Genomic DNA, 111,628 nt, shown 5'->3' with positions numbered 1-111,628 from the left:
TTCGTATCGGTCTTTGTTTAGGACGGGTATCATTCATAACAGGTCAATATTTTAAATTTTAGTCCTTGCATTTGATCCGATATTTTATTTTTGACCCACCTACTACGTCCATTACAAACTAAATAATGCCCTCTAATTTGAATTTGAACTAAGAAAGCTACACTTATTTGAGACGGGGAGAGTAATATTAGGTTAAATCCAACTACCTCCATTCTCAAAAGACTTGTATTTTTAGATAGTGTTAATGTTAAAATTTAAGTTTTTTTTAGACAGAGAGAGTATATTTCTCATTTTAGTTGAGTTTCTTTTTTTGAAAACCCTTTTAGTCAAGTTTAGGGTCGCTATGAATAGTCGTGTGTGTATGTGTAATCGATTCATATATAGGAAAAAACATCTTTTGGAAATTGGAAGCCAAGCAGGAAAGTCTGAAAGAAAGATGCCCCTACAACTAGCTAGCAAAGTTTGGAGAGTTGGAGATCTACATATATATATATGAAGCTGCTCCGGCCCCTTTTTTTCTGTCTCCAGAAAGCAGCTTGGCTCAATCAAAACAATGAGCTAGCTAGCTAGGTGTCTCTGTTTTAGATTATAATTTACAAGATGTTTTGGTTTTCTATATATATATATATATATATATATATATATATATATATTTATTAGTATCTATATGAATTTAAAGAAAACCAAACTGTATATCTTATAATCTAAAATGGAATGGAGGGAACAACTAATAAACAAGGACAAGATGATGGAGAAGCAAATAAGAAAGATCCAGCTAGCAACTGCAAAAGACAAGATGAGTTGTGAAAGTGAGCCAACTTTGCAGTTTCCATGTCATCTTTACAACTCGGCCGTGGAAAAAGTGCATGCATATATGTCCCTCACCGGTCTGCACGTTTGTGTTGCTTTCTTTCTTTGCAATCGATCTTCCATCTACAGTAGCACAGCATGCACGGTATGCATAATCGCAGAGACCATATATGCAGCTACTTGTCAAAATTAACTCTGCAATTTCTCATCTTAATATCTGCTTCATTATTCTTTTTTGGGCATATTTAACGTGCAGGCCTTTTTCTCCTCTAGCTCTGACAACCCAGACGAACCAGAATGGTTAGACAAGTTCAGGTTTAGGGTTTTAATTGGCTTCACTCTTGATGTATGATGCTATCATAGGAACAATAGGATATGATGCACAATGGAGCTAGCTACTCTCTTGGAATTGGTAGCCAAAAATCTTTTATGGCACTTTGGATGGTGTAATATCTTCATAATTACTTGCGACAATCTATGTGATTTTAGAAATAATATTTTAACTATCTTTTATTAGATGGAGTTGAGTGTTTGTCCCGTCACCTTATTTACAATTTCAGTTATAAAACTTATTGGTGTAGTGTCTAATATGCATATGCCAAAGATGTAATGTGTTTATTATTTAAAAAACAACTGGTAAATTAATTGTTAAACAATAAATGATAAGAATTTAAGTGTCCTTTCCTCTACTATGGTCGTGGGAGACAATTACAGACAGGCGACAAAGCAGCTTGCCGGCACCAATAAGGGTAGGGCCATAGGGGGGAGAGGAGAAGCAGCGCGCTGTAGACCATATATGGGCATCCAACGGAGTGAGGTGAGTGATAGAAAAAATGATAGGGTTGCACACTAATTTTAAAGTGACCTTGTAAGAATTTTTTTAAGGTGTTTTCTATCTAAATGTGCAATAGTCAATCCCTGAAATTAATTATAGCTAGGTCAAGAAATGGCAGAGGACACTAATGCTAGCTACAGAGCATATATATGAGAGATCTATACAATATGCTTTGTGGTAGGTTGGTGTGTTCCAAAAGAAGGGGGAAATGAATCCATGGCCGCCATCAACGTAAAAACTTTTCAGCCTTACCTCAGAGATTCGATCGAGTGTTTGTTCCTCCCTCCATGCATCGATCATATCCATCCATCCATCTCTCTCTCTCTCTCTTTCATTGCGAAGTAGTGTTTCATAAAGTGAAGTGTTGTCACACACACACACACACTCTCTCTCTCTCTCTCGAAACATATATACGTACTGCATGCTGTGCTGCTCATTGAAACAAGAAGCTAATATATAGCTAGCTAGCAATCATCTTTTTACTATAGCTCGCACAAGCAGTTTTCTTTTTGTTTATGCGGCCAATTAAAGTTCCATTCTGTCAAAAGCAAATTGATCGAGATCGATGAAGGACGGAGAGATGAACAGTACCTAGCTAGCTAGCCAGCCTTGGGGGCTTAATTGAAGACTGTGCTGCCCTTAATTTGGTTGGTTCCTTGCCATACGTACGTACGCTGACAGTATATACATGCAGATGCAGTATAGTCGATCACCAATTCACCGTGTAGCTAGCTAGTTGCTCCCCGGCCACAGAAATGGCGGCGTTAAGTTGCCGTCGATCAATTAATCTGGATGACTGGATGCATGCATGCATGGGTATATATATATATATATATATATATATATGAATGAATGTAATGTAATGTAATGTAATACTGGCACTGCATGGCAGTCAGGCATACATACGACGAAGACGATGGCGATGATGAGATGTTCCGCGATGCCAGGAGAAAAGGCCTCCATCTCCATCTGCATCTGCATGCACAAGTGAATGTGAATCAATCGATGACTCTGCATGTAGCTAGACGAATAATACAAGCTGCAGCCTTATGCATTTCCAGCTAGCAGCCACTCGTTCCTTTCCTCGATCTGTCCATAAATCTCATGCAGATGTTTGATCTCGTACGTCAATCCATGACTTAAAAAAAGCATGTTAAGATTACCTTAGACTTGCCATGGTGCGGCTAAAAATTTAATTACCTCAACTTAGACAGGTGTGACAGGTTTATATATAATTAACTCATGGTGACAAAGTGTATGCGACAACCAAACAGTCCATTAATGCAAACCCTTATTAGCATTACAAGAGTTGACAACTGGTACTACTTATTATATCCCTATCACTTAGAGCATCTCTAATAGCATGGCACACCATTATACTCATCAGTCATATATCAGGGGTAGTATGCTTTTATCTTGAATAATTGGCACACCGATTATACTAATTTGGACTAAACATCAAGTACATATGTCCCAAAACATAAGTATTTATATGTTGTTTGCAAATATTTAAGATTGAGCATTAAAAAAGTATGCAGCGCCCATTAATAAATAAGAAATGAAGAAAAGTTATAGGATATGTGACGATAGAATAGGAATAATTAATTTTGAATGACAAGTCAAAAAATAATTATATTTTGGCAAATGTTTAAATCCTAAAAGTTCTTATGTTTCGTAAAGGAGGGAGTAGTATCGATCAATGAAGACTGTCCTTAATTGATTTGATGAAGGAACAACAAAGACATTTAGACATGCTAGCACAAAATATTGCCAAAAGGTAAAGGCAAATCACACCGTAGGTAGGTATCTAGGACACAAATTACTGGTGAAGAGATGAGTTTGGTGAAGCATTATATTACAGGGTCGAAGTACGAAAGGATAGAAAAGGTTAGCAAAAAAAATTAATTAAACGGGCGGCCGGACAGGACAATAGCTAGGAATGAAATGAATGATTACTATATATATATATATATATATATATATATATATATATATTGAACCATGAATGGGCTGCCTACCAGTCAACTACGGACATCTACGTGCATGGAAAACAGTTTTTAGCACATGGGTATATGTACATCCGTATGCTATTAAAAAAATATGAAAAAAATTAAAAAGATAGATTAATATGAGTTATATCACTCCACAAACATGCAAGCTTAAATTCAACTTCTACAAGTTGTAGAAAAAACAAATAAAACTGAAACTAACTCTACGCATATTTATAATTGTTTTTGTTATTTTTGCTACAACTTGTAGAAGATAAATTTAAACTTACATGTTGGTGGAGTGATATAACTCATATTAAACTATCTTGTTAATTTTTTTCATATTTTTTAGACTATTCAAATAGAATACAAGTAACGGGTGTATATATACCTATTTGCTTAAAAAACTGCTTTCCTGCATGCATGGCCACAGATCGGTGTACGCAGCTTACTGGTACTAGTAGTAATAAAATAGTAGTAGTATCATGCTGCATCATGTCATATGTATGTTTAAAGTATTGATTAGTTTAAGTAGTTTAAGTATACTCAATCAATCGATCCGACAGAGTAAAAAACAACATACATCCCCTCCTCGATCTCTCGTTCTCCCAAACCCCACGAGCGGACCGCCTACTCACACAAACACACACTGGTGAGAGCAAGTTCAATACTATACGCAATCTAATGATCAATTCATACAATATACATACAAAACATTAATACATAGTCTCACATGTCATATATACACTACGTGTTGAAGTCCGTGCAATAGCTAGCTATAAATTAGTAGCTCACTGATCTCTCTCTTCTCTTATTTCTTTAAAATATGTTTATAACTGACTTATAGTCTACTATTGTATCTGCTCTTATTAATTAATCCTATGCTACTTATATACTAATCTTATTAATCGCTTCAGTTTTATACTCCCTCCATTTTATATTATAAGATTTTTTGGGTTTATTCATATTCGTCATATATAAATATGTGTGTATATATATATATATATATTAAAATTTTGTAATACAAAACGGAAGGAATAATATTTATCAATAGAATTAAGTTTAATGGAGAGGTAGAGGAGGCTGGGCTGGCCTCAAAAGAAGGAAGCCATGCATGGCAGAGAGATTTGTACGGGTACAAGGAAACCCATCATCATGCATATGCATGTTGTTACTACAGTTCCTTTGCACTGCATTGTGCATTGTAGTTGCAGCAGCCTGCCCTAAAATGAGATGGAAGATGCATGCCTGCCTGCCTGTCCATGGGAACTTGCATCGATGGAGCGCAGACAGACAGACAAATCTCTCGTACCCCTGACCACCTTTGAATTTTTGTCCCTCTTCATTCTTCTCAATTCTGAATTCATTCATCAACCAGCAACAAACTTCCATTGTAACTACGTTCCTTCTACTACCAGTAACAACTTGTCTGAAATACTGTACCAAGAAATGCTGTATACAGGAGTAATTAAGTAGGACGGCAGCAGCACATGAGATTTGTGTACCGGTAGGTATAGTTGACTGTATATATGAGGTGAGACATGAGTTAATACAGAGGCCCCTCTTGCCTTGCCTCTGTCTTCCCCTGGCTTCCTTCCTTGCTCTCTGCTTTATCATCTCTGGTCCCAATTGCCGTTCGACATTCATCTCAAAACAACCACCATGTATCGTTTCTTGCATTACCATTTGCTAGTGTTGTTGCTTACTCTCACCGTCCCAGAAAAAACAAATTTCTAGTCGGAATAGGGCCTAATCCATAACAATAAATTTCTTTTGGAAAATGCTAATTCGTGTACGACTGCAATAGACGAATCAAACAGCCCACCCGACGCTGGTGATGACGAGGCGAGCACAAGTCGTACGACGACAGTACGGTTGGAGTTGTACGTGTAGCATCGCTCATTTCCTTTTCTTTTCCTTCGTATGCACCTCCCCAAGCTCAAGGACGTGTTGCGTTTTCCGATGCATATATGGCAACCAACGCAGGAGGCAGGGGTACCTAGGTGATGACAGTATCATATCATATCGATGAGAGATGAACAAGCAAATATGCTGGCAGATGGAATGGCAGTGTAGAGTGTAGAGAGTCCCAATATAATGATCCTTCCCCTTCAAGCCCAGACACAACATCATACCATTATTCCGTTGCTGACCCACCATGTTACTGCTTCCCTGTTTTTTACTAGCTCTATAAAAATAAATGTCAATGTCCAGTTATAAGTTGATTCGTTTATAACGAATAGTTACTTCTATGCCGTGTACTCTATCCGTATCAAAATAAACAAATCCGAATTCGTACGTGTCACATCCAATTTTAAGTTTATTTGCTTACGACGGATGCGACAAAATATGCCACATCTAATACTAGGTTTATTTATCGTAGGACTAAGAGCAGCTGTTGCCACTGGCACAAATAGGGAGGAAGCAGGAGCACTAGTGCTACATAGGCCATGTTCGCCACGGGGCATAAGTTAACTTAACATCTTCGTTTTCTACACACATGCGTTCCTAACTGTCAAACGGTGTTTTTTTTTAAAAAAAAAATTCTATAGAAATGTTATTTTAAAAAATCATATTAATCTATTTTTTTAATAATTAATAATTAATTAATCATGTAATAGTCTATTCTTACGTTTTTCGTGGTGGGCAAGTTTAACTTATCGCCTCCACCCGAACGCGGCCACGAGGTAGAAGTATGCATGTAATGTACCACCGTATCATCTTTGAAAACATATATATATATATATAGTTGATGCCTCATCAGCAAGCCAAGCAAGCAAAGAAAGAAGAAAGAAGAAGATGAACAGCTTCTACTCGTCCATCGGGCAGGGGCTGGACGCGCTGCACTGCAGGCTGGACGGCGGCGAGGTGGCGTTCATGTCGGGGCCATTCCTGCAGCAGGCGGCGGCGCTGGTCCGGTCAATGCACTCGCAGCTGCTGCAGCTGGTGCACCGGCTGCACCTGCCGGCCGGCGAGAGCTGGCTGGACGAGTACATGGACGAGACGTCCCGCCTGTGGGACGCCTGCCAGCTCGTCCGCGCCGGCGCCACCGCGCTCGACGCCTACTCGGCCACCGCCGCGCGCGCCCTCCACGACTGCCACTGCCTCCTCCTCCTCTCCTCCGCCAACGCCGCCGCGCGCGCCATCAACGCGCCGCGACGCCACGCCGCGGGCCTCCTCCAGGAGAACCGCGCCCTCGCCGACGCCCGCCTCGACCCGGCCTCCCTCCTGCTCGACCACCGCTCCCCTCTCGACTTCAACCTCAACGCCTTCAACGGCTTCCGCGCCGTCCTCTACGCGCTCCGCAACGCCACCTCCTTCCTCCTCGCCCTCCTCCTCTCCGCCACCGTCTCCTGCCTCCCCGACCACCTCTGCTCGCCCTCGCCGCCCGCCACCGCTGCTGGACCCGGACCCGGCTACGTCTCCTCCATGGCCCGCCTGCGCCAGCGCGTCGCCGACGAAATGGCCGCCGCCGCCGCCGACCACTCCGCCGCCGGCACCACCATCATGATGTACGAGTTCCGCCAGGCCAGAGCCGGCATCGACACCCTCAAGGTGGAGCTTGACAGGCTCGGTGCCACCGGCTACGGCGACCCGGAGGAGATCGCCGACAGGGCGGAGCTCATCAAAGGCTGGGTGGACATGCTCCGCTCAGGCGCCGAGGCCGTCATCGCCGAGCTCGACGACTTCTTCGATGACATTGTCGAAGGCAGGAAGGTGCTGTCCGACCTCTGCAGCCATCGCTGAAACCAACTCCTACCACCAGTAGCCTCCCTTCCATCACCAATGATATGTACTGTTATTATTGCCACAACCAAATCAAATCAAAAATTAACACTTTGCATAGTGCATTTGCACAAGAGTTGCTAACACACAAGAACAAGGAGAAGAAACAAACAATGGCTAACTGGCAGTTGGTGCTTAATTAATTACTTATTATGCCTACCTCACCTATTCTCAGCCAGAATCAGAATATATATATGTCCACTGATCAGTAAAGTAATTCTTCCTTTAATGGTATTTTATGATTGATGATGCTATAATAGTTACTGGTGAAAGGAAGAATCTCAAAGTGCGAAGGATCAGACCTCTGAAAAGGAAAGCAACTCTTTGCCCTTTTCTATAACTGGAAAAGTAACTTCTTGGACAGATTACAGAGGAGACAAAAAGGAAGTAATAGGGAAGGGTATTAAAAATGAGATCTTGCACCTGTCTCTCTTGCTCTTGCTGCTTCCTTTTTCTTTTGTTTTTGGTGGTAGCCTTTGTCACCTTCCTTCCTTATCATTGATCACTCCACTATGCAACCAAGAACATGGTAACACAAACATCAGCTATTTTACTCAAGCAAACAAGATGAACAGGGCAAGAAACTGATAAACATCTTCATGCAGCTACACAAATCTGTGGACATGATTCTCCATGATATTGGTCACATTTTAGGCTGCGAGATGATGAATTGGGACATGATGATGATCACCTTGTAGAACTCAGTTTGATGAAAAAGGCACATGCCTGGGGCCGCTGAAATGCCAAATTGATTGATTCAAGCATCTTTGCAGAGCCATATTCCATTCTTTGGGGTTCAGAATCTGCATCCACTGGGAAAATATGGGCTTGAATGCACTGCCACTACAAATGACACACCAAAACGGTGACAACAATCACTCCGCTGAAGCAGATCTGCCACTAGGTACCAAGGTAAGACATGAGCATAGTTATACTTGTATTCTTGGCTGGAAGCGACTGAGGTTCAATAAAGCTTCCATTATCCAAAAAAGTTATACTTGTATTCTGATTTGAAAAATCCATCAAACTTATATACAAATAAAATTTCAGATCAAGAATAAAAGAAATACGATAAAAATATAGTGCAACCTTATACCCCTTCAAAGGTTTCAGATTATGAAAGAGTTGTAAGTAGAGTTTCCGGTGTAATCACATTTGAACCTAGGATGATTCTTACTGCTTACACAATATGCAACAGTTAACAGAATCACAAAAACTGTAAGACTAAAAATAGCACGGAAAGATTGTTTGGAAGTAAAGCAGCTCATGAGATCACAAATTTACTTATAGCAAGTCTCTTGGTAAACATTAAAACATAACATTATCATATTGATATCCGGAAGATGTAGAAATGAGCCAATGGGTATTACACACAAAGTATAAGAAAAGGCTTGATCAACATCAGAATATGACCCAAATTACGAAGCAGCCATTGTAGGATCAACATCATTAAACAGAATGGAACATCAGCTCCTTTTCTAACCTACCATGTCCGTCAATGACACAACATGAATAGAATCCACCCAGACATGACTGCAATGATAAAAAAGACCTTCCTCTGCTCTGGTCATACTCTTACTGTCAATGGATGCATGCCTCCCTTGCTAACCGCAAAAGGGAGAAAAGGGTATATACATGTCAACACATTATTGTGAATTACCTCATTGACTGATGATGGACATGAAATGTCTTGCTGCTACTCTAAGGTAGGGATCAATAACTTCATAAGTATATTTATTTAACTAAGTACAGTCCAGCTTGTTCTAGATTACAGCTGAACTAAAGGTTCAGCCTGTTCCAAATAATGCACTAAATTCGGGAATATAAAATATTATTCATCTACTCAAATCAATGCTTGTTGGTATTAAGATAAGTGAAAGAATACAATCTTATTAAGATTTATGCAAATGCATTCAGCTCAGCAGTCATAATTAAATGCAATGAAGAGGTAAGTCGTGCAACATGTCCAAGCATATCCATTAGGCACACTGTGACAACTGAGAACAAGTAATCGCAGTCATAAGACAAGCTGAAAGCATAGGAAGAATAGATACACCACTGTACGAGCATCTTTAAAGAAAATTTGACATATATATATAAGTAATTATTATATTAAGATAGACTCAACTAGCGACTGGGGAGGCTGCTTTCTAGCCTATCCCTGAACTAAAATTTGTAGGGAATTGAATAGGAATACCGGCAGACCAGAACTGCAAAGCCAAGCAGCCAAGTATATGACCAGTGACCTATAGGAATTTGTGTTTGGTTGAAATCCAAACAATCAGTGCCAGATAATTACTAAACATGACTCTTAAAGGGAACATAGCACATTAACAAAGCACAGTATCAAACACTACATATTAGCTGCTTCTCCTCTTATGGAATGGAACAATAACAAAGCACTTTTGACATCCAATATTGATCTTTACAAAATAATCTTTGATCATCCTAAACTGCATTAAACAATATTCTGGACAAATACAAAATCAAACACAATATGAGCATAAGTTAAAAGAACTCACCAAGATTTTTCTTATTCATTTGCAATGATATTTCCAATTCATGTTCCAAACAACAGGAAAGGAACATGACATGTTAAATTTCAGCCAACAAATGAAAAGCTGGTAGCGTCACCAATCATACATATAATGACAATTAAAACTTTACTGCCTACGCTCAAAATCTCAAACAGGATAACTGACCTGCAAATGCACCACTACGAGTAAAAATAGGATTCTGTTATAGAAACAGAAGTGTAGCATTACTTTAGCAAAAGCCGCTAAGCGTATTTTGTACTATTAAAATGAACTGTTTTCAGGAAAAATGACTTGAAATGATCACAAGAACTGACCTCACTGAAAGCTAAAGTCATATCAAGTATAGCGGCAAACTTTAGAGTATAGGAAAACCAGAGAGTAGGCACATTACCAGGCAGCTACATCATCCTGCAGAATAACCAAGAGATGCTCCATCTCCATGAAGTTGCTTACTGAAAAGAACAGAAATTTAATCTCCTTGACATAATGCAAGGATACATAAATGTGCATTACATTTACAAATATTTATACAGAGAAACAGTGTGTACCATGATTTCAACCATTCTATGTAAATAACAGGAAATACTTGTAAAGGAAAAGGGGTTAACAGAATCATACCAGGAGATCTGAAAAGTTGTTCATCAACAAAAAGTGATTGGAGCACACTGAAACTAGATGATGACAATTTCCAGCAAACAGCAAAATCTAATTATAATAAGGGCAGCAAGATCTAGAGGCATTCAATCGGATTCTTATGTTTTTCATGCCAGTAACTGAAGAGGTATACAGACGGAAAAAAAATATAAAATTACAAATACAACCCAGAAACTTTGATATATATAAACATGTGTATCTATGAAGTTAGTAATGTCAGAAGTTACAAACTAGTTCATGTAAAGTGCTTCCCCTTCGCAGGTCTAAAATAATCATCAATTTTGTAATTTCACTATAATAATTGTGAAATTAACAATGAATATTGGTATAGATACATGTACTGTAGGCCTCACTTGCCCCTAGCGACTTGCCTAAAAACTGCAAACTTCTGGGGGAGATCAATGGTGAGGCCCTCCTATGTACACCATTTTACAAAACAAAATTAATTTCCAAATAACAACTGGATAGGATCCAACAAAACTGTCAGAGAAGTCATATACAGAGTTATTCAACTGCCTCAGTCTCAGTTGGATGCTGAAACAGATTGTCATCACTATGGACTTCTACCAACATGTTATTGTTATGGCCAAATGATTTGCTTGGTCCTGAAGAATTTTCAGGACCCCAAGTATCTGGAACTGTGAGGAAGTACTTGGCCATGAACTTCCGAAACCTTTTCTTGTACTCCTTGGGAGAGACTACAGTTGGCGAAACATTTTTTGGTACTACCAGAGAAGTCTTCACCCATGTTTCCAGCTGCTTGTCCCAAGTGTACTGCCTCAGATAATCGATGATACCAAAAACAAGCTCGTTCTTTTGTTTGTCCACTCCCACAAGCAGGGAATAGTCCATAACGTTAACTGACTGCAAGTTCAATAAATTTATAAGACACATTTTAATTGAAAGCCACAATTACCTGCAATCACATTGAGGATTTGCTTTATACATACAGTTAGAAAAGATGTGTCATTCCAGATTGCACGTTGCAAAAGATGCTTTGTTCGTCCACCAATATAAATTGGAGAAACACGCATGTCCTCAACGTAGTTTTGATCCAAGTAAACAGTGTCACGGTCATTGGAGTGTGCGACGTGTCGTGAAAAAATAGCACCTTTAAGATCATAAATCCGTGAAATATTGTGCCCAAATAGAAGATTTTCCATCACCATCAGATCAATCTTTACCTCTTTTCCATGCCTTGTTTGCTTAACCTGAGAAAAAGCAACTTGTATGAAAATCATCATAAAGTCAGGAATGTATTCAAATAAATTCCAGTTATCGCTATAAAGTACCTGATAGATTCCCAATATTTTGGCAAGGCAAGTTTGGCTTCCAGTATCCAGAGAATGGTAAACATGCTTGAAGTAATCAGGGGCAAATTTTATGAAGGACTCAAACTCTGTCTTCTTTATTTGCTTTATGATGAACCTATCATCCACTGTCTTTGCAAAGAAAGCTTTACTTTTTCCACCCTGAGCATTCCACTTCTTGCAGCGACTTAAGGAAGTAATATATGCAAGCTCAGATGGGCAGCACTTCTTTCGAAGATCATGGAATTGTTTAGCATATATGCTAGTAACTGAATATTTGCCTCTGAGAGCTACTTTCCCATTTACAATGATCTCTGGATGTACTGAAGAGAACAAAGGCAAGTTATCATAACCAGATAGGTCATCCGATGAAACTGATGAACCAAAAGATAAAAAACTTGCATCAGAATCTGAAGATCCGATGGATGACCATGCTGATGAGTTAAGAGAACTTTCAGACAGAAAGCTATATGATTTTTCCATTGCTTTAGCATGCTCTCCCCTGGAATCCTCTGTCTCATGGCGTTCCTCGGATATAACAAGAGCACGGGCTATTATACTAGATATCTCATCCTCCAGTACAGATAAAATATTACCTCCTGGACCAACAGTGAACTGTGGAGAGCTCATGTCTTCATGTTGCTCAAACAAGCAAGAGATATGAGATGGAGAATAATGGTTGACAAGTTCAAATTTCTCCAAAAATCCATTTTGTATGTCATTTCTGTAATCCAGCTGGCATTCATGAAAAGGATTCCAAAACCACCCTTCCCCGGAATTTCTGAAATGATTGGGACTGTTTGAAAGCTCCTGCTCCTTAGAAATTGGGCATGTGACTACCCCATCACCCTGGACATCTGAAATTTCAAATGAAGGAATTTTTTTGGTTTGTGATGTGCTATCTACCTCTAGTTGACAAGGAGCAATGGAGGAAACCTCAACCTCTATATCTCCAGTGCAAGTAAGTTGAGCACAGTCAGCCTCCTGATTTTCAGCAAGCATGGGTGCTGCAATATCAACTGATTGATGGTCACAGTAGTTACTTGGACACTCAGTCAAACCAATTGCACCCAAAACTGGTGTAGTTCTATCACATATCAATTCGCCAGCTTTCTTTTCGGCCTCCTGATTTACCCCAGTATTCTTGGCAGCAGTATCAACAGGATCCTTGCAATTAGCAGCACGCCCTTGTCCAGCTGAAGCACACTTAAAAAGTTGATCCAGTCGATGGTCCCACACATAAAGTTCAAGTAGAAGATCCTGGTAGGACCAATTGATATCAAGAAGTTCACGCACAGATTCAGACAGTCTCCCATTTTGATCAATTGTCTTCTCTAGAGAATCCTGGATGACAAAAAATAATAATTAAACAGAACAAACATCTACAAACAAAATTCCTACTGTGATATGCAGGAAAGCTGTTTGTCGACACTTACATCAATGGAAATGAAGGATGCTTACCTCAAAATAGGCCTTTTCTTTGATCAACAACTCTTCAAGTTCAGAAAAATCTTTAACAGGGGGAGAGCCAATGCAATCAGTTGTTGTCACATCAAAGAGCCGATCCTTTAAGTGTTGTAGCATGAGCGCTACATCAGAGAAAAGCCTTATACCTCTAGCAAGAACCTTGAAAGATGCAACAAAAAAAAATTAGGCTCTAATATATGTGCAGAGACGAAAAAACTTAGCATGATTAAGCTGAGGTTAATAAGACATACATATCTCCTCTCTTCTTTAAACCAATCCTGCCTGCAGGGATTGTCAAACTGGAGGGCAGTTTGTGGTTTGCAGGTTGTATAAATTTCAACTGATGAGTACCGGAACATTGCAACTTTTGAGCCCAGCCTGAAAGCAGTAATGAACAGACAATAATGAATGTCAAGAGAAGACAAAAGATCCTACTTGTATGTGTTTCCACAGCATAACTATGCTTGGTAAATGGTAACCAAGTAGTAGTGTTTCTGCTTTTTTTTTTTAGGATGCAAACAAAGATACGACTAGCTGGCTAGCTTACCCAAAAAAGCGTAAGCAGTCCCTGTTCACCAAATGTCCACATATTGAAAGTCTTCTTGCTGCAGAATGGCTTGAAAAACTGAGTTCCAGGAATTTTCCAAATGAGAGATTGCGTGCTTCAGATGATATGAGAACTCTTGGAGTCGATTTGGACACCCCGTGTTCATTCTCACATCTTAAGCATCTGGTCCACATCCAAATTTTCCCTTCGGATCCACCAGGTAACTGAAGTTGAGGCGCCATATACTTGACTAGAACTGTCAAATTCCCATTCCGATGAGTGTAAGAGTACAGGTGAGACTCTGGAGGCTCTCCACATGAAGAGCAGCTCAGTTTCTGGTACAAATTAACGTCATTGAGCTGAGTAAGCATCTTCATAGAATCTAGTTGTGTTACTAAAACAGAATGCAGTATTTCATGGATGTAGGAATAAAAGCTACTTGAGGTCAAAGTAAAAGGTGAATAAATGGTGTACCTGATTCTGCAAAATGTCTTGCAAATAACGCCCTAAGGACACATCAAAATTCCCATAATATTTTATACGGGAAAGATGGCTCTGCTCACAAATACTCTGCTTTGTGATGCATTGACTGGACATCAAAATCAATATGCTGTGAGAATCAAGTGCATCATCAGCTTGATCTTCATTAGCAGTTTTCTCTTTGCTAATGATAACAGTGGTGTTTTGGTGTTCCCTATCTTCTACCCTAACAGGTGATCCTTCAGGTTTGTCTTGTGTAGAAGAACTTGTTGGCATTACATCTTCAATTATTTCTTGTCTTTGGTGATCTTGTGAGAGATCCACATTTTCACTAGAAACTGCAAGTTCTTCCACCTTTGACCCAACATGAAAACCATTATCAACAATTTCTTTACCAGATTCAACCTCGCCTTCTATCTGATTACCAGATGTTTCTTGCAAGGATGTGACAGGTAAATAAATATTCTGATGACATAACCTGCCAACATATTTACTTAACGATCCTGAGACTGATGGTTGAGACCTTTCAGAATGAAGTGGTGGCTTTGAGTCATGTCGGATACTTGCAGATTCTCCAAATTCGTTTGAGGAGCTGTTTGTCATTGAGTCTACCTTTGTTGAAGAAATGAGAGATTTCCTCGCATCAACATAGCCATTAGAAGTAGTGCTGTACATTCTAAGTGCTGGAGAGTCATCGCGTGAAGGAAAGTCAGAGGCACCAAGAACAGATGGGTCGTAACCATTTGCTGAGGGCCCTGCCATGGCAGTAACAGAGTTCTCTCTTGAAGCATTTTGATCATTCAAAAATATCCTCTGATCTTCAAAGAATGATGTTTCAAGAATCAAATGGTAAGCTGCAAATACTGTGTAGTGCATGACTTGCTTGATTTTCTTCAGTTCTTCACTATTTGCACCTCGTAGCAATATCTGGATTAGAAAGAAAGCATTTATAAATATGAACTAGTCAACATGTGTCTACTCTGTCCAAAGAAATTAGTGTGCATGGAAGGAGTCATATTGATTTGGCATCTGTTCATCATAATTGACAAATGGCGCATGAAACTTCCTACCGTATACCACAGTATGATCAAAACCAGGTTTGTTATTGTTAAGACCATAGAGTGCATCGCTCCTGCCAAGCTTTATTTGCTAAATTCACCATAATTGACAAGCGGCACATGAAACTTGCTACTGTATAGCACAGTATAATCAAAACCAGGTTTGTAATTGTCAAGAACCATAGAGTGTATCTCTCCTGCCAAGTTATATTTGCTAAAATTTGGCATGCTCTGCCAAGAGACAAGGAACAGTTCATTTGCCATGTTTTGAGAGTATTCCACTCTAGCCTCTACTGTCCCTTTAGTAAGTCAAGAGATAAAAATCTTCAACCTCTTGTCACTTGGATATATGGCAGATTTCATCAGACAAGTACTATCAGGAATCAATTACTGTTTGAAGTGAAAGACAGCAAGCTAGAATAGGTTCCAGTTATTAGCTCCATACAAGAGAGATGGGGTGTTTTGATTAGAGAGATCTCATGGTCACTCAAAAAAGGATGAGGGAGATTTCAGGGAGAGCAGAATAATATAGAAGCAAAATGCATAAACACGTTATATATGCTACAATTATGAACTAGACATACCGTGCAACCCAAAGGTCTGGGGAAGCCTTCCAAGAACATTAATGTTTTTGATAGCCTTTTTCCACCATCACTGACATTGTTATGATCCTCAATGAACTTTTCTATGTGGAAGGAGTCACACCGTTTCAGCTTTGGTCTATCCAAGACTTCTGAGAATGAGATTATGGGAGAACCTGTACAGCGTGCAATTCTTTTCAACCGGTTGAGCTTCATATCGAGAATTAGAGTAACACCTTCTTTCAGAAGAAGTTCTTGTATATCCCGTGAAACAGTTTTCTCAACCAGAATAACATTAGGACTACATATTTCCATCATTTTACTAATAGCCCTCTCCAAATGGTCTTTTTCCTAATTGTAGAGACACAAAAAAGGAAAGTATTAACCTTCTAGCCAACAAAAAATGGAGTTGAACATTACATCTGCATGCATATATATGTACTGGCAAACCTGATCCATTGAATTAAACGATGACAAACCAACATCAGAATGCCCAAGGACACCTTTGAGAAGCAGCAGCCTAGGATTGTGGCAACTGGTCGGCATGTGCTTGTGAGCAGCGTTCTTCTTGAAGACTAACCCTTTGATCACCTCGCTGCAATCAATATTGCAAGATGAAAGGGTTACAATTTGAAACACAAACAATAATTCCAATGTTTTCAATGAAACTTCTTCAGTAAGGAACAAATTATTTTTCACCTTTGCCGACGTGTACCAGATGCTATACATTTGACCTTGATGTAAGATCCAGGGTCCATTTCCTTTCCCTCGCTAGCATCTGGTTTGATCAGTAGTGCAGCTTCCCACGACAGGGAGGTAAGGATATCAAGCCAACTCTCACCACTCTCTCCTTTGGAAAAGGAGATACCAGCAGATGCCAGAAACCGACTCACAAGTATCTTTAGCTGCCCATTCATGGCATCTAGCATCGCGTTTTCTCGCTCGTCCCTAGGATTGGTGCTGGCCTCCTCCTCCTCATTAGTTGCTGGGAAACTTGACTGGCCCCACTTGATTCCATCACCATAATCATCGTCGTCGTCATCATAAGCTATGTTTGTGGAAACGCTTTCAGCTTCGTCGTCCTTGTCTGCAGCTTCAGGTGGTATCCAGATGCTATCATTCTCAACACATGATGAGTCCATAGTCCCATTTTTGCCATTGGTACTCTCAGCCCCATCGGAATCATCACCAGACTTAACCGAGTGATCATCAATAGAAAGGGCATCACGACTCATATCTTCATGTTTGCTCGGCGAAGCACTAGAGTAATTGTCATCTGTGGACAGATTGCTGCTGCTTCTACGCTTTTTGGCATCCCCGATCCCATTATATCCAGAATGCTCTGCATCGGACACGTTGTGATCACTGTGATTACCATCTGTAGCCTCAGACAAAGCGTCCCTGTCAGTATGAGAAAACATCGGGTCATGATGCAAACAGATACATACGACGACAATAAAGACAGAGTGTTGGCAAAGTGAAACAAGAGCAAATTAATAGTGACTTGCAAGGCATGACATGTGTGCGGCAAGGGAACTCCCTTGCCTCAAGGGCAATCCATCCTACCTGGCGTGGCAAATAAACCTACCGATACAGGTAACAACTGTCCCTGTGGTGTGGAAGAAGTGAATTGACCCAGGTTACAGGTGTGCAAGATCCCAAAAAAGAAGTTAGGACTGGGTGCTGACAAAATGTTTAAAACATGGATGGATGGATAGATTGAACGTTAAGCAATTAGTAATCCTAGTAGTGAGTGCAATTGTGCGTAAAAGGAAAGGGAGATCCACAATGGGTGGGGGAAGATGGGAGTACCTTGTTGGTGGATCCATGTCGTGGCGGGCACATGACATGGCCTGCAATCTGCAAGGGCAGGGCAGACGTCACATACACGCTGCCCCTCCGAGCTCCGGCGCCGGCGATCACCGCTCCGAATCGACTACCTGACAATGACGAAGCAGGCAGCTAGGCAGTCAAACCTCCATTACCACGTCGAGATGCAAAAATCGATGGAGGGTCACGAGTTGAGAATTACAAAAAATGACTTTGCAGTACAAATTCGACGCAGATAACAATTCGTAATGTGAAGAGGAGATTGAACTGGAATCCAGGAGAAGGAGAAGAAAAGGAGGAAACTTGCATCAATTGGGGAAAAACAATCAGGTGTGGCAGGAGTCCAGGCTGGCCAACATCAATAATTTAAACACGGAAAGAAGCGATTTTTTTTTTAAAAAAAAAAGAAGAAGAGAGACAGGAGGCGCGTCGGTCCAAGTCAGCGCCCGCGCGCAGTGGGGAATCAAAAATCAAAATCGACGACAACGCAAAATGGCAAACGAACAATTACTGATTGACTTTAGAATCGATAACTTTTTGAATCAAAAGCATCGACTTTGGAATAGACGAGAGAGAACCCAATCCAATTGCAAGCACGTCGACGTCGGTTTCGCAAAGGGAAAAAATATCAAAAATTTGCCAAGCGATGAATGAATCAAGAAAAGGAAAGAGCAACAGAAATCTGGAGGTAGGCAGAGTGCGTGGATCTAACCTGTGGCAATCAAGGTCAGATCTTCTCCGGGCCGCTTTGGCTGCACAAGAACTGGGCAGTAGAGTAGCCGCGGCGGCCGGCAATTGCTGGAGAAGGGGAAGGAGAAGAAGAGAATGGAGGAGAGTTTTGGCGTGGTGGAGAAAGCAAAGGGAAGTGGTAAGCTTATGGTTGAATTTGGTGAGTCCAATTCGCCAAATCGTGGCCGATCTCCGCCTCCTCGTGGAGCCCACGCACAACTATCTTCTCTTTTTCCTTTTTTTTTTCTTTTCTTCTTTTATATAATCATTAATTGTCAGATTTATTAAATTTAATTCTCAACGGATTCAGATTGAGAGGAGAAAATACATTGTCGTCTAGGAGTATCCAATCCATCCAGTCCAGGAGCCAAGGAACACGACGCCGCCAGTACCTACCGTATCGTACCGCCTCCCCCTCTCTCTCTGACCGCGTCGGGTGCGAACGTACCCTCGATCCATCAATTAGAAATATTTATTCCTTTAATATCCATTTTCTACCGTTTCACAATAGGCTATTTTTTTCTTGTCAGTGAGAAACAGTTTAGTTGTTACCCTTATCAATTGTGCGAAATTTTGCTATACATTTAGAGTCTTATAGATTTATCTTTTCGTCTATGCTCATCGCTTTTAATTTATTTTTGTTATTTTCTATTAGATCGTTAAGAATATATGTATATACGTATATAACTTTTATTTATATAATATGAATATAATGTTTTGTTTTTTTCCCTTAGAGAACCCAAGGACTACCACCTTAGTGCAGGAGAGGGAGTAATAACAACATTGCAATACACACAAAAAATTTGTGAGATGTAAATATGATGTAAGTGGGTGCAATTACGAACGTAGATTGAGTGACATTGCACCGTGATATTCTGTCACTAACATGTGGACCCACATGGATCCAGGCATATGCGAGGCCCACATGTCAGTGACAGAATGTCACCGAAAATGTCACGGGACAATGTCACTGAATCCGAATAGGATACTACAATTACAGTGTAGCTTGCACGTAGCCCTGAGATTGAGGCAGAGGCAGGTGCGGAAGGAGAGAATTGGCGGAAGCAGCACACCTCGCGGATTTTATGGAATGTACATATAAATTCTATATTATAGTCCCAATATAACTTATATTATAAATAATTGTATATTGTCTTTGTATTTGATGATTTTTAGAGGATAATTTATAGACAGATGTATAAATAGTCTTTGGTGAAATTAGTACGTGCCGGATTAATAACCAAATCAAGGGAGTTTAAACCCGTGGATTAAGCCATACACTCAAGCTTTTACCGCTTCCAAATCTTCGTAAATTAGCCTGGAATAAAGGTTGACATATGGATCATCCGTATAATAATATTTATAAATCCCGTGACGACGTATATGTATGCCTACGTACGTATGGTGTTCTGTTCATCACCATTTTTTCTCTAAAACACCACTAACTGTGACAAAGAACATTCCAAGACGTTTTTAGTTACCATCACTGCAATGCATCTCGGTCTTTTGTTATATATAATATAATGATCCGCCGTTGTCATATCACCTACATATATGTTTTTTAAACTCATGCATTATTTTTAGATACATAATATTTATATTTAGATATGGATAAGGCTACATGAGTGTGGGTAGTGCATGGATAACCGGGTAAAACAAGTTTTAGAGAAAAAGTTCTTTAGAAGGACAGATTAATGAGAGGGCTCTAAAAGGATTTTGAAAAAGCAATTAGGTCCCTCTCACTGGTTTTTTGCTGACGTCGATGACAGAATATGCAGTTTGGAGTTTGGCTGGGTAACTAGGGCTGGTTCGCAGAGGGAATATTAACTTTAAATTCTCTATCTTTTTCCATCCGCATGTTTTTTAAATTATTAAACGGTATATTTTTTTTGCTAAAAAGTTTTTTGAGAGTTGTTTTAAAAAATCATATTAATTCATTTTTCAAATTTACAATAGCTAATATTTAATTAATTATATACTGGTGGATGTTCTTGTCGTGTTCTGTGTCCGTTGATTAGACTGCTTTGAAACCCCTCGTGTGGCGGACGAGCCTAGATCGATCTAGCCAGCGATGTTCGAAAATACACAGACACCTCGTATTGGAGTCAAAAGGCCACCCCGAGCGTCCCAGGAACTATGCCATGGTTGAATTTTCAATTATTAAAAATAAGTAACGGTGTATTCTCGATTATTAAAAATACGGCCGGGGATGCTGTAGTATGTAATCTGAACACTAATTCATTTCGAGCAGTCAATATCGACAAGACTCTACACCGTGCAGTGTTGTTCATGATATGAACAACACGTACATGCAGGGCTTAATATCCCGTTCATAGAGCACAAAACAAATTAAAATTATAACAATATCATTTTCGCTACAACCTTATCCTATAAATCTAGATAAGCTCGTTGCCATTATAACTTCATGCATGTATGTATGATCAATTCAACCTTTCTATAATGACATAATTCATGTTGTGCTAGCTGCCGGATTTGAAAATTAACAAGAAAAGTATTATCGGGAGACTTGGTTTCACCCTTATACCATATAAAGAGAATTGTCAAACCAAATATATATTTCCTTTCTTGAAGCGCAATCTCCATGTGTCATTTTCATGACGATAGTATGTATTTTTGAAAAACTTGGAATGAATCCACAGGATGCATGGTATATACACAAATGATGTATGCAAATTAAAGGTATTAAAACATGCCAGGGGCTGATTGTTTGGGCATATTTGTAAATAAAAAATAAATTATGAATAAACTTATATATATATATATATATATATATGTTCTTAGCGATTCAAAAACTAAGATTAAAAAATAAACTATAATAAAAAAACACCAAAAATCAATTCTTAATTTAATTTTAAAAATTTAAATTTTAGCTTATAATTAAGCATAAACAGAAGCGTAAAGACCATGACGCTAGCGGTGTTGTCTAGACTCAGGATTCAATCCTTATACGTACGTCTGGAATCTTTTCCTCTATTGTAGATTGAGCGCACCTAAAGTTAAAATTTTAAACACGTATATTTTTCAATATTTAATAAAAATATTATATATGAGTAAATCTGTCACATGGAAAGCACTTCGATCCATTTTCTTAGGCAGTGCCAAGAGATTTGCCTATTAATTTCAAAGCCGGCAGGGCATGTGCTACTTGACCGGGAACTATTTTCATTATTCCTGGTCTTATAAATGTATCGAAGAAATGTGCATATTGTTAACGGAAATTAGTAGCCAATCTCTACTTGAAATACTATATGCCTATATGTATCACTGTATCAGCAAATCTTAAACATCTTAACTAGTTTGTTTAGAAATGATGTAAGAGTGATACTGCTGGATTAGAAATTAATTAAGGGCCATTTGAGAGATCGAGAGAGAATAAAATCTCTATATCTATCCATACATACAAAAGAAGAAACGTGCATGGTACATCGAACGGTATCTATCTCCTGGAACTGGAAGTAGTGCAGGGCAACAACAAAAAGGCAAACACCAAGCTAGCATGCATGATGAATTGCTTACAAGCAAAGTGAAATGATTAAAACAAACAATTAATTGAATATAAAAGGAGGATCACATAGCTCATTATTTGGACAATTGCCTACTTATTGTTGATTGAGATTGAATATATAGGGGGTCTTGCTTAATCATTAATGAATTGTTTAATTAATGAAATATGAAAAGAAAAACAGTGGCTGCCTGCATGCGGGAAGCAAATGGATACATACTGGTCAAAGTAAAGGAAATTAAGGAACATTAATTCACGCATCGTATCCCTGGTTTGACCGTGTCGGTACGTTTGGATGCATGTCGGATCCAATTAGCAATCCTTCACGCCACCTACAATTAATAATTTAATTAATTATTTAAGACAAATATATATCCATGTGTTGTGTTTTCTTTCTTATCATTTGTTGGACGAAATCCGTGTACTCACTCCAATCTGTCTGTCTATTACTACAGTTTGTTTACATATGCATGTTTGTTTCCTCCCCGAGGGAATCTCTAGTCATTTTCTTAATCAATTGCTAACATGGCAAAGATATCCTAACAAGGCCAAAGGCATGGATGCTTGATGTTGCAAATTAAGGGAGTTCTCATTTCGGAATATCGGAAGTTTAATTAAGAGCTCAATACGGATATTTAATTGGTTCATAAGTAAATTCAAATGAAAAACTTTAGTAATGGAAGTTTTCGATTGGTTAAAAATACAAGGCTAGTGTAGACGTTGCTGTATTTTAGGGAAAAAAAGTTGGATAATAATAGTTATTTTGAAACGATAAGGTAAGTATATATTTTTTTTATGGACTGAAAAGAGAATGGAAAAGCGCGCGTATATATATATATATATATATATATCATAATTTCTAGCAACCACGTGAGTACGTGATATGCAGAAGGAAGGATATGTACACAGTAACATAGCTAGCAGTGGTCTCTTTTGGCATCGTAATTGCAAATGAAGAATACTCTGTAAATAAAACTTTTATAGGTTAGCGATATAAAAACAATGCTAAAAATAAACTGTAATAAAATTCACAAAATTAGCTTTAAATTTAAGTTTAAAAATTTAAACTTAAACTTTCAAAGAGGCTTATATATTCTTTGGATCGAGGACGATGAATCAGTACGGATAATGAATTACTCTATGATGGATACTTGACATTGCATGCAGTTGATAGCTACTAGTTCTAGTAATTGATCAATCAATCAATAATTCCGCTAGCTTATATATGTGTGCAACTTTGTGTTCACAGGCAGTGTCGTGTGAGAATCAAAAGGGACACGTACGTACCGCATAAAGCTTGCACACGTGGCTAGCTAGCTAGGTGCATGGATCGATGAAATTAATTAATTAATAATCGATTACTGGCACATAAATATCATATAGCAATATATATATATATATATAGAGAGAGAGAGAGAGGGGAGTAGAAAAGAGTGAGTTTTGTTCAAACTGATTTCAGTGATCATATATATGGCCGGCGTTGGTGGTCGATCAGAAAAAAAAAAGAAGTACTAGCAACAATATATCATAGAGCTAGCTTAATTGTCAATCATACACGTACGGTGCATTGCTATGGATATAGAACCTCCACGTACGCATGCATATATAAGAGTATACCTGGGCCTACAAATTCTTAGCTTCGTCTTCATGGCTCGTTCTATGATTCCAAGGGTCATAAGCTAGGGCACTCAGTACCATGGATCCGGCCTTTAGTTTGAATATTTTTTCACTTACAGTCTTAGTGTCTTACAGTAACTAGTTATCATGCATCTAAACTGACTAAACAATCATCACTGGCTAACAAGATGCACAGTGTATTAACTCACAAGTGTTAACTTGTAATATAGTACATATCCTCGATGTTGACACTAAAATTCAAAAAATAAAATAAAGAATATTAATTAAAAGATGGAACAAATTAAAAAAAATTATTTATGACTAAAACTTTTTAATTTGTGTTCTTACCCGTTTAAAAAATGCTAGAAAAAATAAAGTACAATACGAACACTTTCAAATCTAATCTAATATTAAATTCAAAGTTTAAATTTTTTGACTACAGATAAGAAGCCAACAAGTAAATAAATGATAGAGCTACTAACATTAACCAATAGATTATCATCATCTATTAGTATTCGTAAGCTGAGTAATCAAACCACATGGCATATAAAATATAAGTTTAGTTAGGCCACTCCTGGTTTCGGTCCTAGGTAGGTATGTCCCATCTACAGCTTTAGTTGGCCCTGTTCGTTTTTTTATTTGTACTTCTCATTAAAAGTCAAAATTAAAATTTTAATCTTTTCATACATCCCTATGTATATAGATCTATGAAGATATAAATCGTATATGCACTCTAATTCAGATTAGGTCATAATAAGAAAGAAAATTATATTGTGCAGAGATAAAATTGTTGAACTGCCGGAAGGAGGCCATGAGTGAGGCGGAGTGTGGAGGAAATTAAAATGGTGTGATTGAGGGAGAGATGAGGCCGACAAGGAGGAAGTTGGGCCGGGCCTTGAGTGTGCTTCCCTATCCAAAAAATGGATGTTGATGGGCCGTATTCTGGAAATCGATACTGACGGCCCATTTCACAGTCGGGCCAATCGTATGTAGTACAGAAGAAAAGTAAAGTTTACTACTCCAGTTGAGTAGATTCATTCATAGCCACATAGGAGTACATGCATGTACACTGACACAGGCAGAGGCAGGCAGTAGTTAATAGAGTAGAGGGATGCTAGCTGCACATCACATGTAGTAGTAGCTGCTCTCTCTGGTTTGTGACCTCGAAATCCCAATCTAACAAGATCCAACCGTACGTACGTCTGGACCATATATAGGTGAAAAGAAAATGCATGACCACACACATACATATGCACATATATGCATGAATTGTTTTGAACGAGAAATAAATAAAATGGACGGCCAAAGAAAAATGTTATACGATATCAGATCTGGAGCTTATATGAAGCTCCAAAGAGATCGAAGCGAGGCGACCACACGCGGCGATGGCAATCGTGTGGCGGTGGTCGCCCCATCCACCCGCTCGCAGATAAGACAACCAGTCATCGCTCGCCACGTGGCATCCTCCACCTCCCTTCTTATTGCCTCCTTCCCCGAGCTCAGCCCACCCTCCATCTCCCTTCCCTCTTTCTCCTCCTCTACCTTAGCTAGATAGCTAGTACTAGCAGCAGCGGCAGCCATGGCCACAGCACTCAGCAGCCAGCTCCGCGTGCCTCTCTCCCTCCGCGTGGCGGCGGCGCCCGCGCCCGCGCCCACCCGCGTGTCGGTGCTGCAGGCCAACAACAAGCTCGGCGACAGGCTGCGCGTGCAGGCCACCTTCAACGTGAAGCTCATCACCCCCGACGGCGAGGTGGAGCTGCAGGTGCCCGACGACGTCTACATCCTCGACCAGGCGGAGGAGGAAGGCATCGACCTGCCCTACTCCTGCCGCGCCGGCTCCTGCTCCTCCTGCGCCGGCAAGGTCGTCTCCGGCGAGATCGACCAGTCCGACCAGAGCTTCCTCGACGACGACCAGATGGCCGCCGGCTGGGTGCTCACCTGCCACGCCTACCCCAAGTCCGACGTCGTCATCGAGACCCACAAGGAGGACGACCTCATCTAATTAAATTCCTCCATCCATTTTCACTTCGATACCTAATATTATTTATCATCTCTCCTACGTACGTCTTAATTATTTTCCCAGCTACCATGCATGCAATATAATACTGTATGTAGTATACACGTACGTACATACGTATCCTATACTGCTACTCCGTATATGTACATGCATGTGTGCGTGTATCCATCTTTTGAGTGAGATAACAGGCGTGCCCTCCAATCGGGTTGTTTATTAAATTAACGGGGTAATTTCGTTCTTGCCCCCTGCTTTAATTTGATGTCTACTGATAATCCGATGTTTGTTAATTTCTTGGATTTTGCCACCGTTTTACTTCTATCTATCTCGGATTGTCAAGTTAATGGTATTAAATCTTTGGTTAAAAAAATACTATATGTCCTTAATTGTTGTGTTATGTTTGTACTCATTTTATATATGCACTTAAGTAATATATATTGCACGTTAAAGCAAAGACAATAACAAAATTGTCCCTTAGTTTATATATATATATATATATATATATATATATATATATATATATATATATATATATATATATATATATATAAAGTTTGTGCTGTTTGCAAGCTCTATCTTTTGGATACTCGAATAATTTTCCACGAGCTGCATGCAGATGTACAGTCTTACTATGTACATGTGTGCGATTTGTATGTAAGCACGGGAGCAAAATACATGTACAGATTAATCGATCCACACAGGTTAAGATCGATCGATGTGACAACATCATCGATCGACCATATATAATTAATTCCTACTGATCGAATTCATATATATGTTCCACAGAATTTAAGCAAGCCCTCATCCGTAGATATATATGGAACTCCCACACTGCACTGCTGTAGCATATGTAAATTGCAAATGTAGTTGGTAACGGTAGGAAATGATGGAATACAGGCAGTATTTATACTTTGTATAATATATACTGAAAAAGAGAAGGAAATATTGAGAGTCTTGAGACATTATCGTGTGATCCTGGTTGCGCCAACTTCGGATAAGACGCCCAGTATATTGCCGCCACGTCTCCCTCCCTCTCTATCCATGAATGTCCCTTAATTTCTTTCTCCCATTTCTTCCGTCCTTCGTTTTAAAATATAATATAAATAATATTATTGTTTATGTTTTTTCTGTTTTAAAATATAATATACTTAATATTATTATTTGGGACAAAGTACGTATTAAAGAAACTAAAAGATTTTTTGCTTTAATGGTTAATTTTAAATTGATTATATTTTTCTAATCATCTAATTGGATGTGAAATCATTGTAATGAATATATACATAAATACTTATATTATAATATAAAATTTAAATTTACAAAATGCTTCTATTTAGAACAGATGAAAATACCAAAAGCTAGCTAAACTAGGAATGGCGGCCATGGCCTCTATTTTGATCAGATCGTATGTATACAACCAATTAATCAGGCAGGGCATGCATGTATATATGTTGTTGAACATATTTTCATCGGAAGAAAGATAGGGATGATACTCCCATCCGTTCCGCCACATGCCCACAGCTTATTTAAAACACCCTCCCTGGCTTTCTTTTCTTATTTATGTTTATGTTTATATATAATTAAACCATAAATTCTAAGGCTTAAATTTGGAGTTGATATCGTCGGAGTTTTTTCAATGTAAACTTCAGGATTTGTTTAGATCGCTAACACGTAGAGAAGAGAACAAGCAAAAAAAAAAAAAAAGAAGAAGATTGGGTCTTTGGAACTAATTAAGGATGATAATAGGTGATGTTTTGTGGGTTGGCTTGTTTTATGTTGGACATGTCTGCCTCTGCCTGCTGCTGAGTCTCATTAAGATTTAAGAACCGATCGAGCTAGCGCATCGATGCACAAAGATTCAAACTAGCTTGCTATATATGCACGGAACAAACAGTGATCAGCTCATGGGTACACATCAACTTATTACCGAATTAAATCTCCCACACCATCCTTAATTATCAGTCTAGCTTGATAGCAGGTTTTAAATGTTCGTATGTAGCTATCGCCATTAATTTTTGCGTCTACGGCGTGAAAGTGCTATCGCCATTAATTATCACAGTGAGCTGAGTAGCACGCTTCCCAACCGCTAAACGGTGTATTTTTTTAAAAAAAATTCTTTGAAAAAGTTATTTTAAAAAATGATATTAATCTATTTTATATTTTTTTAATAATTAATAATTAATTAATTATGTTCTAATCTATTACTGCGTTTTTGCGTGCTGGATAACTAACTCATCCCCCTCTTCCACCGAACACGGTCTACGTCCCTTACTTATGTTAGTTTCCGTTTTCACTTATTTGCTGTCATGCATATATAATTTAGAAACAATTAGTGGCTAGCTAGGCTCATTTAACGGCCACTGTTAGCTTTTTGAGGAGATTAATCACTAAATATATATATTGGCTCGATCAAAGAGTGCCGGTGTGCTAGCTGCTGGGGCGACACGTACGACAGCAAGGCGGTAGGCAGCGGAAAGGGGAAGGACGACGAAGGTGGCATCGATCGATCGATCAGTCCGGTTTACATAGTTCTAGACTAGAGTGCACATGATGTACACACACGTATCAACCAGATAGCATAGCATAGCATGCAGGACGCCACGTTGCTACTGCCCCGCTACCAACGTTACGTGTGTCCTCGCATCGATCAGCTTTCTTAATTTCATGGCTTAATTTCCTATATACTTATTTACTCGTTCTGTTCCGCTACAAAATTAATGTAAAATATTATCTATATCTATCTATCTATCTATCTATATATATATATATATATATATATATAATATGTTTATTAATAATTTAGATAAGGCTGATCGATAATCCGATCGAGTGAAGATGTTATCCTATATATATATATACACACACACACAGAGTAAGGAAGGCGATCGTGAGTCTCTCACCATCTATATATCAGCAGATCGAAGAAGATAGATTGAGATCGATCGAGAAGGAATTGAAGAATCAATCAAGAGAGAGATGGAGTCACAAGCAGCTAGAAGAATAGATCAAAATATGGCGACGAGAAAGAAGGAGGCCGTGAGGATGAAGCACGGCACGGCGCAGACGAAGGTGAACGGCGACGACGAGATGCTCCGGACCGGCTTCGTCGACGGCACCCCGCTGGAGGGCGGCAAGATCGCCGACTCCCACCCCGTCCACCTCTTTCCCCACCACCCTCCTCCTTCTCAGTCTCAGCAGCATCCGGATGATCAGAAGATCATCGCCGACTCGGAGCTCTTCTCCGACGCCGGCCGCGTCGCACAGGCCAACAATAGTCAGCACAAACAAGCTTAATCGATCGCACAGTCGATCCTGCTGTTTTGTTACTCCATATCCATATATATATATATATATATATGTATGTAGACTAGACTAGTAGTACGAATAATATCAATATGTATATGGTGTACGTGCAGCTAGCAGATAATAATCAGAGGTACGTACGTAGCTACCTATATATCCTTTTTCAAGTCAAATAAAATTACCTGCACTTCTATTTCCCTGCTTGACTGGTTGTGATGTTAAGCTTCTGCTTTCTTTTCCTCTTTTTTTTTTTTTTTTTGGGGGGGGGGGGGGGGGGGGGGGAAGCCCCCAAGGTGGGGTGCAGCTTCTGCTTTCTCAAGACTGTTGCGAGAAGTTGGAATATTATGTGTCTTGATGTAAGCTGTAGCCCCAGCAGATAATCTTTTGAGTCTTCTTATAAACAAATCTTCCCTGTGTATGCAGGGGCGATTGAATTTTATTGGGAGAAAATCAAACCATAAATTTATAAATAAAAATAATTTATGATAAAATTTTTATTACATTGTTTCTAGAAAATAAACTATAATAAAAATATCTAAAATTAACTTGAAAATTCAAAATTTTGTCTATCCTTAGCATATAAGCAAAAGAAGATGAGGACAGAGAAAGGAAGTTTATGCATCATAATATTCATAACTGCTCGGACTGCTTCTGCTGTATCTTCCGAGATACTCGTAACTCTCAAGAGAGATCTTCGTGACCAGTTGAAGTACACGTACACGCGGTATATATAATTTTATTTCTCGAACACGCAAAAGATTTGCAAGTCAATATATGAACACGCAAAAGATTTGCAAGTCAATATATTAGAAAAAAAGATTGCTGATACATATCGTATACGATCAGACCAGTCTTCAGCAAAGACCCTAAGAAAAACAAAGTCAATATATTAGAAAAAAAGATTGCTGATACATATCGTATACGATCAGACCAGTCTTCAGCAAAGACCCTAAGAAAAACAACGCGAGAGGACCCTAGGAAAAACAACGCGAGAGGGGAGAGCAAAGACCCTAAGAAAAACAACGCGAGAGGGGAGAGCAAAGACCCTAAGAAAAACAACGCGAGAGAGGATCGCTGATACACGTTGCATACAACCAAACCAGCCTTCAGCAAAGACCCTAAGAAAAACAACGCGAGAGGGGAGAGCGCATATGACCAGACCAGCCTCCAGCAAAGACCCTAAGAAAAATAACGCGAGAGGGAAGAGCAAAGACCCTAAGAAAAACAACGCGAGAGGGGAGAGTCTAGACGCTACAAGCTAATCTTTTAACAAAACGCTTTTAACAAAACGCTATAAGCTAATTTTGCAACAGAACGTCGAAGAGGATGAAACACATACGCTACGCTGATATCTCCCAGCATGACGTCGAGGGATGCTACCCCAGCAGCATGACATCGAGGGATGCTACCCAGCGGCAGCAAAGACCTTAAGAAAAACAACGCGAGGGGGGAGAGCCTAGACGATACAAGCTAATCTCCTACAAAATGCTATAAGCTAATCTTCCAACAGAACTGCGAGGGGGGAGAGCCTAGACGATACAAGCTAATCTCCTACAAAATGCTATAAGCTAATCTTCCAACAGAACGTCGAAGAGAATGAAACATATACGCTACGCTGATCTCCTAGCATAGCGTCGAGGGATGCTACCCAGCGGAAGAGCACATTAGGTACTCTGAACGGATGGATTCGAGCACATCCTAGAGGGAAATAGATCGTGATTAAAAACCTGACGATTGCGTTTCAATCAGAACCGTTAAGAGACGAGAAGCACATCCTGGAGGGAAATAGATCGTGATTAAAAACCTAACGATTATGTTTCAATCAGAACCGCCAAGAGACGAGAAGGACAAGAGAGTCAAAAGAGGGAAATAGATCGTGATTAAAAACCTGACGATCACATTCCAATCAGAATCGCCGAGAGACGAGAAGAACAGGAGAGTAAAGCTAACTTTTAGATGTTTCAGAAGGAGGACCACGACAAAGGCCACCAGTCAAAGCTGGCATTCACTACGAACGGCAGATAATACTTGTGTGAGAGACGTGATATCTCCCATTTCAAGTGTCAGAAGTGAAACAGTTTTAGAGGCTTAAACTCATAATTAGCCAGTTTCGCAAAAACATGGACTACAATTATCTGGCGTACAGTTGATATTGAAACCGTACAAAGGAAGAACGAAGCAAGAAAAATACACTTACACATATATCCAAGATCAGAAAAAGTATTAGAGAGCTACAAAACATTCACCGAGTAACAAATTATTGTTAAAGCTATAATAGTTTATACACATGTCAAAACAGTAGCTAAAAAGAAACAGACCACTACACCAACTCTATAATCATCAGCTATAATACAAGCCTCAAATTATACGCAGTCAAACCATTCCTTATGGACGGATGGACATTTGGTTCGTCAAAAACTCAGGAAGTATTTCTTCGGGTTTAAGATCACCAATTTTCCCTCTTACAGACAATTGAAGTAACCTTGTTCGATCACCATAGTGGATGCCAGTAATTAAATAGTTCCTATATGAACCTGCTAGTTCTGTATCAAATAAGATGTTCTGATATATTGCACAACTGTTCGTGAAACAGTTAACTTCGCAAGAGTAGTCAACATCTTGGTAGTGACTGATCCGATGTCACAGCACACAAGCTTCGATTACAATCACGACAATGTTGTACATGGACCTGGTGTAATTATTATTGAGTTGAACCATAGATGATAGATTTCTCACCGATTCACCAGGGTGCTGTTGCTGACCCTATTGTGGTGACTGGGGCACCATAGTAAACAGGCTTGGCCCTGACTCTCTGCGGTGCATCGGGTAAGGGTGTTGCTGGCCCAAAGAGCTACGATAATAACTCGGAGACTCATGGTGAGAATGGGAAGTACCCAGGCTGGCAGATCCGTATTCAGAACGAGAGACATGTGGCATTCTATACCCGATGTTGATCGGTAGAGACAAATGACCACCTCTCAGAGAATGCATGGATGCTTGGTGCGGAGTGTGAGAACATATTTGCAAGGTCTACATTGCTTCTACTTGTACTAATAAGAGGTGGGTTAGTATAATATCTTTGGGGATTATAAGTACGGGGGGCACTGGAAATGGAGTAAGCGCGGGATGTGAACTGTGATGAAGGATGATGTCTTATTGGCCTAGGGGGAGATGCTGCCACTGCTGACCGGAAAGAAGACAAAGCTGTTGATTCAGCGGGAAGGTGAATAATAGAGGAAAGCAAAGGGGTAAACTCTGATGCAGGGGGCTTTGAGGTTCCAGCACTTGCATCTCTCTTGCACACAGGGCAGAATGTTTTCCAAGAGGTCAGCCACATGTCCACACAAGTCGCATGGAACTCTGTAAAAGTAGAACAACCAAAGCCTGAGGTGACAAGTCAAGAATAAACCACATGGCAGAGGGATCAATTAAAATGCAATACTCAACTAACTAAACCAATTGCATTGAATAAATGCAGTAATCTTCATATGAATTACACTGTGGATCCAATAAATGCAAGCACAGCATCACTTTGTTGTAAGTGATGATGTGGCATGTGGTTAAGGCTGTTTTCCAAGAAAAAAATATATAGTTACAGAAATCATTAAGGCTGTTTTCCGACCATTTTCATCCTTAGCTGCGGAAACATCGATCAACACCACTAAAATTCCAGAGATAAGGGCACTGCTGCCAAGATTTACTCCACTACGGGATCAGGCAGAAAATAAAAATGTAGCAAGCACATATTCCATTGAATTGGCATCTCAAGCAGAAAGGAAATGCATAAATCTACAATGATCATGACGGAAGATTTTTACCACTCACACAAGAATATCACTTTTACTAATCCTAGTAATCGATGTTGCTTTTATATCCATAAATCCTAAATGTAAACAGGCAATATCAACTAGGAACAGATTAATCTGATTGTATATAGAACATGAAGTCATTGAAGACGAGAACCCAAATAATCAAATCCAATAAAGCTATTCTAAAATATAATTGTGATCTTTAGATGTGAGAGGAACATACTGTGATGACAAGGCAACACTCTTAGTTTTTCTCCGAAACTGTAGTCTTCCAAGCAAATGGCACAAGATGATGATGTACTGTTGTCTTCTTGCACTTTTGTAAAGATAAGACTCGGCATTGCTTTAACTAATTGACTGCTCATTCCATGAAATTCCTGAGTTACAGGAATCCTTCTCCTGTCCCGCCTTATCTGGTGTCTTCTCACAAAGAAATAAGTCGCTAGAACAGCAGCCATAGCAAGCAGCGATGTGAAAGAAATTGCCATGATAGACCAAGCTGAGCTTTCATATACTGGTAGTATCCACACCTCTACATCAGTCTTATCTGAATATTTCTTTAACACCTCTCCTGAAGCCTTAGAGAGGAATACCGCATATATCTGGATCCCAGAAGAGCTCCCAGCCACTGTAACAATTTCTAGTCAAAACACTACTGCACATACATGCATAGAGCAAGTAATATATCTGGTTTATACAAGGATGCTAATTATTGCTTCTTTAATAAAAAAAAGAATGCTGATTATTCCTGCAATTTAGATCTTGAGAGAAAGATATGATAAAATTTATTTTTCTACCATCTCTAACATGTAGCTAATAAAGCATCATGATACAGTATAAACAATCTGATCAAAGCACAGGAACACCCCTTTATATCTATGTCATAGTCATGGGTGCCCTATTGTTAAAGACATAAAAAAATGATTTCAAGATGATAAGAAACATAGGGTAGATGTCAGTAGCATTACTTGAAACGAGAGCGCCGCTGTCTTCATTATCATATACTATCACGGCCTTGAATCCGGCATTCTGTGCATTTCTAACTTTATCGTCAAATTGGCAGCCACCTCTTATTACCAGTGCAAATGGTGAAGCAGGACCATCGACTGCTTTCTTTCTCAATGGACTACATGCATCCAGAGGTTCCACAGTGTAGATTGCACCTTTTACACCTGAATCTTTCACTGCTGGAGCTGCAAGTCATTGAAATAACAATAAGTTGTCAATAATACAAATAGGTTGGTGCAAGCACCAGTACAGTGCTGCACATTAACAAAGTATAGAAACATGCAAATGACTAGAGAAGAATTAGTAAAAGCAACTACAAGTACAACAACTAGAAGACCCATACAGTACAACTACCATGATCCAAGAAAAACAAATCATCGATTTATCAACTGTCACTCAAGATTAGCAGCATTTGTTCGGGAAACAAACTAGTGTAACATCGGAATAAAAATTAACAACATGTAGAAGCAACAATTAACAACAGAACATAACGTTTGCTGTGCACTGCCTACATTGGTAGGTTGTCGATCAGTAGTGAAATGCAGGGAGACTGGGTAGGTTGTAGCACTCACCAAAAGTTGCCTCGACGTCATCAAATGACAAGGTCATGTTATTCGCCATCAGCACCACATTGCAAGCCCCCAGCTGGGCCATGAGACAAATGAGTGCGGGAAACAAAAGGGGAACTCTCCCTCCTTTTGTACAGTTCATTTTACTAGAGCAATTATCCTTTGGCAATACTGTAGAAGAGAAGAGTGAATTCAGACCCGCCACTTTAAAACTTAAAACGGCTTCACTTGAACACCAATCGACCGATCAGCTATAAGGCCTGCAATAGCAATCCAAAATTGAGCCTACGAAATAAACATCAGGAGCAGTACGTTATGGACTGACGCAAACAATTTTTGCAGCTGTATGGAAAACATCGGTTCCTTTTATTTTTAGATTGCCACATCATGAAGAGAACTCTCCAAACCGCAGACAAAAACCTAATCTATCCCTTCTCCCAAATTTTGCCCGAGCACTCTCCGAAAATAAGTTGAACTGGATCACCACCGGAACACTAAAATGGATGGTGGTTTGGAGGAAAGACGACATCTTGAGGTCGAAATCACGCAAGAAACCCCCTAGAAAGAAACAAGGTCCGAAAGATAAGCCCTAACCCCTTCCGTATCCAAATCAGAATATCAGATCAGATCAAGCAAGGGGGAAGGAAGAATCTAACTAATAGTAACGTTGGCGGGAGAAATGCATCATGAGGGGAAAAAGGGTGAACCTTTGATGGATTTCCAACCAGGAAAGTGGAAAAGGGGGAAGGGAAGAAGAATGAGCGGGTGGTAGGAGGAGGAGACCTGAGACTGAGAGCAGAGAGGCCGCGTGGGGATGGAGACGTCGGCTGCCATGAGCATGAGCGAGGGGGGAAGAGGAGGAGGATTACACGGTGGAGGGCAGAGCAGCGACCGCCGGCCGACGGAGGAAGGCGATGAGAATGGAGAAGAGATGTGAAATAGCTGCAGGAGTAGAAGCAAAACAAACAAACAAAATTGTCGTCCTCGATCTTCAATTCCTGTACAGTGCTCCAATTTTTTTCGAGAACGTACTCCAATTTATTAGTATTGCTGAAATGAAATCCTTGCGTTTTATTATATTTCTTAAAATATAAAATGGCACCTACTCATTGTGTGCTTTACAATTTGCCACGTCCAGAACATCGTAGGTGATTTCGCAGTGCTCCTGTTTGAATCACTAGCTTCTTACTAATTATGCTCCGAATTATAAGTTTCTTTATTAATACCTACACTACCCAAATTTATTAAAAATTAATATATACATTTATATGCGTATTAAATTACATTTATATAGACATAGAAATAACCAAAAAATTATAATGTGAAATAAGACAATATTATATTTACCGCCCTGTCCTCACGCTACCTGAGGAACAAAGGAAATAGCACATCGCGGTCTAAGGTTTCGATCCCCTTACCTTCTCCTGTCGCGGCAACCAGTAGAAAACTTCTCTCTGTGCTTTTTGGCTGCGTATACACCCTCGGCCCAATGTCTACTCGCTTTGCTTTGCATTGGACTATTTCTTATCGCATCCCAAAGACGCTTGCCCTTCTGTTTGCTTCTCATCGAACCGCTCCAAAGCCCCGACCGCATTTGCGATCAGCCTCTCTCCAGACACAAATGAGCATGTGGCCTCGCTATAGAAATCCGTTTGCTACTTACTACCAACCTTTTGCAAATTGCTACCGATCCATACCCAATTTTTTTTTACTCTTTTCACTTTTATTTATACTTATAAGTTAAAATTTAAATTTTTAACCTTAACTTAAGTAGACTTTGTTTTTTTATTATAGTTTATTTTTCAGTCTTGACTTTTAGATCGCTAACAACAAATATGTAAAAGTTGTATTTAGAAATATATCATATCTCTTTTTTTCCATACAAAAGCGAAACAATCACCCTACCCCACAGTTTCTAACAGACTGATGATGAACTAAAGTCTCAAAGTAAAAGTATCATCTCTATCGTCGTAAATCATCAAGGTCATGTGAGTTAGGTGATCACCCAATTCCTAAAGACATGTATTGGCTACTGTAGAGAATCAGAGACCAGACCACAGCAGCCGAAATCCAGAATGCACTCATGTTGAAACTTATTTGTAGTACAGGTCTAAAGTCATCTCCATGTAGTAGCTCGTTAGTTTTATCCTTTGCTGTATTCCTTCTTATCTTACGTCAATAACCTAAAACTGCATGCTGAATTGCCAGTTTAAAGTTTTATGGTCACGGTTAATTCACCAAGTTAAGATTTTTGTTCGTGCAATGAATTCTGAAAAAGAGATCATGAACAGCTGGGAGTAAGATTTCCAATTTTTAGGCCTTGTTTAGTTTCCAAATTTTTTTTTCAAAAACATCGCATCGAATTCTTGGATACCTAAATAAAGCATTAAACATAGATGAATAAAAAAACTAATTGCACAGTTACGAAATAAATCTTGAGACGAATCTTTTGAGCCTAATTAGTCCATAATTAGCCATAAGTGCTACAGTAACCAACATGTGCTAGTGACGGATTAATTAGACTCAAAAATTTCGTCTCGCAGTTTCGAGACTAGCCGTAAAATTTGTTTTTTCATACTATCAAACGTTCGATGTGTGATTTTTTTACTAAAAAATTTTGACAACTAAACACCACCCTAATCGAACCGTACTCTCTAGTATTGTGTACTAGTGTAGGAGGTGTACAAAAAGTTCTAGAGCACGAGGGAAGCTGACATGTGGGCCCCGATCGACGCTGATCCGGGCCTTCTACTCCAGAGCACCTTTTTTTTTTTTTTCTTTTTCTGTTTGGACGACGGAGCGAGCAGATCGGCGGAGAGATCGATGGGGGACGCGCCGGCGGGGGTGCTGGGGCGCGCGGTGGATGAGGTGCGCGAGGCGCTCAATGAGCACGCAGACGTGGTGGCGGAGCTCTTCGGCCGCGTCTCCTCCGACCTCCGCCGTGGATTCCGCCCCGCCCTCGACTCCTTCCTCGGATTCTTCCACGCCGTCGACTGGAAGGTCCGTATCCCTTGCGCCTCATTCTTCATTTCTTACCCAGATCTATCCACGGGATGGCCATGGGCGGGACCTAACCAACCCACACCGGAATCCCGCATCATTTTTTTCTTCTCATCAGGTGTGAATAATCCATGAAAAATCGCGTTTTTTTCCTTCTTAATCGATCAGCGTATCAGTATCAGTATCAGTAGGTACTTGCGGGTGGGATCCATAATCCGTATATAATAGATTAGACACGACAATCATCTCTGCCCTTCCGACCGATCGATCGACTCTACGGTCTAGCTGATAGTTGAGGGCTTATCAAAGGGAATGGATTCAACAGCTAATTTTGGGTGTACTATAGAAGAGTGCTTGATTAGCAAATTAATGAGCAACCCTGTGATGGTATTCATCCAAGAGTCCCGCAAAAAGGGCGAGGAGTTGTAAACATGATTCTCTTGCTTCTTCTGACGGGTATAGCTATATAGTTTCCATGGCCATAATGGTTTGCCCCAATCAACATTATTGAGTGCCTGCCTTTCCTACGTTGTCCATGAAAGCCATGGGTAGATGGTGAAAAAGAATTAGCTTTGGGTTTTTACAAGCATGTATGTAGTGATACCATGCTGACGGAAAAGGCATATCTAATCTACTATCATGATGTGATACCATAGCTGAACTTCACATGTTTTGTGCTTTCCTGTTATGTTGTTCCGTCTATGCTGCCAGGCCATCCGTGTAGCGTGTTGCTGGGGAAAGCCTCATTGAGCCAGTCACCACACAATTTGAACTTCCGCATTATTCATTTTTTGTGTCAAATTGTGAAAAATTGAATGGAAGCTAATAGACGTAGTTAGACTTGTTGAATGACCAACCAACTGCACACTACCAGTGGTATTAAATACAAACGAAATTTAGTGGTAATCCAAATACCTTGTGTAGTGGATAACCATATTTTGCTATATCTAATTTGCCTTCAATTGTCTGTTTTGTCAACCTAGCAAACCTTAAGTATATGCAGTAGCTCATCATATCAATTCTATTTTCTGTGCTATAATCTTTATTCTTCCCTTCATTAATCTCATATTTATTTCCTTCACATTCATCAGGAACCTTGGTTGATCAGCATGTTAATTTTTCACGCCCTTCTGCTGCTGGTAACAATCATCTCAAGGAGAAATGTCAACTTCCAACTTATCTTGTCAGCTTTAACATGTAAGTTCTGATTTGTCTTGGTTGCTGTTATTGTTTCACATGGTTCTGCAATTTCATACTAATATTTCTTGAATAAATTCATAGAAATAGGTTTGCCCTTTTCCTATATTCTGCCAGTATGATATTTAGATGGTATACTCTACCAACCATAACTGTCTTGTTTTTATCATGCTTGCTAAGTTACGTTTTCCCACAAATGTGGGTAGTGGTTCCCTAAAACCGTAAAAGACAAGCACATTTGTGTGGAGTTTTACCTACTTGCTAAAAACTTATGTTTCTTCAGTGGTAGAACCTTCTAAGTTATACATTGGTAGGAATACTGAACTACTTACTGGTGAATTATGTCAATAAGTGCACTGTAAACCTGTGCAGATTCTTGTTACATGCAGTAAATGTGAAGGGCATGCATTGCTATTGTTTCAGTTATCTTCAGCATGAATTTACTGTTAGTAGTCTGAATATCTCAATCCCTAAAGGCCGCAAGATGAATAGATGATAGCACAGCATTAGCGAAAACTCTCTTTCATATTTTGTATGTATCATTAATGTCAGAATGAGTTTTTTATGGTATGCTAGGTTGCTTTTGTATTTACATGCTCTTCTTGATTTGGTGCAGTTTCTGGTGTATTTCTTGCTGAGAGAATAAATACATTCTTAGGACAACACTGGAAGAGCTTCTCAAGCCAGAACTATTTTGATCCCCAAGGTCTGTTCATTTCGGTTGTCTGGTCTGGGCCCCTCCTTTTGATAACGATCCTCATTTTGGTAAGTGCATGCATTTGTCTCATCTAGTTGATCATTTATGTCTTTCATCCCGTGCATTGTCAGCAACTGTTTCTTGTCTTGTTTTTGTAGGTGAACACTCTTGTCACACTCTGCCTGCTGATGGTAAGATGGAAAAGGGCTGAACTTAGGCACCGTGCTCGGCAGGTTCGTAACAAGGAGGATTGATCTCAAGCTACCTGAAAAGCTGAAACTATATTGTTTGGTGACACAGCAGACGAGTTGCTTCCCTTGCACTGTTGATCTAACCGAAGGATTTTTTGGGTGTGCTGTAGGCATGTAGTAGTCATTCGCTAAAATGGTGTTTGTTTAGGGAGCATTCCTTTTACTCTTTTGCCTGTAGGTTTATGAATTGCTTGTGTATGCCACACATTCTTGTTTTTGGAGCGAAGGCAGGAACTGAGTTACTACTGTCTTTGCTGAAATACGTGTAATAGGCAAAGCCATCTTTGGTTTTGCAGCCTCCAAGGCTCCCACTGGCATGGTTCTGCTCTTGAACTGCGGTACCCCAGATCCCCTGAATGGCAAGGAATTATGCAATTACTCCATTACTACTGCATATCCATTTGATTTGATTTGATTTAACACGTGAGTGTTCGTTCTGTTAATGTCATTTGAGTTTGGACCACACTTGTGTTTTCTAAAACAGTTTTCCAGCACGTTTCTTTAACTTAATTTCCCTCAATAGCTTTTATTTTCAAAATAGAAGCCTTGAATTAGATTTGTACTTTGGTTCTTCTCTACCAAGAGCTTGATCTCATATATATTAGGGCACGAGGTGTGAGCATGGTTGAGCTCCTTTGAAACATACAACTTAGAAATTGAAGGTAACAAAAAAAGAGAGAATTTTGACAACAATAAAAGTCCAAAACAACGGATTATAAAACATAATAAAAATGTAGCAATGGTTGTTTAAATAAACCGCATGAGAAACAATGTAGCAATGGTTATTTAAATAAACCGCAAGAAAAATTAGATGAGACATAGACTCAATTTTTTTTTGAAGAGATTAGGGCTTTTGCTAACCTTCATTTAAATGTATATGTATTGAGCCAATTAATCCTTAGAAATTTACATTATAGGATTTGATAAGTTCTAATCCTTTTTGTCTCAGAAAGACCACAGAGGAAAATTTTGTATGGGCTTTGAATTCTACAAATTACTCGATAAACGTACCGTTTGTTCGAAAAGGGGCTTTTAGAAGGGAGAGTGCGATTGATTTGGTAGTGGTGGGGCGGCGGTAAAAGAGGATTCCTACATCACAAGTAGTACGCTCTGCACATATACATATGCCCTTTAATTTGCTTTTGAAGTTTGGACTGTAATTAAATTTGTTCTACTATACTATGTACTAGGACAGAGAAGTTCAATACCCTAGCTAGTGATTTACTAATTTACATCCTTTGTAATATACTCCAAAGGAGAAGAACCAGACAATTATTGAGTTCACCTTTAAATTAGAGTATCAAACAAAGAGGAGGCACATCCTTAGCTCTTAGGTACGGTATATTCTCTTTTGTTTCCCGTTACTTAGAGTTCCAGTAATATGTCTGATGATCCACTAATGGATGATGGTAAAACTGAGTATATGATAATTATTTATAGGCACAAGTAAATATATTAAATCCAGAAGGTTATAACTATGGGATTTCCCGTGCTAAATTGCACATATATAGCTAGATAAAAATACAATTGGATTAGATTTGATATACATCTCTTTATATATATATATATATTGTGTGTTTATGAAGCTATAAAAATATAATTAAATTTTGTATACAACTATTAAAATGTATAGAGTTAGATTTTATCTTGCTTTCTTTTCTTTATGTTTCATGCATTCAGTTGTAATTTGCACACAACATATTTTAGAAATAAAATCAGGTTTAGTATACAACATTACAACTTTTAACTTCTCTATTTGGATACAGTTGTATCTACATTGATCCAAATCTATACAGAACCCGCTATGATTCGATGACTGGATTATCATTATTATTATTCGATTAACATGACAATTTCTAGTGTGCGGAGCGGACATGCATGGTGGCTAATTTTTGAACTATTTCTTTAATATAGTAGATGTTGATCATAAAGGAAATCTTCATAAAACTCATATATGGTTTAGAATCTTATAGAACAATATGATGAATAGCCGAGTTAAAAATAAGTGCGTGAAATAATAAAAATGGAGCCAGTACTTTTGAGTACCGAAGAATCGGAAACAGAAAGGTGCTGACGCTGGAGAGGATCAAACTCCACTACCATGCAGACAACACTGGGCCGACCGCCCGACCGAAAGACAACTAAGAATCGATCATGCATATATATATATATATATATATATGCTTTGTGATGTGATGGTCAGTCAAATTAATCCAGAAGCTTCGATTATAGGTAGCAATAATCAAGTCCGTCACGCAAATTAATCACCGGCCAAAATCCGACACATACAAATTTAAACTATATTTTATTTTATATATATTTCCAGCTACAACGTAACATAGGCAGGCAGGCAGCGTCTGTCTACCAACACGGTCATAAATAAGTACGTACAGCAACCTTTTCTTAATTGGCAGCGAGGATCCATCTTTACTCTTGACTACTCTTTTGCTAAGCACGACCACTCCTCTTCTCTTCTCTGGTGACAAAATCAATTTCCTTTTAACTTGCTACACAACCTAGGTACGTGTCCTACCGGTACATGTCCTTGACACTGCCCTCTCTGTTTTATATTGATGGTAAGAATTTTTAAATTTATCTAAATTTATTAATTAATAAACGTATATAATCTATATATATATATATATATCTAAATTCACTAGCATTTATATAAATTTAGATAAAACTAAAAAATCTTATATTACGAAACGGAGAAAGTATCATACTAAATATAAATATAGCAGATTAAAACTTAGCGCTCGCTATTTAACGTAGCAATTCACTGTACGGTCCGCAAGTCAAAAAGACAAAACTAGAACCCTGTTAACAAATATCAGCTAGGCAAAGTCTATATTCACTACTTCCTTCGCCACACAAAGACTCCAATCCAAGAAGAAAAAAACCCTTGTTTAAGTGCCTTTATACAGTAGTGTAGATACAATTTATAAATTGTGTTTATATTTTTCTATACTTTCTATAGGTATCTTTTACGTCTATAAAAAGTAGAGACTATATAAAGTGTATTTATATATTGTAGTACGTGCATATTTAATTATAAAGGTGTTTTATATGTCTATATATAAGTAAGTAGAGACATTCTCTAAGGGCATTATATTGTGCCACAAACTTAACAAACCATTATAAAAAACTGAGGGAAAAATACTTATTGTTATGGATCCTCAAACTCAACACCTCATAAGAAAGTCATTCTTATCTTGGATGCACGGGAATCATCTCATGCAACCTTATGTATATTAAAAAAAATACAACAAGACGATAGTTACTGTGGAGAAGATAAAAAAAAGTCTCTCTATACATATTTTTCAAAAAGAGTTAAAAAAATCCACTTTTTAGAATTTTTAGACTTGGATAGTTAATATTTAATTAATTATATGCTAATAATTTATCTCATTAATTTTGCGAGCGATTGATAAGATCAACATTGTCTTAAATGGGATCGATACACAAGAGATGATCGATCAGGTCAGTATAGCTAGATATCTAGCTGCGATCGATCTTAATTAATTACTACTAAAATGGATATAAATAGTAGTGTTTGTTAACCATAGCTTTTATGCGGCCTTTAATTGCTTTGCAGCAGCACTAATTTGACTGAATGATATAATAATATGATTTCCGAGTGGAGGGGACAGCCGGCTTTTGTGAGGTCCAATAAGGGAGAAGAGTCGATCTGCTTCGATCAGCCGGCATGCACTAGCTAGCTAATTACTTAAGCTTATACTCACTCCATATTTTTATATATACGAACCATTGATTATTTTTTCATATTTAACCATTTGTCTTATTCAAATCTATATCAAAATATGTAAAATTATAAGACATACGTACTTAAAGTTTCTATAATAATAAATCATATCATAACAAAATAATTAATAATTATATAACTCTTTTGAATAAGAAAAATGATTAAACGTGAGTCTAAAATTATAAAAAATTATGAAGAGAGTACAAAACATAGAGAGATCGAGTAATTTGATAAATGATGTCTGGGTGTGATACGTACATTAATAGTTGGTCTACCATAGCTATTTCTGATTTCGAATATAAACATGTATATTTTGCACGGAGGGGTAACAAAGATCGATCTATCAGATCCAGCAGAAAAATGAGACCATACACATCGATGTTGGATCACTGTTCACAGTAGCTACTAGTCCATGGATCACGCGTAAATCTATCGCGATCCAACGATCAAATCAGCATCTCGATCAAAGCTAGACGTCTCATATATTCGATGGATCGATGTGTACGTTCATGTAGATCATCGATAAATAGATCTGTGGCGTGTTGAACAGGATCTCTTCTCTGCGATTGATCTTGACAAGGCATGCAAAGGCTTACCATACAGTACAGTCCTACAAGAAACCTTGACTAATTAAACCGTACATAATTAATTATTTGTCCTCTTCGATGCATGCATGGAGCTTATATATGTATATGCACGAAGAAATATAAATTATATACATGTTAGTATTGTTCGGAACTTGTATTCTAGAGATGAAAAATAGAACCAATATATACGACTATTTTTAAATATTTTATAGATAAAGAAATAGTTGGTAAAACAATATATTATATAGTTGGTAGATGCCAGACTCACTGTCATTACCATAGATAATATACTACACATGTATATGTATACATATCATGTATGTATTTCATATAGGTACATATATATAATATATTACCTCCGTTCAAAATATATGTACTTTTAGGTTGTTTAGCATTAACAAGATGTCAAAAAGATTTTCTTTTAGCTATTTCAATGGTTAATTTTTGAATTTTAAATATATTAAATTCTTCTTTTAAGCATTTAATTGGCTCTGGATATTATTGAAATGATTGAAGTCATGAAAATCACTGTATAAATGCTTATACTGTGGTAGAAAATTTGAATAGTGTAAATGTTTATATTTTCAAACGGAGGATTATATACTCAAATGACTAGCTAACCAGCTAATATTAGCAAGGATGCGTAGCTAATTTGTTCCTCGAAAACCAAGCAAACCTTCTAGTAGTCATGATTTCTACAGACATATGCAGGCATATATATATATATATTTGACACGGTAGAATTTCCATATTAGATCGCGCGTGTGTGCACATCGCTTTAGCTGGATGACACACACTACTATTAATTGTCACTAAGCAATTACAAATGTTGCATTCATTCCTTGAAAACACATCACATAGAAAAAACTATATTTTATATATATATATATATATATATGTATTTCTCATTAGGTGCAAATTAACCAGGGATGAGCTTAGGTTGATCCGCAGGTAATCATAATTTTGCTGCAGTTCAATTAAGTGAAATACGTTTTATTATAATATTAATTTGGTTGATTGAATTAAACTAACGCTGGCCCTAAATTAAATTAACCGTTCATCCATCTGTGGATATCCCTAGCTAGTTAGTGCAAATAGTGCATGCACCTGAAATGTGAATATGCAGTGGTGTAGTACATGGACGTAATTAACCCACAGTATATATTACTTTACGTCTTCTTTTAATTACACTATCATATAAATATTAGTCGTTGTGGTTCTGCATATCGATCGGCTGGATACATGCATGATGCATATATATTCCTTGTACTTTACATGTTTAATATTTAACCTCTGTCCAAACAAATGGCCCAATAAGAAATTATTAAAAGGTACCTCAAACCAGCTAGCAATGGATATGGAATATATATACAATAGTATTATTCATGTAAGAGCATGGGGGATCAATCAGTACTAGCTTGTACATCAACATACTCTATCCACTAAACCTTGGAACAGAAGCAAAATAGTATATGAAAATACTGAAGCTAACTAGCTAGCTGCTGTTGATTGGTTGGTTAGTGTTAGTGGGGGTTGGCTACGATCGATACCATGGAGACGATAAGTTTGATTTACGAACACACTAGCTTGATCTCTTTTAGTTAGTTAATTAATTACCGTGGCAGCGGACAGGTCGGCCCAAAACTCCTTCCAAATGTGGATTATGTAACTTGATTAATATTAGCTAGCATGCATTTCATACATCATGTAGAGAGATCTCGTGAATCCAGAGCCGTCTTTATCTGATCATTTGAGTGTGGAGCCAGACATTACGTGCATTCACCAAGCCAGACAATGACAAGCACCAAACTTAAAAAATATATAAGAACAATTAATTAATTAATTAATTAAGCAGTGTACATATATATACTATATATCGTCACCGAAGACGAGATCGAATTGCTAGCTAGCATGCACAGCACAGAATTACACAAACACAATGATGCGCATTTTATGTGTGTGTGCTTCGATCCAGAGGATATGATCGATGATCTGATCATATGTAGCTGCAGGAGTATTAAATTATTGCTCGATCGATACGCAGTACCATATACCTAGCTAGTGTAGTATATATGATTTTGTGGGATCCACACGCATGCACATGATGATCGATCATGCCCTTCCCTGTCAAAACAAATTAATGATTATATATATATATGCAATTGAACAAGCTGGCTAGCGTCTGTTCTAAGTACCAAAAGCTAGCCTTGAAGCTCAATATAACGGCGGGAAAATGGATATGGTAACTAAACAATTTTGGCCATATGTGCAATGCATGCATGTATCCCTTCCCCGATCTCTTCTAGCTTATCAGACAATCTCTTGATCTTTTATATCTTAATTAATTAGTAGCTAGGGTCTCCTGATGCAATCTGATCGACATGCACCATGGCTAGTTTCCATAGCCCGCATTTGTTAAACCAGCTAAATAATAAATATATACATATATATATATATATCTTTCTTTGGGAAAATATAGTTACACACTTAGAGAACTAAGCTATAGGTCTATACTGAACTACAGTACTAATTAAGAGAGATATATGTATCTAAGAAAATTAAATGGGGGACAGAAAGCAACGGCATGTGCTCAAGTTATTGTCTGCGTAATAATATCTCTAGTGTTTTTTTCCTTCAATTCTATAGGACACATATATACGCGGAAGAATATAAGGTAGATATGATCGATAGATGGAGATCGATATCTATCATATCGTTCGATCGATCGATGTGCAGCTAGCGCTGTAGCTAGCAAGCTAGCTAATTAACCTAGCTAGCTAGGTAGTTTAAGCTGATGACTAGTGTTTGTTTGTACTCAAGTCTCAGCTGCTGGGGACAGATGAAGGAGTCACTTTCATCTACTGAGTGGTGGTGGTCGCTTGGTGACTTGTTAACCGACCAAACAAGCTAACTCTTTCTATCTCTCTCTCTCTAGCCATAGCTCCCTTCCTGCTTTCTCTCTGCAATCTGCATATGCTGGCTGTGTGTCTCCCTGCCTTCCATGATCAATATATTGCTGTCCCTTTCTCTCTCTAGATTCTACACGCGCTGAAGATCTCCACCGCACGCGCACTTAATCAATCAAGCAAGAGCTGATCCTGATCACCTTTGCGCAGCCCAGGCACTCGATCATATGCCTGCCTTTTTTTTCTCATGTATAAATACCTCACAAAGCTCCCTTGGATACCAACTAAATTCTCTCCATCATCTCATCGATCTATAGCTAGCCACACCACCGTAATATATGTTCTTCATTAACTAGCTAGCTAGTTGGGGCTTGTGAACTCCTCCGGTCTGCTGCCTGCTGCTGTACTGTACTGCATGCATATGGTGGTTATCGATCCAATTAGGTGAGTGCACGAGCACTTGATAATATATGCCAATTAAACTAACAAGTACACTTTTTTGTATGATCTTAAATTTGTTGGTATGTCGTACCTATTTATGCATCATGAGTCGTTGTTTACCAGCTACATGCATGCATCATGAGCCTTGGCCACATCTTCTCCATACAAATTGAAAACAGCATATATATATATATATATGCTGTTTTCAATTTGTATGGAGAAGATGTGGCCAAGGCTCAAACCTTTAGGTAGGATTGGGAAAGGAGCAAGTACTAGTACTATATGGTTGTATGGTATGGTGTGAGAGGAGAGATCAGTATGGATGGTGGATGTGCATGAGTCCTGAAGTGCACTCCAAGCTAGGAAGACAAATATTGCATGCACACATATTATTCTCTCTCTAGATCTCTCTCTCTCTCTACCCTCCAAAAAGCCTCTCATACTGTCCACAAGCCAGTACTGTCTGGCTTTTCCAGTTCCTAGCAGCTAGCAGCAGAAGCCACTTTGGTATGTTACAAGCTGAGCAGCTACCCCTTAATTTCAGCTCGATCTGCTAGTTAGTCCATGCTTGCCTGTCCCTAATTAAACTATATAGTAGTAGTAATTAATTAGTAGGTACAGGCGTGTACAGCTTGCTAGCTGCTGACTGTCCGTGCGTGTTCTAATTCGATCATCTGAAGCGCTGCTTCTCGTTCGTCAGATTAATTAAATTAATGGTATATGATGAGACTTATGTGAGTGTATGTACGTACGACTAGGCCTGTATAGGTATGGTGCAACTACTGGCTGGCTCATTAGGTCATCTTGCATTGCATGAGTGCTGTCCTATTTCTAGGAGCTTTTCCAGCCTTGGACCCATCCAGATGCACTCGCACTGCTTGCAGCTAGCTGATTGCCTACACTGAGATTGAGCTCAAGTTGAATTAAGCATCTATCTGAAGAAGCTAGCTGATGATATATAGCTTTTGCTGCATGCATGCATGCTTGCTTCGATTTATGCAGCTACTAGCAGCCTGAGTTCGAGACGAATCGATCGAAGCTAGCAGGCAAGTAGCTAGGTAGCTACAAGAATTGAGCTGCAGTTAGCAGGTGGAAGCTTGAGATCGATCGGGGGCCGGCGATGGATCGGCAGCAGGAGGAGGCGGGAGAGTCTCCGTGTGTGCCGCCGGGGTTCAGGTTCCACCCGACGGAGGAGGAGCTGGTCGGCTACTACCTCGCCAGGAAGGTGGCCTCCCAGAAGATCGACCTCGACATCATCCAGGAGCTCGATCTCTACAGGATAGAGCCATGGGATCTTCAAGGTAGGTATTTTGGTTATTTACAAGGTCATTGATCGATTAACCATGTCCCATGCCTATGCTATGCATGCGTCAATTTAATTTGCTTATTACTCATGCGCGCAGAGCGGTGCAAGTACGGCGGGCATGGCGGCGATGAGCAGACGGAGTGGTACTTCTTCAGCTACAAGGACCGCAAGTACCCGAGCGGGACGAGGACGAACCGCGCGACGGCGGCGGGGTTCTGGAAAGCCACCGGCAGGGACAAGCCGGTGCTGTCGTCGTCGCCGTCGCCGTCGACAAGGGTGATCGGGATGAGGAAGACGCTGGTGTTCTACAAGGGCCGTGCCCCCAACGGCAGGAAGACCGACTGGATTATCCATGAGTATCGTCTCCAGTCCAACGAGCACGCGCCCACGCAGGCAAGAATTAAGCCAATTAATGTATATTCATCATGATGAAATTAACATGATTCAATTCATGGATGAATTAAGTTACATATGTATAATAATCGCAACCAAAATTAACATGAAGTAACTAATCTGATAGATGGATGGATATTGCAGGAGGAAGGGTGGGTTGTGTGCCGCGCGTTTCAGAAGCCGATGCCCAACCAGCAGCAGCACAGGCTGTCGTACGGCTGCATCCCCGGCAGCTACGGCGGCGGCTACACCACCGTCCCCGACAACTACAGCTTGTTGCTGCATCACGACAACCCTAGCTTCGCCGCCGCCTCGCGGCCATTGATGAGCGCTGCTGCTGCCACAGCTCTCTTTGCCACCAACGTCGTCGACCACAGCAACATTCTGGGTAGCACGGACTCCAAGCTGCACTTCTCCGACATGATGCCTCCGCTCGAGAGCCCCACCGTCGACGGCGAAGGCTACGTCTCGCAGGCCAGCAGCTGCGTCGACGTTGATCAGCACGCGGCCGCCGCCGGCATCGTCGACTGGAACCTGCTCACCAGCTTGCTGCCGCCGCCGGCGCAGCTCTTCCACCAGCTGCCTTCGGCTTCCAGCTCCAAGAACAGCAACAATATTTCTTCATCAGCTGGGACGTTCATCGATGACCGTGACTGATCATCGATTAAGTCCACGTTATCAATTGACAATTCATTCGTCATGCATGAACTCTTTCTTACACACATATACGCACCACGATCGAGTGTACTAGTACTAGTTATAATTACTCCATAATGTATACATTAATTTGACTGGCCATCATCTGCAGGCATGCATATATATATGTGCTTATTCCATATATGTACACGGTTATTGTTAGTTCATTCTTAGCTACTAGTGTGCGTATCTATGGGTTGTTCGTCTTTTGACCTCATTGCTGAGCAAGGTTTGTAACTGATGATGATTAAGTTAGATAGCATTTAGGTGCTATATGTTCACATCTGTACTATCACTATATATATATCTATACATCATATATATACATATATATCATTGTCTACTTATGTACTATACGCTTCACCTGCAGTAGTATTGATCGATTTGTATCTATATTCAATTTGTTGTTGAATATAATGTTTATGACGTGTTTCTCCATTTGCCGTCCTAAGTTGATAGATATAAAACAGTTTGTTAGTACACCTAGCTAGCTATAGCTAGATACAAGATTGCTTAAACCCAGCAGATACCTTCACTGTTAATCAACAATTAAACGAATTGAAATTGAAGCCGCGGGAGATATATATGGATAGCAACTTCCACTACCATTGCAATCATAACAGACGGCTGGGCGGTCCATCCTAATGCAATGATCAGTTGTTTCAATCCTTTTGTGATTCATGCGCCCAGACGTACATAGTTTATCACTTCTAATCTTTCTTTTTTTATGAGAAAACACCCAGGGATCTTCTGGCTAGCTTCACGAGGTGGTGGGCTAGCCAGCCTGGGTTCGAAGCCTCACTTTTACCTATTTAATTGCTATTAGGTCATTCCCTAATATTTGAGTTTTTTAATCTTTATTTTACAAAAAATTAATGTATTACATCCTCCGTCCCGGAACGAGTGCTCTCTTCTAGTTCCAAATATCACTTATTCGGGAATGGAGTTAATATATAGGTTTAAGATTTGGGATCCTAGCTAGATTGAAATTGCCTGAAATCCTAAAAATTTCAATCGGAATTACTTAGCACAAATTAATGTGGATATTTGTGCACCTCTTTCGTTGTTTGACAATCTGAATACGGTAGCGTTGTGAAGCAATTTGGTCCTACAGTTAGGGCGGGGTGGAAGAAGGATTGGGAGGTGAGGAGGTCGGGTTCCCTAGACTTAGAAGGATGGCTAGGGAAGCGGCGAGCTAGGTGACAGTAGCACCACGAGAGCTGTGGCAAGGGCGCGGCGGTGATGACTAGGGGATGAGTATGTCAACTAGTTAGGATGTCAAGGGAGGTTGTAGCAGATCAAGTTGCACAAGCTATTAGAGACAAGGAAGGTAAGGCAGGGAGAGAGTGTGTGTCTCACTGAGAAGATGAGGAAAAAGAGTGTGGCGGGGACGGTGGGGGTAGAGTAAGGGTGGAGGACGTGTGGATGCAAGCTTAGAGGACCTCGACGATACCTCTTTAGTGAAATTAGTTGTCATGCTCCATCTAGTTAGGGCAAGAAGTCTAGAACAATTTCAATATATGCAAGGTAAATGATGTAGTATGTTGGTTGTGGTCTATAGATCAGGAGGGAAAAGGGGGATATGTGTCGACAATGGAATTGGAAATGCAAAGAAGAAAAATGAAAGGTGGTATTACATGAATCTTAAATAAATCGTGTCCATCCAAAAATTGGTTGAATTTTTCTTAGAGGTGTTCTTAAGGTTTATATGTTTAGGGCCATAGTTTTAAGATGTAAATGACACATGATCATAAGTCACTACATGGTAATACACAAGGCCATGTCCTCTTTACTATAGTTGTCCCCTCCTAGATCTGCTTGAGAACCTCTACAATAGTGGGATGAGGATGAGTTGCCTTCTTGTCTGGCACAAGTAATTAACCACCTGTTGGTCCCGGATTGGATGGGGGGAGGGGTGCACTTTTAGAGCAGGATTTTGGGGTGAAATTTTAAAGAGAGGTCTGTTGAGAGCTAGGGGAAAGCGACTTGTGGTGGCTACTAATTTCAAAATGGTGAGATTTTGAGAGGGGGGGGAGGGGGAGAAGAGATAGTAGCTAGAAATATGGTATAAGAAAAAGGATATATTAAGTAGATGAATGGTGGAGGGGAAAAAAGCAACTAGACCAAAATTTTTGGAGGCATATTTATATTGTCCTTGAGTGCTACTTAGTACTCACCATTGGGAGCATTGTGCATTGTGACCTATGTCTTTTCTCCATGCTTGCAGACGACGCTATGATCATGGTGGGCCCTCATGCCCTTTGATCCCTTTAGATATAGAAAACTATGGAGAACTATTTTTCCCTTGATTTTAGATAGGTATCAACTAGCATATAGTATACTATCTTAACAATATACTTGACTTGCTAGATGTGTTCGGCATGCCTCTCTCTTGCATGAGCTAAGCGCTTATTCTGAATAAGCACATGCCCCATAATGCTACCCGGCATGTACATATACTACCCATACTAGGCTGGCTTTGTTTTAGCAATTCCAACCGATCTGTTATGTTTGTTTGGGTGATATATATAAAGGCCCCTCTTCAAGCTAAAATAAATTCTAATAGACTAGACCATGCAAGGTGGAGATGAACCAAACACTTCATGGAAATTTTATGATATATTAATGAGAGCACCATAAAACCTTAGTAATACCTACAAATGCTTTCATTGTCTGCTTGCTGGCTTATCAGGTAATACATGCATGAAAACCACTATAATATAGGTGATATATCTCTATTATACTATCATAATTAAAATCATGATATACCTATATGGTATCACTATAAAAATTCAATATATATATATATGTATATGTATATGTGTATATATATATATATATATATATATATATATATATATATATATATATACATATATATATATAGGATTTCATACTTCATGATACCACAAAGCTATCATGACATCTATGGGTATGATGATACCACGAGGTACCATGCTACATATGGGAACCATGACATTATGGTGATAACTACGGGGTATCATGATATCACAAAGTATCATACTAGATATGGGTATCATGAAACATTGGTGATACCTAACGAGATCACATCGGTGATACCTACCGGAATCATGATATCATATGGTACCTAATACATCTATGTATCATGAAACATCGATGATACCCTACGGGGTACCATTATACCTATCGGTATTGTGAAACATTAGTCATACCTATGGGAATGATGAAAAATTCATGGTACCAACGGGTGTCATGATATCATAAGGTGCCATGATATATATGGATATCATATATAACATATTGGTAATATTTCATGAGTTCATGACACCACAATGGTATCAAAATGCTTGAGTTCATAGTTTTAGATATGGTAAATGTATTTTGAAATATCATTGGTATTTTAGTTGAGTATACGAGGTATTATCAATGTGTTATTGTCAATGTATGAGGGGTATCGTAGGCATTATATATTGTCAATGTGATATTATCAATATATCATGAGTATCATTGTTGTGTCGGGGTTTCATCATTGTTTCACAAGGTATATCATAAGTATTATTAGCATGGCATATGTAGTTATCCCCGAGGGAAACACCTAATTGAGCTTCACTCCTCATCAGGCTAAGTGAGTGCAGGCAGGAGATGAGAATGGATCGAACATCAGGTAATTTTTGTAGCTTGTGCTTGTATTTAGATCAATGCAACTAGATGATTTGGTAATTTTGTCACCTCGAACAAGAGATCAGCACCAATGGTCATAGTGTTGAGATGTTGGACCTTTTTGGTTAGGAGCTAACATTACAACACATTTTTGGCTAAGGGGACTAACTTTAGTCTTGCCACACTTTTGTAGCTAACAAAATCAAACTAAGCTTGACAAAGTTAGGCAATAAAATAGAGTAAATGACATGTGAGCTAGGTAAGTAAGAGTTAGACAAATTAGAATTGTGGTAGGTACCTAACACTATCCACAAAAAGCACAACTTGCCTAAGGTTAGATGTAGCAAAGTTAGTGTTGATGCAAAAAATTGTGCTAGCGTGTAATGCAAAAATTGCGCTAGCACACATAGGTCTGGGAGATCTTCTTAACTCCAATGCAAGTTCTAAAGAATTGGGTTCGATCCGTGCAAATCAATTTGACCTCTGCAATTGACAAGGAATATAGAAAGAATTAAATCAAACAGTCGATCGACCAATGGACTGATAGGACCAGCCGATTGACCTATATATATGAGCAATGCAGTAAGGAATCAGCTATGTTGTTGATATAAATGCAATGAGTACGAACTTGCAAGGATCATCGACTACAACCAAATTATAATCGGCCAACATCTATAAACTATCCTGCCTAGTTTATTAGGAGTAATCTTGATAGGTCGGACCGAACTAATGCAACATCAAACTACACATAAATTTATCATCATTAAGGAGTCGATTAGCCGATGACTGTCAGTAGGCAATAGCAAGCATAAATGTACCAACATGATCTACATAATCTAACTTATTAAGGATAATCTTGATATGTCAGATCGTACTGATACAACATAAAATCATGCTTAGTAAGAGACAGATAGGTAGACTAACGATCTAATGAGCCGATGACTGATAAATTATCAGCTGGAACTCTAATAAATCAGTGCGCAAGATAAATCAACTTAATATAAACTATTTGATAACTGTAATCTAATCGATCGAAACTAACTAAGACAGTACGAGATCGAATATGTCAAAAAGAAAATATTAAATCAACATAAATCACTCAAAGTGGTCGACTAGATCAACTCAATGTATAAGTGTAACTTAGAACCAAACCAATAGAATCACTATCAATAACACATTTTTTATCAGAATATTGGACCTAACCAAGAAAATCTCAATGTAGTCGATACGATTGCAAGATAATTAACCAGAACGATTAAATATACAAAATTTGAACTAAAACTAACACGATAACTAGCAGTCACACTAACCACGCCAGAACATCAGACCAAATTGATAAAGTCCTAATCTAGTCAATACAACTACTACCATGGTGAAGAGAATGAACTCACGTTCCAGATGTTGGATCCAACCGATGCAGCCTAGCCGAAAATCCGCTCGGTCAAAAACTACTTCTAAGGGTGGCGATACGCTAAAATTGTATTATTTGTCAAGATTAGTTACAAAGGCCTCAGGGTGTACCTATTTATACCCTTGGGTTGTTACAAGTCCACATTTGAGATGAGATAAAACTTTCCTAACAAGAAAAGAAAAATAACTAGTCATGCCTAATTACAAGAGATATTTTAAGAATGGATAAGAACTGTCTTGCCAAGGTCTTATCAATTTCTTCTCGAATTCGGCTTTCCATATATCGGTCGGCTTCTTTCCGTAATCAAATTCACTGTAAAATTGTACCAAATTTCAGTGTTAATAGTTAGGTACCAACCAAATAGACCAATTTTCTTAACGTCATTGGGGTTAGCAGTAAGGCCCCAGTCTATTTTTGAATATTTCTTGGTGCAATTTATTTTTAAAATAAATTGTGAAATGGTCAATTTGTCAAATACTAGTTGATAAATAAGGGTCTCTCGTTGTTTTGTTTCTACTTATGGTTATAAGCAAAAAAAATTAAAGTTCAAAACTTAATTTTAAAATTTATTTTTTTGACTGTTTCTTGGTAGCTTATTTTACGACATTTGTTTTTAAATCAATATAGATGCATATACAAAGTTTTTATGCACAATTTTTTTCTTAATAAGACTTCTTTCAATAAGTAAAACTAAAGGAGCCATTCTAGCAGCGGCTACAGTTCGAAGCTTTGAATCGTATGGGTCTCAGTTAGGCCGGAGAAGTAGACAGTATCAAGTATCAACTAATGGGCCCGTCAGTCAGCTAGAGAATTAACCAATGAAGCTTTGAATTTCTATGGCTATCTCAAGTGGGCTTTACTGCTTTTTTAAAATTTAATTTAGATTTTAAATCACTAAAATGGTTCCATGGTGTAGTGGTTAGCACTCCAGACTTTGAATCTGGCGACCTGGGTTCGAATCCCGGTGGGACCTTTTTTTTTGTATGGTTAAATCTCCTGTTTAGTTGAAATATGTTTTTTTTCCTCTCCAAGAAAAATGTTGTTCACAGAAAAAATGTTTCTTTCTTTTTTTTTCTTCTTTGAATTCACAGAAAAAAATGTTTTTTTTGTAAGAAAGAATTGCTGTTCAAGTCTGGTGAGTTGTTTGTGACTTGTTGGTAGGAGCAGCAGTTTGGGCCTCTTCTCCGGCGACGGCGACCATGAGCGGCGGCAGCGGGGGGTTGGACTCCCGCCTGGAGACCATCTCTCGCCTCGCCCAGTGGCGCATCGACACCTTCGGCCCCTGCTCCTACCGCCGCTCCGACGCCTTCAAGATCGGCATCTGGAGCTGGTGAGGCCCCTTCCCCTTCCCCTTCCCCTTCCCCTCACCCCCAATCTTCTCAGCTTCTTTCCTTTCCCTATCCTAAGTTTTTGATATCGATTCGATGCCTTCTTCTCTTTTTACAGGTACCTGTCGGTGGAGAAGAGCCGATCGATGTACGTGCGGCTGTTCCCGGAGCCCGGCCGGCTGGCCAAGGAGCGCCCGCCGCTCGCCCGCTTCGTTCTCCGCGCCTCCTGGGCCGGACCGCCGCGCCGCTCCTGTGAATCCCCTGGTACATATACTTCTTCTTGGCGCATTCCAGATTGTTGTGTTGTTGTGGAAGAAACAAACGTACTTGATCCTATGTCTTAGGCTATGGACCATGGTTGTTAGTGCCTATTTTGACCTGAGCCGTGTCCACTCTCCATGCGCCAGTTTGAAAACCTGACCATCTAGATGCTATCTGTAACCATTTTGTCTATGACTTTTAATACTACAACACTTCAAGTCCCATACCAGATATGTAGTGTATCAGTCAGGTATGGTGGCTAGTTGAAGGTGCTTCCACAGAGTCATGATATTCCTCTAGGAAATAGGCCAGAGAGGAAAAAAAATGCTATCTTGCATAACACTTCCATTTCAGTTCTAAGAATCATGCGTGCAAGGTAAAAATGCACCGAACATGAAGATGCTCAGCATGAACTTTGACTTTCTAAGATCTGGTGTCTACCTTTCATTCTATTACTTGCGTTCTAAATTATAAGATTTTCTTACCTTTCTTAGATTCATATGTATGCTAATGAATTTGGACACATATATAAAACATATAGGTTGATCCATGGATGAATCTAAGTTGGGCTAAAACATCTTATAATATAAAATAGAGGGAGTAGTGCTTTACCTTTCTTTTTTTTTAGTGTGTGTGTGTGTTGGGGGGGGGGGGATCATTGTGTTAGTGCCGCACAATTGAAGAATGATGCACCCTGTTGACTGGGAACTAACTGCCCAAAAAAAGTCTTCAGACTCTAATTCCCTGGATGCTGTGGAAGGAAAGGAATGCAAAAACATTTCAACAATTTGCCAAAACACCACCCCAATTACTAGTGGGTATCAATGATGAAGCGAGGATCTGGTGTCACACCGGCATGCAGACCCTAGGAAATATTTATCCCAGTGGGATAATAGGCCTTCACTTATAGTTTCACAGCCCTACAACTGAGTAACCAACTTGTAAATATGTTTTCACAAACTCTTCTCTATTAAGTATGAAGCAAGAATCCTGCTTATTCCTGCCTCACATTAAAAAAAAAAGTCATTTGGGGGAACCTTTCGAAACTCAAAACAGTTCCTACTCATAAAATTAGTGTTTATGCATCTTCTACATGAAAAACAAGGTGTCTGTTTTCTAATTTTGACAGTACAGTGGGTTACTGTAAATCTGGATCTTACAACAATTTGTTAACTTGGGCTTTGGGTATCTTTACCATTCTTATAATATGGATAGAACAAAAACAGGAAAATCGTTCACTTTTGAGCATTAAGTGCCCAATGGCTTTTGTTTCTGAGCTATTCCCTAGTCACCTTGTTTCTATAACTACTGCAGTGACTCTTTACTGGTGCTCACGGCAGCCTCATTGATGTTATTAATTTTTGGCCTTTTTTTTGACAGTGCACGAACATCTCCTCCGAAGCAGCGAAGACTTTTTCTGGCAAATTGATGTGATGTCCCATGGGCGTTTAACTATTGATGTTGAGTTTTTGGACCTGAGGGTAGCCACTAACAATGCAAGTATTCACTCTTGTCCAACCAATCAGTTCCAAAAGAACTCTGCTTCTTATTTCAGAACATCTCATACTGTTGTTTATGCTGTAGCTTATTTATGCCTTTGGAGATTTATAAGTCCTATTGTTACAACATACACCTAGTGATGATATTATGCTAATATAATGTGATATGCTTACAGGCTGCAGAGTCATCTACCTCGGTTTGGCCTGAAAGCTTGGCGGTGCAGAACATTGCTAGTAAGAGCACTCTCGGATGCCTTTCACGCATGCTCACAGAGTCAATACATGCAGATGTCACCATAAACACAACCGATGGTGTCCTCAAGGCCCATAAGGCCATCCTTGCAGCATGTTCTCCTGTCTTTGAAAGCATGTTCCTTCATGATCTCAAGGAAAAGGAATCATCCACAATCAACATAAATGACATGTGCCTTGAGTCTTGCTCAGCGCTGCTTGGCTTCATCTACGGGACCATAAAGCAAGACGAATTCTGGAAGCACCGCCTCTCGCTGCTTGCTGCAGCGAATAAGTACAACATTTCTGATATCAAGGAGTGTTGTGAGGAGGGCCTCCTGGAGGATATAAACTCTAGCAATGTCCTTGAGAGGCTTCACGTCGCGTGGCTCTACCAGCTGGAGAAGCTGAAGAAAGGGTGCCTTACCTACTTGTTTGTTTTTGGGAAGATATACGATGTCAGGGACGAGATCAATAGCTTCTTCCAGCACGCAGATCGTGAGCTGATGCTGGAGATGTTCCGAGAGGTCCTAACTGTATGGAAGCCCATATGAGGACACTCTGGGGGCCGGGTCCGTAAGTATTTGGTTGCTCTCTTGTAAAGATCTTCATTGCGTCCTTGCTAATTGTACCGCAATGTGGATGAGTCGTCAGTTAAAGACTGGCTGTGTAAATAGTTGTGTGCAAAGTTTCTGAACTGTGGAAGATACGATGTCACCTCCATGCCCTATGGCATTCATGTTGAATTGTTGATGCAGATATGCTGTTTCAGCATGGAGGCAACAGAGAGGTGCAGCTAGCTCTGAATCCATTTTACTCGCAATGGGCTTGCCTCCAGGTCTAAGATGAGTGTAGGGGAAGCAAATTTGGCATATCTGGATGTGTGAAGAAAGAAATGGTCCAGCGGAGAGCACACATGACACATGGACGTGGTTGGTTCCATTCCACCAGCTAGCTAGCGCGTGTTTGTTGAGATTGACATGGGGGAAGGTGAACATTAGACTTGGCAAACGGCTGGATTTTGACTGCTCTTAGCTAGTAAAACTAACCTGTTGTTTCATTCTTCTCTTGTCCTAGAATGTAGTCGATGGTTTGCTTCTCTGCCTTTTTCTCTTCTTCTACTATTGGAACAATTAAGAAGAGGGCAGGTGAAGGAAAAAGTCTGAGATGGATGGTGAGAAGATTCAGCCGCTTCAGAAAACCAAAATTGACATACATGTTGAGCGTGTTGAGGTAAGCATTGCCGGGTTACAGATGCTAATTGCTGAGAGAGAGAGAGAGATTGTCAGGAGGAAAAAAAAAGAGGGTGAACTGAGGAAAGCCAAGGTGAGGTAAGGATGATGGAAACAGGGACAAATTAAAGTCGCCGGCAAGACGTGTTACCCGGCGGCAGGTACACACATGCCATGATTAAGGCCAGCTTAGATTAGCTTTGTTTTGTCAAAATTGCTAGTAAATGATGGAGGAATTCGGATCGGAGAAGAAAACGTTGTTGAGCTCTGTCTCTAATCTGTACCGACAACTGTTGTCCAACACAGATTAGAACACATTAAGGAGAAGGATTAGAATACTAGCACCAATCGTCGTGGGAGTCGAGTTAGAGCTGGAATTAGAAAAACTCGAGACTCCCTCCTCATCATCGTCATCTTCTTCTTTTACATATATATATTTGTTTTGTTCTTTGATAATAGCAATTGGCATTGCGTAGGAGTAGGAGTATTTTAGCTAAGCCGCGAATCGACCTCGCAACTAGTCAGCATCGATCCATGGCGCCCACGCGCCTCCGCCTCCGCCTCGCCGTGGCGGCTATAGTGGCCGTCGCCCTGCTCGGCTCCTTTGCAAGCGCGGCGAGGGAGGGCGACGCGTGCTCGTCGGAGGGCGACTGCGGCGCGGGGCTGCACTGCACCGGCTGCGGCGGCGGCGGCGACAAGACGTGCACGCGCGCCACGCCCGTCGACCCGCTCACGCACGTACGTTGTTCTTGGTCTTGGTGGAGGTGGATCTGTTGCTGATGCTGGTGCTGATGCTCGTACTGGTTTTGGTTGCAGGGCACGGGGCTCCCCTTCAACAACTACTCGTGGCTGACGACGCACAACTCGTACGCCCTCGCCGGCGCCGCCTCCGCCACCGGCTCCCCCCTCGTCGCCCCCACCAACCAGGAGGACACCATCACCGCCCAGCTCAAGGTACCTTCCCTATCCATGGCCTCCGCCGCCGCCTCCGCATTCCTTCTCCGGGTCCGGCTCCGTCGCCGCGCCGTTGGCGGCCGGCCCTCACATGGCCCACGTGTCTGCCACTTCCGTTTTCCGATGCGTGGTGTGGGCCCGGTTCTTGCTCTCAACAAACCTACACAATTGCTCTTTTTTTTTGTTTTGTTTTTTAAACCTTCGGTAGTCTCGGCTGTCAGACTAATTAAGCATGATTATTTACTTTGTTACTGTCTCCCAAGTAAATAAAACATCTTAGCATTAGCATACCAACAGCTCCAATTGCTTGCACATCACTGAACATTCAGCAACATAGCTGCCTGAACACTAGTTTCTCAACATCGGTTGCTTTCCTATCAAAACGCCTATCTTTCGTATGTATCTTGCTAGTTTCTATGCAAAGACAGCATTTTTTTCACCTGTAATACAAGTTTTATTTAACTTAAGCCTGACTGTTTTTTAAAGAGAAAAAGCATCGCTGTTTCAATATCCATAATAATAGAGATATTGGCGTGGTCCTACCCCCTTGTTTACCAGCAAGCGATAATAATGGAAAATGCACCTCAATCTCTGATCATCCTTCCACCTGCTGCCTTGATCCATCCAACAAAGCAGGTGGTTGAGTAGGGCCTCCCTGATCTGAATTCTGAAACCAAAGGCAGATGGATGCTTTCACAGGGTTTCACCGCCCTACCTGCCCAAACCTTTCGTCTTTCCACGGAATATATTATCTCCAAAACCCACAAAGGAAGTCTGCACGCACCATTACCTTGCACAAAAGAGTGCCTTTTTGCACTTAAACACATGTTAAGGCTACTGTGCAAGCTTAAAATTTACTACATGTATGGAGCCTTTTGCAATGACTTTGTCCATACAATAGGCTACAAATGAATTCAAGGTTTAATTAACAGATAGTAAAAGAACTAGGTACAGCTTCTGCAACCTTTTACTGTGTCTTTGGTTGGCCCACTTACCAGCATTAGTACAATTCCTGCTTTCAGCTAATACTGCTGAAAGATAGAAAACATTAGGGAATAACCTGACGGTTGTTTTACTTTATTCGTCCTCATATGCTGCAAAACCAAATATTAGGAAGTAATTCCAAACCACTTATAACACTGTTCTTTTGCAGTAGTATCACCATGAATGACTTGATGCAACTTAGGCTTTTTTTCACATTCCTGTATTGCTTATTGCCTCTTCCAAAAATCCTAAATCATCAAACCATGGCAATGCTCAATGTGTTGACAGGCAAAAGAGATTCTTGGAGTTGGTGAGATTGCCAAATAGTAGGCTTTATTGTAATCATACCTTGTTCGGTATTAAGCTGGTGACGATATCAATTGCTTTGCTCTTAAGAAAACAAAAGGACCATGCTCACTTAATTTATCACACCATCTCATCTTTTTTTACATCCTTTTTAATTGGTGTTCCAAAGTAAGAAGTTCTTATGGCAAAGGTATTATAATACAGTTGCTGTATTGTAAACTTGGGGCAGCTCCTTTTTCTTGCCAAACTTCAGAATTAAGCCACTTCTCAGCAGTGATGTCTGAGGATTTTCCACTCGTTTGTCTGTGAGGGTGGAAAATGCTCAGATCTTCCTAAAAATACTGTGGCCTGTTTTACAGCTACTATAATTCTGTTTTTTTTACCACAAACCTGTATTTTTGTGGTGGTTCATTCACACACTGAATGTTGACTCATTGTTTGTTATTCAAATTTTTAATCATTGGAACCTTTACTTTACTACTTGCAGAATGGTGTTAGGGGCTTGATGCTTGACACTTACGATTTCAACAGTGATGTCTGGCTGTGCCACTCATTTCAAGGAAAATGCTACAACTTCACGGCCTTTGTAAGATAATCAACTGGACATCTCTCTCTCTCTCTCTGTCTCTCACACACACATGCAGACCATGTTGATCTTGTAACTCTAATCTTGAGTTGGTTTTGTGGTCAGCAACCTGCCATCAACGTATTGAAAGAAATCCAGACGTTCCTGGAAGCGAACCCTTCAGAAGTAATCACAATTTTCTTGGAAGATTATACTGCTTCTGGATCTCTGCCAAAAGTATTCAATGCTTCTGGACTCATGAAGTATTGGTTCCCAGTGGCAAAAATGCCGAAGAGCGGTGAGAACTGGCCTCTGCTCAAGGACATGATCAGCCAGAACGAGCGCCTGCTAGTCTTCACATCAAAGAAATCAAAAGAAGCAAGTGAGGGGATCGCATACGAGTGGAACTACGTCGTGGAAAACCAATGTAGGATTTTAAAGCAAAATTGGTGACATCAGAACGTGAAGTTTTTTTTTTTCTTATTTGACCTGTTATGCTTTGTCCATGCAGATGGAAATGAAGGGATGGTAGAGGGAAAATGCCCAAATCGCGCAGAGTCTCCAGCCATGGATTCCAAAAGCCAGTCTCTTGTTCTGATGAACTTCTTCACAACAGACCCAACTCAAACAGGGGTTTGTGCAAATAATTCAGCACCACTTGTTAGCATGCTGAAAACCTGCCATGATCTTTCGGGCAATCGGTGGCCAAACTACATCGCTGTTGATTTCTACATGGTATGTCAACTTGGGTCTTGCACTGGTTAATCCATATGAAATCTGTTTGGGCATGTTTTATTATTAAAATATCCACTCTGAATCATGCAGAGGAGCGATGGTGGAGGGGCTCCCTTAGCTACTGACATGGCAAATGGTCATATGGTATGTGGATGCGACAACATCGCATACTGCAAGGTAATGGCATGCGGCATTTCTCCTGTCTCTAGTACGCAATTTCTATTTGTAAAAAGGGAAAAAAGACATTACATTTATCTGAAATTGTTGCATGGTAATACCATGGAAAACTAAAAGCACAATAATGGTGTAGCTATTTATTGTACATAGTTATATTTATTTGCAATGGATAACACCGGTTAGGTTGCATCTCATCAGCAAGTAGATATTGTGTCAAGTCTGCTCTTAGATGTTAGGCAGAACAATAAGGTGATGAGATTACGAATGATCTGTCTTGATGATGAAAAAGGGGCCATCTAGTCTAGCACTCAATGTTGCAACTAGGGGTGTAAGTGGGCTAGCCCACAAGCCCGCTTATAGGCTAATTAGGCGGGTAATCCGATGGGCTACCTGCTTAATTGACCTATAAGTGGGTTGGCGGGCTGGTCCACTTACACCGTTAGTTGCAACCACACCTGATGATTTACTTTGATCCGAACTTCCATTGCGTTTTCTTCTGTCTGCATGATCATGATGATAATGATGGTGTGACCTGTGAACTGCAGGCGAATTCGACATTTGGGACATGTGTGATACCTCCACCTCCACCGCCATCTTCACCACGGAAGGCGCCCAGTGGCAAGGGCGCAAGCACAGGCAGCAGCTCCAGTGGCACAATGGCTCGTCTTGTACCAAAATCGAGCTTCTTCTTGGGAGTGGCACTTCTGGTTCTGGTTATACTCTGTTGAGAGCAGAGCATTCGCTTGAGCTGAGTTTGTGTGCTGACTGCTGTTACAAGGATAATACTGTACTGCCATTCTGAGGCAAAATTTTCTGCTCTTTTTTCGTCACCTGTTCCATTGGTTTGTACCTTCCTTTTTTGTTAATGAGAGTTAATGAGAGTTGTAGATGCAAAATTAGCAGGAGAAATTGTTGATGTGTCGAGCTGTAGATCATTCCTTTTATTTGAGGCAAAATTTACCAACACGTTTAGTACTTCTGTGCTCCTAAAACAATACTAAACTACAATCAGATTGTAAAAAATGTTGTCATTAGTAACAAGGCCTTTCACAGGTGCAAAATTTGCCCACTTTGCATCGACAACAAACGGAACAAATCCTTCGTATATCAAGATCATTCTTGATCTTGTCCACTTTATGTTCCATGGAGTTCCAGGTTGTGCTGGATGCCTGATTTTTCAACTTAGTCGGTAGATAACAGCATCAGACTAAGCATATATTCCCACCTAAGATTGTTCTTTACACTTTCTCTATTCAGATATAACAATATATTTGAATAACTTTGTGGGCATGGAGTATGTGTGTAGCTGAAGTATTTCCTCAAAAAAAAAAGTGATAGATTCTTTCCAGGGATAAGGAATAACTGGTAGTCAGTCAGTGGTAGAGCATAAATCTTTGTACAGACGACAATTGTCTAAAATGCATATGGGGACTACTGACTAATCTTTGGATAAATATGAACCAATGGGAGTGTGGTTATAAATTCATCTGCTTTCAACATGTGAGTGACAATTAAGTGAGACATTGATCTCTTAATCAAGGGATCTGGTGGTTTGCTATGCAAGATTCCACTGCAACAGTTTGATGGTCCATTGTCCTTCCTGTACAACATGTCACTGGTCCCTGGTTACCGGTACTCCCACAATTTATCAACATGCAAGTTTTTCTTTATATTAATGCAATCAAATGTGCCATTTTTTCCCAATGACATTCCTAAAAACAACCTGTGAAATTATTACGTTTTGAGAATTAATTTCACAAGAAATCTGATAAACTAATTTATATAATCAATCAAGTATTGCCTCTGTTCTAAAAATATAAAATACGTCATTGTTTTCCGCAAAATTAATATTTATTTTTTTGGCTAATAATAATATATATGTTTTGTGTCAATGTAGGTAGTATCATTACATTTATATCTAAAAAATCATATCATGTTGTTCATAATATATTATGAAATAAATTACCAATTAAGTATAATGTTGGAGATTGTGTTAAAAGATAATATGCCTTATATCTTAAAATGATTGGGCAATAGTTTATCATATATTACAGCCTGTCATTTAATTTCATTTGGACAATTTGTCATTAGTTTTATCAACAGGAGAAAATATTGGTATTGAATATCACAACAGGGTGATCATCTGCAGACATTAAGACCCCACATTAATGATAATACCATCAATTGATTATTGTGAACAGAAAAAAAACAATAGTTCTCCTCAAGGAGTAGTAGAGAAAAGGAAAAAGAAAAGGAAAAAAAGAAAGGAAAGAAAGAGAGAGAGGCGAGGAAGGATGAGAGAGGAGAGGAGAGAGATGCCCTTGTTGCCTTCTTCCTGTAGAGAAACATTCCTGTAGAGACAGACAACGAGTTTAGGTATAAACCTCCAGATCACAGGAGGGAGAACAGGTGATGCTGATGCTACTGGTGGTGATGGCATCTCGTCTCCTCCTGCCCTGACCCCTTCCTTCTTTTCTTCCTTTCCAGAGGAAATCAAATCGATCAAAAAGGAAAGGGATAGGGAGACGAGAGAGAGGAGGAGAAGGAGTGGCCAAGAGTTCTTGTGTGGAGTGGCTTTCTCTCCCTTGGGCCGGCAGCCATGGCCAAGCAGCAGCGGGTGTACCAAGTCTGGAAAGGCAACAACGTGAGATTTTGGATTACTCCTCCTCCATGATCCCTCCCTCCTCTCTTTCTTGCCCCAAAAATCCGCGCTTTTCTTGGTTTGGTTTGGATCGACTGTTAGTTCTTTTCTTGATTTTGCCCTCTGCCGCAGTTCCATTTCTGCCTAACATTTCGCGATGTGTGATTTGTTCTCACCTTATCTGGTCCTAATAAAAGGGCCGCACTTTTGTGTCGATGGGATAAACCGACAAAGGGAAGTGCTTGTGGACAAGTCCCATATCTTTATTATTGATTTGTGCGCATGGTTTATAATTTTTTTACTGCAATGCTGATAGTTAGATGAATAAACTATTGTTGTCATTCAGTTTGGAGCTTTGGAGCCATTACGGATGATAACCTCTTCTGTCTCCAATAAGATAATCCCAGTTTGGAGTTCCAAGGTCTTGTCTTTCTGCAGCTAATTCTACCTGCTGGTCAGGTTGCATAGAAAATAATGGTCTAGACTTGCAAAAATTGCATTGCATGTGCTCCCATTATTTTCATGGGAGAGCATGCTTTTAACTGTTTAGGATATTTTTCATCAATTCGTTTTGTTCAGACTTCAGGCTAGTGTTAAAACAGTGGTGTTGATAGGATAGGGCTGTACGACAGCTGATTTGATGAAGGGTTCTGATGGAGTTGGATAACTGCAGATTTGACGCATTGTTATATCAAACCCTTTAAGATTTGAGGATTTTCAGTATTCCCACCTTTGCTTGCACTTTATACCGGTAGTTAATATAAACCTTTTTAATGTTTCATAAACGTGTCTCTCTTTGTTCAGATAATCTTGTGTGCTGGAAGGTGTATCTTTGGACCAGATGCCAAGGCCACTCTGCTATCGTTCTCTCTAATCGCAATCCCGGTTGCTGTCTTCTGCTACTTCGTGGCGAGGCATCTCGTACACATCTTTCCTGCATATAATGCAGGGTATGCAATTCTCGCTGTCACCGTAGCCCTCTCAATTTATGTAAGTAGGCTTCCTATACCTTTGTACTATAGAATTATACTAAGGTTCTTACTGTAGGATTTGCCCTGTCACCACGAATCATGGGGTAGCTACTTTCTTTTAAAGCCCTCGATAGAAAACCTGATGTGATAAAGATGGAAGATTTGCTGAAAGCTTCTAACAATCCATTTTTTTAGATAATGAAAGTTTTATTGAACTCAGTCAATTACATCAAGATGATACAATCGTACTGAGAACACTCCCAATCTCTGCACAACTAAGATGCACACAGCCAAAAACACACACATGAAATAGCTTTGAATGAAAGAAAACAAAAATGCTGGGAACCTAAGGGCCATCGATCCAAAGACTAGATAGCTCCTGGGTAAAAAACTCCATGCCCCCTGCTCCAATTGCTATAATATAATCGTGATATTGTTCCGTCTTATCTGGTAATCAGATATGTACAGGACATTATGTTAGCAAATCTGGAGTCTTTCTCACAAGGTGAATCGGTAGTTTGGCATAACTAATCTACTGGGGTCCGTTGTCTTCATTGCCTTCAAATGTTGCATTGTTAATACAGTTGACAAAAGTACTATGAGCTTAGGTTCCCTAATGAAAGGTATCTTGTAGATCCTTTTTTAGTTTATCAAATTGATGTATCAAGTGAGTTGTGATTATGACAAAATACTCTGTTACCAAACATTTTTTGTGTTTACTGAGATATCATGTTCAATGTACTGATTGGTACTTTGATCTTCATTTTTCTCATTGCAAATTATCCTCTGTACCTATATTCATTTGTATATCTTATCATGTCACTTTATCTTACTGCTCTCCAAAATTTATAAAAAAAAAATCTGTTCTCTCTCTACTGTGTAGATTGTTTTATTATGTTTTATTTCATAGTACTTTTTACAGACACCGCCAAAATCATAGGATCCTTCTCTGCAAAACCTGATTGTTAGGTACTGTTACTGCTCTTCTTGACCTCATCTCAAGATCCAGGTATTGTACCACGGAATTCACATCCGCCTGTGGAAGAGTTTTCTCGTGATACTTCAGCTCCTCACACTCTTCAATTTCCACGGGTAAAGGAGGTTTTGGTCAATGATGTTCCTGTGAAAGTAAAATACTGTGATACTTGCATGATATATCGTCCTCCTCGCTGCTCCCACTGTTCCAAATGTGATAACTGTGTTCAGCGCTTTGATCACCACTGCCCTTGGGTTGGCCAATGTATTGGACAGGTTTGTTATGTTTAATTTTGTCTTTTTTATACTCAAAATAATCAAGCTATAGGTGATTTAGTTTCTACACCCTGACAGTTGATTTCTTCTCCTTTGCAGCGCAATTACCGCTACTTCTTCTGTTTTGTTTCTTCAACAGCAATCCTGTGTATCTACATATTTTCAATGTGTGCATTATACATCAAGCTTCTCATGGATAGGAATCATCATTCAGTGATAAAGGCAATTAAAGAATCTCCAGCATCAGTGGCAATTATGGCATATTGTTTCATTTGTTTCTGGTTCGTTGGTGGTCTTACAGGGTTCCATTCTTACCTCATCGCAACAAATAAGGTCAGTTCTCCAATTCTACCAGAGTCAATGGTAAAAGTATAATGCCTAGCCTTTCTGCTGAAAAAGGTATATATGTTATATTCAAATATCATGCAGAAGGTTTGTATGTATGCCAATGCATTATACTGCTCTCACATAAGGACAGACCCCTAATGCCTACCTGCTAGTAGTATTTTGAAATGTAGTGGACTAGTGATAAAGTCAACTCTCACTGGTTGAATTTATCTTTAGTATAAAAATGGAATTAAACAGTGCAATGGTGCATCATGTACACCAGTGTCCTCATTTTTTTTTTTTGCTTTTACTTATGCTTATAAGCCAAAAATTTAATTTTTCAATTTTAAATTTGGAGTTGATTTTGGGGGGGGGGGGGGGGGGTTTCACCGAGGTTTATTTTCCAGCCTTGACCTTTAGATCACTAAGAATACGTATATAAAATTTTTATTCACAAATTATTTTTTGTTTGCAAATATATTGTTTGTCTTTTCTATAAAAAGTCAAACAATCACCCCCTAGTTCTTTCTTTTATTGATAAAACATTTTAAGTGTTCTGAATTGAATTTCCACTGACTTTTCTGAAGACAACATATGAGAACCTTAAGTACAAGTACAACAACCAACCCAACGTGTTTGACCGTGGTTGCATGAACAACTGTTGTGAAGTCTTGTGCACCAAAAGAGCGCTTTCAAGGATCAAGCTGAGAGCAATTGTTCAAGAGGGCCATGGGGTAGCACAACCACGAGTCAGCCGTTCCAACATACCAGAAGTTGAGGCACCCCACCGTCCACGAGCCAAAGTCGAAGATGATATTGAGATGGGCCTCGACATACTCAAGACCTCACAACGTCGGTCAGATGAACTGAGTGATGAAGACTTGAGAGCTGAAAGCAATGGTCTGAAACCTCGCAGAGCCGACTGCTCACCTAGTTTAGACAATGAGATCCCTATTACCAGAACTAAGATTGAGAGTTCGAGTGAAGTTATGGATCTGGACATCTTGCCAACTGGCAATGCTGCACTCCCTTCATCTCCCGAGCAGAAACAACATCCTGATGTACTTTGTTGACAGTGTGATGAATGTGCTTGTGCAAAGTAAAATTGTTTTCATGGATGTCCATATTGCTTACACCCAACAACTTGTTATTCATCAGGTGTATAAATGGAGTCCGGATGCCATTTGACGTATGTTCAGTGTTGCTGTCTCTGAGATTTTGAGTGTGTTAATTGGTCAATGGTCAGTCGTAGCCTAATAGAGTTATTCCTGTAAAGATCTCCGGTTATGCAGTTTATGAAGGTTTATTTTTTAATCTAGGAATTCTTTCCAGGATTGTAGGAGTGCCCCATAACTATCAAACGTTCATTGCATATAATCTGCGTGCTTGTGATGCTATGGATCGATCAACTGTAAAAATTTGAATCTTCAATCCTAAATTTCAATCCTAAATTTATAGTTAATTTTAAGATTTTTTTCATCGAAGTTTATTTTTCAACTTTAGCTTTTAAGTCGTTATTATTAACAAATTATTTCTCATTGACAAATACCTCGTTTGGTTTTTTTCATATTTTCATGAAACACCCAAACAATTACCATAATATCTCCTTTCCAAGTGTTCCTTCAGTAACGTACAGGCTGTAGCTTCTCTCATACTGCAGCTTTGATATCCTAAATTCCTAAGGCCATGTTTGTTTCACCACAACCACAAGATTGTTGTAATCTAGAAATAATCTAAAATAAACAATTAGATCATTGTAATAGCTTATTATAATCTAGAGTTTTTCACTTCAAAAAATAATCTAGAGTTTATATTAGTATAATATAATAAGCTTCTCTAAGGGTACTGTTTTTCTTTTAAAATTATTGGATGGCTAAAGACCACTACTCTTGGTACTTTAAAGTAATTATCCACCTTGTCATCCATTAAATACCTTAACTTATAGTAATATCTTGTCATCCATTAAATACCTTAACTTATAGTAATATCTTGTCATCCATTAAATACCTTAACTTATAGTAATATGGTTCAATAATCTAGATTATAGTAATTCTAGCGGAAACAAAGAGGACCTAAGTAAATCACATGCTAGTACAGGAGTGTGTGGTTCTTCCAACCTACAAACAAGTTACCGTAGTGGATGGAGTACATGATAAATGTAGCAAAGAACTGCATTTCAGATTTGTTGCCATTCTTTAGTTTACATCAGAAGAACAGAGAAGAACAAACTGCGGCTGCACTGCACACAAGCAGACTGAGACTGATGTACGTATCACACGCTATGCAAGCACTCTTGCAGAATTACACTACACTGACCTATATTGATCATTCACAAGCCAGCTTGGTGTCGAAGCTAGTCAAACAGATGGCGAAAGCCTGGAATGCTGAGAGGGGGTACCGGTAGTCCATGGTGAACATGTCCTTGGCAACCTTACCAAACTGCAGGATAACCTTGTCGTGATCGGATGGCTGGTTTTGCTGCTGCTGCTGCTCTGGTTGCGAAGATTCAGCAGACGCAGCAGCTGGCGGTGGTGCAGCTATCAGCTGGAAGTTCTTGACAGAAGCCACAGTCACACGGCCACGGAAGTTCAGGCACCAGCATTGCAGCTGCTCATGCCATCTTGGCACTTTGTTCCGGAGAACCAAAGGCCTCTCCTTGGCCTCCCCATCATCCTCTCCTTGTTGGTTTGTTAATCCACTTATTTCCGAGAAGCGGGAGCTGCTGAAGTCCAGAGATCTGTCCATGAAAGAGGAGAACCTGGAGGAGGTGTTTGTGCTGCGAAAGGACTCCTCAAATGGACCAGGGAGAAGCTGCTCTGGCTGACCAGGCACCACGCCTTCAGGGTCAACTGCTGAGGCTGGGATTGAATGCATGGTGCATTGCATGCGCCTTGGTCCCCTGGTGCCAAGAACATTTAGCTCATATTTCACCCGAGCAATAGGGTAGCTACCAGTGGGTAACTTCGGTGAAACCCTCCTAGAAGATATTCGACGGCTGCCATGCTGACATGAGGCAAGGCTCCCAGCATTGTATGGTGGCTGTGTGTCATAGACAACGAATTTGGTGCCAAGAAAATTTGACCTGCTTGTGTTTATAATTTCAGATTTAAATGCATATCTCTGTGCCAAACTCAAACAATGGAAGGAACGCTATTGTGAAGAATGGTACATCACCTAAGTTTTCCAACATAACCATTACTTGACCGTGAGATGTTCTTAGAATCCACAGATATTATATATTCCGTATATGTTGTCCGACGAGTCCTCTTAGCTGCAAGCAGAAATTTTCCGTTCTCGCTGAGCACAGCTACATGATCAAATCATATAGTTAGCATAACAATCTTCCACGTTCGCAAACCAATGTTAGTGGTAAAGAGAATAAATATGCATAAATAACTTTCGTGTATACACTAAAAAAATGTTCAGTACATATTTAAATATTAATAGGAGACATGGGGACATGTACTTACCAGGGCTAAGACACAGGTAGAGATAATAAGTCAATTTTGATTTGTCCCTTTTTATAAAGCACTGAATTAAACCATCTCGAGGCCCAGGCTGTACATGAAAAATCAAAGTTAAACAGGTGGAAACTTTCAGAAGTGCACACATCTATTGCAGAATCCAATCATTAATTTCAATTGCCTATAAGAATTTCAATGTGTTACTCTGGTACTTAAAAAACATACCAACTGCTATGATTTGATTAAAACACAGTCATTTATTCATTTCAATTGTTCTACACTATAGGTGTGGCAACAGAATAAAAGCTACTACTATACAGTTCTTTACTCTTTTTAAAGGAGTTGGGAATGATGGAATGCTCCACACACATCCCCATCCAGAAGATACTTTTGGCTGCGCATCCATATACTAGATGTTGTTTACATGAACTTCAGTAGCAATTTACATGCTTTTAAAGTTTACACCAGAATATACGTAGGCGCTTGATTGATCTCATGTAATCATTTGTACAGGTTTAGATGTGAGAAAATTATTTTGCATTTCTAACTTAAACTCTTTCTGGTGTATTTGTTTTGCATCTGTGCATACACAGGAACCATGTTGTACACATTAAGAAACAAATACAGCATAGAATTTGCAAGTATTTATTGCTAACTGAGCATGATTTTACCTGTTTTAGAGACACGGGAAAAGTGATCTTTCCACAGATTTCTGGGCTTTGCACTATATCCTTACATATCTCTCTCCATGTTCTGCAGACTGCTGCACAGGCAACGACATCTTTGCGGGAAGGCCAAGTGCTCTCTCCTTCCTCTAGTCTTTTCATCACATCACGGAGTAATTCAGGAGGAAGACCAACCCATCTGCTTTGATCTACTACTACAGGTCTATCATGCAGCTCGCTCAAAGATCCAAGGGACTTCCCTCTGTGATGGCCAGAAAGACCAGGGAGACCTGAAATTCTCACCTCAAAACTCCGTCTTGATAAGCTTCCGAAGCTTTCCCTAACATCACGGACTATGCTGCGGAAAGACATCGCTAGCGAAAAATGCACAGAAACCAAAAATTCACCAGATGCCACACGACCAAGAATCCTCCAAATCAGCTCAGCAGCACTGCATATGCACAAGATAAAGCATCGGTAACTGCTGACCTCCTGCAATCTGAAAGTACCCGGAGAACGGTATATTACCTTAAGTTTTGTATCAGCCAGCAATCTATCTTTGATTTGCAAATCCAAACACCACCAAAAAAGAAACCTGAGAAGGAGAAAAATGATTATTCCATGATGTCAGAGCAACGAAGACCACAAAGCAGTTACTGGCAAGGCATAAAAGTAAGCATCCACCATGGAAGATGATTAGCATTCAACAACTAATACAGGACAAATTATCCAATCATGTAGATTAAGTCAAGCCTACTCTAGAGAATACCATTCCCACTAGAATAGTCTAAAGTGGTGGGCTACCCGTCAGCGAGTACGAGTTATTGTCACACACTTAATACAAGATCTCAACATACGCGACCAAGTGACCAACTCTTGATGTTGAAAGCCCAACAAAGCACATTGTTAATTAAAAACCTAATTACATATCATACCCAGTGTTCTAAAATTTTGATCCCTCCCTTATCTCTTGAGAGGGTAAAAGGTTGGCTCTTTTTTTATATCTATAATTTGTGATGTGCAGTAGCAGATTGCATATCTCCACAGTCAGCAGGGAGTATTACAAGATCTACAAGAACTTTACAGAACAGCGATCTGTAGCTTGAGAAATGAATGGATAAACAATAAATGTTTCCCTAATTTTCTATAAGCGAAGCGCAAAACCAAATTTGAACACAAGAAGAGAAGACGAACCAATCAGATTTTCCTCCTAAAAGGTAGAGGAAAGAGAGACGCTAGGAATGGAATTAAGCAACCAGAAAGAAAGACAGAAATCTTACCCTCTCCAAATCGAGCTCCCGACTTATTGAGAAACCTCAATCAGGCAAAGATCCAACCTTTGCAGCGCAAACCAATCGATTTCCCCGTAAAGGAAATCAACCTGCAGAAAGCGCCCAACTTTCCAGAAGGAAAAGCTGGGAAAAGCAGCACAGGAATTCTCGCGGTGTCGGCTGAAACCTTCGATCTGGAAAGCTTTGCGGCCAAAGGAGAAGGGCACAGGCACAGCAACAGAGGAAGAGATTGCTGCAACTTGTGGCGGTCGTTGCAGTGGAGGTGCGAGCGAAGGAGAAGGAACAGTGTGAAGCAGTTGAGAGATGCTGACAGCAACAGGAAGGGAGGATGGATGGATTTATCAAGATTGAGATTTGGCAAGATACATACATGAAAACATTATTGTGGTATAATATACTATACTATGGTGTAAACACGTTTTTGGTCGAATAGGAAGATACAGAGCGTGTTACTGTTCTCATTACTATTCTTCGCAAGTCTACCCTCTCCAACTAACCACAAAAATAATGACAATTAAAATAAGATATGTCACCACCTAACCAAAGTTATATACTACTCGTACTCCGTAGTACTATTATTATATTGGTTTTGTTGAGAGAGTTGATGAGCTGAATTGAAGCCATCCATCCGGTGATGATTATTTTGGTGGGCCGATTTCCTCTGAAGAAATTATTGGTGGGCCGAAAGTAAGCTAGAGGCTTAATTCCAACGGGCTGTATGCCTGTATGGGCCTCGCCTCCTTCTGTACTCATCATGTCCTGTTTGTTGCTTATAATTGCCTGGGTCATCAGTACTGGCTTGTTTGTTTTATATACTGGTAGTAAAATTCTAGCGTACCGAAACTATTGAATTGCTTTTACAGAATTTGAACTAGTGTGGGTAAAAACTGCTAATAAACCAAAAAGGTCCGTGCGGCGGCTATTATTCCTACACGTAGAACCTGTTTGAGAAGCTTCTTCCGACTACAGTTTTTCTCAAAAGCTACGTCTATTAAAAGTTGTTCTAAACGATCCATAACTCTGATTCTGAAAAATAAACTCAAAAATCAAAAGCCGAAAAGTTGTGTTTCGGAGTTTTTCTAGATTCTTGTAAACTGACTACCAAACCAAACCGTTGCTTCTCATAAGCTCCCGGTAGTACCGTACAACTTCAGACACGATGCAATTAAGCTTTGGATGCATCGATATGACTATTAATAATGATATGATCACTCGTACTGTCGTGGCTCAATAAGTATGTTGTTCATTGGATTGCGATGGATTAATATGATGGGATCTGTCTGCATGCATGCGGCAGATAGACGTATATAATAGTATAGTATACGTACTCTCCTAGCAAGCTAGCTCACTCTCGGATCTATCGATCGATGGAGGCGGCGGCTAAGTTAATTAGTTAAACATTAGTATAAGGTTAATTAGCTACTAATAATACATTAGCTCACTGGGATGGGATGAAGGAAGCTAGGTGAAATTAACAGAGAGAGAGAGAGATGGAGGAGGCGGCGGCGGCTCGGAGGGTGGTGGAGACGACGACGGGGGCCGGGCTATCGTTAGAAGTGGAACGGCAGCTCCGGCTCCACTTTAGGCGGCTGCCGGCAAGGTACATGGCGGACATGTGCGGCAAGGCGGAGGAGGTGATGATCCACCGCAGCCTCCTCCTCGCCGTCGCCGACTGCTCCCAGTCCCATGGCCATGGCCACCCCCAAATCCACGCCCGCTTCCTCAAGACCTTTCACCTCTCCTTCTCCTCTCGCTTCAGGTAGTACGACGTACGGACGCTGTTCCTGCTTAGGTGGTGTTTAGATTGATAAAATTTTTGGAAAAAGTGTCACGTCAAATGTTTGACCGGATGTCGAAACGGGTTTTCAAACATGAATCTTTTAAGCCTAATTAATCCGTCATTAGCACATGTTGGTTACTGTAGCACTTATGGCTAATCATGGACTATTTAGGCTCAAAAGATTCGTCTCAAGATTTCTTTCGTTTTAGTTTTTTGGTTCATCTATATTTAATGCTTTTATTTAGGTGTCCAAAAATTTGATGTGATGTTGTTAGAAAAAATTTTTAAACTAAACAAGGCCTTATAAGAGGATCCTGTTCTATGGTACAACATATTTGTGTAGTGCTTTATAATTTTAGAAGTGACACTCAAGTGACGAACGGGATCCTCTACAGTACTGGCCCACATGTCAGCCTGCAGTACTGACTGCAGAGAATCCTGACTCCTTAAGTGAAATTAGTATTTAAGGATGGTAAAGTATTTTATTTGCTAGGCTATAGATATGTATTTATATATACTAGTTAATTTCTGCAGCACAGTGCATCTCCACGATTGTTTTTGGATGCATCGACAAGCCCAGGCTTCTTAGCCAGGTAACAGTATTATGTATTCTCTCAATCAAGTAATTTTGAGATTATTAAGAAGGCAGTGGAAAGTATTTATGGGAGACCACCCTACACGTGTACTTATATGTATTCGTATAAAAAAATGTTTCGATAAATAAGAAAAAAAATATAAAAGTAGCAACAGTATAGTATCTTGAGTATATGATAGGGCTTATGTTTTCTATGTCCGAGTTTCCATAATTAATCGGGCATGGTTGATTTGGATATGGCAGATGTTTAGTTGTACTCAGTTATCTATATGTCTATTAACCTTACACACAGTATATAAGGTGATCTAGGGATTCCTCGGGGATCACGGGCTACAAATTCAAGCATTGTACTCAATGCATACATTTTCTAAGGTTTTAGCTAACCAATCTGTAATTAAGCAGGTATAGGGTGTTATTTTATCCTCGAGAGGATGAACCTAGGCAGTCATTGCCTCAGGTATACATCATTTTTTTTTCTCACGTGTCATCTTCAAAATTATTGCTAATACAAAACATCTTATTATAGAACTTGGTTCTTTCATATACAAAATACACGTATATATCAAAATTTGTTAGAAACAAATGCACAAACAAGACACGAATTTAACGTGGAAAACCCTTGCGGGAAAAACCACGGGCGCCAACCGGCAATAATCACTATGAGGATATGATTACAATGCAGGAGAAACAATGAGAACTCTGCTCTTCCCGTGCAGACTACAAGAGTATATATAAGGGGAAAATCTAAGAGTCCTAGTAGGATTAGGCGAAAGAATCCTATTAGGAAACTAATTCGACTCCTAGTAGGAAACAACTGAGAAAAACCTAATAGGAAACTAATCCGAATATAATTCCCGTTATAATTCGGATCACATATTTAACAATCTCCACCTTGAGACGAATTTCCTCTTGTAGCATTAAAATCATCAATCACCAATATACACCTCACAGGTCAAATTGATTGCGCGCCAAATAGTCTCTTGGACTATACCGTAACACCAACCAAGCTTGAGCAAAGCTCAAACTTAGTGGTAGAAACTGACTTTGTCATCATGTCAGCTGGATTATCATGAGTACTTATCTTGCATACCTTAACATCACCATCAGCAATAACACCTCGAATAAAGTGATATCTGACATCAATGTGCTTAGTTCTCTCATGAAACATCTGATCCTTTGTAAGGCAAATTATACTTTGACTGTCACAAAATATATTTATGCAAGACGTAATTCCACAAAGCTCAGTATACAAGCCTCTGAGCCAAATAGCTTCTTTGCAAGCTTCAGAAATAGCCATGTACTCTGCTTCAGTAGTAGATAAGGCAACAGTTGCTTGCAAACTTGCCTTCCAACTAACAGCATAGCCTCCAATAGTGAAAACATAACCTGTAAGCGATCTTCTCCTATCCAAATCTCCAGCAAAATCTGAATCCACATAACCAACAAGTCCATCTCTAGACTTTCCAAACTGCAAACGAGCATTAGAAGTACCACGCAGATATCTGAAAATCCATTGAACTGCTTTCCAATGCTCTTTGCCAGGATTAGTCATGTATCTACTGACAACACTCAATGCATGTGATAAGTCAGGACGCGAACATACCATGGCATACATAAGTGAACCAACTGCACTTGAATATGGAACTCCAGACATGTACTCAATATCAACTTCTGATTGTGGACAAAAATCTGAAGATAATCTGAAATGTGCAGCTAAAGGAGTGCTTACTGGTTTTGCATCATGCATATTGAAGCGACGAAGGACCTTTTCAATATAACCTTTCTGGCTAAGATACAACTTGCCAGACCGTCTTTCTCTGGTAATTTCCATACCGAGGATTTTCTTTGCTGCACCTAAATCCTTCATCTCAAACTCACTACTCAGTTGTGCCTTCAATTTTGCTATCTCTGATTTGTCTTTTGCAGCAATCAACATATCATCAACATAAAGAAGCAGATATATAATTGAACCATTAACCTCTTTAAGATAAACACAACTATCAAATTGTGATCTTTTGAAATTCTGAGAAAGCATGAAAGAGTCAAATCTCTTGTACCATTGCCGAGGTGATTGTTTCAACCCGTAAAGGGACTTATCCAACCTACAGACAAGGTTTTCTTTACCAGGAACAACAAAACCTTCCGGTTGCTCCATATAGATGTCTTCTTCTAACTCCCCATGTAAAAATGCAGTTTTCACATCTAATTGCTCTAGTTCATAATCATGTATTGCAACGATACCAAGTAAAGTGCGAATTGAACTATGCTTCACAACTGGGGAAAACACATCATTGAAATCAATACCTGGAATCTGGCTATATCCTTTAGCAACTAACCTTGCTTTATATCTTGCCTCATCAGTTGGAGATATACCTTCCTTTCTTTTGAAAATCCACTTGCAACGGATAGGTTTCTTCTCCTTTGGCAATTCCACCAATTTCCAAGTATAATTCTTTTCAAGTGACTCCATCTCATCATGCATGGCAGCTATCCATCTATTGCTATCGGTAGAAACAATAGCCTCAGAATATGAAGAAGGTTCTGCATTACCTTCGATTTCTTGCGCCACACTCATAGCATAAGCAACTATGTTCGCTTCTTCGATCAATCTTTGAGGGGCTTTAATATTTCGCCTAGCTCTGCCTTGTGCAATAGAGTATTTTGGTGACTGCTCAACAACAGAAGAGTCTGACTCTTCAATAACCGGTGCATCTTGGTTACTAGCAATATTCTCTTTTTCTGGTACATGTCCTGAACTAATCAAGCGCTCCACCTGCACGCTTGCTTTCTGCTGACTCTCAACAAGAACATTAGTAGAAGATTTATCATTCAACATAACTGTTTCATTGAAGATGACATTTCTACTAATCACAACCTTTTGAGTTTCAGGACACCATAACTTGTAGGCTTTCACACCAGAAGGATAACCAAGAAATATGCACTTAATAGCTCTAGGCTCCAATTTACCGTTGTCAACGTGAGCATAAGCAGTACAACAAAATACTTTCAGGTCTGAATAATTAGCTGGGGAACTAGACCACATCTCAATTGGAGTCTTCTTATCGATGGCATAACTGGGTGAGCGATTAATAAGATAACAAGCAGTGGAAGCAGCTTCCGCCCAAAAACGTCTAGGTAAACCTGCATTTGACAGCATACAACGGGCCTTTGAAATAATTGTCCTGTTCATACGCTCAACTATGCCGTTCTGTTGAGGTGTATGAGAAACGGTGTAGTGGCGCACAATGCCTTCTAACCTACAATATGATTTAAATTGCCTAGAACAGAACTCCATCCCATTATCAGTACGAAGGACTTTCACCTTGCTTTCAGTCTGTCTTTCGACCATAGTCTTCCACTCCTTAAATACCAAAAAGGCTTCAAATTTGTGCTTTAGAAAATAGGGCCAAACTTTTCTCGAATAATCATCAACGATAGTCATCGTATAACAAGCACCTCCAAATGACCTCTTACGAGCAGGACCCCATAAGTCAGAATGCACATAATCAAGAATACCTTCAGTAGTATGTGTAGATGTGGTAAACTTCACCCTCTTGTGTTTGCCAAAGATACAATGCTCACAAAATTTCAACTTTCCGATGTTTTGTCCATCTAGTAATCCTCTCTTGCTCAATTCTGCCAAACCAATTTCACTCATATGCCCAAGACGCATATGCCAAAGATCGGAATTCGATAATGAATCGGTGACTGCAGCAACATTACCTACTATCGTAGTACCTCGTAGATGGTACAAATCGGCAGTTTTAATGTCAGCTTTCATCACAACAAGAGAGCCTTTTGTTACCTTCAAAATTCCGTCTCCACCGGAATATCTGTACCCTTTGCGATCAAGAGTAGATAAAGAGATGAGATTTCTCTTTAAACTGGGAATATGCCGCACCTCTGATAATGTTCTAATGCAGCCATCAAACATCTTGATCTGTATAGTACCAACGCCCGCAACTTTGCAGGGCGTATTATCACCCATCAAAATATTACCACCTTGTACAGGTTCATAGGTGGTAAACCAATCCCTATTAGGGCACATATGATAGGTGCATCCAGTATCAAGAAGCCACTCGTCACTGGTTTGTACACAACCAGCATAAGCAACCAGTAATTCTGCATCTGGTTTATTATCAGTAGCAACTGCGACTTTACCTTGCTCTTCTTGCTTACCTTTCGGTTTATAATTTACCTTGTGCTTTTCTTTGTTCTGTAGCTTCCAACAATCGGAAATATCATGTCCAGCTCTCTTGCAGTATTTGCATGACTTATACCTGCCTCTGGATTTTGATCTCCCGCGGTAGCCACTAGAACTTTTGTCTCTTGATTTGTTGTCTGTGTTCTTCTCTGGTTGCCTGCCCCGAACAACCAAGCTTTCTGGTTGTGAGTTAGATCCTTCAGAAGGTACCATCTTCTTCATCTTTTCTTTGGCATGCAAAGCATCATAAACTTCTTGCAAAGTTAGAGTATCACGACTATACAAGATAGTATCTCTGAAATTTGCATATGAGCTAGGCAATGAGCACAACAGAATAAGGCCTAAATCCTCTTCATCATACTTTATCTCCATGGACTCAAGGTCAGCAACAATTTCCTTGAAAGTGGAGAGATGATCCATCACAGACTCATCATCTTGCAACTTGTGCAGAAATAACTTTTGCTTCAAGTGCATCTTGCTGGTTAGATCCTTTGTCATGCATATCTGTTCCAGCTTCAACCACAACGCGGCAGCTGTCTTCTCCTTAAGCACTTCCTGCAAAATATTATTGGATAGATGAAGATGGATATATGCCATAGCCTTATGGTCTCTCTTCTTCTCATCGTCGGACCAATCATTTGTCCTTTTGTTGTTGAATCCATCAAGCGCATCATCCAGATCTTGCTGTGCAAGAATTGCATGCATCTTCACTTGCCACAATGAGAATCTTGTGTCTCGGTCCAAAAGAGATAGATCATACTTTAAACTCGCCATTGGGAATAAATCCTGAATCTGTTGGTATTAATATGTTGAACCCAAGCAGATACGGGAAACTCCAGTGCTCGGAACGATGCACAATAGTTGATCTGACAACTTTTGGGTACACAAGATCGGGTAAATGTAGCAATTAAATCTGGAAAGAAAAACAATACTGTTACTGTAGCTATACTGTAGCTGCTACAGTAGCGCGGATTGGACGGCACGATCTGATGGCTTGTCCTTGGAACGATCAATTTTTCTCCTGCGTACGTGCGTCTGCTCCTTTCTTTTTCTTCTGTGCGGACGCGACGTCGAGTCGGAGTCGCCGCCGACTCCGACCTGTTCTTGACGGAACGGCGATTCTGTAGATCGCCGGAAAAAGCCTAGTCAGCGGCAGCAACGTAGCGTAGATTAATCTTCGCGGCTCTGATACCAGTTGTTAGAAACAAATGCACAAACGAGACACGAATTTAACGTGGAAAACCCTTGCGGGAAAAACCACGGGCGCCAACCGGCAATAATCACTATGAGGATATGATTACAATGCAGGGGAAACAATGAGAACTCTGCTCTTCCCGTGCAGACTACAAGAGTATATATAAGGGGAAAATCTAAGAGTCCTAGTAGGATTAGGCGAAAGAATACTATTAGGAAACTAATCCGACTCCTAGTAGGAAACAACTGAGAAAAACCTAATAGGAAACTAATCCGAATATAATTCCCGTTATAATTCGGATCACATATTTAACAAAATTTTATACTAACTTTAGTAGTACTTCAGGTGGGATTGTAAAATTTGTATGCTCAATCCATAGAATGTATGTATCGGCACTTCGTTTTGGATGACCTCGATATGATATGAGAGAAAATTACGAACCTATCATATTAGACATTTTTTCTTGATGTGTAACTGACAAATCTAATGATTATAGTTTTATAAAACAACATACGTGCATTTATTCAGTATATATGGTGGAAGAGAAAATGATGGTGATAGTGCGATTATTAATAATTGATACATTATATTTTTTACACGTACACATGTACAGTTATCTGCGTTGGTGTCAGAGGTTGGACTGAACATTCGTGAAGCTCATGTGTACTCCACAGTCGATGGCTTCTCTTTGAGCGTTTTTCTCGTCGATGGCTGGTACAAAGAGGTGCGTAAACCAGGTGATGGCAATTACAGTAATTGTTTACTCCCTCGGTAGACACCGTCGATTTTTTAAAACCGTATGTCTTATTTAAAAATAATTAAGTAATTATTTATTCTTTTTATATCATTTGATTCATTGCTAAATATACTTTTATGGATACATATAGTTTTACATATTTCACAAAAGTTTTTAATAAAACGAACGGTCGAACATATTTAAAAAAGTCAACGGCATCAAATATTTAGTGACGAAAGGAGTATTAGCTATTTCCTATTGATGTAGTAATATTAATATTATAATTGATTTTCAGGAAGCAGGTGGGTTGCTCAAAGCAATCAAGGAGGCAATCAGGAGTATTTAACATCATGTATTTATTATTTTCAGTGATGCTACTCCAATATTCCCCTGAGGTATAAATTAAATGCACGTACGTTAGTACGTACGTCGTTGTGAAGCCAGGGCTCGTCAGACAGATCGTCATCAATTAATTTAACCAGTGACATATCAGAAAAGATGAGGTTATATTACTTATTAACAACACGATGTATATCTGTATACTTGTCTTTGCATTGAAAATAAATGTCAATACTTCTCTATGAACTAAATGGACGTGATCTTAATATTTGGAAATAACAGAAGAATAATATATTTGTTTGTTATTTCTTACTGATCAAAAAAGTTGATTTTTGAGAATAGATTGTCGCATGTAGTTGATCTTCGAGGCAGTAATTAATGTTGTGTTTAAATAGTAAAATGGCATGGCAAGGTTATTCCTATTGCCCCAATATTCAGGCAACAAACACAATTGGCATGATCCACTATTCGGGCAACAAACACAATTGGCATGGGCGCAGGTGTAAATTTATAATGACAATTATAACATCGCCAAGATAAATGAACAAATAATTTATGAGGCTAGTATCATTCACTGGGTAATTGGGTTACATATAATTTGATAGGAATATATGTACAATATATCATGTAATTTTCTTTATTTGGCTATAGCAAACTGTAGGCATGTACGTAGTACCAATGTAAGTTGGAAATGGCTGGTACGCAGTAACAATATAAGAACTAAACCTATCCACTTCTATGATAATCTTTTGATTGGAAGGTTATCGACTTCTATGAGAATCCACTGTTTTACCCTCAGTACTTGAACAAATCTTCTTCAATATATTAAACCTACAGGACAACGAAATATTGGTGTCAAGTGGCACAAATATTTCTGTTCTTAAAGAAACATAAAGAAACAATCCCCAGTGCATAAGTGTAGGATTACCAACAATCGTTCTTTCTTTATGCTACCAAGGAACAATTCAGCAAAATAAAAGTCACCTTCTCCCTATGAGAATCAAACATCGCAATAAATGCTCAGTTTTAAGGATACAGAAGCAATTCAGACATACAAACTTGGTAAATGAAGCACGATATATATTTGGACATAAGTTTTGGGAGAGATTATTTTTAAAAATAAATAGTAAAAAGTGTATGTAATAAAAAAATGTTCCATATTTTAATGTACATGCGAGCCAATAGATGGACTTGATCAAAGTTGATGTATTTTCCTATGAATTTGATCCATATTTTCCTATGAACCATACATTTAATGGTGGATTAAAATAAATTAATTTCATGCTATAAGTGTTAGTACATATAATTTCCTATGAACTTGATCAAAGTTGAAGATGTGTGATTTTGAATAAATCCAAAGTGAGAGAGTAACTTATGATATAAAACGGAGTGAATATTACTTCAATAAATTTCATTGGATATACTCAATGTTGGAGCTTAAGATCAATATTTATAATAAATGTGAATGCCACCTCTAATTTTATTCACGTGAGTAACTCATTAATTAAAAGGTGACAACACATCACCTCTACACCTATAGCGTACTAATTTTTAACCATTAGCCAATCTACTATGTATTACTATGTATGATTCTCTTTTTCTCCTGCAAATGGTGTGGAGGCTACTTCTTATATGAGGATGATGGTTCATTCCCGTTCTAGGTCACTTATCTACGAATTTTTTGAATTTTATTTATTAAATAATTTACAAATTTAATTTTGCATTTCAAAGTCTCACAAAACTAACTTCCTGCCGCCCTCTAGGAGGGCGGAAAGCTGACGTGGCAAACGGCCACTCGGTCGCAATGAACGGCCCGAAACAGCGGCACGACAAATTTTACATTTAGACCCTTCCCGTCCTAGGACCTTTCCGTCCTCTGTAAGGACGGGAAGGGTCTAAATGTAAAATTTGTCATGTTGCGTGGGAATTTTTTGATTGAAACGAGAACTTTTTTTATTCGCGGTTAGATACATATATCTATAACATATGTAATTGTTTAATCATAATTACGCTCAGAGGTCATCTTCCCACTCTTCTATCCAGGAGGCCGGAGGTCGAGCCCTGGTAGTAGCATATTTTCTTTGATTTTTTTCAGGTTGACAAAAATAGGAAGAAAATATACTCTTGTGAGGATTCGACCTTATGTCTCCTAATAGAAGAGAGATAGTAACCACTGAGCCAAGGTACTATTTGTGATCAAACAATTGCATACGTTATACATATACATATCTAACCGTGATTCAATCGAAAAATTCCCAAGCGGCACGATAAATTTTGTATTTAGGTTCTTGATGCCCTTACAGAGGGCGGAAGGGTCCAAATGTAAAATTTATCGTGCTGCCGTTTCCGTCCATTCGTTGTGACCGAGTAGCCGTTTGCCATGTCACCTTTCCATCCTCCTAGAGGGCGGCAGGAGGTTAGTTTTGTGATTTTTTGAAATGTAAAATTAAATTTGTAAATTATTTAATAAATAAAATTGAAAATTGAAAAAATTCCTTATCTACTGCATCTCACCATTTAATCTTACACTTAATCTTGTAATTTCTGTTAACAGTATAATAGTACTCGCTCTAATTAATTAATGAGTTTATTTATAGAAAAAAAATATATCACACAAGATTATTATAGTAGTATAAGAGGGGTCTTTGAATTGTGGGCTGCTCGATCGGCGTCCTGTTACGGCGCTGCGTGACAGCCAACTGCTGCTTAATTAGCTGCAGCCACAAATAAACTATCCACAGGCCGTGGGCACAGCGTACCAACTTACAAATACAGGAGGTAAATTCAGCTGTATTTAGTGTGCCATGCCATAGGGGACAATAATTTGCTATCCAGAAGATTTTAATTAAAAGCTTTTTATATCCAGTTGTTGATAAATCATCATGTCGGACAAATGAAGGCAAGAGAGTTTCATTGGATGGACAAAACCGCCCATTAATTAAGATTCAAGAAAGCAATGAATGTGTTTTACATTGGGTGAGATGAACAAGGCGGCCGGCCGGCAGCAACTAAATTACTTCTTAATTGGTCTAGTGAATGACGACTTGATCTATGAATAACAGAGCAAGACAATCGACTGACTTTTAATTTGCTTAAATCAATATTAGCAAGTTGGTACTGATTGTGATATATATTGGTATCTACTCCTAAATTAACAACACGTTCGATCGATGTATGCATCTAATTTTAAAAGCAGGCACAACACTGCACCTGCGTCCTAAGTATGTACGCTTGGCTTGGTATTAAACTTATTGTGTTGGTTGTTCCGACCAATTTTGTCTTCATTAAAGGGGCAAATTAAAAGGCCATCTTACTTAAAAAAATTCCATTGGATTGGCCGACCCCTCAATTCTTCACTTTACTCTTAAAACCATCTCTGTTTTTATACATGTCGTATTTGGAGCTAAATATTTTACGACCGTACATGATACTATTGTGAAAATAAAAGAATTTTTTTAATTTTTTTTGACTATTTATATGGACTTTAGAATCGATCTTTACTACTTCCGACTTGGACAACGAGTGAGACATAATCAGTAATGCACCCTTCATATCTACAAAATTTCAATGTAAAATACAACCTATATAGATAAAAAAAAATGACAAATATAATTAGGGATTGCTCTCAATTGATTGTGTTGTAAAATATGATAATAACTAATTTAAGGGATTGTGCTCCGGTGAATTATTTGAGGGAGTAAAATGTACCTCTTTTTTTTTTCTTCGTAGTAATGTATCAACACAAACATTTGAATACATGTGCGCTCACCTCTGATTAATGATTTTATTATAGGCACTTAATATCGATTAGTATATTATGTATTACCTTTGCTTCATATTATAAGACTTTCTAAATTCATCAATAACATCCGTATGAACTTGCCTATAAAGTCTTAAAGTTAAAAAGATAGATCACAAATAGATAATTAACAAAAAAAAATGCCTAGATACTCTACGTTCGCGAATTATACTGTAGCATTTCATCCTAATTTCCTCCGTACGCTCTTGTATCTTCCTCTGCTCATAGCAATGCCGCTTAATTAATTAAACTCTAGTGAAATTTGTTTACACTGGTTTTAAATTCATTTATTTATGCCGTTAGTAGCGATCAGAAAATTATTTGGTAATTTAGCCATTAAGCTATGCCATCGGTTAATTTTGGTCCTTAACTATTTGAAACCATTTAAGTCTGGTCCATGGTCCAAATGTTTACATTTCCTCGTTCTCTCCCATCATATATCTAATAAATTTTATATAACTAATTAGGATAATATGTAATAATTTTTAAAAGTTTTAAATTTATTGATAGGGTGCTACCTTTATTTGAAATAAGCCAAAAAAGAAAAAACTTAGACCCAACTTTTGGCTTAACCGTGTATGAGTAGCTTCTGGCTTTACAAAGCCTTATAAAAGTTTTTTTTGTTTGTTTAGGATTATACCGATTAATGTAAAAATCAGCTTATAAACAGGGCATAGTTGATAGTGAAACGTGGACTTGTCTCCATATAAAAACATGGCGTTAGAGGGAGAAGAAACGTTGGCAAGTTTCATTGTTGAATATATAATTTGTTTGGGGGGTAAAGTAGAGAGGAAGTGGAGTATTAAAAATGGGGAGGTACATACGTCACGGGTGAGTCAGCTTTGTTTTTCTTCTATGGAAAAGAAAAGAAACTGCGGTGGGAGTCAGAAAGCAAAAAAGTCGTCAGGCGAGGCGTTACAATATCTGCTCTGGATAAGAAGAAGAAGAAGAGCAATATTCTCAAAATGAAGTGAAATGGAACTAAACTGGGTTCAAATTTGGCTTTGGGTATTTATTTGTTTGGCCTCGTCGTCTTGGTGTAGGTGAGTGCGGGGGAAGGCATGGGGGAGAGCTGGAGCTCGAGGTGGTGGGCGGGGGAGGTGCAGGTGAAGGAGAAGGACCCCGAGGAGATGAAGATGAAGCTGTACGAGCGCATGGTGCAGACGTACAGGGAGGAGGAGTTCCCGGAGGAGGCGTCGGCGTTCCTCCCTCACCTGGCGCGCCTCCCCGACAGATACCTCTTCGACCTCGGCGTCCACCGCCCCGACGACCTCCTCCTCCACTGGACCATCCTCTCCCGCTGCGCCCACCCGCAAAACCGCCCCGTCTTCCACGCCCGCTTCCACAAGGTCCTTCCTCTTCCTTCTTCCTCTTTCACTCTCGCTCACTCATTCAATTAATACTCATCACCGGCCAGTGCGTTCCTGATTCCGCCGCCGCCCCACCATGCCACACCCTCAGCTTGGACAGAAGAACTAAGTCAAAGCCTCTTGGGGGCTCCATCTCCATCTCCTCTAGGTACTCTCTCTCTCTCTCTCTCTCTCTCTCTCTCTCTCTCTTCTTTCTTTCTGCTCTATTTATGATCGATTCAATCGCCCTACACTACCTTGTTTCACTCCACTTCCTTACAGGGATCAAAAAACTAAACTTCTTCATGAGATTATTTTCTCTTCCCTCGACAAGCCCAAGCTTCTTAGCAGGGTAATGCCAACCTTCTCTCTTACTATCGTCCTTTGTATGCATGTATGTATACCTTGCATTACCTTCATCCATAATCCTTCAACAGCTAACTGCATTGCTCTCCGAGGTTGGATTGAATATTCGCGAAGCCCATGTTTACTCAACAACTGATGGCTTTTGTTTGGACGTTTTTGTTGTTGATGGCTGGCACACAGAGGTAAACTGTAACCATGCCCTGTTTCTACATCTTAACTATTTCTCAATTTATTTCACTCACACACATCTTTAATTACTTTGTCTTGTATACGCAAGGGTTGCATGCGCACTTATTTTTTCCTACTTTACATGCAGGACACAGATGATTTGATCATCAAGATTAAGGAGGAATTATCGCGCAAAAATGTATGATGCACTTGGAATTCCTGTCAGTTTCAGACTTTCCAGTCACCACAAGCCATCCACATGATTCTTTCTTGTGTCTCACCTGTTCTTTGTACATGCAGTGCAATACTCTAGTTTCATCCAGAATGAAATACCCAACATTTCCTAACAGAGCTACATTATTCCGTGCAATATGTAGGCATCATCATCTAATTCAACAGATTCTTCCGCCTCTGAGAAAATACTTGAGCTACAACAGCAGGTTGGAGATTCTGAAATTGACTGGAACTTGCTAACAACGGGGGAAAAGATTGCGACTGGATCTTCTGCTGATTTGTAAGAACTATTTGGCACTTGAAATCTGCTAACATTTTTTTTTTCTGGAATACGCGCCAGACTCATGTATTTTTGTATTAAGAGGAATAAAGCCCAACAAAACAGAATGACAGAGTACAGGGGAAGGAGGGAACAGGGGAAGGGAAACAGCCAAACTGCAAAACACAAACAGTAAAAGAAGAAGGAAAAAAGAACTAAAAAAAAAACTGCTAACATTATAGCATGATCACCATTTACCATAGGATTAATTTACTACAAGTTTCCATTATTCGCACCTCTCTGGTGACACCCTGTATCCTCTACAGAACCGTAATATGTTGCTGGATTCCATTGACCAGGAAATGCCGTGATATATTGCCAAGAAGCAAATTGAAAAATTATCATGGATACTATTAACCTAGTTTTGGCTCTGGTAGACAAAACCATGCAAGAGTAATTTTCAATCCAGTCTCATCTGTGCTCTGTTTAACAGATTTCGAGGAACTTACAATGGTGTTGATGTTGCTGTAAAGATTCTCAGAACTTCTCCTTACAACAATCCGTCAGAAGTTGAGTTCTTGCAGGAAATACTTATTCTTAGGCAAGTTTTCTATAAACTGCTGAAATTTGTGGGTTTCATTTTACTCTGACTTATTCAAGATATTTTCCTCCAGGAGTGTTAATCACGAAAATATTCTTCAATTTTATGGGGCATGCACAAGGCCTCCAAAGTATTGCATTGTAACAGGTAGCATTTATTTCTTTTTATATTTGATTACATGGTATGGACCTGCATAAACAATGCTGTTGTTGTCATGTCTGCGCACACCCGCAGGCTTGAAACACAAACTAGTGTTAGTTATTAATGTAAACATAAGTGGTCATCTATCTGAGGTTCTTCAGGTAGGCTATATAATTTTGAGGTGTTGATACTATCAAGAAAATGGTGTATAGTCTATTATGCATCGTATAGATCAACTAATCATTGTTGGCATTTTTAATTTATTAAACCTACTGTGTGTGTGTTTTTAATTTCCTTTTCTATGCTCTCGTTGAGTCTTTCTGAAATATGGGTGCTGTTTGTTAGCATATCCATGCAGTTTTAGTTCTATCGGTATGCAGGCAGGTTGCTTTGGTGTTAGACTTGCATAATTGCATTCAGTATTTGAATAAATCTTCATGTTTTTTCTGGCTTACTGAAATCACCTGTTGTCTTATGGTTGGTTCTATTTCTTTCAGAATACATGCCTGGAGGGAATCTATACGAATTCCTCCATAAGCAAAAGAATGTTTTGGACCCTCTTACGGTTTTAAGGATTGCTATCAGTATTTCAAAGGGGATGGATTATCTGCATCAGAATAACATCATTCATAGAGATCTGAAGACTGCAAACCTGCTCATAGGTTATCATCAAGTATGTATGTTTAATGTTCTTCTCGGTTCTTGTTTCCTTTTGCCTTTCTAATACATGGTAGTGAGATTTAGAAAATATATCATGGTTGTCGATCTTACAGCATCATGTATGTTTTCCGTTTCAGTCATTTGATTTTCTTTGAAATATGTAAAGATGTGCAATCCACATCTTACAAACTAGTGATGGCCTGAAGAGCATTTTCTACAGGGTTTTAAATCTCCAAGAAATCTTTATTAGTTTCACTAATATACACACATTAAATTCATTTATAAAGTACACGTTGAATTGCTTAAAAACTTGACTTCAAATATTCCTTGTTGTTTGTCATTGTCTTTAAAAAATCCTTTTTTTTTTCCTGAATTTGCATGTCTGCAGGTTAGCAAAACCAGATATAATACCGAGTCTTTAATAAAAATGGCCTAATCTCCTAAATGTGCTTCTGGAAATAGGTAGTAAAGATTGCAGACTTTGGTGTGGCTCGACAAGGAAATCAGGTGGGACAAATGACTGCTGAAACTGGAACCTACAGATGGATGGCGCCCGAGGTACGATTGACCTTTTAATTTTTGCCCTTTGAGACTCATGCTATTTTTTCCCAAATAAAAAAGAACTTTTAGGAAGCTTCGGTGTTTCTCAACTTTCCTAGTTTTCGTTGTTATCTACATTACCAGTCAGCCTTTTGCTTTTGACTTTTGAGTGGTGCTTTATTTGCTCTTATGAAGCATGGGCTCCTTGGTTCAGGTTTTTCTGGAATGAAGCATGCCTCCTCCTCACTTAACTATGCGTTGCTTTTAGGAGTCACTTGGTGTTGAGATTTTGTGTAACCAATTTACGAGTTTAATGTAGCCTAAGGTTTTAAAATGCTGCTTCGTGTGAGATACGTTATTAGGTGACTCCACACTGAAGAAGATTTGAGTCTAGAAGCACCAATCAGGTAGTATTAGACAAATGAGGAGTGGGCAATGACATACAGACCAAAATGGAGAATCTCCAACTTTTGTTAATTAAGAGAGTGATGAACCACCCAGCAATAATGTGAGGGTTCAAGTTGCACTTCTTAAGTTCCCTACGCAGCATCACTGAAATATTATTATGGTATCAGTTCTGAGAGATATTGGGTCAAACAGTGTCCCTTGGCGTCTAAGATGCCTTTGCAACTTTTTTAACCTGTTATGTGAGCGTAATTGCCTAACTGATTGATGGTGGAAAAGATGGATGCATTGTGTACCAGTTTGAAATTATCTTTGTGTTAAGAGAAGTTCTGGCTGCGGTTTGGAAGCAAGATTTTTTTTCATTCTTTTGGGTGAGAAGCTCATAGTTGCTGCTTGTCTTGACAGATCATTAACCATAAACCTTATGATCACAAAGCAGATGTGTTCAGCTTTGCTATTGTTCTGTGGGAGCTGGTAACTTCGAAGGTTGGCCCTGTTGTACATTCTGCTTGAGCTTAATTCTTTTTTGAATATACCATATTGTGATTATTAACAGTAATGCTGCAATCTTAATTCTTAGGTCCCATATGATAATATGACACCCTTACAGGCTGCACTAGGAGTTAGGCAGGTATGTAACTGATACCAGTCATCTCGAGGAAAAAAATGCTTTCTTTCCCTTTGGTGCTACCTCCAAGTCATCCGATGCAAAAGATTCGAGGAAATTCCAAAATATTTTGAGTTGTAGGGGATGTGCATTATATATCCATGTAAATCACAAGATCGAACACCACCAAAGTACTGTTAGAAAACAATAGGCAAATAAATGATAAATACAATAGATCAATCATAGAAGACATAAGATTTAACGTGGAAAACTCTCCTAAAGCAGGAGAGAAAAAAACACGGGCGCTAGCCAGCAAATATCTTCACTATATCGAGATGGAGTTACAACACCACATGACGGCTTACAAGAGGTATATATAAGGTGAAACCCTAAAATCCGTAGAGTCCGTTTCAACCCAATGTGGCCCAAGCCTCCTGGCGACGGGCCTCCACTTTGCTCCGTCGAAGTTGCCCTTTCTATTAGGGATTTGGATCATAACTCAACAAGTACCACACTTCCAAGGATATTAAAAGAAGACAGAAAATGAACATGAATAATGACAAGCTTGCAAATTATTTTGTCTACCCTGTGTTTCTTTCAACAGAAATCCACATTGACTCATTCATAACTCCTTGCTTCCTTAAAAATAGGGATTTCGCTTGGAGATTCCCTCAAGTGTGCACCCAAGATTGTCAAAACTGATTCAGCAATGTTGGGACGAAGATCCTGATGTTCGGCCCGTTTTCGCAGAGATTGTCATTGAACTTGAAGACATCTTACAGCATTCCCAGGTAGGAATGATATGCAATTTTCATTCATATAACAGACTTGTCAGTTTTTGTTACTGTACTCAGTGGTCAGTAGAGGTACTTCAATAGTAGAAACCACACATTGGGTTTCTTATGTGTAGCCCACCGTAGTATGATAGGTTTGGATTGTTCTGAACCGCATATGATCTTCTGTTATGAACATCAGGTCTTAGTTGAGCATGTTGTTGAGCAGGCAAACAGCAGGGGAGGCAGTCGGCGTTCTAGAGCTAAGATACAGAAGAAATCACCTCAATAGAGCACCATACAAAAGGTTATCTTGCTCTTTGTTATATTTTTTTTTCATTTTGGTAAAACGAGCTAACTTGTAGTTGCTTTCTTAGCAACTCCACAAAATGTAATTTCGTTAGGTTCCCTTCAAATGAAGGTATATGCGTATATATGCACTTGTCGATTTGATAGCATTCACTGTTGTGCATTTCAATAGATGACCATCGTTTGCTTTTGATCAATGGCAATTTCGCTGACCTTAGCTGATCAGTTGGTAGAGCGAAAGATTATAGTTGTTGCAGGTAACTCCTTAGTTCGGATTTTGTATTTATACAACAGTGAATACTGTTATATACTGTAGTACGGTATTTTATTTATATATATTGGACTTGGCTTGTCCTCTACTCCTGTACGTGTGTGTTACTCCATTCTTTAGTTATTTGCTTCAGAATCTTTCAGTCTACTGGATAGCACACCATCAACTTTGATTTGGTCTCTTAAAAAGACCAAGACCAGGCCAAGACATCATACAGCCGGCACTGCCAAAAGCCGCATCAGATTTATGTTATTATGTACTGAAACTGAATCTGTTGTGAGCTAAGACATTTCCTGGCAATGCTACTAATTATCTTGGTCGTACATTAACACTCTTATTGTTTGGCCTTTTCAACTGCATATTTATAAATGAAAAATAATTATATAAATATGATTAAAAAACCTAAAAATCAGTTTTAAATTTAAGGTTAAAAATTTAAATTTTGGCTTATAAGCATAGGCAAAAGCAAAAATAGGATGCCCTAAACTTACAAATGTTCCAGCAATATAGCAGTAGAAAAGGAGTTGAAAAGAGATCACATCCAGTTGATAAAACAGCTGAATAACTCTTTTACAAATAATAAACGAGGCGGATTAGTCCACGCCTAAATAATTTGATAATAGATTTAAATACAAACAATGTGCCAAAAGAGAATCGGCCAGATTTCATGACAGATATATATTCAAGGTTGGACTATCTAAAAACGGGTTTTAAATAATGAAGAAATTCTGTGCACATTCACTTTTTAATTTGGAGGATCAAGCGCCCATATTCCCATTGCTAAAGACAGACAATTCAGCATGAAGTCAACAATCTGTCCAACAGTGACTGAAAACAGGTTCAACAACAGAACCATGACAAGTTTATTTACCATGAGATCAATACATGTATATACAAGGTTTACGGATGTCAATCAGACCAGACAGACTTCAGGCCTTTCAAACAGTAATATTCCTTCCATTCATAGCCTGCCTCAATGGCTTCTTCCATGCATGGCCTTCTTGCATGTCACCGAAAGTCACAAACCCAAAGCCATTGATCGTCCAGAAAACTACATGTATGTAAATTTACACAAATAGCGCAAACGAATCATTCATATGTAACAAATGCTTGGAAAGGCTAGAGTGGGAAAGAACAATGAACTATTGAAATAGAATGCGTGCAAACCAGTTGAGAGCACAAACCAGTTGAGAGCAGAATGCCTTATGTAATTTAACAAGGAATAACTGGAGGTCTTTCAACTTAACGTTAAGTCTGTCTGAGGTGCCTTTTCACTCTGAAACCAGAAATATGTACCCCTTAATTTGATTGACTTGTTTTTTTTATCGGTTTTGTTTAGGTGATATACGGTGGGTCCATATATCAGGTTTTTGTTTCATCCTATCTCTCTCTCCCCTACCTCTCTTCTCTGCCATGCTTCTTCCTTGCTGGCAGCTGGAGCACGGGCGGTAGCGACAGCCGATGGGCTGGGGGAGAGAGGCGGTGGCCGACGGGTGGGGCGCGAGCGGTTGGGTGGGCGACGGTCTGGGGGCGGGCTTCAACGGCCAGTGGGTTAGAGGGTGGTAGCGGCGGCCGATGGGCTGGGGGCAAGAGGCGACGGCCAACGGGTGGCGTGAGCGACTAGATGGTCGACGAGCTAGGGGCGGGCGTCAGCGGCTGGCGGGCTGGGGCGCAGATGGCGACTGTAGTGGCGGCCGACGAGCTGGGGGGTGGGAGGCGGTGGCTGGCAGGTGGGGCATCGATGGTGGGCGACGGGCTGGGGGGAGGAAAGCTGACTGAGCCTGGTGCAGAAGGAGTGGTCGGCGTCACGCGATTCTGAGAGGAAGATTCACCTGGGTTTGCTGCTCACTGGCGCACTGATCAACCAGGTACATTTCTGTGACCCAATGTTCTCTGCTCAAGTTTAAGAAAGTCTCATCGTTAAAACTTTCCTGTCTCAATTCTCAGCTGCCATGTTCGGCAAGTGATCTCTGAATCACCTAGTTTAGTAGTGATACTCTGTTTAATCATGAAGTTTGCCAGCAACTGACCGGACGGTACCAAAGACCTTACCTTCACTTGGTAATGATCTAACTTACTAATCAAGTTTTGTTTTGATTATGGCCACGAATGCTCCGGCGATGGCAGCCCTACATTGCGGCGGAGCTATGTGCCGACGCCGGGTTTGGAAGAAAAGAAGAGAAGAAGAGGGAGCCTGACATGTGGGCTCTGCATACCTTTTAAAAATTATTTGTGCTGACTAGTATGCCACTTCAGTGAAAACAGGAATGCATACTGCCATAGGACTAAAATTGCATGATTTTGTATAATTTAGTGGCGGAGATTTTTAGTATTGAGGTTTAGAGACATCTCATAAACTTGATGTATACTTGAGGGATGAAAAGTGAACTTATTGCATTCAACAACATATTTCGTAATTTTCCAACAGAGTTTACATGTCTCTTTTTTCACATGTACTAGATTGGAAGTTCAAGTAGTTACAACAAAACACTTGACCCTTTTCATATCACATCATTATTGTGTGATCTGTTATAATTATGTGCTCCATATCATGTTATGAAAGAACCATACTAGGTATACATCAGGTCCAGGGCCTTCAGTCAAAACTATACCACCCCTAAGAATACGTATATAAAATAATTATTTATAAATTATTTTTTTATAAATATATTGTTTGACTTTTTATCCCTACTAGAGTACTAGCAGGACACGAGGGACTGTAATCCTTGGCGTTCAGGCAAGTTCTTGAACCAAAATTCCCAAACCGGAGGGTTACAAAATTGAAACATAATTACAATACACAAAAATCATAAGGTGATTTTCTGACGCCGGACAAGATTTCTTTTCCTTTACTTTTGCAAGTTGATATGAGTTTTTCTTTCTGGGAGATGTTTCACAGGTTGATACTAGTAATTGATAGGTCGGATGACAAGGAGGAACAATTCAGAGAACGCTGTACGACTGGGTCGTCTGTGGTCGTGTAGACCGTCCAATCCCGCATCAACGGCTCTGCAGGCCTGTGGGCACTGCACACTTCCGAGGTCACACGGTATCCATTAAAATCTGGCAGGATATGTAGTATTAGATTAGGTTCAACGTGGATCAGATAAAAGTTTTTGGTAGCCTCTGTCTTTGAACATATGTCCTTAATAGCTCAATCATTCTTTTGATACTATATTAGATAACTTAACTTATAATTGACTCGTCAATCATCCATCATAACGGACATACACTTCCATCATCTATTACATCCAAGGGCCCAAAGATATCCCTCCTATTAACTAGAAGGGACAAATCACATCTTGATCATTCGTACATCACTGTACATGTTTTAATAAACATGAATATTACTTTATAACTGTCCGAGGAGGGTTTGACAATCCCAAATAAACCTCTATATATATATTGTGAGAACCATGATAATTTTTGGTTTAAAGATTCTACACCAACGTTACTAAAGGCCAACTGGTAGCCCATTTATATCTATATTAGTGTTTAAAAGTGTGTCTATCCAATAACATGTGTCCACATTATTTATTTAGTATCTCAATACCATCTATGAGATATGATTATCAACTAATTAATATTTGTACTTGATCTTATATTACAATTAGGATCATTTAGAAATAACAATGTATCAAATAAAGAGTTTCATGAACAAGTCATATCAAATAACACTTTATTCTATAATATAAATACGATATGTGATGTAATCACATTTATAATTGTCTGTAGGGCGTATCACTACTATGCACACCCCGTTTTCTGAGTACTGCCAGGAGACTAGTCCAGAATTTCTTAAGATTGATAGTTGCGATTCATTATTAATGGATATATCTCCTAGCACCAAAATAATAATTAACCGTAGATCCAAGCTGCAGACAAAGTTTAGATGGGTAGGTTTTACCGCAAGGAACCTATGAGCTAGGTAAGCTACACTCAGTTCACGGCTCTTATTTATTGTGCTTCTCACATACTTTTGTTGCCTTTTCTTTGAAACTATCGTCACGTTACAGGATTATGGATCATGCCCAAGTGAATATTGCAATGAGTACGTCGTTCACCCATCGCCAATGCATGCATACATAGTAGTACATACACATATGAAATATGCATGTCTGTTAACCTTTTATCCATTAGAGCCACGTGAAATTTAAAGGGTTTATGGTAGTTTGGGATCTAGATGACATATTTTTATAAGGATTTATATATGTATTTTAAAAGTACGAGAACCTAAATGATGCACATGAACAAGTTTAGTGATCTGTCGTGCACCTTTCTCATAAATAATCAAAAAGTATAATTGGTTTACATACATGTAGTTTATATGCATCGAGAAAGAATGAAGTGAATATAAATTACATAGTTTTGCTGATGAATATATCACCACCTCCAAATTAAATGGGGTGCCTTAACAAATGAAAAATGAGAGCAAGTTCAATAATATGCGGAGAAAATCGATTGGCAGGTGTGCAGCCGATGAAGCTAGGTAATCCTATCCTATCCTTGCAGCTGCTAGCTAGCATAATTCAGTTACAGTTGATCTTCTCCTTTTATGTCCTATATATATCTATAAAAATGTGGATTCCAAAATTTCAGATTTGTGTGGTAAACCCTAATATAAGTAGCTAAGACTAAGAAATTAAATGCATATATACCAAATGTAATTAATGACGATCGACGACCGCATCAAATCATCTGAATTGATCGACGAAATTAATCGATCAGGATTTGGTTTAGTTTTGATGGTGGTATTGCTGCTGCTGATGCTGCATAATGTTGATGTTGTTGAAGATATCCCAATAGTAGGCGCCAGCGCCACCCATTGGAGACGGCGACGGCGCAGCGCCAAGAAATGGTGGGCTGATCAGCTCGCCCAACGCACTGGCCGTGGCCGGCGGGGAGAAGAAGCTCGCTGGGATAGCTGGCAGGGACCCCGGCACCGGCGACAGGATGCTCGGCAACGGCGGCAGCCCTACTACTGCATGGTCGCCGCCGGAGGAGCTCCGTGCTGCCGCTTGCTCGATGGAGGCGAGACGCGCGGGCGCGGCGGGCGAGTGCTGCTGCTGGGCCTCGAGCGGCCAGGCATCTTGGAGTTGGAACGGGAACGAGCTGGACTGAGGCTGCGCGAAGAGTGGGAGCGTGGCCGTGGGAGCCGTGGTGCGCGGGGCGCCGGTGAGGCGCTGCACGACGGACATGAAGTCGGCGGGGTTGGCGTGGACGACCTTGGGCGACATGGTGTAGATGATGACCGGCTGCCGGAGCTGCTGCGGCTTCCTGATCTTGTGTGAGTCCTTGCTGACCTTGAGCGGCGCCGGGCGTGGACCCTGCATCTCCCGACTGCCTCCACGCTGCGACGATGATGAAGATCGCTCCTCCATGATCGAGCCGGCTAGCTAGTGTTCGTCGTCGTCGTCTCTAGCTAGCTAGCTTAATTGATGGATGAAAGGTTCCGTCTGGTTAATTGGTGAAAGCAAGTACTAGCCCACTATATATATATATATATATAGCTGCACATCGATCGGATTGGAATTATATATTAAATGCAGGGTTGCTTGAATTTTTCTCTCGTTGATTTGGTATATATCGTCTATGCATACATGTAGATGTAGTAAGCTAGCTAGGTTCGATCGAGTCAACAAAATTAAGGTCGCATGAACGCACTCCATTCAATATTGCAATATATATACATATATAAGAGTAGCTAGTAATATATATCAAGCGAGCTACATACTGAGTAGTAAAGTAGCTATCACCAATAAAATAAAGTATATATATATATATATATAATGCCTTTGACAACGTCAAATTAATTAACCTCAGCTCAGTCGATCCATCTCTGCTGCTGAATGTGTCCTTGCTTTATATGTACGTACGTGGATTGCTTTCATTGGTACGGTGCACTCCACTTTCTCCTCAGCTGTCTATTATTTGAGCTAAGAGTTGAGTGAGACGGCCAAGTCGTCAGACATATGCATGAGTGTCCCTTTACTACTTTACTGCCAATGTATTTATTATAGCTAGATAACCACTTTTTTCCACGATCAAGAAGCTTCCCTAATTCATCTCTGAGATATATGCATGCTAGCTCAACGATCAAGCCATGAAATTACCTATTTTCTTATTATATTTCTCCCTCCTTAATTCCAAAAATATATACACTCTATTTTATTTCATTGCGATAACACTTTAGCTAACGATTGTTTTACCGATATATCATTTGTATGATTAAAACACAACTGGATGAAAGTATTTTTTGAACAAATCTAATAATATTGATTTTGTGTAATTTTTTTTATCCTAGTACGTAGAATAATTCTTTTATTAAAGTCTTATATCTTAACAGGCTTTGATCGATTTGGATGGAGGGGTTTTATTTTCTACGATTTTTCATTTCAACCCAGACTATGCGAAAGAAATGTGCTGATTTATTATCAGGTAGCTAATTATATGAGGATTTTTTGTGTGTAGAATCATCATAATATATTAGTACCATTTCAAGGGCTTCTTTGAAATTAATATGCGGTGAGATTTCAGTAATCATGTTGGAATGTTTCCTTTAGCAAATTAAAGTATACAAATTTCAATTAATTAAATATTACCACAGTTTTCCAAGCATGTTTGCTCTGGACTACTCCCTCAATTTCATATTATAAAGTCACTTTGAGTTTGTGTAACTTAACATTTTCAGGTTTGACTATATAGAATATAGCAATATTTTTAATACAAAATTAATGTGGTATAAAATATATTCAATGATGTATTTAGTGAAACTAATTTAGTGTCGTGGATATTAATATTTTTTATAAACTAGGTTAAACGTATTGAGGTTTGACTTAGAACAAACATAGAATGATTTATAATATGAAATAAAAGTAGTAGTCAAGAGCAAACATGCTTGAAAAACTACGGTAATATTTAATTAGTTCAAATTTGTATGCTTATATATATATATGTGTGTGTGTGTAGAGATGGGAGTAGGGGGTGCTAGGGTTGCAGCCATACTCCCATGCAAGCTTAAGGTTATGTTTGGAGGAGTTTTTAGCAACTGCAGCTTATTACGGCCACGTTCTTCTCCTCCCATTACTAACCATAGATTCTCTCGTTTTTTGTGCACGCTTCCCGAACGGTTAAATGGTATATTTTTTGAAGAAAAAAATATGTAGGAAAGTTGCTTTAAAAATCATATTAATCTATTTTATAATTTTTAATAATTAATAATTAATTAATCATGTACTAATCTATTATTACGTTTTTTATACGGATAAGTAACCATTAGCCGAACATGGCCTACATAATCTTCGACTGTTTGAGGCTCCAAATATTACTCAGATTATAAGAATATATAGTTGTCGAATTCAGAAAATAAACTAGAAATAGAAGCTAGGAAAAGTAGTTTTCCAAATCCTCACCAGGTGCTTCTCATAACCTAACTCTGCCAAACAAAACCTAAATATAAACTGAAAATTACACTCCAACATAGAAAATAAATTTAAAATCTTGAAAACTACACTAGCTAGTTGAGTCCCTGCGAACAACTACTGTGTAGAATATGAAAAGGAGCATTCCAAAAGAAATACCCTCTAGTTTTTTTGTTGTTGGTTTTTAGTCTACGTTTCACCATTCGTGTTAAAAAATATATAATTATTAATTATTTTTATGATTTGATTTGTTACCAAAGAAAATTTAAAATACTTTATAATTTTGCATATTTGTATTAAATTTTTAAATAAAACAAATAATCAAATATATATCTAAAATTCTACGGAGTTAAATAAAATAAAATCGGAGGGAGTATAACATTGGTTGTTGAAGTTAGCTAGCTCGGAGTATATATACTCCTACATGTACATAAGAAATGTGAGGTGCCTGATTGATGGAGATCATATTGGAGAGTCAGTTAAGACTGAATTCAAGCAGCAGGCTGCTGGGTTTGACTGGAATTGAATGGAAAGTGAAATTTTTTATTAAATAAACCTTTTTAGCGAGTAATTTTATTACTAAATCACCGGGTAAATTTTTTTTCAAAACTAAACCTTTTGGCCCCACCAATGTTGGTGGCGTGGTAAAAACGCTGTCACGCAGCCTGGTTGGCGTGGCATGGCCTTGCCATGCCAATGTCAGCGGCGGGACAGCGGGACAAATCGTTTTGCCACGCCAATGTTGGTGGCGTGGCCAAAAGGTTCGTACGGTGAAAATATTTTCCCTGGAGGTTTAGTAATAAAATTATTTATTAAAAAGATTTAGAAAATAAAAAAAATTATTGGAAAGTACTAGTAGTAGTACGTCCTTATTGTGCTTTGGCATGTTTTGATGGTGTCAAACCCCGCAGTCCTTTTTCTTAATTACTCAAAATGTTTTTACTAGATATTCGAAATGTTTTAGACGCCATTTATTTAGATTATATATTGAGTGGACTGTTGTCATGAATTATTAATTTAATTATAAAAATAAGTTAAGTTTTTTATGAATAAATTTAAAAAGTAAGTTACAACAAGTGGTTTAATAAATATAGTAACTTTTTTCGGAAAATACATTTTGTTTGAAGCATAAAGCAAATAATCCATTTCAATATATATAGGCGGCTGAAAGCAGGAGGAGGATGACATTTGTTTCAGTGGTTTTGCTAGAGAACATGCGACACTTTTTAATTTTTATGAGAAGCAACTTACAATTTCTGATCGTCCAATGTGCATAGAGATTCATACATGCAAGGCTGTAGGAAACATATCTTACCAACTGTAGGAAACATATAGGCTACTCACCTTTGTTTATATTTATATACAATTCATATACTTGTTACAAGGGTGGTTACAATGTAATAACTACACTATCATTATCTTATAGTTGTATCTAAAAGTTTAATTTTCATGTACGTAAAAAACTTTTGAATATTTTTTATTAGATAATCCCATATGCTTCAATAGTCAGCGGTAATATATTTTGATCAACTGTGACATGCATGTATAGCTGTACATAGGTAGTCTTATTTATACTCTCACTCCATTCCATAATACTTCCAAAGATACTCTAGGTTTATTCTAAATTAAATATCTTAATGTTCAACCAATTTAATAAGAAAACATATAGCAACATATATACGCGATATTAAATTAGTTAATCCACCAACGAACAGGTTCACCTGATGTGTTGAAAATGGTCATAATTTATTAATTAACTTGGCACATTCGAAGAAGTTCAATTTGAAACAAATTCAAAACGCGAAAATGAAGGGATTAACCCGATCATGCATATCGATGGATGATGCATGTATACATGTAACTTGGAATTAAAGAGAGCTGGAAGGAGATCGAGATATAGGAAATTTAAGGAAGAGACGGTCAGCGCATGCAAGAGGATCGATCGAGCGACAAAGTCAATGATGAGATAGATTAGATAGATGGATTGATCTAGTCGTCGATGGTACGTCGTGGCCGTTGCGTACATGGAAGGAATCGATCCAAATTAAATCTGCGCGTGCGTAGCCCTACGTACTTCAAAAAGAACTAGTATCTTTATTTTACAGTAAGTAGATGATAGCTAGTGAGTTTTTATTTTTACATATATACGGAACCTAAAATTAAGATCTGCTTGTGAGTTGTGATAGTAGCGATAAGCTCCAATTCTCTAAACATTTTTCAGAAAAAAAAAAACACCTCCCATAAAAATTGTCTGACATATATATATATATATATATATATATATATATATATATATATATATATATACACACACACACACACACACACACACCTCCCATAAAAATTGGTATGACCGCCTACAACCAAAGGTCTGGGATTTTTGTTATAGACGGTTGGTGCAAGCTTCGAACACACGCTTCCACCATTTTATATTATAAGTTAGTTTTAGTTTGTTCTAAATCATAAATCAAACATTTTTAAGTTTCACTAAGTTTATATAAATATAGAAGTATCTTTAAGAAAAACTAATATACTTTAATATATATATATATATATATATATATTCAATTGTGGATTTATTAAAATTAATTTGGTGTTTTATGTGTTAGTGAAACAAAATTAATATACTACACAAATATGTTCCAAGTATGAATTTAATGAAACTAATTTGATTCATTTTTCTATGATCTTGATTAAAAATAAAGATATAGCAATTTTTGAAGGAAAATAAACGATACTCCCTCTGTTCCATGTTATAAGATTTTCTCTATGTCTGTCTGGATGTACATATTTTGTATATACATCTAGATTAATTAGCACATATATGAATTTATGCAAGATCAGAAAGTTTTATATCGTAGAATGAAGGAAATAATAAATTGATTAGTAGGCAAATTATACAAATAAATAGTACTACATACCTTTTTTTGAAATCTAAATAAATAAATAGTACCTTGAGTTAGGTGGTGTTTAGATTGAGAAAATTTTTGGGAGAAGTGTCACGTCAAATATTTGACCGGATGTCGGAAGGGGTTTTCGGACACGAATGAAAAAAACGAATTTCACGGCTAGCCTAGAAACCACGAGACGAATCTTTTGAGCCTAATTAATCCGTCATTAACACATGTTGGTTACTGTAGCACTTATGTCTAATCATAGGCTAATTAGGCACAAAAGATTCGTCTTAAGATTTTTTCCATATTTAATGCTTGATTTAGGTGTCCAAATTTTGGAAAAAAATTTGTTGCCGTATGAACGTGAAGATTTGAGAAGACTAGCTGGATAGTAGCTAGCTGAACACGTGTACGGTAGTAGGAGCTGACGTACGTCACAGTGCAGGTTGGTAGTAGCTCCTAATTGGGCTTAATAGAGGGAGATTCTTCGGTGTTTCATAAAAAAACTAAATGATATATTAATAAATGAAATTATTATGTAAATATTTTGGTGATTTAAAACCAAGGCTAGAAAATAAACTTTGATAAAAAACCGTAAAATCAAGGCGCGTTCGGCAAATAAGAGATAATGTTTAGTTATCCGTCGTGAAAAACATAGTAATATATTAGTTCATGCATGATTAATTAATTATTAATTATAAAAATTATATAGATTAATATGATTTTTAAAAGTAACTTTTCTATTAAAAATTTTCATAAAAAATACACCGTTTAATAGTTTAGACAACATGTGTATATGCGGAAAACGAGGAAATCTGAATAAGTTAAGTCTACGTACAAGTAAGAAGATAGAGTGGTGTGTAGCATATCATGGATGGCCTGGATGATCCAGATAGATATATATGATCGTCACCAACGCTAGCAGCCGATAGGCTAATTAAGGAGGTACTTTAACCTGTGTTTGAAAGTTGAAGGAGCCGTTATACATGGTTTTAGGGAGAAAAATTAAACCCAAGCTATTGTTAAGGGAAATAATAAGGGCTCTTCCATGAATATATATATGTGTGTGTGCGAGAGAGAGAGAGAGAGGGGGAGCACTGGTTCTTAGCTGAACTTCTCAACCAAAGATTCAAGTGTGTGTGTGTAGACAGATCGACGAGAGTCTGCGCATTTCTGCTGCCTTTATTCGCTTTTTGTCTTTGCCTGTCACCTTTAATTGGGCCTGGATGGAGTATATACCTCACCTCACCTGATAACTACTTACATATCACCTTTTTCTTTTCTTTTTTTTTCCTTTTCAGACAGAGACAACCACCTATATATATAAACATAGAGAGATAACTAGGGGGGATTATATGTGCTAGTAGTAAGTAACAAAGGCACTCGCTCTTCTCGTTTTATATTCTTAGATGTACGTTTTAACTTTTTTTCTAATAAGAATAGTAAGGAGGATTATATATGCTGATCTGTAATGAAAGGTGCTCCTCTTCTTTCGTACGGTAATATATTTTAAGTTTTCCTCGGAAACAACATTTTCCCCTGGAACTGTATGTTAAAAACCCAAAGCTGTGCAAACCGCAGATTTGAATTCATCTTTTTTTGGAGTGTGAATTTGCGGGGTTACCACTAAATCTAGCTAGCTATATCCTTGGACAATCCTCCAACGTTTTTGGAAACAAACCTTTATTACAACAATCCGTCAATTACTTCTGATGTCTACCTTCTCATGTCAACCACAACCATCATGTTTAATTTATCTCTCTTTATTCTCCTTGAAAAACTTTGGAACAACTTATATTTTAGAATTAAGGGAGAACGTGTACGTACCATGTAAAGATATATAAACTGTTTGTAATTTAATAATGTAAATCTTTTACGATGGAATAATAATAAAAAGAGAGACTTATACGCAAACTACAAGGACATGCTAGAAACTGAGACAAAATTTCCATATATTTCTGAATCTGTTAGGCATAGTGTTGTTGTGCAAGGCAGCTCAAAAGTTCGAATTGGCAGGTGGGTTGGCAAGAAGTTCGGGGCAGCAACCGGTAAAAAATTATCCGAATAGAAATATGGGTTACTTAATTCATATATATAATCATGTGTTAATTTTATTATTGTTACCGCTTTGCTAAAATAAATTTATCAAATTTACATAATAATTTTTCAATGAGTATACCTTTAGCTAAAATCCTAAATTCGACACTGTGTGCCAGTAGTACACTAGTACGCACGTAGTATATTCTTGTGTAAATAGAGGATTATATATATGTGTGTGTTAATTAGTGTCATTAATAAATACAGGTACTGTTGTTGATGCGTGCCTGGGGCTGGGGTGGACCAGCAAGGGAGATTCCCTCGCTCACTACAGCACTCCACTATATATATGATATATCTATCTCAATCCACTAGCTACTGTACATATTGTGCCTAAAATTGCATCTTGTCATGATCAAATATATATATATATATATATATATATATATATATATTTATATATATATATATCATCCTTAAAAAGGTACCACTCTTTTCTATATAAAATTTTATATCTTTTAGTATCTAAGGTAACAAGAGGTATCAAATTTTACATAGAAAATAGTGGTAACTCTTAGTAACTCTTAAAGATGGTAAAATTGCTCTTTTATATATATGTATATATATATATATATATATATATATATATTTGCTAGAGCTTTTTTCTATCCTTGAGAAGGTACCAAGAGGTACCACTGTTTTTTATGTAAAATTTGGTATCTCTTGATACATTAGGTACTAAAAGGTGCTAAATTTTACATAGAAAATAGTGTACCTCATGGTACCTCCTCAAGGATGATAAAATTGCTCTATTTGCTAAAATGAGTCGTGACTCACGGGCTGCCCCGTGAGTCGGGGTCCAAAAACATATTAAATCATCTCTAAATTTCGATTTATATGACTCAATAGATTTTTTATATCAAAATCTTATAGCACGCTAAATTTTTCTATTTTTGAAGATTTTTAAGTATTATTTAAGATTTTTTAAAAGGTAAGGTGAAGCTCTACCTAATTAGTTCATGCCTACTCCCAGTACTTCTTAAAGATAGTAAAATTGGTTCAAATTAAATTAAACAAGTGGTGGTTCGATCATGCATGCATGCACATATCGGTGGACATATAGATCATGCATATTTTCATTCTGCTTTTACTTATTTTTGCTTAACTTTCTTATTAAGTAAATTTTGAATTAATTAATCTGCTAGTTCCATTTGGTTTAGGGCCTGTTTAGAGGCATTTGGAAAGGTAAATGACAAATGGCAAAAGTTTTAGCATTGCATTTTTACGAGTTGGTGTTTAGAGACATGCAAAAGTTGCGTATTTGTGAGGGGTGGTCTACGTCCCTATACACTTTTGGGCGAAATTTGTTAGCCCAGACTGCCAAATGCTAAATATAAAATTGTTAGTTTCCTACCCTAGTGTTTAGATTTATTTTGCCAAAAAGTAATTTTAAAATAGTAATTTTTTGCTATTTTAAAGGATCTAAACATGGCCTTAGTAGGCATGCATCATATCCATATATGTTGCTCGATAGCAATAATATATCATGCTATAGCATGGACTATTTATTTTTTACATAATGAGACGATGGATTATTAATTGACCGACCGGCAGAAAAGTCGACACGAGCATGTGAGGTGATGAGGGATGAGATGATCCATGCTATGCTACATATATACATATGTAACTAAACGTGCAGTTACTGGAGCAAACAATATTTAGATCAAAATTGTGAGACGATGTCATCAGCCTATCTTCAATTCACCTAAACTTACCTGTGGTATATATATATATATATATATATATATACCTGGATTTAATATATATCGATCATCCAAGCTAGCTTTTTCTCGATCGTCCTGTCCCCCCTTTTTTTTCTTTTAGAAAATAAATTAAAACAGAAACAAAAAAAAAGTTGATGTTGAAATGGACTTGTCTGAATTTGACGCCCTACCTGCCGCCACGCAGAGCAGCTAGCTCTCTGTTTGTCATGCATCTCTCCCTGCTGCTAATGCCACACTCAACACTTGTAATTCCACTGATTAATTTCTCCTCACCACTCTTCTCCTAAATAGTACCGTGCACTAGCTAGCTAGGAAAGTAGTAGCTCATATATATGCATGTAGTACTGGTACTAATTACTTTCACTTGAAAACTAACAAATACTACTGACCAGACTGAATTGTTTGCTTAATTTGGCACATTTAAAATGCAGACATACAGACATATAGGTAGGCCGGGGTGATTTGGCAACACACGGCCGGAAGAACTTGGTACTAGCTGATCGATGCACGACAGTGTTAGCAAGTAAGCTAGCTAGATGCATCGATCGATCCAGTCAAATTAATCGTTCTGAACATATACAGTAAGTGTCTTGTAAGAATAATATATACGTTACATTACTGGAAGCCTGGAGTGTGCAAATTAATCACAAATTAACAGAGAGAAAGTAAGAAGCCACATGTAGCCGTCGATCGAACGATAGATGTGCCAGCCACACCTCACCAACCATAGCAGTAGTAGCTCTTCTATCTATCTTCTCTTCTCTTCTCTTCACTTCACTTGCTTGTTCATCTTCTTCTCCTCCTCCTCACTCACTCACTCTCGACGTCTCCATTGTTTTTAAGATTAGAGACTCTCAGGTGGTGAATTGAAAGCAGTAATTAAGTAAGGAAGGAACTGAAGCAATCAAGAAAGAAGCAGGAAGAAGAAATTGTAGATACAGTAGGTAGGAATTGGAAGAGAAGGAATGTCGATCAAGCACTGCGAGCAGCACAAGGAGTGCGAGCGGCAGCGGCTGTACCGCCGGTGCTGCGCGGTCATCTTCGCCATCATCCTCCTCCTGCTGCTCATCGTCCTCATCGTCTGGCTCGTCCTCCGCCCCACCAAGCCTCACTTCTACCTCAACGACCTCACCGTCGTCTGCCTCAACGTCACCACCGGTGGCGCCGCCAACAGCTACTACTACTCCAACCTCGCCGTCACCATGCAGGCCACCCTCGCCGCCCGCAACTCCAACGAGCGCGTCGGCATCTACTTCGACCGCGCCGACGTCTACGCCGAGTACAAGGGCCTCCGCATCACCGTCCCGACCTCGCTCCCGCCGGTGTACCAGGGCCACCCGGACCTCACCGTCTGGTCCCCCTTCCTCTCCGGCAACAACGTCCAGCTGCCGCCCAACCTCGCCGTCTCCATCACCCAGGACGAGACCGCCGGCTACCTGCTCGTCACCGTCCGCGTCGACGGCTGGATCCGCTTCAAGGCCGGCGCCTTCATCACCAGCAGCTACCACCTCCGTGTCAGGTGCCCCGCCCTGCTCGTCGTCAACGACGGCCGGGGGAGCTACGGCTCCAATTCCGGCGGCGGCGCCGGCTACTTCAGGTTCCAGCGAGCCGCCGCCTGCGTCGTCGACATCTGATCTGATCTTCATCGAATTAATGAAGAATTAGTATCATCGATCCTTAATTAATTTCTCTCTATATCCATCTATATATCTATCTGCATAATTAAGATGATTATTCCGAATTAATTCAGCCCGGCCCGCCCCTCCTGAAGCTCATCAACTGATCGACGAGCACTCTAGTACTCTTGCAGTGTAATTAAGCCTGTGTACGTGTTTACAGTAAGAGTTAATTTTCGCTTTTTCGGATCTAATTCTCATGTCTGTCTTTTTTCTGTTACTACTATATATATGTTTATATGGTTGTTATATATATGTGCTGCATGCTAGATGCAGGTGGTCTATACTAACTAACTGTACGTACCAGCTGTAAGTAATTCGTATATATATATACAAGGACACAAAAAATAATCTTGTAAGTAGAAATATACTCTTGTGTAATTGCACATGCATGCGTCGTACATATATATGTACCTAGTTGCAACATTGTAACCAATTAATGATCTGATATATAGTTAATTAAATTTCAACCAAGAATGTTCTCACCTTTTTCAAAGGAGATCAACTGATATATTATAATGATTTTCCGCGCGTACAATTAATTGTTAAATTCCCACTATATATGTTTTCTTTATCTATTTGATTTGCGTTAATTAAACTATCTCTGATATCTAGATAGCAGATATACTAATCGTCGATCCATGCATGACAATTTATTACGTACATGAGCACTAGCTAGCTAGTGACCTGCCACTGCCAGCACTCAGTAAAGATTAATTTTGGTCACCAGGTAGCTATAGCGCTAGCCCCTTTAATTGTGGATGATACACTAATAGCTAGCTAACTAGTGGCCTAATCCAGTTGAGTGGAGATGGAGGTAGCAAACGATGATATGATGCAGGAGAATGAAGGAGAAGATGGTTGGAGGTTGGGACGTCATTGTAGGTGCATAATGACATTTCTGGAGTCTTGCAAGCGCGCGTTGCGTTGCGTGCATATATTGTCCATCCATCCCATTCCCAGCTCGAACCGTACCTAAAGTAGTGGGGGCAACACCACACACCTACACATGCATGATGTTCACCCATCTTATCTTCTTTATTTGCAAGCACTATACTAGTACTAGTTCATCCCCACTGGCCTTGCCTTCGCAAACTCTTTTGTCTACATATGTATGCATGCAATGCGAATATATATATGTGAAGTGCAGCAATTAATACATCAGAAGGTTCTTTTTCTGGCCTCTTAAATGGTTTGATTTTTGCAAAAGAAATACACTTTCTATATATAAATTTCTTATTGTACTGTTTCAAATCAAATATTTTATGAAAGTGCTATCTTCATCATGTTTTAATATTATTTTCAAACTAAATATTTTAAAACTTAACTGAGCTTCATCCCTTGCAAGAATAACCCCTAGCTCTGAGGCTTAGGAGGGCCTTAACTCCCACTAGGGGTGGGCATTCGATTCTTTATGTTTGCTCGGTTCGGTTTTTTTTTAAGTTAAGATCGATTTATGTAAAATAGAAACCGGATTAGCTGGGAAAAAAAGTAAAACCAAAATATAAAAAACCAAAGAAAATTCTCGGATTCGGTTTATACCGAACATGAGAGACCTCACACATGTATGGCGCAAGGAGCAAAGCGTTGATGGGCCTTGCACCTACTAACCATGTCACGCATGCATGGCTCCCACCCCACAATGCTTAATGAATTTGCTCATGCATAAGCTAATCCCTCGGGACAAGGCGGCTAACCAAATTCTATGCAAGGACTTTGGTTTCTTCAATTTGCAGTGAATAAACTGATCTCTGAGCGGAAGACTGATCTAGATCAAAACAAAAACCGAACATCCAACTGATAATCGAAAAAACCACTACTTCAGTTCGGTTCGGTGTTCAGTAGCTGGTTTATTTTTGTCCACCCCTAACTCCCACCTCATGTAATTAAACCCTACCTTCCTCTCTATCCGTATAAAAGGCAATACTCTTGTCTTCTCTTCAGGAAGTTATTGATAGTGAAAGCTCTAATAGTTTAATCTTGTCTAAAATATTAAAAAAATATGGAGAGTGATTGTTTAGTTTTTTATGAAAAAAACAAACAGCATATTTGCAAACAAAACCTAATTTGTAAATAAAATCCTTTATATGTATTCTCAATAATCTAAAAGTCAAAACTGACAAATAAACTTTAGTGAAAAAAACTCAAAATCAACTCTAAATTTGAGGTTAAAAAATTTTAAATTTGGCTTATAAGCATAAACAGAAAATTGAGGGTGATGGAATAGGGAGAGTACGTACTAAATAGACGAATACAAATTGAGCCTTGTTAAAACCAATACTCAGGTGTTTCACTGTATATGTTTAACCCCTTTATTTTGATTCTGTTTAAGATGTTTGTCTTATCTTGTTTGTCTTTTGAAAAAGATATATTTTAACTAGTAAGAATTTTGGGTTTGATGGACTGTGCAATAAGCTAGAATTAAAGTTGGTGGGTGCGGATCGATAGAGTAATAGAGAAGCAAACTTAAAAGAAGATTATTTGGACATGACATTGCACTACCAACTATCAGCTACCCCGTTTGTTCGAATGCATCGATGAGGATTTATTTTTGGGTAGAAATACAGATCAAATACGTAGACGGACGGTCACACCAACAAAAATAGAGCTATAAATGTTGAGCCGAAACCTGTAAAATGATGAACAAATTACCATGTATTACCATTTCTAATGGACCCTCTATTAGCCTCTCCAAACCAAATTTAGCTATTCAAAGAAAAAATGAGCTTCAATAGACTGACCAACCGGATGGTCAAAAGCCATCCGGCTGGCCAAACACGCTCCTTCGCTGGCCAAATTTGGCTAGCCTTTGTCTAGCCCAAATGACTTGTCAAATAGTGGCCCCACGTACTACTACTCT

General features: G+C 39.0%; 13 protein-coding genes and 1 non-coding gene across 17 annotated transcripts; 10 read left to right on the top strand and 4 right to left on the bottom strand.

Annotated features, from left to right (window-relative positions):
* Positions 1–6,422: 6,422 nt before the first annotated feature.
* On the top strand, positions 6,423–7,700 carry LOC102710720. The gene has a single exon (XM_040527011.1). It carries the CDS (start codon positions 6,433–6,435, stop codon positions 7,378–7,380), a length of 948 nt encoding a protein of 315 aa, XP_040382945.1. The 5' UTR covers positions 6,423–6,432; the 3' UTR covers positions 7,381–7,700.
* A 2,995-nt stretch (positions 7,701–10,695) lies between these two features.
* On the bottom strand, positions 10,696–18,813 carry LOC102708455 (putative 1-phosphatidylinositol-3-phosphate 5-kinase FAB1D). Its single transcript, XM_006658963.3, has 12 exons — positions 18,596–18,813; positions 17,866–17,993; positions 16,753–17,454; positions 16,504–16,648; positions 16,057–16,404; positions 14,409–15,341; positions 13,935–14,269; positions 13,639–13,765; positions 13,382–13,546; positions 11,903–13,264; positions 11,561–11,821; positions 10,696–11,474 (listed from the first exon to the last, which is right to left on the bottom strand). Exons 2-12 carry the CDS (start codon positions 17,901–17,903, stop codon positions 11,115–11,117), a joined length of 4,776 nt encoding a protein of 1,591 aa, XP_006659026.1. The 5' UTR covers positions 17,904–17,993; positions 18,596–18,813; the 3' UTR covers positions 10,696–11,114.
* Positions 18,814–25,243: 6,430 nt separating this feature from the next.
* LOC102708170 (ferredoxin-1, chloroplastic) lies at positions 25,244–26,023 on the top strand. Its single transcript, XM_006658962.3, has one exon. It carries the CDS (start codon positions 25,332–25,334, stop codon positions 25,752–25,754), a length of 423 nt encoding a protein of 140 aa, XP_006659025.1. The 5' UTR covers positions 25,244–25,331; the 3' UTR covers positions 25,755–26,023.
* A 5,806-nt stretch (positions 26,024–31,829) lies between these two features.
* LOC102707887 (receptor homology region, transmembrane domain- and RING domain-containing protein 2-like) lies at positions 31,830–35,447 on the bottom strand. The gene is given in 5 exon segments (XM_040527006.1): positions 31,830–32,082; positions 32,084–32,426; positions 33,099–33,503; positions 33,844–34,068; positions 34,456–35,447. Coding segments are annotated over 5 exon segments (1,365 nt in total). The 5' UTR covers positions 34,595–35,447.
* A 1,779-nt stretch (positions 35,448–37,226) lies between these two features.
* Positions 37,227–40,012, top strand: LOC102707604 (transmembrane protein 18-like). Its single transcript, XM_006658960.3, has 4 exons — positions 37,227–37,452; positions 38,544–38,649; positions 39,266–39,414; positions 39,505–40,012. Exons 1-4 carry the CDS (start codon positions 37,276–37,278, stop codon positions 39,598–39,600), a joined length of 528 nt encoding a protein of 175 aa, XP_006659023.1. The 5' UTR covers positions 37,227–37,275; the 3' UTR covers positions 39,601–40,012.
* An 8,158-nt stretch (positions 40,013–48,170) lies between these two features.
* Positions 48,171–50,047, top strand: LOC102707328 (NAC domain-containing protein 105-like). The gene is made up of 3 exons (XM_006658959.3): positions 48,171–48,595; positions 48,698–48,993; positions 49,138–50,047. Exons 1-3 carry the CDS (start codon positions 48,415–48,417, stop codon positions 49,648–49,650), a joined length of 990 nt encoding a protein of 329 aa, XP_006659022.1. The 5' UTR covers positions 48,171–48,414; the 3' UTR covers positions 49,651–50,047.
* A 5,596-nt stretch (positions 50,048–55,643) lies between these two features.
* On the top strand, positions 55,644–55,715 carry TRNAQ-UUG. Its single transcript has one exon. It is a non-coding gene; the product is annotated as a tRNA-Gln (tRNA).
* A 100-nt stretch (positions 55,716–55,815) lies between these two features.
* On the top strand, positions 55,816–64,096 carry LOC102709864. The gene is made up of 13 exons (XM_040526699.1): positions 55,816–56,072; positions 56,189–56,334; positions 57,712–57,827; positions 58,007–58,613; positions 58,820–58,899; positions 59,146–59,294; positions 59,770–60,031; positions 60,110–60,247; positions 62,025–62,123; positions 62,229–62,529; positions 62,614–62,837; positions 62,928–63,014; positions 63,560–64,096. Exons 1-13 carry the CDS (start codon positions 55,942–55,944, stop codon positions 63,740–63,742), a joined length of 2,523 nt encoding a protein of 840 aa, XP_040382633.1. The 5' UTR covers positions 55,816–55,941; the 3' UTR covers positions 63,743–64,096.
* A 1,160-nt stretch (positions 64,097–65,256) lies between these two features.
* Positions 65,257–69,402, top strand: LOC102707050 (protein S-acyltransferase 8-like). Of its 2 annotated transcripts, XM_006658958.3 has the most exons (6): positions 65,257–65,423; positions 65,502–65,658; positions 66,460–66,645; positions 67,596–67,877; positions 67,977–68,210; positions 68,792–69,402. In XM_006658958.3, exons 2-6 carry the CDS (start codon positions 65,614–65,616, stop codon positions 69,275–69,277), a joined length of 1,233 nt encoding a protein of 410 aa, XP_006659021.1. In that variant the 5' UTR covers positions 65,257–65,423; positions 65,502–65,613; the 3' UTR covers positions 69,278–69,402. The 2 variants fall into 2 exon arrangements, with proteins under 2 accessions (XP_006659021.1, XP_015696197.1); XM_015840711.1 differs by lacking the exons at positions 65,257–65,423; positions 65,502–65,658 and adding an exon at positions 66,009–66,076.
* Positions 69,403–70,177: 775 nt separating this feature from the next.
* On the bottom strand, positions 70,178–73,991 carry LOC102706308 (tubby-like F-box protein 12). 3 transcript variants are annotated; one of them, XM_006658957.3, is made up of 6 exons: positions 73,018–73,051; positions 72,862–72,928; positions 72,340–72,784; positions 71,675–71,762; positions 71,379–71,511; positions 70,178–71,286 (listed from the first exon to the last, which is right to left on the bottom strand). In XM_006658957.3, exons 1-6 carry the CDS (start codon positions 73,034–73,036, stop codon positions 70,530–70,532), a joined length of 1,509 nt encoding a protein of 502 aa, XP_006659020.2. In that variant the 5' UTR covers positions 73,037–73,051; the 3' UTR covers positions 70,178–70,529. The 3 variants fall into 3 exon arrangements, with proteins under 3 accessions (XP_006659020.2, XP_006659019.1, XP_040382773.1); XM_006658956.3 differs by lacking the exon at positions 73,018–73,051 and adding an exon at positions 73,614–73,991 and having other exon boundaries at positions 70,179–71,286; XM_040526839.1 differs by lacking the exons at positions 72,862–72,928; positions 73,018–73,051 and having other exon boundaries at positions 70,179–71,286; positions 72,340–72,556; positions 72,637–72,766.
* Positions 73,992–74,784: 793 nt separating this feature from the next.
* LOC107304692 (serine/threonine-protein kinase STY8-like) lies at positions 74,785–82,481 on the top strand. Its single transcript, XM_015839980.2, has 6 exons — positions 74,785–74,839; positions 75,180–75,384; positions 75,765–75,799; positions 75,940–75,998; positions 82,013–82,123; positions 82,431–82,481. The coding sequence occupies exons 1-6, from the start codon at positions 74,785–74,787 to the stop codon at positions 82,479–82,481; spliced, it is 516 nt and encodes a 171-aa protein (XP_015695466.2).
* Positions 82,482–87,149: 4,668 nt separating this feature from the next.
* Positions 87,150–92,839, top strand: LOC102709586 (serine/threonine-protein kinase STY8-like). The gene is made up of 14 exons (XM_015840661.2): positions 87,150–87,622; positions 87,691–87,791; positions 87,905–87,974; positions 88,060–88,170; positions 88,305–88,355; positions 88,534–88,670; positions 89,143–89,250; positions 89,324–89,397; positions 89,889–90,064; positions 90,514–90,609; positions 91,402–91,482; positions 91,577–91,627; positions 92,254–92,394; positions 92,606–92,839. The coding sequence occupies exons 1-14, from the start codon at positions 87,335–87,337 to the stop codon at positions 92,666–92,668; spliced, it is 1,548 nt and encodes a 515-aa protein (XP_015696147.1). The 5' UTR covers positions 87,150–87,334; the 3' UTR covers positions 92,669–92,839.
* A 4,853-nt stretch (positions 92,840–97,692) lies between these two features.
* On the bottom strand, positions 97,693–98,337 carry LOC102709301 (protein MKS1-like). The gene has a single exon (XM_006659671.2). The coding sequence runs from the start codon at positions 98,335–98,337 to the stop codon at positions 97,693–97,695; it is 645 nt and encodes a 214-aa protein (XP_006659734.2).
* Positions 98,338–107,707: 9,370 nt separating this feature from the next.
* On the top strand, positions 107,708–109,268 carry LOC102706028 (NDR1/HIN1-like protein 1). The gene has a single exon (XM_006658955.3). The coding sequence runs from the start codon at positions 108,058–108,060 to the stop codon at positions 108,724–108,726; it is 669 nt and encodes a 222-aa protein (XP_006659018.2). The 5' UTR covers positions 107,708–108,057; the 3' UTR covers positions 108,727–109,268.
* Positions 109,269–111,628: the final 2,360 nt, after the last annotated feature.

This window comes from Oryza brachyantha, chromosome 8, assembly GCF_000231095.2.
Source record: "Oryza brachyantha chromosome 8, ObraRS2, whole genome shotgun sequence".
Taxonomy (NCBI): domain Eukaryota; kingdom Viridiplantae; phylum Streptophyta; class Magnoliopsida; order Poales; family Poaceae; genus Oryza; species Oryza brachyantha.
This window is presented reverse-complemented; position numbering and strand designations above follow the sequence as displayed.

Excerpts from the sequence above, each read along its gene's own strand:
- LOC102708455 (XM_006658963.3), bottom strand. The coding sequence starts at position 17,903 with ATGTCATGTGCCCGCCACGACATGGATCCACCAACAAG. Across the intron at positions 14,270-14,408 it reads AAGACATTTTGCAGAATCAG|AAACTGAGCTGCTCTTCATG; the intron begins GTACACCATTTA and ends AATTTGTACCAG. Across the intron at positions 11,475-11,560 it reads ATGACACATCTTTTCTAACT|TCAGTTAACGTTATGGACTA; the intron begins GTATGTATAAAG and ends TTGAACTTGCAG.
- LOC102708170 (XM_006658962.3), top strand. The coding sequence starts at position 25,332 with ATGGCCACAGCACTCAGCAGCCAGCTCCGCGTGCCTCTCTCCCTCCGC.
- LOC102707328 (XM_006658959.3), top strand. The coding sequence starts at position 48,415 with ATGGATCGGCAGCAGGAGGAGGCGGGAGAGTCTCCGTGTGTGCCGCCG. Across the intron at positions 48,596-48,697 it reads AGAGCCATGGGATCTTCAAG|AGCGGTGCAAGTACGGCGGG; the intron begins GTAGGTATTTTG and ends TCATGCGCGCAG. Across the intron at positions 48,994-49,137 it reads ACGAGCACGCGCCCACGCAG|GAGGAAGGGTGGGTTGTGTG; the intron begins GCAAGAATTAAG and ends TGGATATTGCAG.
- LOC102706028 (XM_006658955.3), top strand. The coding sequence starts at position 108,058 with ATGTCGATCAAGCACTGCGAGCAGCACAAGGAGTGCGAGCGGCAGCGG.
- LOC102709864 (XM_040526699.1), top strand. The coding sequence starts at position 55,942 with ATGAGCGGCGGCAGCGGGGGGTTGGACTCCCGCCTGGAGACCATCTCT. Across the intron at positions 59,295-59,769 it reads TACATGTTGAGCGTGTTGAG|GAGTAGGAGTATTTTAGCTA; the intron begins GTAAGCATTGCC and ends GGCATTGCGTAG. Across the intron at positions 60,248-62,024 it reads CCATCACCGCCCAGCTCAAG|AATGGTGTTAGGGGCTTGAT; the intron begins GTACCTTCCCTA and ends TACTACTTGCAG.
- LOC102707050 (XM_015840711.1), top strand. The coding sequence starts at position 66,026 with ATGATAACCTCTTCTGTCTCCAATAAGATAATCCCAGTTTGGAGTTCC. Across the intron at positions 66,646-67,595 it reads CCGTAGCCCTCTCAATTTAT|GTACTGTTACTGCTCTTCTT; the intron begins GTAAGTAGGCTT and ends CCTGATTGTTAG. Across the intron at positions 67,878-67,976 it reads TTGGCCAATGTATTGGACAG|CGCAATTACCGCTACTTCTT; the intron begins GTTTGTTATGTT and ends TCTCCTTTGCAG.
- LOC107304692 (XM_015839980.2), top strand. The coding sequence starts at position 74,785 with ATGCAATTAAGCTTTGGATGCATCGATATGACTATTAATAATGATATG. Across the intron at positions 74,840-75,179 it reads TAATAATGATATGATCACTC|AAGTGGAACGGCAGCTCCGG; the intron begins GTACTGTCGTGG and ends GGCTATCGTTAG. Across the intron at positions 75,385-75,764 it reads TCCTTCTCCTCTCGCTTCAG|AAGTGACACTCAAGTGACGA; the intron begins GTAGTACGACGT and ends TTATAATTTTAG.
- LOC102709586 (XM_015840661.2), top strand. The coding sequence starts at position 87,335 with ATGGGGGAGAGCTGGAGCTCGAGGTGGTGGGCGGGGGAGGTGCAGGTG. Across the intron at positions 89,398-89,888 it reads AAAGTATTGCATTGTAACAG|AATACATGCCTGGAGGGAAT; the intron begins GTAGCATTTATT and ends TATTTCTTTCAG. Across the intron at positions 92,395-92,605 it reads ACATCTTACAGCATTCCCAG|GCAAACAGCAGGGGAGGCAG; the intron begins GTAGGAATGATA and ends GTTGTTGAGCAG.
- LOC102706308 (XM_006658957.3), bottom strand. Across the intron at positions 72,785-72,861 it reads TGGCTGATACAAAACTTAAG|TGCTGCTGAGCTGATTTGGA; the intron begins GTAATATACCGT and ends GTGCATATGCAG. Across the intron at positions 71,763-72,339 it reads TTCCCGTGTCTCTAAAACAG|CCTGGGCCTCGAGATGGTTT; the intron begins GTAAAATCATGC and ends TTTCATGTACAG.
- LOC102707604 (XM_006658960.3), top strand. The coding sequence starts at position 37,276 with ATGGGGGACGCGCCGGCGGGGGTGCTGGGGCGCGCGGTGGATGAGGTG. Across the intron at positions 37,453-38,543 it reads TCCACGCCGTCGACTGGAAG|GAACCTTGGTTGATCAGCAT; the intron begins GTCCGTATCCCT and ends CACATTCATCAG. Across the intron at positions 38,650-39,265 it reads TATCTTGTCAGCTTTAACAT|TTTCTGGTGTATTTCTTGCT; the intron begins GTAAGTTCTGAT and ends GATTTGGTGCAG.
- LOC102710720 (XM_040527011.1), top strand. The coding sequence starts at position 6,433 with ATGAACAGCTTCTACTCGTCCATCGGGCAGGGGCTGGACGCGCTGCAC.
- LOC102709301 (XM_006659671.2), bottom strand. The coding sequence starts at position 98,337 with ATGGAGGAGCGATCTTCATCATCGTCGCAGCGTGGAGGCAGTCGGGAG.